This window comes from Boleophthalmus pectinirostris, unplaced genomic scaffold, assembly GCF_026225935.1.
Source record: "Boleophthalmus pectinirostris isolate CB_2022bp ecotype Guang Dong unplaced genomic scaffold, ASM2622593v1 HiC_scaffold_10, whole genome shotgun sequence".
NCBI classification, from domain to species: Eukaryota; Metazoa; Chordata; class Actinopteri; order Gobiiformes; family Gobiidae; genus Boleophthalmus; species Boleophthalmus pectinirostris.
Window position 1 is genome coordinate 23,119,033 of NW_026570971.1, and position 144,179 is coordinate 23,263,211.

General features: G+C 38.6%; 8 protein-coding genes across 14 annotated transcripts in view; 6 read left to right on the forward strand and 2 right to left on the reverse strand.

Moving 5' to 3' along the window:
- Positions 1-7,883: 7,883 nt before the first annotated feature.
- numb (NUMB endocytic adaptor protein) lies at positions 7,884-37,510 on the forward strand. Of its 4 annotated transcripts, XM_055156298.1 has the most exons (10): positions 7,884-8,017; positions 16,199-16,273; positions 29,681-29,713; positions 30,825-30,899; positions 31,721-31,861; positions 32,287-32,491; positions 33,251-33,547; positions 34,123-34,266; positions 34,942-35,076; positions 35,474-37,510. In XM_055156298.1, the coding sequence occupies exons 1-10, from the start codon at positions 7,892-7,894 to the stop codon at positions 36,247-36,249; spliced, it is 2,007 nt and encodes a 668-aa protein (XP_055012273.1). In that variant the 5' UTR covers positions 7,884-7,891; the 3' UTR covers positions 36,250-37,510. The 4 variants fall into 4 exon arrangements, with proteins under 4 accessions (XP_055012273.1, XP_055012287.1, XP_055012278.1 ...); XM_055156312.1 differs by lacking the exon at positions 34,942-35,076; XM_055156303.1 differs by lacking the exon at positions 29,681-29,713.
- A 511-nt stretch (positions 37,511-38,021) lies between these two features.
- exd2 (exonuclease 3'-5' domain containing 2) lies at positions 38,022-45,178 on the forward strand. The gene is given in 11 exon segments (XM_055161365.1): positions 38,022-38,339; positions 39,423-39,490; positions 39,571-40,001; positions 40,603-40,859; positions 40,945-41,071; positions 41,531-41,844; positions 42,175-42,281; positions 42,364-42,499; positions 42,892-43,260; positions 44,010-44,154; positions 44,156-45,178. Coding segments are annotated over 9 exon segments (1,920 nt in total). The 5' UTR covers positions 38,022-38,339; positions 39,423-39,490; positions 39,571-39,608; the 3' UTR covers positions 44,228-45,178.
- Positions 45,179-52,666: 7,488 nt separating this feature from the next.
- On the reverse strand, positions 52,667-61,392 carry si:ch211-168d23.3 (BRD4-interacting chromatin-remodeling complex-associated protein). The gene is made up of 13 exons (XM_055155243.1): positions 61,347-61,392; positions 61,150-61,192; positions 60,476-60,541; positions 58,495-60,039; positions 58,192-58,416; positions 57,509-58,073; positions 56,377-56,522; positions 55,650-55,696; positions 54,636-54,784; positions 54,464-54,558; positions 53,957-54,059; positions 53,277-53,337; positions 52,667-53,198 (listed from the first exon to the last, which is right to left on the reverse strand). Exons 1-13 carry the CDS (start codon positions 61,385-61,387, stop codon positions 52,667-52,669), a joined length of 3,618 nt encoding a protein of 1,205 aa, XP_055011218.1. The 5' UTR covers positions 61,388-61,392.
- A 4,992-nt stretch (positions 61,393-66,384) lies between these two features.
- Positions 66,385-69,684, reverse strand: LOC110157547 (enhancer of rudimentary homolog). 2 transcript variants are annotated; one of them, XM_020921894.2, is made up of 5 exons: positions 69,554-69,670; positions 68,639-68,711; positions 68,043-68,130; positions 67,509-67,629; positions 66,385-66,662 (listed from the first exon to the last, which is right to left on the reverse strand). In XM_020921894.2, the coding sequence occupies exons 1-5, from the start codon at positions 69,556-69,558 to the stop codon at positions 66,560-66,562; spliced, it is 390 nt and encodes a 129-aa protein (XP_020777553.1). In that variant the 5' UTR covers positions 69,559-69,670; the 3' UTR covers positions 66,385-66,559. The 2 variants fall into 2 exon arrangements, with proteins under 2 accessions (XP_020777553.1, XP_020777555.1); XM_020921896.2 differs by lacking the exon at positions 68,639-68,711 and having other exon boundaries at positions 69,554-69,684.
- psen1 (presenilin 1) lies at positions 69,584-83,579 on the forward strand. Its single transcript, XM_020921777.2, is given in 11 exon segments — positions 69,584-69,658; positions 72,258-72,392; positions 72,395-72,624; positions 73,913-74,054; positions 74,759-74,826; positions 74,909-75,129; positions 76,269-76,367; positions 76,456-76,545; positions 77,738-77,911; positions 79,592-79,704; positions 80,509-83,579. Coding segments are annotated over 11 exon segments (1,464 nt in total). The 5' UTR covers positions 69,584-69,622; the 3' UTR covers positions 80,665-83,579.
- Positions 83,580-88,149: 4,570 nt separating this feature from the next.
- Positions 88,150-111,837, forward strand: paplna (papilin a, proteoglycan-like sulfated glycoprotein). Its single transcript, XM_020921739.2, has 27 exons — positions 88,150-88,548; positions 90,913-90,975; positions 91,784-91,887; positions 94,695-94,755; positions 94,893-94,995; positions 95,095-95,225; positions 97,157-97,280; positions 97,353-97,433; positions 97,643-97,815; positions 97,898-98,021; positions 98,560-98,686; positions 99,406-99,610; positions 100,205-100,381; positions 100,836-100,986; positions 101,378-101,455; positions 102,619-102,811; positions 103,844-103,928; positions 104,627-104,753; positions 105,165-105,633; positions 106,949-107,107; positions 108,037-108,164; positions 108,696-108,750; positions 108,824-108,970; positions 109,496-109,623; positions 110,078-110,186; positions 110,592-110,767; positions 111,284-111,837. Exons 2-27 carry the CDS (start codon positions 90,919-90,921, stop codon positions 111,439-111,441), a joined length of 3,630 nt encoding a protein of 1,209 aa, XP_020777398.2. The 5' UTR covers positions 88,150-88,548; positions 90,913-90,918; the 3' UTR covers positions 111,442-111,837.
- A 13,205-nt stretch (positions 111,838-125,042) lies between these two features.
- cdc25b (cell division cycle 25B) lies at positions 125,043-132,565 on the forward strand. The gene is made up of 15 exons (XM_055161108.1): positions 125,043-125,596; positions 125,678-125,760; positions 125,918-125,969; positions 127,432-127,473; positions 127,598-127,631; positions 127,737-127,865; positions 128,139-128,258; positions 128,339-128,470; positions 128,581-128,658; positions 128,931-129,119; positions 129,697-129,798; positions 129,880-129,942; positions 130,039-130,137; positions 130,707-130,952; positions 131,625-132,565. The coding sequence occupies exons 1-15, from the start codon at positions 125,382-125,384 to the stop codon at positions 131,763-131,765; spliced, it is 1,725 nt and encodes a 574-aa protein (XP_055017083.1). The 5' UTR covers positions 125,043-125,381; the 3' UTR covers positions 131,766-132,565.
- Positions 132,566-140,916: 8,351 nt separating this feature from the next.
- ap5s1 (adaptor related protein complex 5 subunit sigma 1) overlaps positions 140,917-144,179 on the forward strand; it is a 3,739-nt gene continuing 476 nt past the window's right edge. The window contains exons 1-2 of one of the 3 annotated variants that reach the window (XM_020921915.2): positions 140,917-141,181; positions 143,358-143,649. In XM_020921915.2, coding sequence (XP_020777574.2) covers positions 140,985-141,181; positions 143,358-143,649 — 489 coding nt within the window. In that variant the 5' untranslated portion in view covers positions 140,917-140,984. Of the gene's footprint in view, positions 141,182-142,380; positions 143,296-143,357; positions 143,650-144,179 lie in introns of those variants that run through there. The other 2 variants (XM_055160909.1, XM_055160912.1) reach the window with 2 other exon arrangements.

Consider the following 144,179-nt stretch of genomic DNA (forward strand, 5'->3'; position numbering starts at 1 on the left):
TTCCTGAATATAATTTGCAACAGTAATGAGCACATTATTAATTTGGGAACTCATTAGACAGAAAGTAGATCACAGCCTCAGTTCATGTCAACGTCAACATAAACAAAACTTGCTGGACTAGTCTCTGTGAACATAATAAACTTTTGTTATTTCTAACCTAAGTAATTTATCTGTCTTGCTTTGAAACATGATCAAAATCTGTTGTGAAAATCCTTCCAGGTCTAAGTTGAGAGGGTGTTAATGTGTATATTTTGGTGTGTGGCGCGCTGCATGCAGGTTGTAGCCTTAAGTCATCTGAGTGAGAGGAATCACATTGCTTCACTCTTTGGGTTTTATTTAGGTCACATCGTGTTTGGGCTCAGTGCGGTGCCAGTGACAGCCTGAGAGCTCCCAGCGCACACAGAAAAGGAGGAGACTGAGACTTCACTGTGATACATGGGAAATCATTTGCTGTTGTGGTATAAATGGATTCTGTTGTCAGCTCAGTTTGGGGTTATTTCATAAGTAACACGATTATGGGATGTTTTTCTGTGTTAAAAGGTTTTTATTTAGTGCAGAGAAATGCTCTGTGTTGAGCTAAGTTCTGGAAAGACCGGTTTTGTAATTCTCAAGTGTGGTTAGACATGAAAGACTGTAATGCGTACTAGAGCCCGACCGATATATCGGCTGGCCGATATTATCGGCCAACATGGGCACCTGGAGACATATCGGCTATCGGCCGATATGCTTGCTGATTTGGGCCGATATTTCACGTGGGCATGTTATACCTCGTTATAAAGCTTAGACTCTCTACATTATGTTCATTTAATCCAATTTACAGACAGATAAATGTCCTAATATGTGGCTCTGCATCAGTATTTATCTGCGGTGTAATTTGTCTGTGTCCGTACTGTCCCTGAACACACCACCAGAGTGACGTCACTTCACTCGCGTGTGTTTGTTTACACCCGCAGCCGTGTGCAACATTGAGATTATTTTCTTTTTCGGACAATCGTTTTGAGTCTGGATTAAAAGGACATTTATTAGTGCAGACTTGTGATGTGAGGAGGAGCCTGTGTGAGCGGTGAGTGTTGGAAATACATCGACTTTGAAGCTAGTTTAGGTTTTGTTAGCGGTTAGCTGCTGTAGCTCCCGCACATAAACAGGCTGTTTTCTATTGGTCTGTTGTAAAATGACTAAATTGGCCGTATATTTGTTACTGGACCTGCATTGATATGTTAATGAGCTGTGAATAGACGTGTGAATGATCCACATTTATGCTTATAATTAACTACCGCGGTGCGCAGCATTTATGGCTAAAGGCTAATAGCGATAGTTTACTAGCTAGGAGTTATGGGTCGGTCGCGATCGAAGCGGCTCTTAGTGCCGACTCTTTGAAGCGAACAACAGGAGCCTGCTTCTTATTGGGAGCCATTGTTACGTCCCCTTTGCTAGGGGAGAAAGGGAAGTAACAAGAAAACCAGGATGTTAAAGTTTTAACTAAAAATTGTGCATTTATTATTTACAGTGTAAGGGAAGACAAACAAAAAAACAGGCAATTAAGGTGAAAAATAAATAGGAGTTAAACAAAATAATCTAATAAACTAAAGAGCCCTAACTAGATACAAGGTACCAAATCTACTCAAGATGTACTGCGAACAAAAACAAAGGTGTCTCACGAACTAAACGAGGCAATAGCCGGCAATATAACACAAAGAGACAACCCAACATCAAACAAAAGTGGCGAGCTGGCCGCAGTGATCCAGCCGCCTCGAGCAGGCGGAAGATGGTCCCTTTTCAATCCCCCGCTATCACAGGTGTCATCCGCGGATTGGTGGAAGCGCAGGGATGAATGGCCAATCGCTGACGCGCTGCGACGCCAGCCTCCGTCCCACGTCGGGTACTCCCGCGCATCCGGGTCCAGGGCTCGCGGACCGGGAGCATCATGCGCAGACAAAAGCAATTAAAGAAGAACGGGAGTACTTTAAACAAATATCACAGGGCCGGGGCCCGTAACAGCCATGTTTTCTCTTTTTCTCACTTTTTCTCTTCATGCTGCATGTAGACCCGTAGTTTGACAGCAGCAGCGGCTGAAAACGAAACTTTCAGAAATCTGCGTGTGCATAGGATAAAAAAGTGCATATTTGGCTGTAGTTCAGCATAAAATGAATAAACCAGGACTAATCTTGGGCTCGAGTGCAGGAGAGAGATAGAAACCGAGTCCCGACACTCAGTCCTGGTTCAGTTCTGGTTTAGTCCTGCTTGCAACAAAACAATCTCAAGAGTTGCTTGGGAGCCGAAAGAGCCAGCTGCTTTAGTGAGCCGAGCCAAAAGAGCCGGTTCTCCAAAAAAAAACAAAAAAAAAACTGGAATACCCATCACTAGTAGCTAGAATGTGATGCAAAAATGCCATTAGGCCAATCTACTGTATGTAAATATGATGTAAAGAGTCAAAATAACAATAAATGTTGCCTAAATAAGCCCAATTTAGAATCCACGAGAGCCAAACCTAAGTTTTTTAATCAATTCAAGATTTACAGTGAATTTTTACATCACTAAATATATCTGTGATTATATCGGCTATCGGCAGCTTCAACTCCCATTATATCGGTTTCATATCGGCCACAACAAAATCCATATCGGTCGGGCTCTAATGCGTACTATATATTAGGGCTGGGTGATATGGATCAAAAAATATATCTCTCTCTCTCTCTCTCTCTCTCTCTCTCTCTATATATATATATATATATATATATATATATATGTGTGTGTGTATATATATATGTATATATATATATATATATATATATATATGTGTGTATATATGTGTGTATATGTCTCTTTAAGTATCAGTACCCTTGAATCAGCACTGCAGTTTCTCTATGCTCTAATGATGTGCCCTGCAAGACATATAATTAATTTCATTTTAAACCTATTCTATAAACACAAACTAAAAATCCTATGCATGAAATTGCACAAATTGTTTATGTGTTCCAACATTTTTTGAGAGTTGAGTGAGAGGTTTTTGTAAAATAAAAAATGCATATGCGCTATTATGAACTCTATAATCAATTCAATGTGATCTAAATATTTTGCCTCTCTAGGATACACAATTGCTTCCATATTCCTTTGTCTGGAAGTTAGTTAAAAAAATGATTGAATCCAAATTGGGTGAAGTTTTTGCCAGACATTTCAATTCAAAGTACACAGGTCTTTCTTTTCCCATAATAGCCTGAAGGCTTCGTCTAGTACAAAATGCCAGAGCATATTAAAAGCTTCCAGTAGTTAAATTTAGGAAAGAGGATTTTATTAGGGATACAGAAACATTTCCTGTTAGCTGGAATACTGCAAGGCAAAGGAATGCTACCTATTTCTTCTCAAGCTTTTGAAATATTTGGGGTAAACTGATAAACACTACACTGTGGTTTGTTTCTCTGTAACATTCTGTAGGTCTGTAATCTTTAATAGAGATGCAAATGTTTGTGTATAGTGACATCATGGTCTTAAATTTTCCTGTATAGGTTTATACTGAAACTACAGTGGCACATGTCATCCATATTTTGATTGAATAATTTTATTGAAAACAATTTTTGGAGTATAAATGCCACTTGTTATTGCCTTACTGATCTGTATCTTTACCACAATACTACATGTATAAAATATAATTTGTTTTTTCACTTTTTTCATCTTATGTTGAGACTTATGGGGCAAAAATTTGACAATGGGATCCCACCTATATAGCCCCGCTATTAATGGGGAAACACTGGTCCTTTACTGGGTGTCATGAGATCACAGCATTCTATATGCCATTGCCAATATTAATCAATACAGATGAGGTGCAACTAAAATTAATATTGTAAAAATATTAAATTATGTTGTAATACAGGGAGTACTTGGGTTTAGCCAGTAATTGAAAATATCAGGTTCAACATTGGTGATTTTACCTTTGGATATTTCATGGTAAAGTACAGTATATTCAGTAGTGAAATCTGTCTCTTGCCCCTCATCTGAAAGTATGACATCACATTCTAGCAATCTGAAAACCACCAATTGTAAATGATAAAGTTCATAATTTATAGATTTACCTCTTTAAAAAAATGTAATTATTAAATGGGGAAAATACATAACCACACAAACACAAAACTAAAACAACTGAAGGAAAGTGGCATAAAGACTTCCCTTTATTTAATGTGACTAACCCAATTGACTTGTGAAATGGTTGTAATAGCAGCTTGGATGTTCACTTATATTGCTTTCAGTTCCTGGTTTGGTTCCTGGTTCCGTCCTGGCTCCTCTCCTCTCACTGACAGCAAAAGTCTGATGTATGTGAGCGCATTGGACAGGGATCAGGCTCTCATTGTGTTGTGTCCACTGCAGCCGCTGCCTGACTCGTACAGATAACAGGCTCACCTCACATACTCCGACCATTAAAGCTCACGAGACTATGGTTAACTATGTAAACAGAGCTGTGTGAGTGTGCTTACAGACAAGAACAAATATAGCGTGATTGGACTTTGTCAGAATAGTTTGAGGAGGAATTAAAATGGCTGTTTAATGATTGTGACATTTAATAGAATATGATGAGCTTTTCTAAATAACCTTTGTCCTGTTCTTGATTGTCTGATTGGTAGAAAATTAATTTTGAATTTTGTGTCTAGATTTATACATATCTTAATCGTATTTCTGCTGAAAACTTCTTGGACCAATGAGGTATTTGTACAATTATGAAGTAGGTGTGGGCATATTGTTCATAATAAAAATGCTGCAAAAAGAGCTAATTAATAATTGACATATATGCTATATATACTTATGTTAGTCTTTTTAATAGTAATTTCACATTTGTCTGAATCTCAACAAATAAATAAAGAAGGCTTTAAAATATTCTGTTGAGTTGATAAAATATCTTCATCGGAATACTCAAAAGAAAAAAAAGTCAATATTGTCCGCCTCCACCCCATTACAAAAATCAATCGGCTTATTTTGTAAACTCAGATGCTGTCTTTCTCTATTTCTCTATTTGACCAAAGAGAGGATAATTCTCCTGGATTAACAACCCCTAATCCCAGAAATCTTCATTTGATCAAAAGTGACTTTGTACAACTTGTTAGTACAGTCTCATCATTAGTGATTAAAATATAAGTCAGACTTGAATGCCACAATCTCTCATCCCTGACATGTCTGGACTGTACTGGCGTGGCAGGACCCAGGTTTTCAGTGATGGATGCACCGCTCACTTTGAGTTTGGATCAGCAACTTTTAATTGGCGCTTGGCTTTTTAGTGCCTCTTAATCTCCTGCCAAAACCCAAAAGACTACTTGAAGAGTTTTTAGTCAAATTCTTTATACTGCTAGGGCACATTGTCAAATCTGTACTTTCACTTTTAGTTAAGCATCAGTGGTTCCTGTCCATATGTTATAATACATACTCAAATACTATTAGTAGATCTTTATTCACATTGGCACACACCTGGTTCTAGCATGATGGGTGGGCAGACACAAAATGAATGAACTGGGTAACAGGTTGGTTTGGGCGGGCAAGAATTTCCTGTGTCTATAGCTAGAGCTGGCCTTGCATTGGCTTATGTGAGATATTTTAACACTGTAGCTGGCCAGTTGCATGTGGATAAAGATGGATGGCATTTGGGCTTCTGAATGTCTCCTAATAAATATTTATGGGATGGTGATTATGCTTTAACTGTCTGCCACCCCCTCTTTACACTATGGAGCAAAATGGTGTTGACTTGTAAATAACTGGAAGTGATTTGAACAAGCAATGGCAATAGGATACATTTCACACGGTGCCCTATTTTAAGGTAATACTATTTATGTATTTTTTTTAATTAAAGGTGCTATGTAATGCCATGTTTAACCCATATTGTTGTAACCTCCACAAAAGCATAAAATTCCTTTGCTTAAATGCATGGTTTTATAGTAGCAACAGTTTATGAACATTGGAAACTACATATCCCACGATTCATTTCAGTGCAGACAACATGAAGATATGTTTTTTACTTGAATTCTTGGGATTATGATGGAAATAATTTCACACCAAAATCTTGTCAAGGTATTTTAAAAGCAAAAAAGTGTCTCCTCTACAATTATATTAGCCTTTTCAGAATATCGCAATAAATATTGTATCATGAGATGCATATTGTGATAATATCGTTCCAAGAGATTTGGATATCGTTACATCCCTAGTCTGTCTATATCTCCAAAGCTCAAAATGCTTTGTTCAACCTTCTGATGTCATGAAGCAGTAATTTTCAAGTTAACAGCCACCTTTTACCTTTTGTTTAGTAGAGATTGTTAATTCAAGGTCTGAAATTATCTAAGTGATTCTAGTGAAGGTAAGTGTAAGGTGTTTAAAAACACTGTGTATTGCCACATGACATCACAAGACGGAAGTGAGTGTTTTCTGTTTGAGAGAAAAACTCATCTTAAATATGCAGAGTTTGAGCGTTAAACATGTGTGATTGGAATGAAACAAAACACAGCTCCGGGTATGTTTGACAGAGGAAACACAGATCAGAAAATAGCATAACATTGGCCCTTTAATTTGTGAAAATCGTAGAATTCCTCAATAACCAACCCATGCTTGTTTTGTTAACCTTATTGGCCATATCTGTGTATTGTAGCTGTTTGGAGCTACTGTACACTATTTTTGTGTTATTATTTTACATTTAACCAGCCTTTTGTTCATCAGTTTCTAAAGTAGTAGTATTAATTACAATGCCAAAACAGCAGACCAGGTCTTTATTGAATTTCAGTGGCTTCTTGTGAGTTTGTAGAAGTCTTTTGTCTCCTACAGCCTCCAACTATTCTAAAGCATTTTTTTTATGAATTGCCCTATAGCAGAGAACATTTGCTGTAACATATTAATTATTTTCAATTTACCCTCTTAAGCAATAATCTTCATTCTGGGATTATTATTCTGATAGAAGTTCCCCTGAAGCACTGGTCCCTGGTTGCTTTGCTGGTGCTGATGTGGTGACAAACATCTGTTCACATCTGGCTCTGAATCCTCCTCCTTCAGGCCTAAACAGACGAAAGCTGTGGGAACGGTTTGATGCAAAAGAATGAGCATCCTTAATTTCTTTGATTTTACTTCCATTTAAACTGCCGTCTACAAAACTCAGTTGTATATGACCAATAAGAGTTAAATGGGTCTCGTAATTTGTCTACTCTATTGCATTCTCAACACTACTTTGTAACAATAAAGAATAAAGATGGAAGCAAAATGGTTGAAGCAAAATGAAGTAATTTCAATTCAGTCTGTTCTCTAAAAAGTAAACTTACATGTTAAGTGCTTTTATATTATCTATTTTTGTCCTTTTAACTCAACCCAGAGGTGCCCAGACTTTTGTCACAGAGGGTGGCATATTGAAACTGAACCCTTCATAAAGTTTGATTTCATAACAGTTATAATAATGTATCATTTAAAGTTATAGTTCTCACAATAACCTTAACTATAAAATTTGACCTTGTGACATTAGGATTACACTCAGAATGCAGTTTTTATTACTGTAATGCCTTGGCTTTATAACAGAAAAACAGCTGTCTAAGTTTGGGGTGAGGATGCATTTTTTTATGTATTTTTATTTTAACATCTGTAATCATTTTAATGAGAAAGCCTTACATTCACTTTCATATATAAATTGTGGTTAGCAGTTAGCATTTTGCAACCCTATCCTCACCGGCCTTGTCTTATATCAAAGTCAGGAAATATGTCCTCACCCCTGTGTTGTCAGACTCTGCAGCAGCTTTGTGAAATTTCCCTGCGGCTCAACATTAGCATTTAGTTGATGTTGCTTATAATCCCCCCAGCCTTTACTTAACCTTTGCTGGTGCTAATAGCAAGCAGTTGATTAATAAATGTCTCTTTTTCTTTTGTTCTGTTCTCAGGGGGCTCAGCCATGAACAAGCTACGGCAGAGTTTCCGCCGGAAGAAAGATGTGTACGTTCCCGAATCGAGCCGACCGCACCAATGGCAGACGGATGAGGAGGCGGTCCGCAGTGGAAAGTGCAGTTTCGCCGTCAAGGTGACTCCCCTCTTTTCAGTCCATCCCCACAGACACAGACTACAATACACACTTAGAACTGCACACAGAAAGTTACAGCATCCCCAAGGACAGTCCATGTGATTAATCATAGGCGTTCCAGCAGTGAGCACAGCTTTCATCAGGGGTGCAAGCTAATTTGTGAGAGGCGTGTGCACTGTGTTTTCTGCCCTCTGAGACTGTGAGAGTATTGATAGAAATTAATGCAGTGTATAAAAATGAAGTATTTTTCTATAGTGACACAAAAGTTACTTTACTTCATAATCTGTGATAAACAGTAGCTAAAACTAGACCTCCCCTGATAATTACTATATCAACTTATCATTCAATATTTGAAAGCTAGAAAAATATATTTTGGGGCTCAATATTTATAGTGTATACAATTTCTTTGCAAAAATGGTGAGATTTGCGCTATTTATACAAATAAATTTGAACTGTAGAAAGTAGAGTCAGTCACTTCTCTGGCTAATTATTGACTCATTCTGTTATTTATCTGTTGCAGACCATGCCTTTATAATACATGCATTATACTGTATATTTTAAAAATGGTTTACAGGGATTATATTGCCTTATTATTATTGAGTCAGTACCATAAAGTAGTTTGACAGCATAAGTTTTGGAGCAATAGATTGTGTTTCAAAACGTGTTATCGTGACAGGCCTAGCTAAAATGTTTTTGTCAGTGTTGTCTCACCTTTTCCATTTCTTTTATAAAAAAAATAGATCTAATTGACAAATGTATTGATTAAAAATAAAAGATTTTCAAATGTCATGCTGCTTCTATATTATATTTTCTAGTGTATCAGCTATTGGCCTTAAATCTCCAGCAGTTTGATATTTTGTTGTGGTCAATCTGCTGAATTAAAATCTGCACAAAGTTTTATTTTAACACTTTAATACTAGAACACTGCTTAAAATGTGTCTCTTATGGGTTTGTGGCAAAAATAAGGCTGTGGGTAAATTTAATTTGCATAATTTGAAGAAAATAATAAAAAAATCAGACCAAAATATATATCAGTAGAGGTTATCAGCCATTACTTGCTCTGGATTGTAAACAAGCAGTATCGGCATGTGTTATGAAAAAGCCTAAACCGTCAATGTCTGCTTTACTTTTCACTTGTCTCCATGCACCGGGATCCATGTGTTTCAAGGTATTATTAAAAAAATTTACATTTAATTGATTTGTTTAATGCCATACTGAGGGACATCCAAGCAAAGCAATCACCTGTCTATGAAATGCAGTGTGTGAGTAAGCTACAACAAACTACTACATTTCCATATTTCACCATTCACAAAAACTCATATTTACACGGGACCACTGCTGTAGTGTATTTATTTATAGTGGCTTACTGCAGAGCTCAGAGACGCAGCTCATAAGACTGGGAGCATCCAAAGGCAAAGTGCTGTAATTCGCAGGAACGGCCGACCTGCTGTGTGAGTAATGGACTGGGTGCTTCACACTATTTAGTCAACAAAAACCTCTCTCTTTGCAAACACTGGCTCCACGGTACACTTCCTACGAGCACTCCAGTGTCACCTCGGCAACACAAGTCAAAACTGCACAGATGAACTGAAATTGTTGCCAGATAGTCGCCCTGCGTGTTCGAGCATTCACCTAAAAAGAGAAGAATGAACTGAAATTGTCTTGACAATGCTAAAGAAGAACTGATTCTGAACTTTGATATTTCTGCTCTCGGATAATGAATTCATTTGTAAGGTCCATGTGACTTGATGCGTAGGTTTCGTGTTAAAGGTGCATTGTGTAACTTCTCTGTGCCAGTGAAATGCTTTTCTTCATAGAGATGTTATTGCTTTGTCTGGAACGTTTTCACAGTACGGTTTGGATCAGTTCAGATCTGTGGAGAAGCAACTCCACTGTCACAAAGCTTGTTTTTCTAGGTATTTGTGAGCTATAAAACCCCCTGTAATTGAATAAATGTAAGGTAGAGCTGTTTCATGTCATACTGTGGGACATTCTATGCAGAGCAATGACACATCGATAGAAACAAGCAGGTGATGGACCAAAAAGTTACACAGTGCACCTTGTAAGATTACTGTCTTTTCAAACTACACAGTACTATATGCATCTTTTTTGCTTTTTATGTTCCATCACCCATTCTTTCATTAAGGCTAGCAAAAACTATTCTTGGTAAACTAAACAATATCTCAATAGGTGGACTGCTGTTGTAATTGTCTGATATTTATATGATAATTATTAAATACTTTTATTTTATTACTTTTACTTACACTCTATGTAGCTTGTATCGGACATCTGCCTCCAATGATATCTTTGATTTGCTACCCTATTGATACTTGCAGTGGCAACACCCTGGGGGTGTTCTATGATGTATTTCTATCGGCAGAATGTTTGAGTGACTATCTGAAAAAGTCTTGACTTGGCTAGCTAACTTGTGACTATAATTTTATGTGTTAGAGACAAAAGCACAAATTATCTCACCTTTAGTTCATAAGTCTAACTTGAGTAACTGAGCTTCTGACAGAGTAGTGCCTTCAGTTAGCTTCACAGCCCCAGTGAATGAGTGAATGTTGATGGCATCAGCTGCAAAAGCATCAATTGTGGATCTAGTGTCTGCTTCAGTCATACAGTTTTCCTACACGCTTCAGCTTCCTACTTTGTGCTGGTGCAACCAAACCTGCTGCTCTCTCTCGCTCTCTCGCTCTCTCACTCTCTCACTCTCTCGCTCTCTCACGCTCTCTCACTCTCCCTCACGCACTCTTTCTCGCTCTCTCGGTTTCTCTCTCCATCTCTCACGCTCTCTCTCGTTCTCTCTCGCTCTCTCTCCCTCCTTCTCTCCTTCTCGCGCTCTCTCCCTCCCTCTCTTCCTCCCTCTCGCTCTCCCTCCCTCTCTCCCTCCTTCTCTCTTTCTCTCTCTCTCCCTCTCTCTCTCCTGGCTTGCTGGCTGCCTGACAGCGCTTGCTGCTGGTGCTGTGGCTTGTTGCGGCTGGAGCTAAATGATGGGAGGAGAGGCAAGGAGCACAGTCAAAAAACGTGTGGGAAAAGAAGCAGGCATTCGGGGCCATGCTTTTCACACAGAGTCAATGGAGCTCTGAGTGGCGTTGCTTGGAGCTGTCCACTTCCACAAACTGGGCTTTTGTTTGGGCTTGTTAAGTAACATTAGTGTTCATTTGCATGCACTCGTCATCTGATCACGGAACAAATACAAGCTGTAAAGTGAGATAATTGATATAAGATGTTCAGTTTGAATATATTTAAGCACATGAGTATGAAATGCAAGATGGACAGATAAAGCTGCTACTCCTCCATGTCGAGAGGAGTCAGCTGAGATGGCCTGGGCATCTGTTCCTGATGCCTCCTGCGCGCCTCCCTCGGGAGGTGTTCTGGGCATGTCCCATCGGTAGGAGGCACCAGGGAAGACCCAGGATACGCTGGAGGGACTATGTCTCTCGGCTGGCCTGGGAACACCTCGGCGTCCCCCCGGAGGAGCTGGAGGAAGTGTTTGGGGGTGAAGGAAGTCTGGGAGTCCCTGCTTAGACTGCTGAACCATGACCCAGCCCTGAATAAGCACAATGAAATGGATTAAAGGACAATAGTTCACACATTACTGTATATTATAACAACAAAGAGCAAAAATGTTAATAATAAACTGAAAATAAATAAAATGAGGGTAATTATGTAAATGTAATGTGTACAAGTAAAAATAAAATATATACAAATATATCAAATTAAGGCCTTAAAAAGTCTTAAATTATGTTGTCTTATTTTTTTCACAAAGGTCTTAAATTTCATTAGCCTATTTTTAGCAATGTTAAATGGAGGGAGAGGAAAAAAAAACAACAATGTGAAATCACGTAACGTGAATGAACGTCTAATTTGGAGTATGCACAAACAATACTTTGGTTTCTGGCGCCGGCGGCAATGTGTAAACAATTAGTACAGTGGAGGAAGACGTTGGATGGATCATGGAGAAGTGTAGGTTTTATCCACAGTGGCTCTTAGATTCTAGATGTAGTAGTTGGTTGGTTTTTATTAGAATTGGATCGGTGTTTTTCGCCCGCATAATGGGTATGATATTAGTCTTAATTTTTATTTAAGTGGCCTTTAAAAATGTCTTTAAAAGTCTTAAATTTGGAGTAGTCAAACCTGGGGATACCCTGTACATCTCTCAGATGTATACAAGAGGTCAATCTAGCTGCTTGTAATTCATGAAGATGTTATTTGCCAGGAATGTTCCACTCTATTACATTAAACTGATTGCCATAGAGAAAAGCAGATGGAACTACCAGGGCAACTTACTATTGAAATCTTTGAAAACTTGCTCCTGGCAAACCAATAATGTAACCATGGACAGTACAGTGTACCCTTCAGAAAGGAGCAAATGTTTTTGATAATTTGACATACCACATAAAAGTTACTTGAAAACTACTATGCATCCTGAAAACAATATTTTGGCCTGTTAAACTGGTTCTGTGCTTTGCTAATTGGTATTCAAGATGACTCATTCCAAAAAAATATATAATGGAAGGAAAAAGCTTGTGTTTTACATATATGTTGCATAATTTACAGACTGTGCAATCTTCATACGTAGTTTACTTTGTTTGATTCAATTAAAGCTCACTTTGCATACGACCCTAACTGAGGTGAGGAAATCAGAGGATGTGTAGCTCCTCAATTTGTAATGCACCAAAGCTTTAGTGACTGTTTTTGTTGTGAGTAGATTTACATACTCATTCATATGAAAATCGATTTGCGCTAATGCATGGTTTGCTGCAGATTGATTCCACACACTTGCTACTCGAAGAGGATCTTGAATATGTAGCTGTGTTCATTTTTCCCAGACATATTTCTCTGCGATGCTATGAATTAATTCCTCAAATCCCTCAGGATTACACCCAGTCTGCCGTCGTGAAGCCAGCTCCTATGAATGGGTAATGACATGATTTTGAAAATGTGCTTACTAAAAATGCTATCATTAACTCACATAAGCAATGAGATATTACCTATAGGATATTACTTTGCCTGGAATGTTCTGGAATAAAGCATTAAATTTATCCTTCTCTGTGGAGACAAGTAGTTGACAGCGGGTCTTTACACTTGTATATGAATGTACATGGTGGAAGCCCTCCACCAGAAAAGTTATTTGAAGTTACTTTAATTTAACCAATACTTCCCTCACAAATAAAATGACCAAAAGAAATCTTACATATTTCTCGCATTTGTTTCGGAATTTGGAGCACTTTTTTAGGTTCAATATTACAACTTATTAAAAGTAATAATTCTCATATATTATACTTGCCCTAAGCCTGTACTTTAGTCACAGCCTTGAAAACTCCTGCCACCTCATTATGATTTTCCCTGGTCACTTGTGCTTGCGTAAATCCCTTGTATTTCTATGCACGTCTCTGTAGTCTGTTACACGCTTGCAGCTCTGGTTCACGACTTTGGTGCTGTGACTCATCTGTGACATCACACTCTGAGAATAGCAGGGGCCCGAGGGTGGGGGGCGAGGGTGGGGTTATCTATGGCGGCTCCTGTGTTGTATCTGTAGGAAAAGGGTAAGGACTTCCTCCCCACACTGTTCATACAATGGTCCCGGGACAGTCGGGGTCGTAGAAACACAGGCTAAAGGAGGAGGGAGGCTTTCCTCAAACTCACTTGTAAGTAGTCAGGTCATATTGGACTGGTTGTTTAGGCATAACAGAGATGGGTGGCGTAGCTAAGTTATAATTTGTCATATTTTTTTTCCTGACCCGCCAGTGCTCTCTACATTCTGTTCAAATGCAGAAGGGACTGGACTTGGACAAGAGGGTGAAAATCCTCCATCCAAACTTGAGATTGTCCAATCATAGCTGCTAATTTGTAGCATATCTTCTCATATAATTCAGAACAATATATATATATAACTTCTGAAATAAGTAATTGTTTGTTTCTGCAAAAATCCATGCTCATTCTTAGTCCTTTTTTTCTCCTTATTTGTAAATTGCCATTTGTTTTTATGAGTGTAAGGGGGCCCAAAAAAAATAAAAATAAAAAGTATTGAGGCATTGTGTTGGCATTTGTGCTTTTAATGATGACAAAATTTAAAATAAGCCTTGACAGTCAGAATTTTTTTTCAAGAGTAACCAAAACTGTTACTTCAACTACAAATAAGTAAGATGTGAAAAAGTGTCATTTCTTTGTCATGAATATTTTGAACATTTGAAAATTTTCCTTACGAGGTGTTGATTGGACTTCCATCTGCACTCACATCCACAACTCCTGAAATCTGTTCTAACATTGGTTCTTATTTGATCATTTTTGCTGTGATAATTAGGGATGCACCGATCCAGTTTTTTCCAGTTCAGATTTTGATACTGTAGCCACCTGATATTAACCGATACAGCATTTGTATGAAAAGTTCAAACATTAAAAGTTATCCCCAGTGATAATATTTTTCATTGTTTATCATTGTACCTCAAAGTTATCATGGGAATTCTGCTTAGTCACAATCATCTGGTACAAATTATATCCATACCAAAACACAATTCAATTCCTCATGGTCGTGTTGTCGGCTGGATTGTAAATTATGGTGCAATTTTCAATAAAGGGGAAGCGTCATCTGTAAAATCCCTGTTTGTTTAGAGCCACCACCTGCTTCACCTGAACATGTCTAATGAGGCTCTCTGCTCTCAGCTGGATCCAACACCGGTTTAATACATCAAACACAGCACTGGGCTAACAAATGCTTTTCCTCCTGCATTTAGCTATTTGTTACACAGGAAATACAGCCGCGTAGAAAACAATGCAATTTCTATAAAGGAAATCTGAAGGGTAAATGTTTTTGACAGTGTTTCTTAGGGTTTGATAGATTGGTATTCCTACTTTTCCATAGGAGGTTTTGGTTGGCTCTTGACTGTCTCTCTGTTGTGTCCTTTGTGTCCTGCAATTATTGTGGAGTTATTCATATAAGTAATATTTTAATTTCCTGCTATGAACCTGGTGTTCTGTGTCCTTTTATAATGTTTGACTTCATAAATGATTTGTTTGTAAAAGTCAGTTGTATTTTGGCTTTAAGTTTGAGCTCTGCAACAGTTGGTGTTGTGGAAATATTGCATATATATATATATATATATATATATATATATATATATATATATATATATGCACTTTTCTGCACTTTTCGGGGGGAAAAAAAAAAAAAAAAGTCCAGAAAAGTGCAGTACTGGGAACAGCAAAGATACTGCGCAGAACTCTCAAGTTCCCAGGCCTCTGGTAGAGGACCCGAGCTGAATGAGGGTGAGAGAGACCTACCACCGTGGAAGGTGAGAAACACATTTATATATATATATATATATATGTATATATATATATGTATATATATATATATATATATATATATATATATATATATACTATATATATATATGCTATATATATATATATGCTATATATATATATGCTATATATATATATATGCTATATATATATATATATATATATATATATATATATATATATATATAGCTATATATATATATATATATATATATATATATATATATATATATATATATATATATATATATATATATGCTATATATATATATATATATATATATATATGCTATATATATATATATATATATATATATATATATATATATATATATATATATATATATGCTATATATATATATATATATATAATCTTAATGATGAATAATAATCCATTTATGAAGCCTGGTGTGAGTTTATGGAATACAGGAAAAGGGTTTATTATTTGTTACAGCAGACAGGACAGGGCCTAGGCCTGCCCTGGCCAGAGACCAACAGCCTCTCCCCAGTCCCTTCTCAGAGTATGCTCTGGGTGTCTTCCCCAAGTCTACAAAAATAATAGCATTATACTAGTTTATTATGTACGGACCTCTGGTTTTGTCATATCTAACAGTTTCAGCTGCCTTTTGTTTCTCAACACTTTGTCCTAACCACTGTCACTTACAAGTTGTATACGTTCTTGTTTCTTTAAATTAATATGTTGGTCAATACCCCACAGTCTACTTCCAAATGAACCTCTAAATGCTAATTGGTTTATTTATGTTCTTCTTAATCTTTTTTCGACGTGTTAATGTCTTCAGAGGAAAGATGGCCAGCGGACACTATTAGCCTCACATTACTGACACCTTATCTGATGTTTGTGCCTTGCAGTACCTGGGACATGTGGAGGTGGAGGAGTCCAGAGGCATGCACATCTGTGAAGACGCAGTGAAGCGCCTCAAAACGGTAGGTCCCACTAGAAACCCCCTCCCCCCTCCTCCGTCTGTAGCAGGAACTCCCGTTGTCTCAGTATTTTCTGTTTTTCTTTTACACTAACATCAAAAGTCTAACATCTATCACATCAGGTTGTAGCGTTTTGTTCTTTGTAGTGATTTTCTCTCTCTATTCACGTCTCTTCTCTATCTGATGGATTTTGCTATCGTAGCTAGGACAGTGGGCGATGGAGCCCTGGAAAAGTGATTGGGAAAGCCTTATTGCTATTGACTCCACCTCAAAGGCATTCATTTTATTCAGTTACATTCTTTCTGATCCTCCTTTGGATGTCAGATTGCAGTCCTACCCACAGCTTGAAAGACACTTCAAAGCCATGTTTGAAGAGTAAAGGGTCATGTTATTTTTATATAGACATTGACTGTATAGCCAGGAGAACCACTACAATCAGTTTAGAAGGGCTTTAGGTTCTGCAGTATTTTATTAGATGTGACACCCTAAAAGCTCGGTCCAGGGGCGGGACTAAGATTGTATTGCAACCATGGCAACCCACACAACTGTGTTTCCATATTCGCTTGTGCTGCCAAGGCTAAACAAGACAAAGCAAATTTAGACCTAAAATTCTACCAAAAACACATCCAGTATTTCTTTTATCCGTTGATGGATCTGGGGCGTTTTTCCCCATACAGTTATGCCAAACCATAATTACTTTTTGTTGATTGTAATTATGCTCACAAATAATGATTTTATTGATATATATTTTCAAAATCAGGTTTAAGTTACGGTTAGGATCAGGGTTAGGTTTAAGAACAGTTAAGTTTAGAGTTTGGAAATAGGTCTATTAATAGGCCTTGGCAAAACTGAGCTGTATTTATAGACAATTTTTTATAGAAAATTATACATAAAGATAGTTAACTGTATTTAACTGATCATAAATATACTGTCAACATCACTGAGACATAACATTTGCTGTAATCAATCTGAATTTATGAAATTAACAGCACACAGCAGTTGGTTGGTTTTGATTGACATGGAACACTAAGCCCCGTCCCCGCTCTGGAGTGAGCCTTGACACATTTATTCATCATTGTCTTTTGTTTATTTTGACAATTTTTCTGATAAATTCTTGATCCCCACAATAAGGTTAGAACTAAACTAGATCTTGGTATACTTCACCTAAAACAATTTGCCTTTCAAAATAATGTTAGCAGTTTTACATACTGTAGCTACTACTACTACTGCTACTACTACTGCTGCTACTACTACTTGTCTAACAAGGTTCATTTGGTCTTCCAGTAATGTATTTTGTTGGATTATTTTTTTCAAACTTTAAATGTTGTTGATGCTGCTATTACTGCTGCTACTACTTCTACTACTACTACTACTACTACTACTACTACAACTACTACAACTACTACAACTACTACAACTACTACTACTACTACAACTACTACTACTACTACTACTACTACTACTGCCACAGGCTATTATTACTACTACTACTACTGCCGCTACTATTACTACAACCACAACCACCACTTCTACTACCACCAAAACTACTACCACTAGCACTCTAAGCCAGTTGCTATACAGCCAATCTTTACTTTGTTGAGCCTCATGAAATGTTTTAATGATGCTCATTACCTCAAGACACTACATGGCAACACTGGTTCGTTCCACTTTCATGATACTGTCTATGGCCTGCACCATGGACTTCCTCAGACCACCTCTTGGAGGCGGGGCATTGTTATACACTTTTCTTCCTTCCTTTGCCACTCCTTGTAACACCCTTTGCCGGAGAAGACAGGCCGACATGTACTTCCTGCTGCTGTCGGTTCCTGAAGAGTTACGCAAAGAAACAAATTCCAGGTTCAAGGGGGAAGTTTGTTTGGGAGGGAGATGAGTTTTCCATTCAGAGAGCCGTGAACCAGGGCTCCACCCAGGCCAAGCTCCTCTCAGTCTGACTCAACAATAGGATAGTGCTTTAAGCAGTTTAGACAATTTCACAGATGTTCTTAGTTTTGGGTTTGGTCACTTTCAGCCTTGATATAACCCTTAAGATTGGTGCAGAGTCGACAAGACAAAGCTTTAGTGTCGTTTTTGTTTAGTTTCTGTATTCATTTGAAATTTCTTGCTCTGTTTGCATTAAAGCACAAAGCACATTAAACAAAGAGTACGTATAAATACTGGGAATATTGAGAACGCTTTTAAAAGAAATGTTTTTCCTGAATAAAATGTGGATATCTATAGAGCTCATAAAGCAGATGTGCAATTAATTAGGGAATGATTTTTCACTTGTCACTATGATACAATTTCAGGTAGTGGGTCGATATAACTAATTTCTTTAACTTATTAAAGTGCTAACTCTGCACGGAGGAGCTTTAAAACTCCTAGAATGTTAAATTGATTCTTTAAACCATGTTACTATGCTGTTACCTCATCAAAACGATACCTGGGTTTGTTTCATTCACATGTTTGAGTTACCCTTTATTATTAGTCTGTCTACATCTTCAAAGCTCAAAATGCTCTGTTCCACCTTGTGATGTCATGTAGCTGTATTTTTCAAGTTAACTGCTACCTTTTGTTTCATAGAGTTTGACTTTTCCAAGGTTAAATCATCCAAATGATTCTAAAGAAGGTGTATGCAAAACTGCGTAATATAGACTCTTTAATGCTATGCTATGTATTTAGAAAACAGCTAGGTTAGATTATCCCGCTTTAGGGTTATTTTGTCAGTAGCATAGGCAGTGATCGGAATTGTTGTTGCCTTTATTTCCTGCCTGCTACGTGCATCACAGTACCGGACACGCGCGTGTCTGCTGTTGTAGTTTTTTTGGGCATAACGTCAGTGCTCCTGGGAACACATCCAATTTCAGGTTACAAAAGACTTTGAGCCAATGACACATCAGGGTGACTCAGACCTGATTGAGAATCCACTCCAACCTGCCTCCTCCACAGTGTTATCAATACCTCCTCACCCTGGTTCATTATTAAAGGAGAAGAGGGCATTTAGTCATTCACACGTCACTCTAGATGAGCTGCTAATGAGTTTGTCCATTTGATCTTTAAGACTTACAAAAGTATTTATGTGATTAGATAGACCTAGAACTTCAAAGCCTTGTCCATTATTTTTTTAAATCAATGTCTGCACAATTAATACATTGCAGCTGAAGTGTAGTAAAGCTAACTGTGAGCACTGCTCTTTCTGAAACTCTTTTACTCAAGTTTGTATTTTTTCTTGAATTTTCAGACAATCAAACCATCACCATGGTAACTAATAAACATTTTGACAATAGAGATACATGTAGAACACCCCCAGTGCGATGTCACTGCAAAATATCAATATTAATATTGATAGCTGGTCACGTCATTGACAGAATTATCCTTATGTATTAATCTTAAATATCCACTATGTTACTTTTCTGGTGGAGGTTCATCAACAGCTTGTCCCTAAGGAGATGTTCTTGCTTTGCCTGGAATGTTTCATAGTTTGGCATTAAACTTGAATATCTTGCATTTATTCAATTTAGAGGGGTTGCCTTCTCTCCAGTCTCCACAGATCTGACCTGGAACTTGGCCTGGTGGAGCCCTCTGCTTGTCTCCAAGGAGATGGATAGGTTTAATGCCATGCTTTTAATACTTCAAAGCAATAAAATCACTCAAGACAAGCTCATGGCTAACCCTCCACTAGAAAGTACTTTTTTAGATTTAATGTCGGTGTCAGTGTATAGCTCTAACATCCTTGAATTTCAAATGCAATCACATGCTTTCTACTCAAGAGCTGTAGGCTACGAGCATGTAACTTGCTGGTACAGTGCAGTGAAGGAAGCGGAGGTGGTCTTTGAAGATGGTCACATGGACAGACCAGAGCCAGGGGCAGAAGCTGTTATTGAGTTACTGTGTCTTTAGCAGGCAACCAGTCACAGCAGAGTCAAGGCAGAGGCGTGTGTGTCTGCTGCTGTCCGCCCACCCTGACCTGACCCAACCTAATGATATTTACTCCTCTGCTTCCTCTTGTTTGTGGCAATACAATTCAATTTAATACCTTATACCCTATACCCTTATGGAATGAATATATTTATGTTTGCGTGGGACCAGACTGTTTCGTTATACCTGAAACTTGTTTGACTAAAGCTAGATTTCAGTGTATTAGAGAAATTTAGAAATAGTAGGTTAATATGTATTTTCTAAGTTGAAACTAATGATTGTAAATACCTAATGGTTTGAGATGTGTGGTTGTATTGTACTTGTGTGTGGGTGTTGGGGTGTGTGTGGGGGTCAGAGAGTGGACAGTGTGAATTGATTTTTAGGCTGATTGAAAGTAATTGCGTTATATAATTCAATCTGGAAATCAGGGACTGCAGCTGGAAACTATAATCTCTGTTTTTATGAGTTTATTGTCTCTGTATTTTGTCCTTTCAAATAAAGACTAAACTAAACTGTACCACTGACAATTTGCACGGGAGATTTCACACTGTCAAATTGAAAAAAAAAAATTGCACTATGGCCAGAAATAAGCAAATAAGCTTTTATGGAGTATTGATACTTTACAGTAACATCATGCTGGGAGTTTTCTACATGTCTCAAATGGTAAAATGTTTAGGAGTTACCATGGTGACACAATGCACACATGGCAAACATGGTCAGACTTTTTTAAGATTGTCTGAAAACTTAAGAAAATATTCAGGAGCCAATGATCAATACAAGCATCCATAGTCCTGTTTAGTCCTGTTTTGTAATACTAACTATCTTGTGACTTTAATTTCACATGTGAGAGACTTGTTTAACAGCAATGTTCATCTCACCTGTTGTAGTTCCAGCTTAGTGAGTTCTTTGTGGTCAGATTGCGTTAAAATTAGATTAAAATTAAAGTCTGACAAAGCCTCAGACAGAGCTAAGCTTATGGTTAGCATCACACCCCCAGGGAATGTTAATGACATCAGCAAAGTGTCAATAGATTTTTTATTAATCTGTTAATCATTACATGTGTTTAGTTATAAATATCAAATATCCTGGACAATAGCCTGGTTTTACATCACTGTGTGCCCCAGAGCTGTTTGGCTATGTAAGCATTTTTCTCACAACTAATTAATTGATTATACAGTTGATGTATTGATTTGAATTCAGGAGTTATTAAGTAATTGCTTATTTGAGTACTCTTCTATGACTTGGCGTTCAGTTCCCCTCAGGCCTTTGCACAGATACATTCTTGCTTTTACTCCCTACCACTCCTCCGAACCATGTAGTATGTGGTTGCCAGGCGACCAGACTCTGCCGTAGCTCCCACGGCTGAAGCTAACTGCGCTAACGTTGCTCAAGAGAACAGCAACTTCCAGGAACTGATGACTTAATTGTTGAGGAAGGAGGCCCACACCTGCAGGGGCTGGGCTCATGTTACTTTTACACTGTACTGAGAATAGGGCTGTTTGTTCAAAGTCCACATGCCAACAACTCTATACGGTTCACCTTGGAAACTAATGTAGAGACCAGCCATTCTCAAACTTTTCACTAGGCTGCCATGTTTTACTTATGTTTTGATGTAGATCTAAAACAAGCAATGATGAATCCAGTGGCATAGAAAACTATTTGAGGAATTAACACATACTACTCTAGTTTAAGTTTGATCAAAAGCAGGACAAATCCAGATCATAATTAGAGCCCGACCGATATGGATTTTGTTGTGGCCGATATGAAACCGATATAATGGGAGTTGGAGCTGCCAATAGCCGATATAATCACCGATATATTTAGTGATGTAAAAATTCACTGTAAATCTTGAATTATTAAAAAAAAAACTTAGGTTTGGCTCTGGTGGATTTTAAACTGGGTTTATTTAGGCAACATTTATTGTTATTCTGCCTCTTTACATGATATGTCATAGGACTAAAGCAGGTCAAGGCAGGTCTAAAGCAGGACTAAAGCAGGTCTAAAGCAGGACTAAACCAGAACTGAACCAGGACTGAAACAGATCTAAACCATGTGTAAACCAGGACTAAACCAAAACTTAACCAGGACTGAGTGTCGGGACTCGATCTCTATCTTTCTCCCTCTCTCGACCCCAAGATTAGTCCTGGTTTATTTATTTTATGCTGAATATATATATGCACACGCATATTTTTGAAAGTTTCGTTTTTAGCCGCTGCCGCTGTCAGACTCCCACGAGTCTGCACACGGCATAAAGAGAAAAAACTGAGAGAAAGAGAAAACACGACTCCCAATCACAAAAACGATCAGGCTCCCGCCGTTCGCTTCAAAGAGCCGGCTCTAAGAGCCGCTTCGTTCGCGACCGACCCATCATTACTAGCGAGTAAATAAACAATCGCTATTGGCCTTTAGCCGTAAATGCTGCGCGCCGTGGTAATTTATTTATACGCCCAAATTTCATCACTCACACGTCTATTCACAGCTCATTTACATATCAATGCAGGTCCAGTATCAAATATACGGTCAATATAGTCACTTTACAATAGGCCAATAGAAAACAGCCTGTTTATGTGTGAGAGCTACAGCAGCTAACCTAATCAGAACAACCAAAATTTGCTTCAAAGTCCACGTATTTCCAACACTCACCGTTCACACAGGTTCCTCCTCACATCACAAGTCTGCACTAATAAATGTCCTTTTAATCAAGACTCAAACCGATTGTCCGTAAAAATAATATAATCTCAGTGTTGCGCACATGGATCTATGTCTGCGGATGTAAACAAACGCACGTGACTCTGGGGGTGTGTTCAGGGACAGTACGGACACACACACTGACAAATGACTCCACAGATAAATACTGATGCAGAGCCACATAGTTGGACATTTATCTGTCTGTAAATTGGATTAAATGAACATAATGTAGAGAGTCTAAGCTTTATAACGACGCATAACATGCCCACGTGAAATATCGGCCGATAGCCGATATGCTTCCAGGTGCTCATATCGGCGGATAATATCGGCCAACCGATATATCGGTCGGGCTCTAATCATAATGCTTGCATTGGCCTAGAACTATCCCAGAAAGATGAAAATCAGAACCAGGTCAAAACTAGGACAAAGCTGAGACTTACCCAGGACTTAGCCAAGGCTGACCCATGTTTAAACCAGGACTAAACCAGGACTAAACCAGGCAATACTGATTGTATGTTGTCATTCAAAGAAACACCCATATTTTTCCTATTATCCTGAAGGTTCAGAGAAGCTGGAGTGCATGACAGTACTAACTCCCACCATCATGATGTCATTGTTATGTCACTTCCTGTGTGTGTGTCCATTCTGTTTGCGCTGCATTGTTATTAAAGGTAGGTAAAGTTTCAACATTAAAGGAGTGTGCTTGTCAGGCATAAGGTCATGTGTTTAAACAGAGGAGCTTCCTGTTTGTTCGATAACATCAGTTGCTTTGTTTTTACTGATTATAGTGTGCACTTTCAGCTTAAGCTTGATGCTGTTTCAACCTTGATACATTTAGTGTGGTTTTTTTTCATCTTTTGTGGTAAAGTAAACAGAGTTGAAAATGGATACTATGCAGGGTTTCCCATAGGTTTACACTGCCTGTAGATGTCAAAAAGCATTGATTACAGATAAAATATAGGAGCTTCTATATGTTCTTGACAATATCACAAGCATAAGGTGTCATTGTATCACAGTTTTGTTTAGCTTATTTTTTAGACTAATCTCTTCTAAGGCTGATTAAAATTGAAAATAAAATTAACTTGCAGTGTAATCATACTTGTATAAAGTGATATTTTCAACATTTGTCCATCCTTTCATTCTTTTTGGTGTTTTAGCACAAAATAGATTTGCCAAAATATTGTTGCTTTATTGTCAGCAAGGTAATTAGTCTTAGTTTAATTGGATTGGACTTTGATTTGGGCCATTTTTAGTCCTGGTTTAACCTCAGGATACAAAAGATGTCAACTTGGCAAAAAGACTATGAACTTAATATCTTCAAACCATACAGCGTACAGTGTGTAAATGTTTTGAATTCTCAGACGATGAGCTTGTGGGCCAGAAGTTCACTCCCACATGATTCTTGTACCAAATGTTTAGCAGAGGCTGGTTTTGCTCTGAGCCTGTGACAGATGCTGCAGCAGAAGTGTGCATTGCGTTGGCACTTCCTCGGCCCTGGATGTTGTTACTGTGGGCAGAGACGATCAGACACCAGCTGCCCGTTAATGGGTACTGGTGCTATGTTTAGAGCAGTGGGTCTCAAAGTGTGGGGTTAGGTTTGCTGGTGGTGCAGGGACTATGGGGCTTTGAGGTTTATTAGGAGTGTTTTGGAGTTCAAGGGCTTCTTTAGTTTACAGGTGCACTGTGTAACTTTTCTAGTGGATCGTCCGGGACCTGCTTGTGTCCATAGAAATGGTATTGCTTTGTCTAGAATGTTCCACAGTATATATTCAGCCTGCCTAGCATGAGGGAGGCAAGCAGGTTAAAGCACTACGCTACATTACAGTTCCTATCTGTGGAGAGGCACCACTATTCACAGAAGGAATTATTGTATGGGCCGATAGTCCACATCGGCATGCTATACCTCATTATAGACTCTCTATATTTCGTCTATTTAATCCTATTTACAGACAGATAAATGTGCTAATATGTGCCACTGCATCAGTATTTATCAGAGGTCTAATTTGTCTGTGTTTAACGTCATACTGCCCCTGAAACTCACATGATCTTGTTTACACCAGTGCGCAACACTGAGGCGCTGACTTTAAATGCCCTTGTGCTAGATATTGACTATAAATAAAAGTTAATTTCAGCACAGTTTAGGCCAGCAACAAAACTACTGCTTGTTTTAGTGTGAAAACGGAGGTGAGTGATACACAAATTCTTTTTACGGACGATTGTTTTGAGTCAGGATTAAAAGGAGACATATTTGTGAAGAGTTGTGATCTGAGAGGTTGGTTTTGAAGGTACTTTTTGTTGTTTCTCATTTACTTTGGCCTACTGTAAAGTGACTATATTGGCCGTATACATGTTACCAGACCTGCATTGATATGTAGATGAGGTGTGAATAGAGGTGTAAATGGTCCACATTTACTGATATTACTGCGGCACGCACGCATTTGATGCTAAAGGGTAAAGTTTACTTACTTTGTTTACAGGCTAGCATGTGATGCAAAGATGCAAAAATGCCATTAGGCCTACTTACTGTCTTTAAGTATGACTGTAATAAGGCAGAATAACAATAAATGTAGCCTAAACAAACCCAATTTAAAATCCAATAGAGCCAAACCTAAGTTTAAGAATATTTTGAACATTTACAGTGAAGTTGGCACATCACTAAATATACCGGCTGTTATATCGGTATCTCCATAGCCCATTTTATTGGTATCATATCAGATGAGTCTGCATTTTTAGAAATAATTTTATTTGAGCAGAAAGCAGTGAGAGGAAATAGAGGGTACATGAAGAATTTTTAGAGCACTTAAACCTTAAATGCAAGACAATACAGGATTACTCAAGCATACATGAATCAATTGAAATACAACTTAGCATAGGCTTTTGTGAGGGAACACTATGATAACATGGTTAAAATCTCATAATAGCCGTGATCCTTTTAAAATTAAGTCCTCATCATTATTATGTCCTAGTAGTTGCCATAATATTTCAACACTAAGGGATAATATTTCAACATTAAAGGATAGATTTACTACTCAATGCCACTTTCAACACCACATTAATGGATGAAACACATTTTTACAATAATAGAATATAATTCACAAGATCACATAATATTTAATCCTTAAATATTACCATGTGGTCTTACACTAGTCATCAGATCATCTTAAAACTATTTGGGAAAGGTCCAACTTTCTCTTACTGTATTGTTTTTCAGTACTGATACCTTTTCAGATGTATAGTTTGAATACCAGATTAATATCACCTTAACAGAGACTTTAGGAAGTCTTTTTGAGTTCTCTGACTGGTTTTGTAGTCTAAATTATTATTACTTCCTTGTCCTGTCTGTGTTGTGGCATTGCATACTTCTCATATAGCCACAGTTTAAACCTGTCGTAGTTCTTACTTGATCCGGGTTTACTTGTGGGCTAGTCCTTGTTTAATCCTGGTTTACTTTGCTTCTTCTGGTTAAGGATATTGTTCAGGTGAGGTTCACTGTGCCGTCTTTGTTCCATAGCCAGTTGTTGACCTGTGAGGTAATCTATGTTTTCCCAGTTTTTATAATGTATTAACTATTTTGATGCCTGGTTATTCTAGATTTGGGCTGCTTTTAGTTCAACCTAAACGTTTTCCTCACTTTTGTTCCCCTGAAATCTATCCTTTTAGTTCTTTCATTGTTGTCGTCCATGGACTTACCTTGAGCTTTTCAGACCTCTTTTCTTTCTACACAAAGCCTCTTTTCTCTATAGTCTCATACTTTAGGTTAGCTCCTCCTACACGGAAGTCCTCAATGCTATTCTTGTTTTGTGTCACAATTTTGTGTTTTTGAGCAGGTATTTTTGTCAAGAAATTCAACCCCTCCACTCATATTCCAATTTGCTAACCTTAGCTTCCTGTAGCGCTTAACCAAACTAAATAATAGACTCTACAATTGTTTAATAAATAGACCCATTTATTTTATAATCAACATAGGTCCACAAGCATCCTGGTGAAATACTGTTAGTTAGAGAACCTCATTTTAATATGGTGACTCTTGTGTGGAATGTCACTGTATATCTGGGTAATAAACATTGGCACGTGTGCACACATTAGCTCTACAGAAGCTATATTATCTTTAAGAAAAATCTGATTTTTATCACAATATTTAGGGATGCACTGATACGATACAGGTATTGGTCCAAAGCTGTACTGTAACTACTTTATATAATAAATAGCAGTTACAAAACACGTTTGGATAATTGTTTCCCATACACCATATAATAAATAAATTCTGTTTTCAGTCTCTGCTCTGGTATTGGTTGATATTGGGTATTGGCAGTTATTTAAAGCCATAATTTCAACTTTGGTAAACACATAAAAACATAAAAAGTGGGAATGGTGCATCCCTAACAATATTTAAACTCACCAGCATGCATTCACTGCTTAACTGTGTACCTAACTCTTAAATGGGTCTATTTGGTTCTCACAACTCTACAGACACTAGCTTAAGTCTTAAATCTATCTCATGTTGCTGCCTTAACAAGTGAAATCATGCATTAACATTGCGGTAACAGGAGCTGAGTGGCACTCCTTTTACAAGGTCTGAGGAGGAGACCCACCTCTGGATTTAAACCAGTCCTGGGTTTGGTCTTGGCCTCGACTTGAACCCCTTTGAGTCAGACTGGCTTGTTTCACACTGATGGTAAAAAGGGGGTCAGATCCAGTTTGGGCAGCTGTTAGTCAGTGGATTGTAAAATGTGAATATTAATCAGCTAATACAAAAACTAGGCAGTTTTTTACAATAAAATGACTGAAATCTGTAATATGACTAAGAAATGTTTAAATGGCTTTATGCATCCTGTAATAATCCAAAACGTATTCTAAGTGTATAATATTGTTAAAAAAAAATAATGAGCTGCAATAACTCAGCAGCAGAATGAAACCCTTTGGTTAAATAGTTTAAATAGTTATTAATTCAAAACCAAAAAACAAAAACAAAAAAAAAGTCTTTCAAATGTTCCCCAGACCACTTTCTCCTCAGTGTGAATGCAGTCTGTGGCAGGGTCAAACTCCTGTCTGGACAAATGGGGTTCTGTCAACTGAACAACAAAAGGCCGACCTCGTCTTTGTCTGAGAGGAAACTCAAAAGAATGGGATTTGGGACTGACCCTTCTGACGTTATGTGGCTATGTCTCCCTTTTATAGACTGGTGATCATATGGTTTATTTGGATAGCTGAAAGGCTTAAACAGTGGCTTAAAGGTGAACTGTGTAACTTCCGGGTAGAGGGTCCGCCACCTGCTTGTCTTTATGGAAATGTTATCGCTTCATCCCACAGTATGGCATTAAACTCATCTATATGGTTGGAGACAAGCCCATAATGCATCCAGGCTAAGTTATAGATCAGATCTGTGGAGAGAAGAGGTCACTCATTCTTTGAATGTTTTTTCATATTGTTGAGCAGTAAAACACCATTAATTGAATAAATGCAACCTGGATGAGTTTAATGCCATACTGTGAAACCTTTCAGGCACAGCAATATTATCTCCATGGAAACAAGATTGCGGTGGACCCCCTTCCAGAAAAGTAGTGCACAGTGCGCCTTTTAATTTTAGCAGCTCTACTAACTTTGATAGTTTTAGCCGTATTAAATTAACCAAGTTTAACCCACATAAACCCAGGCCTACTTTTACATGCACTCGTAATTCCATCAAACTTTTTCTAAAAACTTAAACTTCATTAGAATTGTTTGAATTGCTGGCATTTTATATATTTTAATCCAGGATTACTTTTCCAGCTAATATAATGCTATTTCCCTTTGACCTACACTCTGCATATTTTAATGCTACGCACAATTTAAACATATAATGACATAATATTTTCCACTGAAACTAACTAATTTGCCAAAGAAGCTCTCCTCCTGCATTCCTTCCACATCGCAACTTCAAATATGTGCAGACTTTTTGCTTTGTTAAGAACTGACAATGAAATGAAGTCTCTGAATGCTTTTGGTAGATGGCTGGATATATACTTATTGGTCTTTATTGCAGAGAAAAAAGTTGAGTTATTTGCCTTAACTTTTGAAAAAGTGCAACATTGGGCTTAATTATTTCTGTGTTCATTTAAATTCATATAATTACTAATGCTTAAACTATACTTTGGATAAATTAGAACAATCGGGTTTAACTTGGATTTTTGAATGGATCTGATTGAAAATTAGTAGCTATAACTAGGGATGGGATGAGACACAATTTCCACAAAATGAGATGAGTTTGGGGCCAAGCTCAAGACGAGATGAGATTTTAACATAATTCCTAATATATAAATTTCACAATTCAGTTTCCAATTTGAAATATGGCCTCACAATTTTTGAAATTTGATTTCATATTTTTATTTCCATTCTAATACTGCATTTTGGAAATGTAAGAGATGTAACTCACCAACACATAACCAACCCAATCCAAATATAAACAGTTGGAAGAAAATCTCATAAGATCATTTTTCTCATGTGTGCATAATCTTGTGCCAGTTTTGTCTCATGAAATCTTGTTGCAGAAGATCTTCCCTACTAAAATCTCACTGATATTTAGAAATACTGTGCTGGAATTATATTGGTGCATGTAAAAGTTCTGGGTTCAAAATCACATCCTTTGATCTTACAGTACAATACAGTATTATTTCACTTGGTCTAACTTTAACCTAGTTCATCCCACACAGACATCTCCTCCTTTCTGGGCTCCAGATCATGTATAGTGTTGTAGGCAACACAAATTTTGACAGTTTTGTTCCTCCCTCGTCTTCCCCTCCCTCCCCTTTTTATCACATCCACTTCCAGGACAGGAAATTCTTCAAGGGATTCTTTGCAAAAGTAAGTTGTCTGAGTGTTTTTGAGTGTTTTTTATTTTATTGTTTTATTTCTTCCTTTCACGTTAACGCTTCACCCTTTGATCACGACTCCTGGCTGAAGACACCAGCACTGAACATGTCTGATGCATGTGTCTTTTAGTATGTTAAGTGATTTGGGAGGGGCACTTTCTCTGTTTTTGTATTAACAGGTGTGACTTCCCTTCAGCTCTTCTCCTCTACAAACAGAGAAATGAACATTGACAAATTACTGTATTTGTCTTAACTCACACAAATGTTTAGCTTTGTTGTGTTAACCCAATGGGGACAGCCACTGCATCAGAGCACTATGTTTTATGCCAGACTTTTGGTTTTTAAAATAGACATGAATCTCAGGCTATGTCCACAGTTAATCTCTGAAATCTGAAATGAGTGAGGCTTTCATATGAGTAAAAGTTTAGTGTCAAACGATGTAGTAAAAATATGATATGCACTTGTCTTTTGGAGATGTTTTGTCTGAAATGTTCCACTATATGGCCGAAACCTAAATCTAAATTGCATTTATTCAGTTATGGGCATTTTGACTTACTAAAAAACACCTTAAAAAGATGCATTCTTACAATAACCAGGGTCATCTCTCCATCTCTCCCCAGATCTGACCCGCAATATGGCATGGTGGAGCTTGTATCTGCTTGCCTCTGTGGAGATATGTTTGTAGCCATACAGTGTGGAACATTCCAGGAAAAGCAAAAACATCTCCATAGAGACAAGTAAATGGCAGTTACTTAGTACACATTTAACACTTCATTTCTATAAAACTAGAAATTTTACGACATGTATTTTTGGTTTACTATCCGGTTTATGGTCAAAATGTGAATATCTCTTGTTTGATCTCTGTCACATCTAAATTAAAAAGCTCAACTGACACATTTAGGTCTAGTGTGGACATGGCCTGATTGACACTGAACTGTAAAACCTCTTTTATCTTTTACCTGGTGCTTCTTTCACAGGTGTGCTTTGTGTGTTTTGATTAAATTAAAACAAGCCAATGAAAACGTGTGCTGAGGGGCAAGGAGACCGTAATAATTCAAACCTTAATTTCACTGTGTTTTGTTCCTTTGTGTTTTTGTTTTCAGGCAGGGAAGAAACCGGTCCGTGCCGTGCTCTGGGTGTCTGCAGACGGACTTCGAGTTGTAGACGACAAAACAAAGGTAAAGTCTATCACAAGTATTATACCTGTCTATTAATTATGTAACTTTTGAGACTCCTTTACATGTTGCAGAGAAAATGTCTTAAGTATCCATTATTTTATTTTGTCAGCTTGTACTTTTTTACCTATAATATATACTTTAAAAACACCTATCCATGGGTTTCATAATGATACAAAATTAGGACCATTGTCGTAACAAATAATAATTAAAAACAACATATGATGTCTTTTGAATGGTAAAACATCCTGAAATGTTGCATTTAATAGAAGATGAAAAATGAGTAAGCACTGATTTATTTCTTTTTTTTCTTGCATATTTTCCAAATGATTCCTGCAATTGTTAAATGATCTAGTACTCTGAAAATGATTTACCTCTGTTTAAACTAGAACTCTTCCAGTATTCTGTTTTAGTCTGATTAATATTGTTAATGCTGATGGTGATAACAATCGAAATACGAGTTCTTTCTCTGCTGTGCCAATATGTACTCAGTGCACCTGCAGTAAAAAATATGATGCAAGCAAATAGTGTCACGTTTTATCTTGGAAGGACACCTGCTGGACAATCAGTGTTACTCCATGACATATGCAAACAAAAATTCAGGAGAGCTATTCAATAATTTTAAAACTTACTTGTGAATATGAGGGTCATGGTCGAAATCACAATTCTTGTATGCAATTATTTGTGAATTGTGAAACTTACAGAGAATTAGGAACTTGCCTCTGTTTTTTTCTTTTTCTTTTGAACATACATATAATTTAGAACTTGATTAGTTGTTTAGTTTTTTTACTGATGCAATAATTGGTGACCATCCATCATTCCAGGACTTGATCTTGGACCAGACGATAGAGAAGGTGTCTTTCTGCGCTCCAGATCGGAACTTTGAGAAGGCCTTTTCCTACATCTGCAGAGACGGCACCACGCGACGTTGGATCTGCCACTGCTTCATGGCCATCAAAGACTCTGTAAGAATATCACTGTAGCACAAACTATTTACTTTTAAAACTTCACGCTAAACACCAGTGATCAAAGTTGGAAAAAGAGTAATCCACTAAAATCCAAAAAACAATTTTCCCAACCATTTTGAACCAGTATCTCTAAAGCTGATCCTTGCCTTTCCTGGAATTTTCCTGAGTATGGCATTAAACTTACCCATTGCCAGAAAGGTGAATCCACCAGTTACAGCAAGAAAGCGTCTATCAGGTTTGTTGTTTTTTTTTACCATAAAAACACCTGTGATTGAATAAATAGGTAAGTTTAAAGCCATACTGTGGAACTTTCCTGGCAAAGCAATAACATTCATTTGAGAAAAGTAGTGCACCTTTAATTAACATTAAATTAGTTTCATCTATGTAATTACAGTGTGTAGTAATGTGTGTTTCTTTCCCAGGGTGAGCGTCTGAGTCATGCGGTCGGCTGTGCGTTCGCGGCCTGTTTGGAGCGAAAACAAAAGAGGGAGAAGGAGTGCGGAGTCACGGCAACATTCGATGCCAATAGAACGACCTTCACCCGGGAGGGGTCATTCAGAGTCACAACAGCAACGGAAGCAGCTGAGAGAGAGGAGGTGATGAGGCAACTTCAGGATGCTAAGAAAGGTCTGTGCAGTTCTTTGACCCCTTAGTGGTGGGCTATTAGATCCTGTTGTCAAGTTGGGATCAACACACAAACTCCACCCACAACTCAAATAGAGCAGCTAAATTGGGCAGTACCTAGAGGACTAACAAGTGAAAGAGGAGGAGAGACAGGGTCTGAGGTTGTAAGGAACTGTGTGATTGGTCTATCTAACAGGTATCTAGCACCCCTGTTTGTAATCAGGACAGTCTCTGGTGATATCACCAACTACAAGCAGTTGCAGTGGCCATACACACAGTAAATTTCTATAGTTTGCACTAAAGTTGCCAAAAAAATACTTCTCACAATAATAGTACAACTAAAAGTTTAAATCATAATATCTGTACTTCTAAATTTCTGTTGATTAAAGGTGCAACTTTTCTGGTGGAGGCCCATGAAACTTTTTTCTCCGTGGAGATGTTATTGCTTTGTCTGGAAAGTTTCACAGTATGGTATTAAATCTTTCTATCTCCATGGAGACTAACCCAGACCAAGTTACAGATCAGATCTTTGGAGAGGCAACTAGAATCACAGTCAGAATACCTCTTTTTCTAGGTATTTTTAAAACCGCTTCTAATTGAATAAATGTAAGATAGCGTAATGAAGTACTGTGAATTATTCCAGGCAGAGCAATGACATATCCATAGAAATATGCAGGTGATTAACTCCCAAACAAAAAGTTTCACAGTACATCTTTAAGACTCTTGTATTGCGATCCTAAAAATGCTCTGCTCTTTCCACAGACACAGACCCTAAAGTCAGTGTGAACTCCATCAGCAGTGGGACAAACTCCTCTGGGCCCCTTTCCGCAGGCTCCTCCTCCCCCTCTTCATCCCCGCCCCTTTCTGCGCCCGTCCTGGGACCTCAGGTGATCCCACGCCGCCACCCCACTCCTGAGGCTCTGGCCCGTCAAGGCTCCTTCAGAGGTTTCCCCACCCTGAGCCAGAAGACCTCCCCATTCAAACGGGGGCGGTCTCTGCGCATGAACGAACTGCCCTCCACACAGCAACGCAAATCTGACTTCTCTATAAACAACACAGGTGAGAGGCTACACCTGTCAATCAGGTATAATGATGTTTATGCAGAAGTTTATTATGAAGTCTAATATCTTTATACATACACATGTGTCTACATTATGACAACTCTAACGTGAAGGTGGCATCTTATAGGGAAACATCTTAACACTTAAATTAAAATACAGCATAGGATAGCTCGTGACCAGTGTTGGTGCTTCTAATTACTACTTTATTTCAAAATAATTTGATTATTGATTACTATAAGTTTAAAAAAAAAGGAAACATTCTATTATAGGATCTGATTTCAGGCAGAGGGGATTGCCACAGTCCTCCATAGTCCAATATTTGTGTTGTTTTGGTTCACAATCTTACACCATAAGAGGTGTAGTCAGTTTGACTATTTTAGGACCAACCACATTTTTAAATTACAAAATTTTCAATACATTTGTTTTTTCTTTTCTTTTTTTCTTAATCTTTTTGTGGACATTTTCAGATCCAGATTATGCAATCATTAAAGAATATACATATGTGCCAGTGTTCACTGCTTGTCATAGTGCTATGAGTTTATATCTTTCTGTCTCCCTTTCTTCTATCCTCAGTCCCCGAAGTGGAGGGAGAGAGCGACAGCATCAGCTCTCTGTGCACTCAGATCACCTCTGCGTTCAGTGGTCCTCCTGAAGACCCCTTCTCCTCTGCCCCCATGCCTAAACCTGCTTCCTCCCCACAGTCTCCTGTCGCCTCAGGTAACCACACACTTTACTCTTTCAAACTAACAATTCTGTTTAAAGCATTGTCAGTTGCATCTGAACTATAGAAGTCAACATTAACACAATAATAAGGTCTTATTAAGTTTTAACATGTGTTCACAATTGAGCTGGTTACGTCCTGTTTTCAGATGTGGGCTTTGGTCCTGTTCTAGTCCTTGTCTAGTCCAGGATTAGTTCTGGGTTTAGTCTTTGTTTAGTCCAGACGTTGTACCTTGAAATATCTTAATTTGTTCATTGGCTTTCTTAACTGAAAAAGTATGTTTATACAGAGTTTTTGGATGATTACAATTCCTTATTTGGAGACACTGTAAAACTGGCAGCAGTGTGCCAAGCAAGTTCACAATTTCCAACTAAATAAAGAGAGAAAAACGTAACAGCTTGCCTTTCTCTGCCAAATGTTGTCAGTAGCCAAGATTTCTGAGCAACAAACTTTAATCCATGCCTCACAGTTTGGAGAGGCTTTTTGTGTTATAATTAGCCTTTTAGAGTCTAATCTTAATTTTGTGTTTCTGCATGTTAAATACTCACTGAACTGCCTGACACTTTCTAAATAGTTGTCTGTGAACTTGAGGCTGTATTTAAGCAAAATTAACAGTTATATTTTGCATGTCTAACAAAATAACAACATGAGCGTCTCTATGTGTACAATAGTGAATGGCTCTGCTCCCGCCTTCTCCATGGCTGCTTCTGTTAACCCCCCTGCACTGCCCCCTGCTCTGCCCGCTCGGGACACTAACCCCTGGGCCAAGACCCCTGCCGTAGCCCCCACCGTCCCATTACAGTCAGGTAAGGAGCTCCAAGATGTGAGCTGTTAGGAACTAGTGTAAGGTTTCATATTAATTAAATTATTCTGTGATTTGGATACAGAAATATGACTGATATGTTTACTAGATTTGAACTTACCTCAAGCTTTTAACTCTTGGCATTATGCAATTATTTCTTATTCAAGATTTGTGAACCTTTCTTTCCTATTTAATCTATTTTTTTCCTAATCAGTTAAAGGAATTTTTATTGCTCAAAATCACTGGGCAATAATGTCCAACCAAACATCTATCTGTTTCATAATTGAAATTGGCTTTGAGCCTTTGAGACAGTTCGCTTGACATTAGCATTACTATTTTGATAAGCTTCTTTCTGCCTGATTTTGGTTTGTCTTTTAACTTCTTGCATTTGTTCCTGACAGGTGCAGCAGACTGGGCTTCCCCTGCACCTGTCATAGTGGTGCCCCCATCATCCTCTCCCGTCATGGCGTCCCACAAGCGCACGCCGTCAGAGGCAGACAGATGGCTGGAGGAAGTCACCAGATCTGTGCAAGCCCCTGCTCCTCACCCCATCATCCCCACAGTCCCACAGCCGAACCCCCTCATGCCCTCCGCCCCTCCTCCACCCTCTCAGCCCTTCATCGCCCCGGTCCAGATGCCAGCCGCGCCCGCTCCTCCTGTTGCCTTCATGTCCGCTTTGCCCCCCACGGTCCCGATGATACCACCACGACAGCCGGTCTTCAATGCCCCAGCTCCTGCCTCTTACCCCATGTCCAATGGGCTGTCCTTCCCCCAGCCCAGTGTCCCCGTTGTGGGTATTACCCCATCTCAAATGGTGGCTAATGTTTTTGGTTCAGCTACGCAAACCCAGCCCTTCCCAGCTCCCGTCATTCCACCTCAAGAAGTCCCGGTAATGAGTAACCCCAATGTTAGCCCGTTTATCAAGCCTCCGCAGCCCGTTTCAAACCAGCCTCAACCACCCAACGGCAGCGCCACATTCAATGGAGCAGACAATTGGGTGAATAAAACTCAAATTCCCCATTCTTCGCCGGCGATGCAGCCCACCGAACCACCGCAGGAAGACGCCTTTGAGGCTCAGTGGGCGGCGCTAGAGAGCAGGTCACGTCAGCGCACCTCCCCTTCTCCCACGAATCCATTTTCCACCGAGCTTCATAAAACTTTTGAGATCCAGCTCTGAGGACTGCAGATGGGAACTGAACAGCACTGTTGTAGTAAGAGTGATTTAAAAGTGACTGTATGTTTGGGAAAGTGAATGTGGTCCCTCTGATCCAGCGGACAAGCTAAAGCAGCAAAAAAGTTATGAGCTGAACCAATACAGGGAGAAATCTCAACAGATAAGGTGGGGGGGCTGAACCAAGACACAGCGCCCCTGCAGTTCATCTACATTGTCTTTAATGTTTTGTTTGTGTTGTGGAGCACAGTCGCCATTTCCCTGTGGATTATAATCACTCATCCACTGCCTTCGCTCAGCTCTCGGAACCCAGTGGGCGGGACAAATGTGGAGACCTCCCTCCAAATGACTGCAGCATCGAGACGAGGAGTTCTCAATAAAAAAAACTTCCCAATCAGAAGAATAGTGAGACAATGCCAAAATGTTTATTTTTATGCATTAAGTATATTTTAAATAGCTTTGGAATCTAACAGAAGAGTTGTAAGTAATCTTGCCAAAGGCGCAGGCTAGCTACAATGAGAAGTTTATGTGCGTGTAAACAAAAAAGACAGTATATATATTATACATAAATATAAATATATCTATAAAGAATCTATACTGTACACAGCTCACAGCAGTGCTAATTTTTAATGTGATGTAAAGAGATTTTGTGAAGGGACAGCTGCTTTACTTTTGTTTTGTTAGGTTTTTTAATATTTTAAGTTGAAAAGATATTACTGGCGTCTGCATCCTGTGATTGGGTGTGAAGCATCTCACTGTAAATAGGGTTTTGTTGCAGCAACAATCGGTGTAGACCATAGACTGTCTGTTATACAGTCTGTATATTATACAGTCTATGGTGTGGACCTAGCGATGGTGGCGGTGCCTGAATGGTGGCCTCATTTACCTGTGCAGAGTTTTTAGTATCACTACTTAACATTTTACTCTCAAACGCTCTACTTAATTTTCAGATTCACCTGTCTTTAAAGTAGTTGAATGTTTTATTTTGCACAAGCACTAAAGTAGATGAATTGACCTCACTTAAATTAGTTAGTTTTGGTGCATTCTGCGTTGGTGGCTACAATTCTGAAAAGCACCCAAAACTACAGAGACCCAACAAACTCATCTTCTTCTCCCTTCCTGGTTACTCTATGGTTTTATTTTTTTAATCAAGCCTGTGAATATGATCTATTCTCTGATCTATTTTTCCATTTTGTAATTATTTCATTACTTTATTCCACTTCTTTGGAGATCTATTGAAAAAAGATTGAATAAATTGATGGTGGTAGCGAAGTGTGTGTTGTCTTTCACTGCATAGGCTATTGCTATTTGGAAGATTGCATTAAACACTGATCCTACAACTACAGCAGTAATATATTAGTAATATATATTTAGTTTTCATATAGACTTTGAAGGTGCACTGCATAACTATTCTGGAGTGGGTACTCAACCTGTATTCAACTATGCAAGTGTTAAATATTTATTGCTGAAAAATATCTTAAACATTAACTCATACTGTGAGTGGGGTCGTCTCTCCACAGATTGAACCTGTAATTTGACTTGCAAGTCTCCATGGAAAATCTGACCCTGATTCTTCACAAGACAAATTACACAGTGTACCTTTAATGAGGCTACACTGTTTTGGGGGATGTATTTGGTGTATTGTGATTGCGATTAGGTTTGCCATCTGTTCAAAAACTGAGATTCTGTTCACAGTTCACAGGAACATTAACATTTGAGAGGAGACTGAAATATTAAATATAAACTGATTTTTTTTTTTTTTTTAAGGACAGTGATATTCTAAGATCTAAACTATTGCAGCCTTAGCGATTTGATAATTGCACCAACTCAAATTCTAATTTCGATTTGATTGTACTATGTGGTGCATGTTTAGATATGCAGTTTGAAATGTAAATTCCAGCTCGATTTTTGCTGAAGATATTTAGCAGAAAGCATAATCCATTAAACACACAAGCCTCCGACCACCAGAGGGCGCCCCGTTCGGAGGAGAATGCCGGGTGCAGCTGTGTGTTATAAATACAGGCCGGAAGACATGGAGCAGCCAGGACAAACAAGTGGTGTGATAAACCTGTGTGGTTTTGGATAATAACGCAAAGGTAAGATCGTAATTTCAGATCTAAAGATTTAAAATGACGTTAAGTTTGCAGCCCGAAGAAACCGTGCAGTTTAAGTCTTAGAGCTATGTTTTTAGCAGCTGAATTTGGTTGCTAATTTGCCTAATACCACTGTGCACATCTACAACAAGGACGCTGAAGACAAAAAAAAACAATATAAATTGTTTAATAAATTATGCATTAACGACAGCATCACCTACGAAAGTTTAGATTTTGAAATCTTAAATTAATATTACTCTTACGCTTATTTGAGACCGTCAAGACCTTTCAGACCCGATGACAGTGATGAATTAAATCGAGCAGCTAAATCGATGCAATCCTATCAGGCCATTGTTAATTGTTTTCCCATCAATCTTGACGGTATCTCGTAGACTAATTTTACTCACCTGTTCACGTTATTTCACCTTAACCACGTTGGCTACTTTAACTTCTTTGGCATTGTTTGTCGCTAATGGCTGAAATTGGCAACATTACGTAAAGCTGGGTCAATCAAGAAGAATTGGCCACTCGTGACATTCATCATATTTATTATCCTGACCAAAGCAATGTCTATCCAAAAAGTGATTTTCTACTCAACTGAAACACATAATCCTGTCAAATTCAGTGTGGTGTAATGAGAATGATTCACTTATACTTCATCCATTTCATTGCATAAATTCCTTGGCAAGTCTAGAATGAGGGATGTGTATTTTTAAAGAAAAGTATTGGAGAATTGTGTATTCTGGACAATTCCAGACAGCTGTATTATGGTACTCATTATTATTGGAAAAAAATGAAGGATACAACAGTTACTTATGTAAAATGTCTGAAGAATGCAAAAGAAAGCTCATTATGTTAATGAAGGGAGCAGTTTGTTTGTTCTTGTTTCTGTTGATACAACCGCACTGTTGTCAATATGGATGTTATTATGCTCAATTGTAAAAGAACATGACATTTTTACATATCCAAAATAAAACGATAAGATAATAAAGTATTCTTTCAACTTTACAACTTGCTTGATACGCATGGGAAATTACCTGGACACAGTAACTTGATGTAATCTCTCTTTTCACATTTCCTTTTCAGAGAAATGCTGTTCTTGTCCATGCTACAAATCAACACTAAAGTTTAATTCACACACTGACGCACAAAAGGTAAGCCCATAATTTAAACAAAAATATGCATGCGATTTGATAAATAGCATAGTTTTTGAAATGATGTTTCTTTTTGATAGCACTTTCTATTCTGCTGACAACCCTAAAAGCAGTCAGCATGTCTCATCGTGGAACCCTTACTGCGGTTGTGACCACAGTTTTGGGGGTAACTCTTGGGGGGCTGTTGGCGTGGAGAGTTTACCGCACTAAAAGAAGGAGGCTGCCTTTCAATCAGAAGGCGGCTAAACCTGTAGAACTGCCCCACTGTCCCACTAACACAGACTTGACTCCTGCGGAGGTCACTACATCTCCCAAATGTTTAGAAGAGGAAGTGAAGGCAGTGGAGTCCCAGCCCACCCTAGCGCCCCCCACAGTTTTGTTACCGTCGTGTGAACAGGTGTTATGTGTGAATCCGGTCACAGTGAGCTCAGAGGAGGAATGGGAGCAGCTGTGGTCCCCCTTTCAGGAGGAGCTGTCGGACTTCCCCGTGCTGGGATTGGACTGTGAATGGGTAAAGACCAACGGCGTAAGAAATTATCCCTGCATGAATCTAACCCACAAGGAAAAATCCACCTTGGATACACAAAATGTTTTTTCCCCAATAGGCTCTTTCTTTATAATGACAGCAGTTTTGCATCACTACAGGGGCCCCACATTTAATTACAGTGTCTTTATAGCATGGATTCATGGCACAACTATAATTTATCTTTTCTTTTTAAATTATTTTGTTTAACATGATCTCATACCGAAACACCCAACTGTTTTCTATTCCCTTTTCACGTATTTCACTTATAAATTGGAAGCTGAAATACATGAAAAGGGAAATGTACATTTAGCTTTAAATTATTAACTACTGTGGCAACAGTCCAACATTTTCATCACACTGATACACATGGATACATTTCTTATTTCATCTCTAGTCTGAGTTCTGTTCCTTTTTAATTTGAAAACTACCAATAATTCAGTCAATATTAAGTAAAACATTGAGTAAATATGAGTGTATATTAAGTGGGAAAACATTTTTAAGTTGGATTTTTCCTTCCTAAATTTTACTAACCTTAATTCTTCATATTTTCTTTGTTGAGACAGCAACCCTTCTGTTTTTGTTGCAGGTTTCAGTGAAGGGCAAAGCATCGGCCGTGTCCCTCCTGCAGATGGCGTCGTACTCTGGTCGGTGCATTCTGGTGAAACTGCTCCACTTTCGAAACTCTCAGCAGCCCCTCCCCCTCGGCCTGATCCAAGTGCTTCGGGACCCTCATATCCTTAAAGTCGGAGTGGGATGTTACGAAGATGGCAAGCGGCTAACACGAGACTACGGTCTGTCGCTAACGTGTACGGTCGACCTTCGTTACCTTGCCCTGAGACAGAAGTGAGCACTCAGTTCTTATCATGGGATAGAAAATGACAAAAATTATACTTAGGGTGCATTGATGATGTGTTTTTGTTATTTTCAGGAAGGCTACAGTGAACAATGGTCTGAGCCTGAAGTCTCTGGCTGCAGATCTGTTGGATGTAACTCTAGACAAGTCTCTAGAGCTTCGCTGCAGCGACTGGGAGGCAGACCACCTCACACCAGAGCAGGTTTATCTGATTTTAGACATAATTTGTATCTGTAATTATGAAACAAAATTATTGTTCATCATGCATGAGTCCAGGAATGTTTTTGATTTGCTGCAAGTGAAATTTATTTTAATATGTAATGTTAAATAAACACTTTCTTATCTCGAAAGAAGAGAAAACATGCAGATGATGTTGAAATTTTTTCAATAAATATTTTGTTCGTTGGCCCATGACTTGGTCCCAGTTTTTAATTTTGGCCCTCTGTGAATTTGAGTTTGACACCTCTTCAGTATGTCATTATCCTTGTTGATCTCTACAGAGACAGCAGATAACGCCATAGCTACAAATTACATGTCAGATCTGTGGAGTTGAGCCCACTCACAGTAAGAATGGAGACAAGCAGATGGCTGTCCCTCCACCAGAAAGCTTACAAGTGTAACTTTATACTAAATGTTTGATATTTGTTTAAACCCCTTTCAGATGTGTTACGCTGCCAGAGATGCACAGGTCTCCATCGCACTCTTCTTCTGCCTCCTCGGTCTTCAGTCTGAGGGGGGTCCAGTCTCGCCCAGTGGGAGCTCTTATGCAGAGCTGGTGTCCCGCTGCCAGGGACTGGTGGACGTCCCGTTCCGAGGCCGAGGGGATGGAGAGGACAAACCTGTCGACGGAGAGCGGAAGCGGAAAACCATTCGGAAACCCACAGCCTTCATAAGCCCAGAGTCTGGAGATCAACAAGTCCCAGACCCTCGACGCAATAACAAGAGGAAACCACTGGGAGTAGGCTACTCTGCCAGGTATTTACAAATTAGGCCCTACTTTTTATGAGTTTTTTTGTCTAATCTTTTAAATATATCTGAAGAATAAAATGTCCACTTGTGCAGATTGTGTTAGTGTTTCCTGTAAACTGGTTTGTGAAGATAGAAATGTAGAATATTTGGACGAGATAAAAAGACGTAAAAATAAGATCATCAGTTTGGACTGAAAAATTGATGAACTGACTCTGCAGGGTGATTTAAATATTGGTATTCTGTTGTACATGTTTGGCTCTTTGCTACTTTTATTCATTTTATTCTATTTTATTTTATGTGAAGTTAAGTATATCCTTTTTATATTTCTGGTTTCAGGAAGTCCCCTCTGTATGATAACTGCTTCCTGCATGCTCCGGATGGACAGCCGCTGTGCACCTGTGACAAGAAGAAAGCCAAATGGTACCTGGACAAAGGGATCGGAGGTGGGCTCTGACATGAGACTTCTCATGACACTTTCTCTACTGTAGTGGTATTGATCTTAATCTGTGTCTGTCTCTCCTGTAGTTCTGGTGAGTGAAAACCCCTTCATAGTGAGGCTACTGTTTGAGCCGTCAGGACGTCCTGACTCACAGCAGGACTACTACCTGACTGCCAAGGAGAATCTCTGTGTGGTCTGTGGAAAAGCAGACTCCTACATTAGGTAAGGCCTTACTTTATTTTTCAATTTTTTTTATTTTATTTTATCAATAGTTTCCTGTTATTTTTACAGATTATATTTGATTTTTACCTTGGCTCCAAACTCTTTGTACACCTTTAACTAAAATAATAAAAGTAACAACAAAAGGCATGGGAAGAAACTCTGTCAAATAAAGTCTGGACTAGACCATCTTTTAGGGTTAAAGGGTCCCTAATGAAAGCTATGGTTTAAAATCATTTGGAATCATTTTCGAACAGTTATCAACCCAAATGTTTCTGCTTATATTGTGTCTGTTCTTCTGAACTGAAAATTTTAATGAAATTCAAATAAATGTGTAACTATATTTAAAAGCACAGTTAGTGCGTTGAAAAACTCCTGTGTGCTGGTTGTTGTAGGAAGAACATAGTGCCGCACGAGTACAGGCGACATTTCCCTACCGAGATGAAGGACCATAACTCCCACGACATCCTGCTGCTGTGCACGAGCTGTCACGCCGCCTCCAACGTGCACGATGGCTTCCTAAAGCAGCAGCTGGCCGATGAATTCTCCGCCCCCCAGGGCTGTGAGGAGGGGGTCCGGCTCCATGAGGACACGGACCGTCGCAAGGTCCGATCTGCTGCCCGGGCTCTACTTAGCGCTGGGGATGGTCTGCCTGAGTCCAGGAGGGTGGAGCTAGAGGAGATGATCAAGAACTACCTGAACATGAATCACGATGAACCACTGACTGTAGAGACTGTCAACCAGGCCGCCAGTCTGGAGACCAGGTGAGGGTTTGACGTGAGGGCAGATAATTTTTACTGTATTTGAGAAGGAGGATTGTTTTGGAGGAAATCCTTCATAGAGGTGTCTCAGGGTGGATTGCCTAATTGTCTTTTTAATGTATAAGTGCATTGTGCAACTTTTCTGGTGAAGGGTTTGTCAGCCATCAGCCTATGCATCTCAAGCAATACAACTATAGACTGCCTTTCCACAGATATGACCTATAATGTAATCCCATTCACAAAGAGAATCAGTTTTTGAGCAATAGAAATGCCCATAATGAATAAACGTGAGATAGATGTGACGGATCCTCCACCAAAAAAGTTGCACCATTAATATACAAAAATGTTGCATTAACAAAATTGCTATGTTCATTTAATGAATTTCAGATTGAGAATCTAAGATTTAGAGAAGTTGGCTTGAAAGGGACAGTTCATACTTTTGCAACTGTAAACAAAACATGTATGCTGCTAACTGTAAAATATGTATACCCTGGTTTTATGGAAAACGTTTTGTTTTTACAGAACACTTGTCTTTCTGTCCCAACCCAGTATCTCCCTGCAGTATCTTTTAAAAAAATATTTTAACTTTTTCAATCTTAAAATTATACATAACTAAAACAAAAACTAAAACAAAACAAAACAAAAAAACCCTCCCACAACCCACCCCTCTCTCCACACTCACCAGACGCAAAACTACACAACACAAAAAGCAAACATGGGCATACAAACATTAACAGTTAGTCTCCCTGCAGGATCTTTAATGAAGCGTACATCCCCCATGGTCTGAAGGTGGTCCGGGCTCACGCAGAGCAGGGTCTGAGGGGCCTGATGGAGCTGGAGCGGCGCTGGCGGCAACACTTCCTCAGTAGCATGAGACCCAAGCACCTGCCCCCCCCTCTGGTCTGTGGATCACAACCACAGCAAGTTCCTGCGTAAATATGGAGCCGATATCCCCATCAAACTCAACTGAGAGTCTGCTCATTTAAACCCAGGACCTACAAAATGGACCTAACAAGACTGAGAGGGCTATGAACCACCTGTCACAAACCTGGACCTCAATATGAGACTGTTGGACCACTAAAAATAATGTGAGAAGCAGTGATGCATTTCTGCTTTAATGGACTAAAATCTGTGTCGAATTTGAAGTTGGAACTCTTGACACTTTTTTATGAACACTAAAATTATTTATAAAAAAAAGTATTTGATGTAATTTAATACTGCCTTTTTTAAATATAAGCTGCTACCTGCTTGGACTTCCCTTTTCCCTTAACTTCTGGACTTAAGCGCAGGTCTGCAGCTGGAAAGATCAAATCATTTGCTTAGTTTGCAGATATAAGGTTGTTTCTAATTGCCTTTTAATGAAGTGCTCCCCCTGCTGGTGTGATTTGTAAGTTTTATGGATGGCTTGTCACCTCAGTGCTGAACTCATTTTTGCTCTATTCCACTAAAAGATGTGCTCTGGTCTTTTGCTCTTTCTTCATTGTAAGCTATCCATGCAGTTCTTTTTACAGGGAGAGACTGACACTGAAGTTGGCTTGTATCATTGACCACATAAGTCCCATTGCCTGCACCCCTATTCTTATGGGATCTCCTATGGCTCATGTTTTAATGTGCCTCTTAAACCCCATAACTAAGGGAGTACAAAGCAGTGGGACCCTCTTGTTTCAGTAATCGCTTTCAATGCAATTTTGTCTTAAAATGTAAAAAAACAAAAACAAAAAAAAACAACAAAGCTGTAAATTCAATATTTAAGATGCCAACTTTGTGGTTTTGAAAATGCATAACTTTGCCGGGCTGCATTTCCTTGTGATCATTCAAATTGTACTACTGTGAATCGCTGCCCTGTTCATTTGTCTGAACTAGAGCAGTTTTGTTTATAAACGAATGATTTGAAAATAATAAAGTCATGTTTGTAATATTCCTGGGAGGCTCAGGTCTGTTTTGTAAGTGTTTTTCGCGGTAATAGATTTCTGACAGTTCAAGGCACGCTAAGTAAAACCACCTCCCTGTATTTTATAACAAGGCGAGTCACAGGTTATTTTTGTGTTGTTTGGAAGTTAATTTGACAAATTGCTTCTTCAACAGCGGGATTCACAATTTTCACAAACAATTGGGTCTGATTCAGTGATGGTTAAACTGATCTGAAATTACTTGCTTTCATGTTTTGCCATTATCTTATGTAGATGAGTAGGAAATATTCAGTATAGGGCCTCTAACTATTTTAGTAGCCAACTCGTCTTTAATTATTTTTCCAATTACTCTGCTTGATTATTTCTATTGCACACTGAGACCAAACATTCTGGTTAATGGTCACATTTTCATATAGCACTTTTCCACCTTCAAGGCAATCGCTTTGCTTTACATCAAGTAACTACTCACTCATTCACCCACTCCAACAGTGTACGCAGACACTGGGGGCAAGGAGGGTTAAGTGTCTTGCCCAAGGGCACAATGACAGCTCCATCTTTAGGAGCTGGAATTGCACTGCTAACCTGTGGGTCAGTGGATCTGACCACTCAATCAGGGGTGTTTATGTTGAGTGCGGGATTCAAATTGATAACCTTTGGATCAGTGGATAAGCGCAATTGAACTCTGGTGACTGAAGGCTTTTAGTCTGTGTAGTCCAAATGATAATTATTTTTATAGTTAACTAGTTATGATCAGCTGCTTAATCGTTGTAGCCCTACTTCAGTGTAGGTTGTTTGAATAAGACTCTAACATTGGTAATGACTTTACTCTGGAGTGGTAAAAAGACACAATACTTTCTATAAAATAAAATGCAATGATTCAGGTTATTTTTATGTTTTATTTCTTACAAAATCACAGTTTAATAAATAGTCTGTAAAAATGAGTACAAAAGCGGTTTCTTAACATTTCATATACTGTATGAATCACTCGTGACTTCAGGAGTCTTAAGTCGGGTTATTGTCAGGAATGACATTATTTTTATTACAATCTAGTTCTGCTGGATTAAGGCCTCTTGATTTTGGCATCGAACAATCTGTCAGTCAAATGTTTGAAATTAGTGAGAGCTCCCCTGGTTTCACAGTTCATTCAGTAACACAAGAATAAATAATAAATAGACAAATAAATAAATGGCTCAACATGCAGATGCAACAATCGCTTGTGTCCTTCACTGTGCTCAACACTTGGACAATGACCACAATGGCACATGAGGCCTCCACTAAAGGAGACATCTGTCACCTCAAAGACTTTTAGAGACTTTGGGAAAATATAAATAAATACAGTGGTGGTCAAAATCATTACAATTACAACTCAAAGGTGTGCTGTGTAACTTTGGGTGATCTGTCACCATCTTCTCTCCATGGAGAGAGTTGCCTGTTTATCTCTATGGAGACAGCAGGTGACGCCACAGGGCCAAGTTACATGTTAAATCTATGAAGAAGTGAGCCCACTCATAGTGTGAATTTTGAAGTCAATATAAAAACATGTTATTGAGTAAATGCAAGATGTACTGTATATGTTTAATGGGACATTTCAGATAAAGCAATATCTCCATGGAGACAAGGGGGTGAAAGACCCTGCACCAGAAAAGTTACACATTGCACCTTCAACTTTTATTATTTTTGTAAAATCTTGGTTCTTGGAAGTCTGGCCAAGCTGTTAGGAGGAACGTTGTGATCTTGAGCTTCAATCTTGGGCCGGACAAGATACATATTGGGAAACACGAGAACCTGACTTTATGACACCATCAACAAAATAGCTGCTCATTTAAGATCCATGAAATCTTCTAATTTGGACCACCATTTGAATAAATCTGTATTTTGAAAACTTAAAATGGGGGTCCCCTTTTGGAGAAGTTGAGTGTAGAAATGACACTCTGACATCTTTACTGCATTACAGCGACCTCCATAGGACAGAAGTACTTTGAGATTCATGTATTAAATCCTATGTAGTAAAAGTACACGTTCCCATGACTACTACAGAGGTCCTGACACGACATTACTGCATATTAAACGCCTTCATTCCAACCAAAGACATTTTCACATAGGAAACATAATGCATTGCAACACATAGGAAGGCTTGTTTGATCATTAATGGTCAGCTTACATGTACATCAACATTTGTGTAAATCCCATTCACTTTTAAAGGGACTGAATCATTATAAGGCATTTTCAATTTTTAATCACGCAAAATATCCTAAATTTGCAGTCCGTTTCTACACAACTAATTCTTGCTGCAAATGTGAATTTATAATATTTACTTTTAAAGGGATAGGCCAGTATTTGCATTAATTACAATTACATTTAAAAATCTTTCACTACAATATACTTTATGTGTTTGGAAAATTCTGATTAAAGGTGCCATATTACGCAAAGTTGATTTCTGTAAGCTTTAAGCCATTATAATGCTGTTACTTCATCAAAACATATCTGGAGTTGGGTTTTGTTTAATTCATTCAGCCTAAATATGCAGAGTTTGTGAGTTAAACATGTGTGAATGAAATAAAACACAACTCCAGGTATGTTTGTGATGAGGAAACATTATAATATAGATCAGAAAATAAACTGTAAGAAAGTAATATGGGCCCTTTAATCTGTATTATATTCCTATGCTACTATATTTGTTCTACTTTCCTGTTGCAACACTAAAATTGTACTATTGGGCTTTTAACTAATTGACTAATTAAAAGTGATATGCAAAAAGATGGGCACAATTTGGTTACATAATTTTGTAAAATCATTAAGTGCTTTAATTCTAAACACTGCACTATCCCTTTAAAGGTTATAAGCTTTTCACACAGTTAATGGGAGATATGGTTCAAACGATATGAACTTTACACCAACTAAAAGATTGTCACATGATTTGAAAATGAATTAGAAATCACTGTTAGTGTGGTAACTGACAGAACGACCATTGAACTAAACAGGACTAAACTGAATTCATTTTTTGGTCAAGGCTCTTTGATGCTGAAGAGGCTTAATATTTTGAGTCACACATGAAAATAAAATAAAAGAAATCATATGTTTTGGTGCAGGACATTGGTAAAGTCACTAAAAGAGCCCCAAATGTGATTTTCATTATAATTTAAGTCTGTACATTATATAATGATAATCATGGTTGCTATGGATGGTCCAGGCCTAAACTTGCTCTTGGAAAATCAGACCTATATAGTTGACTACTTTCTCTACTATTAAGTCACATTTTATCATAAATTACTTTAAAGTATGAGATATATTTGAAAATACTGCTATGCTACACAATCATAATAAGATCTAATTGTGTGCCAGGCTGGCACCACCTAGTGCCTCCGCTCAATTACATTTCTTTCCAGCGACTAGGTCAGGAATCAGAATACACTAGATGGTTTGCAAGAATCCCGGAAGTTGTAGACCGCGCACTGGCCAATCAGCGAAGAGCTGTGAAGCCATGAACTCAAGCACCTGTTGGTGTCCCTTATGTGGTACAGCACAACATTAAACAAACCGGTCAAGATGGATTTCCGAGACTCCTGAGATTGAGGATTTAAAGCCAGAACAAAGAGAATGTTTGGTGAATTTTAAGAAGGCGAAAGCGGCTAATTGTTGCCTTCATTCAAATAATGGAAAATATTGAAAACCTATTTCTATCCAAATTTTTAGGCTTGGACCAATGCAACAACCCTACTCTATACCGAGCAGAGGGAAATATTATGTCTGGGTCTGATACCTGCTTATTTCTCTAAGATGTGATTTCATTGCTTTGAATGTTCCACAGTATGGCATTAAACATATGTACAATATCTATGTGGGCAGTAGGAGATATCAAGGCCTAGTTACAGATCATGTCTGGGGAGAGGTCACCCCGTACCCACTAACATTGCTTGTAGAGAAGGATTCATCAGTGGTCATCTGGACTGGACCATTTTCAATTGGTATTATTTGGTCTGAATCCAGCACCATCACTTGAAACTGGCTTCTGGATGGGAGGAAAAACAAGAGTCCACATGATCACCTTCTCTACACTGAATCACTCCTGGACAAATTAAGGATTACATCGTCTCACTAACTATGCTTGTATATAGTATGTTTTCAGCAATCATGTAATAAAAAAAGTTAATGTCGTACTAAGGAATATTCCAAGTGAGGCAATAACATCTCCATGGATAAAAGTAGGTGGCAAACCCTCCACCAGAAAAGTTACATAGTGCTTTCAGCCATGTTAGAATGTTGTTACCTCATCAAAAACATACCCAGAGTTGTGTTTTGTTTCATTCACACATGTTCACACAACTCCAAAGCTCCAAAATGCTCTGTTCCACCTTGTGATGTCATGAAGCGGTAGATTTCAAGATAACAGCTGCCTTTTACCTTTTGTTCAGTAGAGACTGTCAATTCAAGGGCTGAAATCAAGCAAATTATTTTAGTGAACATGAATGGAGTTTAAAAACACAGTGGAGCTGTATTACCACATGACATCACAAGGTGGAACAATGTTTTATTGAGAGAAGAACCTAAAATATGCAGAATTTGTGTGTTAAACTTGTGCAAATGAAACAAAACACAACTCTGGGTATGTTTGTGATGAGGAAACATTATAACATAGATCAGAAAATAGTATAATGTTATAGCATAATAAAGTTTGGTAACACATTTCTTGGGCTCTTTCAGGCTCATGACACCAAGTCCGTCAAAACAACTACATTTAGGCTTTCTTCAACAAGTGCTTCGTGTGGATATACCGAGCGATATACCAAGCTACCCAACATCTCTCCGTCTCACTGTCTCATTATTGCTTACACATAAAACAGAATAGTTCACAGGCTTGAATGTAGTGATAAAAAACATCTAAAAAGACATTTACTTTGTTATTATTATTCCTTTGTGCCCCCGGTCTGGTTTAACACGTTTTGGGGAAGAGACGCGACATGGATATTTGCTGGTGTATTCAGGATGAAGTAAGTCACATTTTCTTTGGAGTATCATTCGTTAAACCTAAGGAAAGACTAAGGCAGTATTCATGTGGTGCTCAGAAACTGGGCATATTTGCAGTACTTATAGGTCCACTGTGTAACTTTTCGGATGGGGGTCCATCACCTTCTTATTTCTATGTATAAGTCATTGCTTTGCTTAGAATGTTCCACAGTATGACAGCTCTGCCTTACATTGATTTAATTACAGTCGACTTTATTGCTCAGGCATTGTGACTGTGAGCGGGGTTGCCTCTTCACAGATATGACCTGTAACTTGGTCTGGTTTAGTCTCCATGAAGATAGAAAGGTTTGATGCCATATTGTGAAACATTTCAGACAAAGCAATAACATCTCCGTTGAGACAAGCATTTGACAAACCCATCACCTGAAAAGTTGCACAATGTACCTTTAAATAATGTGTACAAGTGATTGCAATCTTGATGTTACTTATAATAATACAAATTGAATTATTCAGTTGTTGCCAACACAAGATATTGGATTCTAATCAAATAGTGATCTAACTGCTTCAAATCACCCTGGGGCTTTTTACTGGAAGAGTTTCTACAGTAACCGATCCCCTCACTTTGGAGGAATAAATCGGTCTATTTGAGATGTTAAGTGGCACTAACTCAAATTTCTCTTGCTTTAATAATTTAATTAATATTGTATGCCATATGTAGTTCAATCATCTGCTTGCCCGGTGTATTAATACTTTGCAGTAAGATCATGCTGGGGGTGTTCTACATGTACAGTATCTCTAATGGTTACCATATTTTCAGACTATAAGTTTTTTTTTTTTTTACAATTAGGGTGTTTCTGCGACTTGAACTCCAGTGTGACTTATATATTAAAATTTTCACACTGACAACCACGAGAGCGTGCTCTAGGTTTGTGTGTCAGTATCTGCTGCTCCTACTTTTGTACCATTGTCACTCTACTGCACATGTCTCCTGCAGAAAGAGCTGATGTCCTGTCTGTATCATGCCAGACTTCTATACCACTGAAAATTAAAAATTTAAGTGACTTCAGTGACACCCGAAACCATCCTGTGGGGATTCAGAAAAGCTGGAATAATTCTAACTGATGCCGAGTCTGACGCATAGATCTATTAAAATGATGACGAAACTATGCAAATATCTGACGACAGGGATGCTGAAGAGGAAGCGGTGCTCCATTTACCTCCAGAGGTTGTGGAGTTGCTCAGAAGTGACACTGAGGATGAAGAATTCAATGGATTTAGTGATTTGGAGTGAGATCGAGAGTTTGGTAAACTTGTTCTATTGTTTATGTTATAGTTATCTGAAGAACTGTTCATATGTGATGTTAACAGTCTGTTGTTCTCTGTTCTATTGTTATTACTATAACTTGTCTTTCAAGATGAAATGGTTCCTGGTTTCTGATTTTTAAAAAATAAATTTCCCCCCAAAAGTGCGACATATATATGTTTTTTTCATCTTCATTACGCATTTTGCGGCTGGTGCGATATAAGTGACTTATAGTCTGAAAAATATGGTAAATATTTAGGAGTTACCATGGTGACACAATGTATACTTTAAAATTGATTTAAATAACAGAAGTCATCTCGTCTGCTGTAGTTTCAGCTAAATTAGCTCTTTATGGTCAGATTGTGTTAAAATAAACCTCAAATTAAAGTCTGCCATAGCTGAAGACAGAGCAGAGCCTACAGTTAGCATCAAACCCCCAGGGAATGTTGACGACATCAGCTGCAAAGTATCAATTTAACTCCACCAGTAATTTCTCAAACCATCATTTAAATACACTGTGTCTCCCCTCTTTCATATATTGTTTCTACTCCACTGTCCCTTTGCTCTCCTCAGCATTAGCTTGAGTGAGCAGCAAAACCACCAGCCTCCCCAACCATTCTATCTCCTCTTCTTGTACTATTGGACTTGAACTGAATTACTATTTAAGTAGTGCTATAAATAACTAAAGTTTGTGAGATTAAAGGATATTATCAGAGAGAAAAACAAATTAACCCATCTGATAAAATACATTTGAGCACCACATGAAGGCAGCGCAGAGGGAGCCTCTGGTAGTGAGCTCCCAAAACAGGATGCGATATTTCAAATAAGCACTCTTCATCTTTTCTTCACACACATTCACACTCACTCCATCAAAAAATTGGCACAGATTATCAAAATAAATACCCTGGAAGCTTGGCACTATGCAAAAAATGAAGATTCACATTTGGAAAGAAATCTTATAAAAACTATTGAATAATCTCTACTCCATGTGGTCCGCACTATTACTTATATACTATTTGCTGATGACGCTGTGTTGGAAAACCTCCGGATGACTTTACTACCACTGAAACAATAGATTTCCTATTCAAATAGACTTTTATGTCCACAAACGTACATCAAAAGAAGTATCTAACAACTATGTGGCTAAGGATAGTGCTGTTGTCTGCATCTCTATAGTGCCTTTTGAATTTCATACCTTCTTCTTTTAAAGTGGTCTGCCAGTCTGTCCCATTCAGAGATGCCCCTCCAAAATGCTGGCCACTGCCTGGTCCAATGAGGGGGCGGAGGAAGCCCTACTTTGGGCCGTAGAGGGGCCTTGGAGCCTCTGTAGCTCCAAAATGCTATCTATAGCGCTCTGAAGGTGTTCACTAAGCATGTTATCCTCTTGTATAGGTGTGGGATGGTCCGGTGATGTATCCAAGTGATAACATTTTAATTTGGGAGCTCTTACTTCTCTGTTGTCTTTTATAGAGGTTTTAATTTTGAAATCGGGAGGTGGGACTTCCTCTGTAGACAGGTTCCCATTGGATATGGGTTGCAGTGCTTTGTTGGGGGTTGGACAGTGACGCCCGCTCCCATTGGTCAGTTGCCCCGCGTGGTTCCTTTTCAGCCCAGGGTCACAGGCTGAGTTGTGGACCACTTTCCTAGATCCAGATTCATGTTTGATGGTGAGACGGAGACCACCGCGGGAGCTAGAGCGGTATGTCCGAAGTCCAGGGGGGCGGTCCGAAAGTCTGGTCCATGAGGGGGGCGAGGGGGGGCTGTCGCTGGAGGAGGAGTGTGGAGGAGGGGGAGAGGGGGGAGAGGGAGGAGAGGGGGGAGAGGGAGGGGCCTGGGATGGGCCTGAGGGAGAAGCTTCATCTGGGGAAGACGATGATGAGGGTAAAGCTGTCATCACAGACTCTGAACACAAAAGAGACAAATGCATTGTTATATTTTCACACTCTGAAATATTGGCAGAGACACAAGACTCAGGAATTTACAGTGTAAATGTTCTATATTACACAAAATGGATCCTTGTGAGCTTTAAGCCATGTTAGACTGCCATTGCCTCCTCAAAAACATACCTTTGTGTCTACTTTCAATAACTTTACATAAAGTCAAATATGATAGGATGATACATTGTGGATATTGATATTCCCACAGGCCCATAGGCTAAACTTACTTTTTTGCATGTTATGGTGAATACAATGAATCCCCCAGGCTTCATTGTATTATTTTAGACTGTTTATGTGTATTGTATTCCTCATCGGTTACGTGCTCCTTATTCTGCTCTGTTCAAGCTTTGATTTTGCAGTGGTTAAAATGTTAGCTTCATAGGGCAATGCATGTGACCTTGAGCAGACATCAAAGATTAACACATTTTTTGACAGCCTGCTCCATGAAAAATATAAAAAAAGAAAACATGCATTTTTTTTTCCATAGACCATAAGCATTAGAGACATAATATAACAACAATAAGAACCTGAAAACCTAAATAGCTGAGTGGGAAAAATTGTTCCCTGGTTTTGGGGCTCCTGACCTGTCTCTCGGCGTGTTCTCCGTCTGTCTTCTGCCAAAGTGAAGCGCTCAGCCTGAAGGAAGAGTCTCTCCAGCATCACCATCTCCGCTGACGGACTGTCCTGCTGTGGAGACAGCAAATACATGAGTCATACTTTGTTTAGTTTTATTGATTTCATTGATTTATTTATTCTTATTCCAGTCTATTTTAAGGTTTTATTTATTTTTTGTTTTTTACTCTGTTGTTTTTATTGTTTTTATTGTATTAGAGGAGCACTATGTAACTTTTGTGTTGAGGGTCCATCACCTGCTTGTTTTTATGGGTATGTCACAGCTCGTGGCATTAAACTAATCTATCGCTATGGAGACAAGCAGGTGAAGCCACCAGGCCAAGGAACAGTTCTTTTTTCCAAGGTATTTTTCACAGCCAATAAACATCTGTAACTTTGAAACCTCCAAAAGAAAAGTGCACCTTTAATTATTGCTGGTGTTAAAAGCTGACTATTCCCATGTACATTGTTTTACATACCAGGGCTTCTCTGAGCAGTAGCTGCCTGTATTTGTTGACCATGTCCTTGGTCCGCTTCAGCAGGAATCCAGACACAGTGTCAAACTCCTGGTCCACTGTGGGATCAAACGCATATTTAATAAAAAAATAACATTAATATTGTTTTCATTGTTGCATTACAGTAGACACAGACCCATACTGAAGTGGTCCTGGGTGGGCAGGGGTCCGGCACAGGTGTGGTAGGGCAGCAAACCCTTCACTGCATCCTGTAGAGAGGAGAAGGCCGAGCGGCTGCTGGGTCTCTGAACAGCTGTATGATCTGAACAGAGCTGTTGCTGGAACCTGACAAACAAAACAATACATTATAAGTAATTTAGTGTTAATTCATTCACTTTACATTTTCGGTCTGCAAGAACCACAGGCAATAGTATCAGTGAGACTATTTAGGGTTATTTAAGCTGCACTTTGTAACTTTTCTACCGTAGAGTACGCCACCTGTTTGTCTCCATGGAGATGTGGAGATGGACACAGTATGAAATTTAATTTAGCTAACCCCATGGACACTAGTAGGTAGTGCCACCAGGACACCAAGTTACAGGTCAGATCTGTGAAGAGGTGTCCTTGTTCACTGTATGAAGGCATATTTTTCAGGGTATCTTTGAGAAAGAACACTTCTAGTGAAAAGTGACATAGAGTACATTTAAAATATAAATTGAGTAGTATACATGGCTTATTAATGTTAAAGTATCATAACAAAGATAAGAAAGTACACTGTGCTCCTGTCACAACAGATTTGACCACAAAATACCAAATCTGACTTCTAGTTCGCCAGGGGCCTATTTCTTTATTTTGTGTTATTTTGTGTCGTGTAAACTCTTTGGATAAACAAAACTCACACTTGTTTTACTGTAAACATTAGGTGTGTGCTAAGACAGTTCCTAACAACTTTATCTTAGAGATTGCAAAAGACCTTAAGGGCAGATTTCAAGCCTACTTGTCTGGGATAGCTGTACTTAATCCAGATAAGTTTTGGTAAATAAAGTACATTACCTTTCTACTCAGAGCTTAATAAAAACCTTAACAGTTTAATCCTGGAGGGGACATACTAATGAGAGTTTGGCACACAAGGTATTTAGCTATAGCTCCTGGCATGTCTGTAATCCTGGTGTAAAAATGGTACTTGTATCATTTGGATAATAGTGAGTACCTGTGCCGGCGTTGTGCTGGTGTGAGCTGCTCCACAACAATGGCCAACTACAGTAAGAAAACACAACAGGACATGATGAGAGGATGATATACAAACAAATGTATCTAAGAGCACTCAAAACATGAAATGCTAATCCCTCGTTGGCCCCCAAATTACTCAGATAAAACACAATAGGATATAAAGCTTTGTATGGTAAGTACTAGAGATGCACAAAATCACTGATTATATGAGCGAAAGAAAAAATTCAATTCTGCTTCTTCAGTTCTGAAAAACTGAAGAAGCTGTTTTGATGAGCTGTGAAACGATTTCAATCAAAAAACTTTTGTCCAGTTGACAGAATTGAATTTCTCCTTTTGCTATGGATTCTCCCTGGATGACCGAGAGATTTCACGAACAACTGATATATGAGAAGAATATTTAGTATTACAATAATGTGATATTTGAAATTTTTGAGAACTTGTGAGATTTTTTAAAGTCAAAATCAAGACAAAAACAAAAGAAAAAAATCTACCGAGGCTAAACCAAAATCAAAATCAGACCAAACAAATTGTCTAGATTGAACTGAAACATGGCTTCTAAATTGTCTCTTTCTCTCTCTATATATATATATATATATTATATTATATTATATATATATTTTAGAGGTTATGATTAAATTGTGGCCTTAAAAATCTAAATGATCACTTAACCAAGCCAGTATAGTACAGTTACAGCTACCCTGTGTTACCTTAGTATCTTGCTGCTGGTTGGGTTGCCCCGCCTGGTTATTGGCAAGCTCTGTGTGGGGGGAGGATCTGTGCCCTGGGACACTGGGAGCTGCAGGAGAGGGGACACTGAAGGCTTTACTCTCCAGGACCAAGGCAGCAGTCGGCTCTGAAACGCACAGTGGTACAGATGTAGATTACCGTCTCATATGTCATCATAAAGATTTAATCAGTGATGGCTGTAATGAGCTGAGTGACAGATGTGATCACCAGAGGAATGGATGACATAATTACAATTAAAGGTAATTTAGGTGGAATAATTGAACTAGTACAGATTTATTCAAGTGTCATTGTGCGTGCCAAATGGGAGGAAATGATAACTAGTTTGTGGGTGTGGAGGCTGGTGCTTAGAGAATGATAGACTGAAAAATGCAGTTACAATCCTGTACAGCCCAATTACATTTGAGTGGTAAATAAATGTTTAAATATGACATAAACACCCTGCCATGTTAATTGAGTCTACAAATTGTGTTTCCATATGTGGGCAGGCTGGTTCAGAGGTCCTGACAAGTCTCAAATCATCATAAAATAAATAAATAAATGTTTCACATTTTTTATGCACATAATATACTAGTCTTGTCCATGCATTTAAAAGTGCACATGTAACTTTTCCAGTGGAGAGGTAGAAACATGCTTGTCTCCAAGGAGATGCCATTGCTGTGCCAGAAATGTTCCACAGTATGGTTTTAAATGTATCTATCTTGTATGTATTCCAGTACTTGAATTTTTATTGCTTGAAGGGCCTTGATAAACATGCATTCTTACTGTGAGTGAATTTGGCTCTCCATAGATCTGATGTGTAACTTGGAGTGGCGCTGTTACCTGCTTGTTTCTATGGAGATAGATACTATAGGTCACTGCCACTACTATAGAGCATTTCTGACAAAACCATAACATCTTCAAGACAAGTAGTTGGCAGGCAAAAAAAAGGTTACATAGTGCACTTTTAAATGGAAGAATAATGACTTATGTTGTACCTTGTGATGTCTGTCTCGAGTCTCCCTATAGACCACAGCTCAGTGTTGCCTCACATAACCCCTGCATCACTGACACTACAGTCTGTTGTACTAGATCTATTGTACTATAGGGACTCACTCAGATGTGTGTGTGGCTGCTCTCCTGAAGGGGCCCTCATGGCAGCTGTGGGACCAGGCTGAGGCACAGAGAGAGGGGGCGGGGCAGGCGCAGGGGAGGGGGTCCGCGCAGCAATCTGCACTTCAGGGACCAGAACTATAGGCTGCGCTTGGGGCACAGACACTTGAACTTGAACATGAGACCGTGAGGACAGGAGAGAAGTCTGGACTTGGATTTTGGGAGGTGATATACAGTTTGTAGATTCTGACACAGCGGATTGTATTTGATCTTGGGTGAATAAGGCGTTTTGTGCCTGTAGCTGGTACTGGACAGGTGTCTCATTTTGGGTAGGGGGCGCTGTAGTGTCAGGGTCCTGTACTGGAGGGGTAAAAGTCTGTGGAGGAGGGTCTGTGGGGGAGGGAGAGGAGCAGAGTAGAGAGGAGTCATCCAGGTCTGAGGGCAAAGGGGAGTCCACACACTGGTCTGTGTCTTTGTGCCCGTCCTGGGGAGAGGACAGAGCCTCCAGAGGCACCACTGGCAGTGCGCCAACCAGAAGCTCCGACGACAGAGGGGAAGTAAGTGCGTGCTGTCGGTGATTTTACAGAGAAACAATAAACACAGTGAGAAATATTATGAAATAATATTCAATACAGTAATACAGTTTAATAAAGTGGCCTCTGATACATGGTGTAGTTGGCACTTACCTGTTGCAGTTGTTGCATAAAGGCTTGGTTCTGGCTCAGCTGGGTCACCTCCTCCACCACTTGACTTATTTCTGCTGGAGCCATCAGGAGTTTGGGCAGATCCACTGCCGGGTCAGTGGGCAGAGGAGGCTCAGGAGGGGTCTGGAGGACAGTCACCACGGGGGGAGTGGAGGACTGCAGTCCTGTAGGCTGCACTGACACCTGCTGCAGCACTGGTCCATAGGACTACAAGAGAAACACGAGAGAATTTTCATTATAAAGTCCAGTTGTTTGCTTCTTTAAGCTTCAACAGTGGGCACTCACCTGTGTCAGGTGAAAGGCCTCGTCCTGAGCCCTCTCCTCTGGGGCAGTCCGCTCCGGTAGCAGGACCACAGAGGCCTGCTGCAGGCCCAGCTGAGCCTCTGTCACTGTGGCCTGAGGGACCTGGGGCACCTGGGGGACCTGGGACACTTGGGGGACCTGGGTTTGGGCAGCAAAGGGCAGCCCCTGAACCACTGATGGGCCATTCACTATAGAGATGGAGGTGAGGTCTGGGGGTAGCACCCCTGTGCTGTTGATCAGGGTAATGTGATTTCCAATGGCAGGGCTGTGTACAAGAGTGGCCCGTGGCCCCTGGGCCCCAGCCGTGTATGTCCCTGCGAGCTGCGCTGGCATCTGGAAGACAGTAGGGGGCGCAGACTGCAGCTGCAGAGGTCCAGACAGCACTGTGGCCTGGCGTAAAGCGAGCTGCCCTGTGGGGGTGGTGAACACAGGACTGAAGTTCAGCTGCCTTTGAGGAACAGTGAGAATCTGTGAGCTGTCCACAAGCTGCCCCGCTGAGGGGGCCACAGTGTGCAGCGTGGGGCCCTGGGGGGTCAGAAGCTGGCGCTGGGCCGGGGCGTGTTGTGGGAGCGTGACAGGAGACTGTCCTGGAAGAAGCAACTGGTTCTGTCCATGGAAGAGGCCGTGAGGCTGCAGCACGAAGGAGCCCGCTTGGTTGACAAGCTGCAGACTGACTGGTTTGGGAAGTTGTGGGGCAGACTGTGGGACTGGGGCAGGCTTTTGGGCAGCTGGTTGGGACAGAAGAATGTTTGGGGAGGCTGTGCCAGAAACAAAGGTCAGACCAGGTGCTGGCTTCTGTGCTGAAGGCTTTGGGCTGATCTGAACTAATCTCGGCTGGATGGTGATGGGCAGTTTGGGCTGGATGGCCAGCGGAGTGCGCTGTAAAACTATGCCAGAAGGGGGTGCTGCAGCTGCTCTCAGAGTCTGGGCGATAATGGGCCGGGGTGGGGCAGTGGGCAGGGCTTTGTGGATGATCATACTGGAGCCGTTGGCTGGACTCAGGGAGATTTCGGGAGAAGCAGCGGGAAATACATTTCCAGGCAGAAGGCCCATGAGCTGAGGGGGCGCAGTTGGTTTGAGTGAAGGACATCCAGGCCCCACGGCCAACAGAGAGGGCTGGGGAGGGTCCACTGCTGCCTGGGTGTCTCTGGGCAGGACGGGGGCCACAGGTAAGCTCACAGATTTAGACACAAAAGGGACGGGGGACAGCAGAGGGGCGGGTGAGTAGAGTGATAGACTGTCTCCACTCTGCACCAGGCCTGCCTCCAGAGCCATGGTCTGCTCAGTGATATCTGCCTCCTGCAGACTCTGCTGGAGAATATCACAGGCCACCTGCGCCTCCTCTGCCTCCTCCACAGGGGCCTTTTTGGGTTCCAGCTCTGCGGGGGTCCCCATGGGCCCCAGCGGAGGGTCTTCTGCTGCCTCTGGAGAGGACAGGAGCGCCTCCTCCAAAAACGACAGGTCCACACAGCCGGGCGTGGGCGAGTCTGGAGAGCCCACCCCATCTCCGAGCAGAGACCCTGGGCTCTGTGGAGAACAGGACCGGCACCAGATGAAAATTAGGCACACAAACATAGAGTGGGACTGAAAATTTCATATTTATAGCATACAAAGAAACATTTAAGGATAATAATAGTTCAAACTTGAATACACAAAAACCTTGTTATGTTGATTGTAAGTACTCATTCTACATTGGGGTGATAGTGTTACATCACATGTATGCTTTTTAAGTGGATGAGTGCAATGAAATAACATGCATGATGCTGCAGAGGCTCCAGTGTAAAAACATTAGGATGTCTTATTTAATCATGGAGAGGCCCGTCTCAGCTCTGCGTGCAGTTGAAGTGTGATTAGCAGAAGTTAGCAGGATGCATTTGGGGCGCTGGAGGGGGGCAGAGCCCCTCTCGTGGGGGGCATGCTGCTGGTTGTTGTGGCGCTGTTGGCAGTGGATCTAGACACTCACCGGGGCATCTGTGAAGAGGGACGCCTCCCCAGAGGAGGAGTTAATGAGCAGGTCTTCAGTCGGCAGCTGCTGGGACCAAAGCAGCAATTTTAGGAAAGGATTTGTGGTGAGAAATTATCCAGTATTGCATTACAAATCTCCAGAGGTGGGCGAGTTTCATTTACTTGACTGACTTTGAACATTAATACACCTTTGCCTAAAATGTATCAATTTTGTTGAAAAAAATATGAATGAATTGGGCAGGATTTATATAGCTTTTTGGACACTCAAAGATGATTTACATTGCATTATTAATTCACTCCACACGTTTAGTGGTGGCAAGTTGCTATGGTAACGAGCTGCCTTAGGCCTGTCTGATAAGAGATGTGGCTGCCAATCTACGCCAACAGAATGTACCACATACATACATATACAGGCAAGGTTTGTGAAGTGTATTGCCCAAGGACACAACAACCACTGTGAAATGACTATCTACAAAAACAAGCCATGCAGTTACAATACTTACTTACTCTACACATAGTAAATTTACCAAAACAGTTTTCTTACAAATTCTGGCCACTCTGCCCTCCTCTGTAAATCATTCTGACAGACTGCCTCCACACACTACGGGCCAAAAGAGATTCCCAGCTCAGATTTACTATTTACACTATTGATTTTTTTACTCCAGCACTTACCTCATTGGTCCCATGAAGGAAGTCGTTCAGGGCTTGAGGGTCACTGAGTGTAAAGAGAAATATTAACTATTATTTAAGATCGAAGTAAATATATATGGGGATAAGAGACTTTGGGGAGGTGGTTCATTAATAGATTTGATAAAAAGGTTGTGTGTATTTAATAATCCCAAAAGATCTGTATTAAAAATGATACTCACCACAAAACATCAAGTAGACAAGTCCCATCATCATCCTCCATGTCAACTAACAGAGATAAAATAATAAAGAATTACTTTTAACAGTACTAGTAAAATACTTTTTAACATTCTTATAAATATTAGCTGTCATAATCACAAAAAAATGATTGACCATTTTGGCTTTTAACTAACTTAAAATTAGAACCTTTGCATTACTTTAAGATTTGAAAAAAGGTCAACATTCAAAAGAGAAATTCAAGATTGTAAAGAGCCATTTAACACTATTTTCTGATCTTTGTTAAAATGTTGTATACTCATCATAAACATCTTCAGCTGTGTTTTGTTTCATTCACACGTTAACACGCAAAATCTGCAGTTTTCAGAGACTTTCTCTCACACTGAAAACACTCTGTTCCACCTTGTGATGATACTACAGGAAGAGCTCCTTTGTGCTCCATACACTTTCATTACAATTATTTGGAAGATTTTGGCCATGTGTGGATGAACATTATAACTTGGGTTAAATCTCACAAGAGTCAATTGTGTGTAATATAAGAGCTTTAAGGTAAAACTTTCACTAAATTTGGTCTGTGGTAAATGGGCTCAAACAATGTCAGATGTCCCAGGTCTTTAGTGTTCACAAAGTGTGATCTGACTGAAGTAGCAGCAGATCCTTTAAGTTGTGAGTCGTGAGGTGGAGCTTTTAGTGGATCAGACTTGTTTGTCCAGTATATCCCACGGATGCCCTGTAAATCCACCACCTCAATTTACTTTTCACTGAACTTTTTATGCTACAGCTGTTGTTTTAAACTTATCCACATCAGGAAATGGTTTTCCTGATTCCTTCATCTACTTCAAGGTCAAAATGCCTTAAGTCTGCACCACTCATTTGTAAGTGCTTTTGCATGAGACACTATGATCAGTAATTTCATTTGCCGGTCAATTAACAAAGCATCCTCACACTGTTCAATTAGAAGCAGCAATTAGAGTCCCTTATCTGTTGGATAGGCCTGCCACTAGCATCATCTGTTACTAGTTCATTACTGTTCCTTTCATGGACAAAGTTCGACACTGACCACTGCACTTTTGAAGGTGCTTTGACAAGTTTTAACAGCTTCAAATGTATATGTGCTATGTGCATATTAACTATGTTCAAATTTTACTAATAATACTACATCTTGTGTTTCACTGATCTTTAATGTCTTTGTCATGTGGAAGAACCAAATGTTTTGTGCCTATGTCCTGTTTTCTGTTTTAACATCAATCTGCCAATGGGACTATGGATGAAATTTGTCTTAGAAAATTAAGATAACTGGCACATTTACATGCTGTACCAACACATGTTGATTAATGAACACTGTCCCATATTTAATAAATAAACATCAACAAATGCACAAAATGTTCACTTGGTCCTAGGGATTGAACCAGATTTCGTGCCACAGGATCTTACAAGCCAAATTTGCCACAGAATTATGCATGTGGAAAAATTATCTATTTTGATTCAATTTTGACTAAAAGACTGTCACAAGATGAAGGCAAGGACAATCCTGTATATTAATATTTTAAGTTAATTTAATCCTAAATTTCTTTGGTGAAGAACTTTTATTATGTGCAAACCATCATTAGATTTGGCCCTTGACGTGCTAATGCGTCAAGGGCCACCGAGGGTACCCCTGGGTTAAAGGCATGTGAGTTGCATTTTGAGAACTCACAACTCACTTTGAGTTGACATTCAGAAAAGCAGTTCTACAATGACAGCAAAAATATAAAATAAAATAGCAAGACCAAAATTGTGAATTTAAACCACACAATGTAATTATATGCTACGTCAAAATCTTGTCCTGTTCATAGCCTGAATATAGAAGTTTACAAAGGTAGAGTGATGTCACCAATGCATTTGGCTCCAGTTAAATGAAGCTCGTGTGGCTAGCAGTTACAGGGGGGAATTTAGAGCCAGGCTCAATGGGCAAAATGGCAAAATACAAACACCAGGATCATGTAGAGCGGGTTAATAGTAATATTTTAAGACCAAAGTGATGAGGCTCACTGCAGCAGTTGCAGAGAGTGGGGCGACAATTTGTCAATGTAATGCCAATGGGACACAGAATAGATGGAGCCAGAAGTGACTCCATGAACACTTCCTATATGGAATGCGGCGGCTAGCGGGATACATATGTCCATTTATATATACAGTATATGGTCTAGTTCTCATGAATTGAATCTCATGCCTCAGGTCTCATCCTGAAGGAAGTTTGTCTCATCTCACCCCTACTTGCTACCACATAAGATGTCCCCACAAGCATGTGAAAAAGAGAATTGTTGACTTCACTTGCCATCATATAGGGACATACTTGATATGCGAAAGGCCCCATACAGAGCGGTCCGAGCTGAGTTCTGCTGGTGGCCTCATGGGAAGAAGTGCTTGGTCTTCAGCTGGTTGTGGAGATAGAGGAATGCCAGAGCAAAATGGCAAAGAGACAGTATCAGACGTGTTGTGCACTCCCTCTGTGGGGGCATCTCTGCACGTGGAAGCCTGAGGACATGAGAGGATGGAGTAAAAGTTGAAATTTTCACTTTAGTTCATCTTCTTGGTCATAGGGTCACTGTTTGCTAGAGGAAGTCACTGCTGTGTAAACTCTGAGCTTGCATCTTCAAGGCACTTATAAACATAGACTTACTAAGTTTTCATGAGTCTTGATAAAACAAAAATGTGATCTGGCTCAGAAAATTCCATCCATATACATTCATTTTAAGGGTCAGTACCAGTCTATATGCCAACCCCAGCTATGGACTAGGGTAGGATTTCATACAGCAGGCGCATAGTTACAAATTGAAAACTCCTCACTCCTCATTAACGAAAAAATATATATGAACAAAAAGTTGACAGTTAATAAATGAACTGTACTATCCAAGAGGGATTCCCTTGGGGGCATACCTCAAGGATACAGCCTAACATACAGGGTCTCTTATTGAAAGCAAATCATTCACAAATATATCTTTCTTCTACCTGTCTGTAGTAAAATATCTGTCAGGTCAGACGAGGTTACACCAGCCAAAACGCATGCCCTCCTCAGTCATTTCACTTTGATCAATATATGATTCATCAGTTTGTTTGAGACAGTGGGAGCGCGTCTGGACGTTTACCAATAACAAAGTCTTATTTTGGGGTATATTGATTAAGCTCTGGGCTGAGGACGAGGGGAGCTATTGTTACAGCTATCACAGACACGAAAGAGGGGCATATCTGTAAATAGACGGCTCCCCTGCGCATTGATTTGACTTCCACTGCTGTCGGCTGCGAGGTGCGCCTAGAAAGCATCACAACACCAAAACACACCGGTGCCAATTTCGAGTAAAGATTTCTTGAAAATACACACTAACATTTGTGTAAGCAACCTACTGACATATTGTTTACTACGCTACGGCCGCATTAACACCGTCTGTATTACCGCAGCGCCCAATGAGAACCGGGTAAACCTGCAGCGGTTGCGTGTGTGTAAAATAACACGGCGATCCAGAGGTGTTTTTTTCTGGGTTATGTAAGGTGAATGTGTGTTCATGTGAAATTAATAACGAGGAAAAGCTTGAGGATGCCTCGCCACTCGCTCGCTCGCTGCTGCTCTCCCCATGCGTGCCATATTATTTGGTGAAGTGGGACCAGCGTTGAGCGTAAAGGCACCAGCAGCAGCAGTGGAGCAGAGGAGGCAGTCGCTCTAGTCTAAATCATATCGCGGTAACAAAAGATGCCTTGTGTTATAGCATCGCCACGCAGCCCGAGCCACGCGCAGCAGCGATCCTCTCGTGGTGACATTAGAGAGATATCGCAGTACAGAGACAGGGCAAAAACAAGCCAAGACGTGGAAAAAACTCACCCCTTCTTTGTGGTTTATTGTCCTGTCAAGCGGGCCTCTGCGCCATCGATTCTCACTCAGTGGTCCTTTCAGATGCTAAGAGGAGGAGGCGAAGGGGGGCGGCGGTGGCGGAGAGAGGGGCAGGGTAGGGTGGTGGGATGGAGGAGAAGAGGAGGAGGGGGTTCGCAGTGGTGGTAGTGGGAGCTGATCACAACACAAAGGTGCAAGGAGAGGGAGAGGAATGAGAGGCGGAGAGCAGTGACAGCCTGGCGGCATCTCGCGCGCCCGAAGCCCCCAACCCACGTCACAGAGCGCACGGTCCCACGGCTCACAGAGTCCCGCACGTGTTCTTCTCGGCTGCCAGACTTGTTTTTCATTTAGACCAATTTAAGAGAGTGAGACCGGTAGTTCCCAAATCTGTTTTCCCCTAAAGGCATAGTTTTAGAAAATGAATCAATATTTGGAGACGCGCTTGTTTGCTGCTGTATTGACAGTGTTTCAGTAGATAAAAAATGCTATTGGAGTGGAGACTGTGAGGTAAATTGTCGAAATCAATACAAGACAATAGTTAGAATAAAGACAAAATTTAAAAGGAAAGAAACAGCACTATATAAGTAATATATCGCTAAAATTGGACGGTAACCACTGCTGGCCAGTAAAATCAGTTAAGCCTAAAGTAGTGTTTTAGTCTTTCAATTCCACAAACACAATACAGAAAGAATTGTCTTAAGTTTATGTTGACTCCAAAACGAATCATTGTTCATAATATAGATATTTTAAAGCTACACCATTAGCAGCAATACTTCGCACCATGTTATTTCTTTAACCCACAATCCTCTGTGGCCAAACTCTGGAGGAGAAAATGTTCTTTCACAGTAAACAACGATTATACTAAAACTTTCTCACTCTTACAGAGTTTTGTAATTTTAGAATTTAAGATGAACCGTTTCATAGTTTACAAGAGTTGCTTTACTTAGAATGTTCCCCAGTATCTGTAGAGAGGTGATCCTGCTCACACTAAGAATGCATTTTTCATGGAACATGGAACAATGGAACATTCAAGGCAAAGCAATAACATCTCCAAAGAGACAAGCAAGTTGGTCCATGAGAAAAGTTATGTAGTACGTCTTAAAAATTGAATAGTGGGTAAGAGGTAATGGTAGACAATGCATTTTAAGACCATTAAATAATTTAACAAGACAATGCGATGTTATTTAAACAAAACATTTAATAGTAAGCAAGACATCCTTATACAAAAGTTCTTCTAAATAAAAGAAATCAAAGCATTTTAAAAAGTAGGGCAAAAACTTCAAAAACACATTAACTTTGTGAAAAGCAGTTACATAATGCAAACACACGTATCCCCTTAAACCTTGTCTCTGCTCACTTGCCCGCCTGCTGGGCCTGACGCCGCAGCAGAACATAGATCTTCTCTTTGATCCAGTCTTTGTTGTATGGCTGGTACGTCTGTGTGTCAGCCCGATATCTGTTTATGACAACAGAAAATATGTTTAGATGGGCTTGCATGATGATAGTTTCCTAAAGGTTCTAGATTACCTAAAACTGACTCATGTGAGTTTTAAGCCATGTTATAATGCTGTTACCTCCTCAAAAACAGATCCAGATTTGTGTTTTGTTTCATTCCCACGTGAGTAATCCATTATTATTAGTCTGTCTACATCTCCAAAGCTCAAATGCTCTGTTCCACCTTGTGATGTCATGAAGAGATAGTTTTCAAGTTAGGAGCTACCCTTTATCATTAGTTCAGTAGAGCTACAATTGCAGACCTGAAATTATTCTAAGAATTCTAGTGAAGGTGTAAAGATTTTAAAAGCACAGTGCAGCAGTTCCTGTATTACCACATTACATCACAAGGTGGAAGTGTTTTCAAATTGAGAGAAAAATGCAGCCTAAATATGCAGGTTTTGTGTGTTAAACAAGTGTGAATGAAACGAAACAAAACACAACTCCAGGCATATTTGTGATGAGGAAACGTTATAACATAGATCAGAATACAGTGCATTATGGGCCCTTTAAATAATATACACTGTACAACAATGTGGTCATGAATCCTTTTATTTTATTATTAATCCTATTATTAAATGACATGTGAACAGCAAAAGCACCTGATTCCTTTCTGTTCCTCTGGTTAGTCACATTAGACTTTGCAGTTTGCATGTCATTTAAATTATATTAAAATTATCAGATTTTGGTGTAAAGGTAAACTTAGCATATTTATGTCTAAACAAGAGAAAAACTGTCAACAGAAGAACATTTGTAATGCAGAAAAATGCCAATGCCAAGTGAATAAACAATATTTACTTAAACTTACACCAAACAGCTGAGGTCTGCCAGGTCATCAATGAAGTCAAATAACTGGCTGATGTCATATGTTATAGATGGACTGTTTGGGTTCATTCTTTTCAAATGCTCTTCATACATCTTACACACACCTGTTCAGGACAAAAATGTGCAGATCAATGTAATGCATACAATCTTTATAATTGCAGAACTCAAAATCATGCCTATTTAGACTTTGACAAACTTTATTGATCCACAAGGGAAATTATTGTATTATTTCTGTAAGTTTCCAGTGCCTCTCTACATTCACAATATTTACAGATTTGCCTTTTACTTGGCCCTTGCCTGGGTTGCTGGATGCCATGCCAAAAAGAGTGACTACAGTTTCCTTCGTGTTTGATAATTATGTCCCTTGACTAGAATTTAGGACTGAGAACTTCTGAAGCACCAATCTTTCCTCTAATACAAGTTCTGTATAATCACACAACACATGCTAAACAATCAAACTTATATGAACAATAAAATGTTCTAACTGAGTAATAAAACAAGATGCATAGCGCCTTACCTTCCATGCACTCGTTGACAGATTCATAGTCCGCATATGTCCTGCCCTCTGGCCTCTTGGTGGGCTGCACCAGCAGGATGGTGTGAGACTGAAAAACAGGAGATCAAAATATTAAATTAAATAAAGCATCATGTATGTGAACGTTCTCTGCTAAAAAAACAACAAAACAAAACAAAAAACAACGATACAGTGTGAAAAATACGTGTCTTCCGCGCCTGCATTAAATTATTTTAATACACCACACACTGTTTGTGTAATCCCTGAGTCGTCGAGTTAGGTGCCATAGCATAAAAAAAAAAAAAAAAAAAAATTAAATTCTTTCAAATGGACAAAGATTTTCAAGTTAAGACCATAAACTAATAACCAGAGGCCACCGACGTTCGATGACAAACCATAGATGATCATTTCATCTCAGAATTTCGGCTTGATTTCATGGACTGGAAAACACACACACACTTTACACACATGCTAACGTTAGCATGTAGTTAGCATCTCAGTTAAAAGTCCGACTCTCAGACTACGAGGCGCAGGATAATATGCAAGTTTATACATTAAACCTTAATGATCAACCGAATGTGATTATTTGCCATACTAACCATGTTTTGATTGGTATTGGGAGTTTTTCGTCGCTGCTGGATCCTGTTCTGGTGCAAGACGAGTTGACCTTTGCTACCGGAAGAACAACTCACAAAGTTAGATCCAACCTTTTTCGTTTCTTTTCTCGTTTCTTTAGGTATCGTGGGGTTGGTTAGAGTGACAAATTGAGTATAGGCTTTCTGGAGAATAGTAGACACTCGTACAAATTATTCGTTTGTAATAACAAAGCACATGCTGTATTTTATCAGACACGTTTTGCTCCCCATGGTTCTGTGAAAGTGGTTAACACCAGCGACCGGAAGTTCCGCGAGAAGACAGGAACAACAAAGAGGAGAAAGTGCCCGGGTTTTAAATGCACTAAAGACCACGCCACAAATCAACACCTACAAAGAAACCACTGTATGTAACAGGTACGAGTGTGCTTTTAAAAACATATTTTTGTGATCGATGTTTGAAGTTAACAGGGCGAGTTTTTTTCTGTAAAGTGGCTACAGTGCTCCGCTGCGGCTAACGAGCCATTTTAGCGGTTCTCAAATAGCGATATAAATCCTGAAAGTGATCCGCCCAAAATGAAAACACCACAATGTCCCATACTGATAATCAGGACAGTTACATTGCCTTTTCATTCTGTTATTCTCTATATGCAGTACGATAGTTCAGAGTTGATCTAGCTACTACAGTCCGCTAAATCACTCAACTTACAGGTGGGTTGTCAGACAAATAACGACAAGACCAAGAAGTAATTATATTATTTAACTAATTACTCAGGCCGATAGAGGCATTCATTCGGGCATAATAGAAGACTAATATATTTTCTTTTAATAATTGCAACTGTATACTACATTAGATAAGTGTCAGTACATTTCAATGTTGTACCCACTTATGCATAGATATTTTAGAGGTATTAAACTTACTTCATTAGTCATTACAGTTTCTAACAGTGATGTTTTTCTCAGATTTGAGGAACTTCATCCCAGTTGGCCATGGCGAACAATGCAGAAGATGTTGAAAATAACACGGTCAGTACATAATTATTTCAGTGTATTTTTTTGTCTTCACTTAAGTCTGTTGCAACATTGGTTATTACCACATATCCCTCTTATGTCACACAGGACTTTTAAAATATTGGTTTGTCCCTTGAGTATACTGTAATTGCCAGCTTGACTAATGACAAGATTATAATATTCGGACATGTTATGACTCATATGCTCTTTAGACTGTTGAGTTGTTAGCAGAATGATATTTGCTCTCGCTTACTGCGAGAAGGTGTGGTCTCAAAACTAGTGTAGATCTGTTTCCTGTGTTGCAGAGCTTTGTTCAGCATATTGAAGTGTGTGGTCTAATATAATTTTTTTTTTGTGTTAATTTTAGCTCTGCTTTTCGCAGCATAGCCTTTTTGTCAGACAGTATCATGTCAACATTTCCAGTAGAGCAAGTGTGCGAGGTGCAAACTCTGCCTTAGTTGCCAAATATTTTTCTATCTAGTCTTGTTTTGTCATGTCTCGTATCACTTTGAAAAGCAAATGCACATTTCCCTTTCCATGTTATTGTGAAATTCAGGTTATTTAGTTCTTTTTCTGGTTTTCACCAAAGACAGTGCCATGTTTCTGTTATACACTTCTGTATTATGTTGTGACAACATTCGTTCATAGTCATATGACACAGATGGATGTCTTCACAAGTGAACCAAAAAACAAAAAAACTTTTTAGTTTTAGATACAGTACAGTTAATATATTTTAATCCATAACTATAATATTTCATGAACTTTCACTATGGCTCTGCTACCTCCTTATTTTTGTGGAGATGTTGCTTTGCCTGGAATGTTCCAATGTGTGGCTTTTACATCATGTAGGCTATTGCAGGTTTTTATTGCATAATATTACCTGTGAATGAGGTCGCCTCTCCACAATCTGACATATAACTTGGTTTGGTGGTGTCACTGACCTGTCTCTATGAAAATAGACACATTTATTGCCATACTGTGGAAAATTACAGACAAAGCCATGACATATTTGTATAGACGAGCAAGACTGATGACCCCTCCTCCAGAAAAGTTGCATAGTGCTTATGTTAAAAATAAATAAATAAATATATAGGAGTAAATTTAGCTTTACTCATTTTATTTAGTCAAATATATTTTCTCGACATTTGATAATAGCCCCTGTGCTATAAAAAAAAATTCCACACTTTTTAGCAGTGTAGTGTCATCCACCCACACGGCTCCAACTATTTAATGCTGCTATTATCCCACTTCCAAAGAAAAGAAACAATGGTGTGACAAAGTGGGCTCCTTCCTTCTACAATAAAGAGCTCTGCAGCCTTCACTGTGCAGGTCTCTGGAGGTATATTCTCATGCACTCATGTTTACCTGCTCAAATTGCTCTGTGTTGGAGCTGCTGTCTCCTGTCTGGACTTGCTGACAGCCTGACAGTTCTGGTTCAGTCTCTCTGGTTTGCCTCTTCATCTTGTTTCCTTAGGGCTGGGGATGGAGAGAAAGAAGAGAGAGGAAGAGGAGAGAGAGAGATGAGAGTGAGAGAGAAAGAGAAGAGACGGGAAGAGAGAGAGGGGAGAGAGAGAGGGGAGAGAGAAACAGAGAGAGAGATGGGAGAGAGAGATGGGAAAGAGAGAACGGGAGAGAGAGAACGGGAGAGAGAGAACGGGAGAGAGAGACGGGAGGGAGACGGGAGGGAGACGGGAGGGAGACGGGAGGAAGACGGGAGGGAGACGGGAGGGAGACGGGAGGGAGACGGGAGGGAGACGGGAGGGAGACGGGAGGGAGACGGGAGGGAGACGGGAGATCCTCTGGGAAATCTGCCTGTCTGTGAATGTGGAGCAGTGGAATGCAAACACAAGATGGCCTTGAAATGCTACTAAGTGTTCTGTAATTTTTAATCAGATAGAACAGATGACAACTGGTGTGACTATAGAAACTGGTGTGGTCTTCTATTTTGGAATAATGATTGAATAAATGCAACAACATCGTAATTGCTGAAATCTTATCCCTGGGAAGGTCTATATTATTGGTTTTAAAAGGATGCGTAATGTTGGGGCCGTGCATTTAATCAAGCTTTAATCGAGATTGAGAATCAGTCATGTCTGTAATTGTAAATTATATTGTTAATGTGTTTTTTAAATTGAGAGCTCTACAGCCAGTTCTCTGTAAAAGCATGTAGTTTAAAAGCAGTGCAGAGGCGATATTGGTAGAGGAAATTTTAAATGTTTTTGTATAAAATTATGTTTAGGAAATTAATACTGAAAGATATTTTATTTGTTTATGTGACAAAGTTAAATGAAATAAAAAATCCTAATGGATCTATGATGAAAAATATGAGAAATGGTGATATTGTCCAGCCAAGTTCCATGCTACTTTATGCTTCTTTTAAATGATGATTTTATAGAAAAATTGGATCGTTATTATTATTTTATAGTGCAATGGGCTCGGGGCCTTCTTTGAGAAACTATGTAGAATAACTGAAGTGTTATGCATAATTTTTTTGTGTTATTCATTAATTAATGGTTAAGTGACTGAAGAAACTAACTGAAAAAATTAGCAAAAGGGCATTGACATTTTGGCTGATATATTTTTGTGTTAAAGAAACATTTGTTACGTGTTACAGGACCAACAGGAGACCAGTGCCTCTCCAGAACCAGCCCCCCCACAGTCTTCCGAGTCCGGGCTGAGGTCCAGAGGAGGGTCTGGGGCGGGGGACAGAGGCGGAGGAGGTGATGGAGGGGGAGGAGGAGGAGGAGGAGGAGGAGGAGGGGAGGAGGAGGGGAGGCTCCGGAGCAGAATGGACAGCCTCCAGCGGTGACTAACCCCCCTCGAGTAGTGGAAGCCGAAGAGGAAGAGGATGAGGAGATGACCCTAAAATATGGAGCTAAACACGTCATCATGCTCTTTGTCCCCGTGACTCTGTGCATGGTGGTCGTCGTGGCAACCATCAAGTCTGTGAGCTTCTACACCCAGAACGATGGGCAGAGGCTGTGAGTGCAGGCATTTACTCAAAAATATTGATATATGACAAAACACTTATGTAAGTGATAAAAAAAATCTTGCACTAATAATATGCTGATCTTCAGAATGAGAGTCAGTTAAAATGGCTTGTATCTTGGACCTTTGGCAAGAGGATCCTGTGTCTCAATAATAAATGTGTAGATAAGATAAACTGATCTACAATAGTGGTCAGTGCCTGTTAAATGTGTCTAAATAGTAGTAAAAATTATTAAAAACTTCTAAATGCCAAAATCTTGGTTCATGAATAAGCTCTGCTTCAATTTCTACTTAAGATCAATGGACATGTCAACTTTTGAAAGCAAAAATAGAATCTTATTTGCAGACTAGAAGACCTCTATGCAATGCTCCCTCATGACCACTAGATGGACCCAATGTAATTTAAAGTTTGGTCTGATATTTCTCAACTGTTAAGATTGTAATGTAAACAGTTCATAAAACACATATTTTTTTTCTAAATTGATTCGCTAACCTTTGGATTGTTATAATTTAGACTTTCTTTGTAAAAGCTATATATTTAAAGCCGATTTAAACCTCCCTATGGGCCACTTTTCAGTCTCAACACATAATTTGAGAACCTGTTTCTCATTAGAGCAGCAGTCAAAATAAAATAGTGTATAATTGTCTTTTAGTTTTGGACCACCTACTGTCATCTTTGTGGATCTCTATCCGAGGCAGCCTTGGGCTGGTCTGCCCTCTGGGTTCCCATAGGCGTGAATCTTCTACGGTGGCCGTAGATCAAATCAAAACTATTATCAACTAAATAAAGTGAGGAGAAGCAGGAGACTAGAGAGAAAAAGCTTAGAATAATGACCATAATTTAACAATAGATTGTTTTTATGTGACCCATATTTACCCATGTTTTTTTGTTTTGTTTTGTTAACTTTAACATGCCTTCATCCTACAACTGTTTATGTTATAGATGAGTTGATGTATACAGTTGCCCGTGTGGATATATGATTGTGAATGAGAACTGGCTAGTATCCAGGCTACATAAAGCCCATGGATACACTCAATGCAGAAAAAGAAAAAAGAAAATTTAAATTAAAAATGTAAATAAAGGGCCAGTGCATGAATATGTGACAAGAATTCCAACCTGAAAATGTCAGTTGAGGATTAGCCCCATAATGATAAAATTCAATTTATAGCGTGTTATTGTTCATCTGTTATGTGTTATTCTTAAGTGATTGAAACTTCATCACTTGTAATAAACATATTTATCACTGTGTCTAATCCGTTCCTGTTTATGTTGATTGACAGGATTTACACTCCATTCCCAGAGGACACAGAAACAGTGGGACAGAGAGCGGTGAACTCCATTTTAAATGCCACCATCATGATCACTGTCATCATCGTCATGACATTGGTGCTGGTGCTGCTCTACAAGTACCGCTGCTACAAGGTACTCCATACAATCAAGGGATTAAGGCATGTTTATCTCTGTAGTGGGTGTGAGCAATTATTATTTTTACCTGAGAGCCATATTGTATTCAGGCATGTGGCATCATTGGTGTAACACATACTCATAAGTATGTTTCTGTCAAATATAGTCTACTGTAAATCTATTACATAATAAATTAATCAGGTTCATGATGAAAAGATTCTTGTTATGAAGCACTTTTGTCATCTTAAAACTTTGATCGCTAAAACCTCCACAATATCTCTTTTGCAGGGGAAAAAATCTGTCATAATTTTTGTACTTTTTGTAACTGATACTTTGCAGCTGATGTCATCAACATTCCCTGTGGGCACTGCTCTGTTAGAAACTCAAAGTTAGACTTAATCTGAGCATTATTGTAACACAGTCTTAACAATGTTCAAGGTCAATTACATGCCCTTTGACATGCACAACCTCCTACTATTTTTTTTATAAGACCCACATGGACTAAATTTGAAATCAAAGTAATCAGAGATGGAGAAATGTATAGGTTCAGGATGAAAACATTATCACAAATTCTTCTTGCTCTCAGTTATGGTTTGAGGCTAGGAGGGTGAGCACAGAAGGTTAAAGCTACTACAATATGAACATGAAGTTTTCCATGTCTACAAGAGTCTACATGTATTTGTCATGTTCAGTCTAATTCTTTGCGATGCTTATCTCTGCAGGTGATCCAAGGCTGGCTGTTCCTCTCCTCTCTCCTTTTACTGTTTTTCTTCTCCTACATCTACCTCAAGTAAGCCACACCTCCAACACTTTTTCTAAATCTTTCAGTACACCATGTTGACTAAAATGTACCCATCTCTTTTGGTTTACAGGGAGGTTTTTAAGACCTACAACTTGGCAATGGACTTCTTGACGATTGCGTTGATAATCTGGAACTTTGGAGTGGTGGGCATGATGTGTATCCACTGGAAGGGCCCCCTGAGGCTGCAGCAGGCCTACCTCATCATGATCAGTGCCCTCATGGCTCTGGTCTTCATCAAGTACCTGCCCGAGTGGACTGCCTGGCTCATTCTCGCTGTCATCTCTGTCTATGGTATGTTTTTTACTGACTTCTGGATTACTTAAAGGTGCATTACATAACTTTTCTATTCTTTTTCCTTTCTTTTGGTATGTCCAATACCTGCTAGTTATTGCTTTGCCAATGTTACACACTATGGCATTGTACTTATGTATTTTGCCTTTCATCAAATTCAGGTGTTTTTATTTCCCAAAAATACCTTGATAAACATGCATTATTTAAGTGAGGGAGGTTGCATCTCCACTGATCTGACATGTAACTTAGCCTGGTGGTGTCACCTGGTTGTCCTCATGGACATGAATAACTGAATATGACATGAATAACAATGAAATTTCTATAAAATTTCTATGAAAAGATCTAACATCTCCATGGACAAGCAAACGGCGGACCCTTCATCAGAAAAATAACAAAGTGCACTTTAAAATAATTCAGTACGCAGTGTCTTACCTTTTTTAAGATCTTATTTTGATTGGTATATATGTTTAATCTTGTGTTGGCTAAAATTACAGATAAACCTTTGAAACTTGCTGAGCTACTGCCCTATATTACTAGTATAGTGAATAATAAAAGTATACATTTGCACTATTATTAGTTTTTAGTTTAATGGGAAAACAATGATCCTTTTCATTGTTAGAAGAATTTTGCTGTGGTTTGTTTTCCTTTGTCATAGCTTGCCATAGATCTCTGGATACTCACAGTAGCTATAATTCTCATTAATCCCTGTTAGGGGTGTGCAAAAATATCGAAATATCTATATATGGTATCGCTTAATGTAATGAATGAATGAATGACAGTATCAATATTGTAGGCTGCTGTATCGATACCCCTACAGTTTTATTGCTTGTTTAGAGGAAGGAAACTCGTTTATGCGACACATCTAACATATTCACTGTTTTAATGATTAAAATGTGCATGTTCCATATTCACTTTGCAGTGAAGAAGTGGTTTAACAAAGACTTTTAGTATTACAGCTACGATGTAGCCATTTTTTATTGAACTGTATCGAATCGATTTGAAATATATCGTATCGAATTGAAAGTGCACTATATTGAGATATGTATCATATCATGGCCTATGTATCAAGGTATGTATTGTATCGGCAACATTTTAATGATACCCAGCCCTAATCCCTCTTCTGTTTGTGTCTGTTACAGATCTGTTGGCAGTGCTCTGTCCCAAAGGTCCTCTCAGGATCCTTGTGGAGACGGCTCAAGAGAGGAATGAACCCATCTTCCCAGCGCTCATCTACTCTTGTAAGATATAAACAACATTAGCATTTAACATCAACTACAAATGCATTTGTTTAGTTTAGTTTGTAAATATTTTGTTTAATTATTCTAGCGACAATGGTGTGGCTTGTGAACATGGCCGACACTGATGGACATACAAGGAACTCAACAGGATCAGCACCACAACAAGAAGCTCAACCAGGTGAGACAGAAATTATAAAAAGACTAGTAACTGAAATGGTTTGTTGTCCATTGTCTAACTTTTCTTGTGGCTCTTCCACCACCTGCTTGTCTGCGTGAACTCTGTCTCCATGGAGATGCAAGTTTACTGTTGAACATTTCGAGAAAGTTTTTTGTGCAATAAAAACAGTTGTTGTTGAATAAATGTAATCATGATCAGTTAGGGCCATACAGTACAATATTCTAAGCAAATCAGTAATGTCTCTATGGAGACAAAAGTTACATGTACATCTTTTTTTCACTTTTGTTGCTAAAATGCATTTCCGTGCAAAAGGTGTAGTTCTTATTTACAGTATTTCTTACTTGCGGTTCTTCTATTGTTTATTTCCTCAATGATTTTATATGTGCTTTCAGACAATTCCCATTATTTACAAAATCATAGGGCAGCCAAATTACTGTTTTCACTCACCACTGCTTTTATAGGCTGTAGTTTGTTTAGGGGGTTAATTTTCCAATAGACTTGTGGTTATGACGTCTTTGTTGCATAACTGTCATATCACAATTCATGCTTTACTTCTTGTACAATCTATCAGTCATGTTACCATTTACAGTACTGGAAATGTGGCTGTCCTTATTGTTCAAAGATTTGATGTGAAGCAAAAAATGATGTTATGCCACTTAAAAAGAGACAGTTTATAATGGCTGGACAGATAACCCAAAAATTAAAGGTACACTATGTAACCCTTCCATGAAATTTTACTGGTTGACCTTCTGTGTTCATTTCATATATGTGCTTACTGACAGAGAATAGACTTTTTTCACAGCAGCATGCTGGACATGCTACACAATCATTTTTATATGTAGAATACTTCAGTTCGTGGCGTTGTGTTATTTATTATGCCCCAAAATTAGCATTAGTGTTAGCATTGAGACGCAAACATTTCTCTTTCCAAACACTGACGTGGCCTCTGTTGAAGTGTTTTTTTATGCTTTTTAATATGTTGTCAGTGACACCTGCCCTCAGCTCCCAGTTCACTGCCTTATCTTTTAAATATTTATTAATTTTAGCATAACTCAGCAAAAACCACATAGGGATAAAACTGGACAGGAAGTAGTGACCGTGAGGTTGGCCATAGACCTCTCAACTCAATGTCTGAATCTTGATCTCAGTTAATTGCACAGCCCTATTCTGACCTTTCTCGTTTCTCTTGTAGCTGTGGCGTCTCCAGATCCCTCCAGCCCATCCCAGGATGATGGGGGCTTTACGTCAAACTGGATCAATCAGCAGGAGCACCAGCTCGGCCCTCTCCAGTCCACAGAGGAGACACGGAGAGAGATACAACAGATGCCCTCCGCACGACCCCCTACCGAAGATGACGATGAAGAACGTGAGTGCTGACCGAATACTGATCATACAATACAACCGATAGCTTTGTTTTGTAATTTGTAGATTGTAAGGTCAAAGTTAAATTTTGTGTAATCTATAAAATGTTTGTGGAAATGCCTATAATAAGGAGAAATACTCAGACTATGCTTGATTACTTTTTGGAAATAGTAATCACATTTGCATATAGACCACATAAAAACTGGAACTATACCCAGAACTAAACCAAGTCTAAACTGGACTCAAGCCCAGACCAAATCAAATGAACTGAAACACCCTAAAAGTATACACTGAAAATAAGGCAGTGAAATGATGGTAAGAAGAAAACTCCCATGAACATTTCTAAATTTAATTCGACTGACCTAAGCTTTTTAACTTTCAATAGGAGCCATACAGTGTGTCAGTAATGACTTTCTCCCTGTCTCGAAATTTCTACCACAAAACCCAGTACATTCAGCCACTATGTATTATGCACATTACTCTAGTCTGTACATTGTTGTATAAATATAAATAAACCAAACCTTTGGAGCCACCCCTTAGTCTGATGTCTAAACTTGTGTAACTAACATCAGCAGCACTCACTTAAAGGGGCAGGACCAAATGTATTTTTACTGATTGGGAATGTCTACATACTGTATAAAGCATTTATTGTACAGGATGTACAGTACAGAACAGCTTTAGGAGAGAAAATGGATCTCTAGAGAAGACATGGAAAAAATAAAGAAATATAAACTACTAAATCAATCGCTTCCTATTTGGACCAGAGCACCTTGTGGTCTAGCAATGTCTGTACAGGCTATGATTGTACTATAAAATGTTGAGGCCTTTAATTTAGCACAAATACACTTTAAGTACATATCTCAATAATCAAATAAAGTTCTTCCCTTTCAGTTTGACCATCTAAAAGATTGTCCACACTTCTTTCATACAGATCTGCATATTGAAGCATATACAAACCACAGGGACAACACAGTGACATTTTAAATCTTTGCACCTGTAAAATATATTTTAGGTTTATATCACATTGTAATGTTTGTTACTGAGATTATAATGGTATAATTTAAAAAGAAAAATACAATAAAAAGCTAATTTGCTCATTGTTCATTCAGGCTAATACATCTTAAAGCCAGAGAGCCAACAAAAATGGGTCTGAGAGACTCATTTGGCCACCAGACCATAGTTTAGACACACCTGCTTTAAAAGTATCCAAATATTACATATGCCAGCCGTATCCTTTTCCAAAATAATTAGTATCTCTCATGTTCTCTATATCGTGCAGCCCTGGAGTTTAGCTCAGTGGTAAAAGCTGTAACATGCATAATAGTGAGTTGCTTTGGTCCCTATTATAAAGTGTAATTTGAACTTGTGAATTCCCAGATTGTCTGAGTGCCTCTTTTAGGCTGTAATCATCATCTGTCAGATCCCATAAAGCATTTTAGGAATGTTTTTACGTGTTGCTTTTTCTGTTGAAATTGGCAAGTACATAAATGCTACCATCACCATACCATATGTCCTTTTTTAGTCCGCATAGATTAGGAAGCGATTATTCATGGCAATTGCTAGGTTACATGTCTGGACCTCAATGTAAACCTATGGTACATATAGTGTGCATAGTAATTACATTGAGAAATCTTGTGTTTTAACTTTGCTCCACCCTAAAATGTGGTGTTTTGTGTGTACTCAGGGGGTGTCAAGCTAGGACTAGGAGACTTCATCTTCTACAGTATGCTGGTGGGAAAGGCCTCAGCAAATGGAGACTGGAACACAACGCTGGCCTGTTTCGTCGCCATACTTATTGTGAGTGAATGTACCTGCTCATTATGGCCTCTTGTTCTCCCTCACGCCTGATTGGTTTGGTACACGATCCGTCAATCTCCTCACACCGTGTTTATTTGCCATCATCCCCCGCAGTGACTTTTGTGTGACTCTTGTGTGACTCTTGGGACTTTTCTGGGGACAATATGTATCTAAAGTAGAGGTTCGCCTGACTGGAAATGATTACTGCTTAAAGTTTTCATAGAGTCAAAAGGCCAAGCCAGTGGACATTTTGTTCTAGTTCTAAGAACAGAGAAATTGAATATTGTTTTTAATTGTATTTATTTGCTAGGGACAGTGCATATAAATGAAGATCTGTAAGTACAGTGTAAATATGACAGATTATAGGAAAAATCCTAATCCATCTGTTGTCCCTAGGCACGTGACACAGACACAATTACACAACAGATACAATGAGACGTAACACAGAACAGAAAAAGGCCAGATTAAGTGTTAATTAAGTGATAATTTTGTTTCTTCATCACAAGCATACTGTACCTGGAGTTGTGTTTTGTTTCATTCACATGTATTAACTTGAAAACTACCACAACATGACATCACAAGGTGGAACAGAGCATTTTCAGCTCTGGGCATGTAGCCAGGCTAATAATAGTCTTTATCAAACATGTGTGAATGAAACAAAACACAACTCCAGGTCTGCTTTTAATGAGGAAACAACATTCAAACATGTCTTAATGCTCACAAACATCAGTCTTGTGTAACATGGGACCTTTACAAACCTCTCTGAAAGATGTTTATTTTAATCTTTCTCTCTTGTCCCCATAGGGCCTGTGTCTGACCCTCTTACTGTTGGCTATCTTTAAAAAAGCCCTCCCCGCTCTCCCCATCTCCATATTCTTCGGTTTGGTGTTCTACTTCGCCACAGACAACTTGGTACGGCCCTTTATGGACAAACTGGCGCTACATCAGTTCTACATTTAGCAGGACGCTGGCTTTGAAACCCACCTCACCTCAAGTCCTCAACACAACATACACTGCTCTCTCTCTTTCTCTCTCTCTCTGTCTCTCTCACTCTCTCTCTCTGGCCCTAACTCAACAACATGAGAGCGCCCCCTGCAGCCTGGAGGGGAAAAGACATTGGGGCGGCATATGGACCCATCCCGCTGCAACATTTATCTGTGAGAACTGACTGGGACACAAGATTTTGTTGATCCTTTTTCTTTGCCACCGTTGTTCTTAATTTTATATTTTAAAAGACTTTTTTTTTCAGTCGTGAGCTAGGTCCGAGAGTTTGCCACCGGGCTTGTTTTTTGGTTGACAAGATCTAGTGGGATCCAATGCGGAATACTGGGAGTGTTTTGCTTTTATTTAACAAGGGAGACTTTATAAAGGCTCCTCCCTACGCTTCACAACCACCAAGTCATCGCTGGAAATTGAACCATTTCTTTCTACTGTCGGCGAGTGAGCGGCTCTACTAACGCGGGTGGGGGTTTGCAGTAGGTGCCTTGCTCAGGGACACTCTGGCGGTTAAGCTGTTATAACAAAGGGAGACCATTCCATTGAGTCTTTCCTTAATAATGTAATAATTTTTCACTACTCAAATGTTTTCTGTCAATTTTTTTATACCTACAGTTTTATCACCTCACAAGCTTTTAATAACTACACTGCTGGCACAATTGCAATGACTTATGAGTTCCTGAGAACTATTTTGTAGGTTTCTCTCTTTTGGTCATTGTGCAAAATGTTAAGACACAAACCACTGCTTTTTTTCTTGATTTCAAATGCCTCTTGAACCGTTACCCACTCAAGCATTACCACTATAGGCAACTTGGACTAAAATCTCAATGAAAGATTAAGATCAAATAGCATATTATACACACATACATTGTTTGACCTTCACAGGAAGACTGAAATATCAAAACTAATACAAGAATCACATACATTTTAGAACATGTTTGTAGAGCTCTCAACTATAGGGGTAGCTAGTATAAAAAAAATGAAGGCCTCATGGTACTTTTGGATGCTTGTAAAGGAAATTATTTAATAAACATTTTTGCGATTTGCAAATTGTTACCATTCAAATTCCAATTTCCATTTCTTTGGAATAAATCTCGCAGCCCTTGCTTTAGCACTTTTGCTTTCAAACAAGCATTAATTTAATAAAACAAAGGCTGAAACATCAAAATAATACAATATAATGTCAAATTTACTATAATCTCATCTCAACATAATTTATTCACTTTTTGATGTACACAACTCATTAAGCAATTTTGCTAATGCCGTTTCATAATTTTGATTTTGTGTACTTAATGTTGTACTATGCAGGTTTCTGGTGGAGGGTCCCCCACCTGCTTCTCTCTATCAGAGACGTTATTGCTCCACAGTATGGCATTAAACCTGTCTATCTCCATGGAGACAAGATTGAGATGTCATCAGGCAAAATTATAGGAAATTATTTTATCTGTGGAGAGCTGAGCCAGCTCATAGTGATGCATTTTGAGCAAGAAGAAAAACACATGCTCTTGAATACATACAAGATGGACAAATTTAATGCGTTACTGTGGAATATTCAAGGCAAAGCAGTAACAGCTCCATGGGAACAAGCAAGTGATGGAAAAGTTACATAGTGCACCATTAAAAGAAAGTTTGACCTCACTTTTTTTTTTCAAACTGCACTCATTATTTAATCCTAATCCTGTAACAATGAGAATTAAGGAGGCTTCATTACTGTATTCACCACAATAGGGAGCAACATTACACACATTCACATATGGCCCATGGCTTTGTGTACTGACCGACAGAGCTTCAGTGCCTTGCTCACGGGCAACTCTGTAGTGTTTTAAGTGGATCAGAAATGTACTTTTTATTTACAACATTTCCATATGAAGCAACATTTTTTTTTTGTAAATGTCCGGGGGATTGTAAGCTGTGATCGTGGGGTCACAAAGCTTGCCTGGTGCTGTCCTAACTATGCTACATTGAATTGTAAAATAATTTTGACTACACACAAATTGTGTTGTTTTTACGTTGCCGTGCGTTTCTGCATTGATCATCAAAGCCAGAAATTAGATTGGGTGTGATTGGAAGCTTTAAAAATCTACAAGGACATGATAATATAATGGTGTTATGCAGAAATATAGCATAGGTAGTACTAGGGCTGGGCAATATAACATAATAACAAAATGTGTTGTGTTGTGTTTTTTTTTTTTTTTTTGCAGTAACAGTTTTTATTTTTATAATTTTTTTGTTTGTTTTATGTTTTTAAGCACAAATATTACTTCTACTATACCATAAACAATACCGCCTTATAGTAATTACCATGAAAAAGGCTAATTTCTTCCTCCAAAATCTGAACTCTTCTGCAAACTGTTTTTGATTGATTGTTAATTAAAAGAACCAAAGCATGTCATGGACAATTGAAACTACTCAGTCTGTATTAAAATTTAAATTTGATTCATTGCACAGCCCTAGGTATTACATCAGATGCCCTTCCAGAGAAATCTAATATTTACATTTAACTTAAATTGAACTACTGAAATTCTGACTTTTCCACAACATATTGGCACATTTGTACGCTTGTCTCATGTTTATTCAATTGCAAAGAAATTTCTTAAATGTGAACCAATGTAGAGATGGCATCAACCAAATAGTACGATTCTGAAATGAGGAAAATATAAATTAATATTTGATTACCGTGGTGATGTAAAAAGTGCACTGACTGTCGTTAAACTCATCTTTGCAGAGACAAACCCAGAATGTTTGATCAGAGTTTTGTATTCAGTGATATGTCGGGGGACTGTCTTTGCTCTGTCTTTCACATGCATTTGTGTGTTATGCAAAAGTTAAAAAGTTGATTTATATTTTGTTCCTTTTTTAATAAATGAGACAAAAATGAATTTATGTTGTTTGGAATTTGATACTTAGCTGGACTGACCATAATTATAATGTTATCAAATATTTGCTTATAAACAGTGGATTCAGTACAATACAGTGCACCCTGTATTGCTTAAATCTTACCTTATTACATAAGAATGCCAAAAATCTCTCTGGTAGCTTCTACGAGAGCCACTGCTAACCCCCCTGTGTGGCACCTGGTATTCCCATCTGTCTCCAATCCAAGTACTAACCACGCCCAATCTAGTTTAGCCTCTGAGAATGGGCAACAACAAGCAGTAAACTTTGTAGTGTCTCGCCAAGTTAATCTGCCATCTGCAAGTTCATGCGCCAGTCTAATCTATGATGGCAACCAAATAAAAATTAAAGCTCCTATATTAAACAAAATGGATTCTTCTATGCTGTAAGCCATGTTATAATACAGTTACCTCCTCAAAAACCTACATGGAGTTGTGTTTTGTTTCATTCATGCATGTTTGAGTAACACTTTATTATTAGTCTGTCTACATCTTCAAACTCAAAATGCTCTGTCCCACCTTGTGATGTCATGAAGCAGTAGTTTTCAAGTTAACAACCTTCAACCTTTGGGTATGTAGAGACTGACAATTCCAGGGCTGAAATTATCCAAATGATTCTAGTGAAGGTGTATGGAGTTTAAAAACACAGTGGAGTTTTCCCTGTATCACCACATGACATCAAAAGGTGGCAATGTTTTCTGTTTGAGAGAAGAACTCAGCCTAAATATGCAGGATCTGTGTATTAAACATGTGAATGAAACAAAACACAAATGTTTGTGATGTGGAAACAACATTATAACATAGATCAGAGAATAGTCTAATATGGGCCCTTTAATTTTACAAAAGAAATGTTGTGTCCTTCAGTTTATAGATTACTAGGTGACCAGTACTTGCTCTGAACTAAATGAGCACGGCTGTGGAACAGTTTGACTAATTCACCTGCTATGCCTGGTCTAATCTTAATTCCTTGAAGCTTTTCTCGTATCTTAAATCTGATTAAGGATATTGTTTAAATTTACCTTAAAGAAGGAACAGTGTGTGACAAGTTAACATGGAAAGACCCTATTCCTATTACTTTATATTACTGGGGGGCCATGTGAAGCTTCTTGCCCTGAGCCCCCAAATTACTGTCAGATTGCCTGATACTGTCTAATGAAGTCTGTTCAATATGTATTTTCAATTATTCCCTGGGTCTTGCATGAGCTAGTAACATATTTCATTCATTATTTCAATTAGAGTAAAGAGGAAGGAGATGATGTGGTAACCTGTCTGAATTTACATGTCAGACTTCCCAGGATAACTCTGCAAATTGGATTACATGCAGCGGGATGTCATTCACCGCCACACGGGCAATGAGGATTAGACTCCAATAATCTTCACAGACAGACAACGCGCAACACAGGGAGAAGACGGAGCAAAAGTTTGGATCTATTTCTTTAAAAAGTTGGAAGTGAAATGTCAGAGATGAACGCGGATAAGCTGGAACAACTGGTGAAGCGCATGGAGGAGACTCTAGCGGAGATGGAGCAGCTCAAAGTGCACTGTGGGAGGCAGACTGAGGAGCTGAGCCAACTGGTGGTGGAACTCCGCAGGGAAAACCAGGATCTCCTGGAGAAATACAACCAACTTTGTGCTGAAATGAAAGAAGCAAAGGAGATCATCGACCAACTGCAAGATACTAAGTACGCTTTCAACGCCAAGGAACGCCAAGCACAGAAGCTAAGCAGACAGCTCTGAAGGAATACATGGGAACAAGTGTGGAGGTGGATTTGACCAAAGACTGGCCCAAGAAGAGTTTGAAAGGACGGACTGGGTGGGCAGAGGGAGCTAAAAATGTTCAATTGAGAGGCATGTTCTGTTAACATATGCATAGGCCTACATTTAAGAGGTGAATGTAAAGCACAGTAATTTAAACTTGTGGTTTAGGGCTACTTTTAAAGCTATGACTAGACTTAACGATTATAGGAAAACTCAGAGGTCTTCAAGGAAAAGAACCTTACAGAAAGGTATTGTGCTAATTAAAAGTGTGTAATTAAAACAACACGCTTCGTTGACTAAAGGCTTCTCTGACCAGTAAAGATTTTATGGGATGAAAGTATTTTTAGATGGGCTACATCAAGAGAAGTAGGTGGTCATCTATTCTGGGATTTGGAACAGGTAAAAGTACATGATTATCTTCAAGGTGACATAAGATCCCCCTATATGTGTCTATGTTTAGGCCTATACTGTATATGTTCAAGTGAATCAGTGAAAAGTGCAAATATGATAAATGCATGTTGTTTTATTGAGATGTGTTACCAAATATTGCAAAATTTTGAAAAAAATCATATAGACATAGTCCAGTTTCCAGTCAACCTGAAAATCTGAATCCACTTTAATAATATGCTGTCAGGTAGTGGCCATTTTACTTTCCAATAACACAGTGACATGTTTATTCCAGGAGCCATGCATTAGGGGTCTGTCTCTTTATAAGTGTTTGATTCACATCCAAACCAAATGAACTAACTGTGATGGTCCAATGAACATAAGTAGCACTTCAACTTAACACTTATGTTTTACTGTCAAATCCCCTGTAATTATTATTGTGCTCTGAAGACTCTGAAGGATTTCACTGGCTGGAATTAATAAGACAGTTATGGACTAGTAGTTGTGACGAACACTGAAAACAAAAACAGTGGCGTGTGTTTTTTTAGTCTGAGGAATGAAAAATATGTTGTGTATTTTGTAAGTTTAAATAGATTACATTCATAAACAATAATACAATGCATAATTAGGATAGCAATTGTACTGGAAATTACTGAGTATTCTGGTGACTCAAACTTTGTTGAATTTAGACCTTAGATGCTTAGACTTACATTAAAAAGATCAGTTTAATGCCATACTGTGAAGGTTGATAACAATAACTGGATCAGACCTTTTGTAATAATCATGCATCATTTTGAGCTCGGAGTAGAACTGCTGCTCCTCCACGTTGAGAGGAGCCAGCTGAGGTGGTTAGGGCATCTGTTCCTTGAGGTGTTTCAGGCATATACTACCACAGCAGCAGGCCCCGGGGAAGACCCCTGGCCTGGAAACGCCTTGAGATCCCAACAGAGGAGCTGGAGAAAGACTCTGGAGTGAGGGAAGTCTGGGAGTCCCTGTTAAGATGGCCGCAATCTGTTCCCGGATGCTCTTTAAATTATTTATATTTTTTGCTTTTTGTCATTATAGACTCTATACTCTATATGTACATTTTCTTTTGCACAGCTATAGTTCAAAACAACCATTTTGACATTACCATTAAACAATATCTCCCACCTTCACCTGAGCTGTAACTACAAACAGAAACAGTTTGCCTTGGCCTAAACACTGTAATTGCTGTAATTGTAACCAGAAATATAAAATGTGTGGCTGAACAGGACTGAAGGTGTGAAAGCATGATGAAAACATGCTGTTTTAATGGCCCATAACATTTTAATTACTCCAAAGAAACTTACTGAACATCTAAAAACGTACCATATTTTTACTTTTTTCCACAACTACATAACTTTGCATAATTTGGGTGCAGTTCTTTCGGCTTTGGACAAACCTCACCTCCCAAAGCGATCATGACACAGGAGGGGTGTGTGGCTATGAATGGCTAAACTTAGGTGTGGCTTTGAGGTTTTTACTTTAAAACCACAAATATTCACGTTTCTGTGGCGTTTCAAGTGATTTTAACATGTTCACAAAACACAGTGACTTCACAGCTGTCATATATGTTTAAGTGGAAGACAATAATTCAGATCAGGCAGATTTAGATGCAGTAATCACAGAGCAGGACGAGAAGCACCAGCCCTCACATTTTAAACAAAAGACACTGTAGATTAATGGCTTCAAAACAATTATATTTAAGTAAGTGTACAGTTTAACTTTATTGGAAAAGTTTTATGGAGAAACAAACTAAATTTCATATTGTAGGCTTTATAGCTCCAGACAATCTTAGAGAATATTTAGTCTTGTGAGTACCACCAAATCTCCACCAGGCTTATAACAGGACTAGGTCTAAACTAGGGCTAAATCAGGACTAAAAATGTAATATTTGGTCTACCTAGGAATCCAGCAGCACCTTACTACAAACACTGTCCAGTAGACTAACTGAGAAAAGCAAATGTAAAATGAGATTTGAGTTAAGTTTCTAGGCTTTTTTTTTTTTTCAATTTAATACCATGGCTGTGTTTACAACTCACCATTGACTGCGGGGCAAGTGTTAAATCATCTTTACCGGAGTCATATGAAGAAATCACAGTAAACTAATCATTGGTGCTTCTCAGTGAGTGCTCCTGCTTTGGTCGAGACCCTGTTATAATTCCCCGTTCATTCATAATCTTCAGGATTTTTTTTTTAATCTGAACATTTGGCACTGATTTACAGTTTAAATTACAGCCTTTTCACCGGACCCCAGGCTTTGAAGGAAGCTACCCTTCTTGAACGGTTATAATGGCATTACGCGCGCGGAGAGGGAGTGCACAAAAATAACGAGGTTGGTCAGAGCGAAGTGGTAATAAAGTTCCCCCAGTAAGACATCAAGGGTAAATATGGCGACCGTACAACAAACGAACACGCTCATTAACTGTTATTTTTACTGTGTTAAATGACAGACTACATGTAAACAGATCCCGAGGAGGGGGTTGTCGTGATTGGACCGTGTGCGCGCGGGTTAAAAGCGCAGTGGTGACGCACAGAGGAGGCTGTATCCCTCGGGACTCGGAACTTTCTCTCTCGTGCGCTGTTTTCCATTTGGACGCGAGGCACAGATAAAACTATTGTCCATTCAGAAACCCGTGGCGTATAAATCCTGCTCAACTTTGGCTGCGAGTTATTTCACCTGACAGATCAAACTCGGGACACAACGCAACTGCGCGCACAGAGAGAGAGAGAGAGAGAAGTGCCTCTACAGCGGCTACAAGACCGCATCCCAAACCACTGCAACACAGTAAGTGACCAGTTTCTACTGCAGTCAATTAAACTCATGTTTTAGGGTAACTTTTTAGTCAAACGTGTAGATTTTACGCAACTTGCTGACAGAGGTAGGCTAATGAAAAGTTAAGCATATCCTAAAGCTACTGGCATGCTGATATTGTGAGTGAGGTTAGAACATTCAAACATTGGAAGTATTTGATTTGTTTACTAGTCTAATAGGCTACATGATCAACTGTATTTTGTACTGAGTTGATTCAAAGATTCAAAGATCTTTCTAAATCTTCTGAAAGATCATCTGACATTCCCCCGCCCCATATATATTAAACTATCAACAGATCTGGGAATTGCACAGTTTACCTTTTATCCTTATTAGATTTGACTGAAATCGCCTTTATAGTATGGATGTTTTAGCATTTTCATGATGTAATAGTAGTAAAACTGTTTAAGTTCATTAAGTTCATTCACCATATTAAAAGCCTATTATCAGTTACCAATAATAAAAGCCTATTATCTTAATCCTGTTCTCTCCAAGATATGAGGATCGTGAAGATTTCCTGTCACTACATTTTGACAAATTAATATCTTGAGGGAGCACATGGATCAGTATTTTGAATGGAACCAGACAGTTCATACAAGACAGTGCATGTATTCTGCTGACTGACTTGTAATTGTTAATCGGACTGAATTAAATGACTGTAATTGCCTTGGGCTGTGCCATGATGAGGGTGTGAGGTACAACTCAACGCCATGCAGGAATTTTACAGTTTATGTTGTTTACTATGACTCAGTGACCAACCAAATTGCCTTCAAATTGGTAGAGTTGTTTGTCTATACTTTTGGCCCAAATGTAATTAGAGGTGGGTATGATTTTGCACTCTTCTGGTGTGCATGCTAAACTTTAAATGTAGTAAGAGGCTATAAAAAGTTAGTTTAGTTTCAGTTTTTGTTCCCTCTGGCTGTTCTGTTTTGGAGTAAATTTTTGCATTGCTGGAATAGGTCCTTTAAAAAGTTATAAAAAGTTAGTTTAGTTTCAGTTTTTGTTCCCTCTGGCTGTTCCGTTTTGGAGTTAATGTTTGCATTGCTGGAATAGGTCCTTTACTGATTCAACCTTCTAGATTTCTCCAAACTAAAGACTATATTATGGTTTACTGATGGTTTACTATATCACAGTAATATTCAGTTCATATTATGACAATTTATTCTCTGTAGCTTCCATGTAAGAAATCTAATCTGAACTCCAGAATGTATGTTGGTCTAAAAATGTCACTTTAAACTGTACTGACTAAAATATTGATATTGTCCTCTGAATAAATAACAATAAATATGACTGTGTAATAGATACAATTATGTAAATGCACTTTTAGACAGTATATTTGATTCTGATAAAGTTATGCATGTAGGAACCCACAATACACTAAATACAATACTAGTGTTGTACATGCAAAAGTTTGTAGAGTTGTGTTTCACAGGAAAAAGCCACTTCATCTGACAAGTGAGACGAAATTAGATGGTATACTTTAAAGCTGCTCTATGCTTTTCTCCAATTCAATATTATGTCTTTGCATGTAATGTTCCACAAGATAGCATTAAATATACCGATCTCCATGGAGACTAGCACATTATGACACAAGGCTACAGTTACAGGTTAGATCTGCGGAGAACTTGCCCAGAGTAAAACTGTATGTTGCACAGAGCATCTAGTTTTGGTTTTGATTTTAAAATGAAAACAAAACAAACAAACAAAAAAAAAACATTAGTGCTTAAATGATTATAGGCATGTTTGATCTTGGTACAAAAATGGTTGACGTCTCTCTTAACCACATAATTGCCATGTCCTTAGTTTCCATATTGTTAATGGTACTCCGCTCATTTGTTGATTATAATTACTTCAACTTGAGTGATAGTATTTTGAAGCAACATTTTACTCACTTTCCTTTTCCTGCATTGCTTTTTCACAGTAGCAGCTGGTTGTGGTGGCTCTGAACCAAACCACAGACCACTAGCGATGATGTTTTGTTTTACAATCCTTACACATTTTTAAATCTACTCCTAAATCACTTTTACATCCTCGGATTCAACAGATTTATGAACTTGGCTTCACTAGGGGAAGCATTTAACCGTAGATAATTGTCTCCCAGCCAATTCTTAAAGCATCTCCATTATTTGGTTGTGTAATATTGTATTGTTTAGTGGGACCAGAAGTCAAGCGTGTCGTAGTGAACTCTGGAGACCCTCTGATGAATGGTGGTCCATGTCAAACCTCCATGATGGCTTCCTCTCTATGGCTGCCCTGACTTGTTTCTGTAAAACTTGCCTCATGTCTTGGTGCTCATTAGTCACAATGACTAACTCTGAGTGTCTGTGTTTTCTCTTCCAGGGAACAATGAAGATGCTCCTGCCTTTGGTCGCCCTACAGCTGCTCCTGGCTCTGGTGCACTCGGTGAATTTTATTTATTTATTTATTTTTAATTTACTTAAATTTCCAAGAGTAGTAATACAAAACCTCTAAATGCCACAGTGTTAGAAAATAATAAAAAATAAGAAATAAAAAATAAAAACAATAAAAAGAAAATACAAAAAACAATGAGCAGCAAAGTCTAATTTTGTGTTTACATTTTCTTTGCACTACTACTGCTACTACTACTACTAACATATCACACTTCAAAATTTCTTATTATGACAGACCTACCATAAACATGCAAAAATATCATACTGCCTCCAAGAAGGGTTGTCAAAACAAATGAAAACCCAGATACTAGATACTGTACTGATATCAAAACTAGATACTCTTGCACCCAGAGGGCTGTACATTGCATTATTCACTCACTCCATACTCACTGTTAGTCATCAACTGCCAAGGGGTAGACTGACGGAAACAAAACTGCCTATTTGCAACGATTACCCCAGAACTAGAAGATCTCTGGTTCAGTCCAAAGTCTGACAAAATTTTACAACTTGCCATGCTATGTCCCTAAATTGTCCTAAACTTTGTATACATTTGGTAATAATTAACATAAAATTACAATATTTTGTTCCTGTGTTTTTCCATTCTTGTAGTTAGTTGCCATCCTGCCTACCTCACCACCCCTATTTTGCCATCGGATACATTGGGGACCCCATGTGGATCCCAAGATTGGAAATCACTATTCTAAATTACTAAACCAAATCTTATCAACCATACCCTCTTTGTTCTTTACAACACATACTGATTGAGATGCCTGTATTCTAAACCTGTATTCTATACACAGGCTCCTGGAGGAGACTCGTGGGATGCCTGGGGCCCTTTCGGAGAGTGCAGTCGGAGCTGTGGCAGTGGAGTCACCATGAGGACCAGACGCTGCATCACACACAGGTCTGGACTTTTCTGTTTTAAGAAGAACTACTAAAATAAACTGAACAAAATCAACATTTTTGAGTTCTCATTTTAAGTTCTAAGAAGAAAGGGAGAAAGAGAAAGGGGAATTGAAAATAGATTACTTTAAGTGCAGATCAGGGATTTTGTTTTTCTAATTATAGATAGATAGATGTTTTGGGTTTTCATAGTAAATGACCCCATCCAACCTTAGCACCTGCACTATCTGTCCTCCATACTCTTGACCTCCCTTTGGCAGCTCTAACCACAGCATCCTTTTGTCCAAATATTTACAACACTCAGTCTCTGCCCAAACCTCCTTGTACTTTTCTCCTAATGGTTCAACCTTAGCTGCCCTCTGGAGTAACATTTGTACTCAAAACAGGTGTTGCCTCATCAAATAGTTTTAATACATCACAGCACAAATATTCAACTTCCACACCCTGCAAAAAGCAGTATCTAGGTAAGTTAAAATTACTTTTAGAACATCTTACTTTATTTGAGTAGATTCAAGATTGTGTATTTCCTAATTCAAGTAACATTAGATTTTGTTTCTTCTTTTAAGTGCAAAGTGTTGTTGTTTTTCTAATCTTAAGTGTAGCAAGATGTATTTTCATATTTTAAGTACAAAAAGAAAAAGTCTTGTTTCATTGGTAGATCATTTTACTTATCAAGTGAAATACTCACATCATGATAAAAAGTTCTTAATTCAAGTAGATTTAAATTTGAGTTTAGTGTTTGTAGTACATTGATTGGAGACTTTGCAATACATTCTTTCTTCACTGGATAAAATGGCCTACATGTTACCCATTTCACAACATTACATGCTTAAAAGTCCCATGTTTAAGGGAGAAAACCAGCCTGAAGATGACTCACCATAACCAAGAAATAGATGTATTTTACCAGAAACCATATATATGTTGCTTCATTACATCAGTAATGCAATTTATACCATCTGTCATGACACATTTTCCTTGTAGAGTTGAGATTTCCTGTGCTTTTGATTGACATAAGATCCGGGGTTATGTGTGGTCAATGTTCCATAATAATATGTTCAAATATTTGATGCAAACACATGTGATTTATCTCTATAGGACATGTAGCCACTGGGCAAAGCATGTAATGAAATAACTTTTTCATGTCAGAACATCTGCCTCCTTTGATTTTTGCTTCAATTACAGGGATATCTCAAATCATGTGGTCTGACCTTTTAGGCTGCTATTTGTAATTCATTCTAGTTTTAACCAAGAAAACGTATAAGAAATAGAAATACAAGGGTTGCACGATTTTTGAGAATAATATAATTAAACATTTTTCGAAGACGATTAGGTTCAAATCAGGATTCAGTTCACAAATCACATTTTTAACATGCCTGGAAGCATTAACATTGGAAATTTGAACTGCTAAGCTAATATAAGATTACCATGGATTTCATAAAATTCATAAAATCACGCAGAATATTTTGTTTTTTACAGACGAAATTTTATTACCTAAACAAGTAGTTTTCTGCGATTTAATAATTGGGACACTTCACATTTTGATCCAGTGTAGATATAATGTGTAGCTGTATAAATACTGTATGTTGATACCACTGTAGACTTGTTTTGAACCATTCTTCAGGTGGCCCTTTGCTGAGTCGACAGTGCCCTGCCTTTTGCATCTTTCACTAAATAAACACTATTATATTTTGTCTGAATCACGCCTCTAACTACTATAATCAGACTGATGTGGAGTTGCAGTGTAATTGTATGTATTTTAGGGAATTTCCATTTTACTTTAAAATTATTTCAGCTCCAAACTATGACCTAAGATTTATCCTACATATTTAGCTGTATTGATTTGTTCTTGGAGGTGTCCACATCTGTACAGACATGTCTCAGAGCCTGTTATGTTTTTGGGGCTTAAGGGCAGGTACTTTGGGAGGTGACTTAACCATGAGTTTTCAGAATGACTGGAAGGAAAGGCGGTGGAACAGAAATCCACTGTCTCACTTCAGAATGAGCTGTTGTTTGTGTAAGATTTAGGCCTTGAGGGCAGAGACTCCTCACCACAGATATAAGGAGCACTCAGCTGTGGATAATCTTTACAATAATAGATAATAATTTAGACCCGTGTCTGTCTATACTTTCAAGTGGGGAGATTAGTAGGCCAGTAGTGCATGGATTATCTCAATATAATGTTATAGTGTTTTTTATTGGGTTGTCAAAGCAAACTGTCTGTCTTTAGTGTTTAGTGTGTGTTTAACAGAAACGTGAACTGACTTTCAGTAATCTGAAAAATGCTAATAATATTTTCTAAAATAACATAAATTTCTCTCATTCATAACTTTTACAGATTCTGATTTGAGGCATACATCACAGTCATAAAGTGTATATAAATGGAAATCGCTAACCTGCTAGCTGCTGCATTCCAAATAGGAAGTGTTCACAGGCACACTTCCGGCTCCTTCGACTCCAATTGACTTAAAATTGAGAAATTGTCACCCCATCTCTCTGTAACTCCTGCAGTGAACCTTGTCATTTTAGCTTTAAAATGTTATATGAACATGACCCTGGTGTTTTTATTTCGCTATTATGTTTGTTAATAAATTCCTGTTACTAATATGGATCCTGGCTCCAAATTCGGCACTATAACCGCTATTTTCATGAGCTTGACTGGATCCGAATGCTATGGGTGACGTCGCACTCCCTTAGTCCACTTCTTTATGCAGTCTATGGTCACAGTGCAGCAGACTAGCAGCTTTAGTTTCTTGTTTTCAGGAAGAACTAAGCCGGAGGTTAACCAGATATCTTCTTTTTCACATCCAGAACTGATGGAGGTCACAACTGTGTAGGACCTGAGAAGTCGTATCGCTCTTGCAACATTCAGGTAAATTTAAGCTTTCTCTCATTATTCAACAATACATACTGAGAAACAGCTTTAGTAAAAATTGCATAGAGTTTGTGTTTCAGGGGCTACTGTTCCTATGAAAATAACTGACATTTTACATTCTTTGATGGACTCAGGACTGTCCCGAGGGCTCCAGGGATTTCCGTGAAGAACAGTGCTCCCAGTTTGACGGCACAGACTTCCAGGGCAAACGTTACAAGTGGCTGCCTTACTATGGAGGTCTGAATCTGAATAATAATAACACATGAATACAAGACAATGATATGGTATAATAAATACTCTGTCTGACTTTATAATTGATGCTTTTGTTTGTGACAGCTGAGAACCCATGTGAGCTAAACTGTATGCCTCGAGGAGAGAACTTTTATTACCGCCATCGCAGTGCAGTGGTGGATGGGACACCCTGCCACCCTGGACGCAACGACATATGTGTGGGCGGAGTTTGCAAGGTACAACCATATTCAAACATACATTAAAGCAGCAACTTTTTTCTCCTAGTGACCCTTGTTTTACCTGTTGGTATGTTGACTGTCCTAACATCCTACCTAATAAGCCGCTCTCTCATGAGAAAACACATACTTATTTCAAGGTTAAAGATACTTCATAGATGCCATCCCTTTATTAATATTCACACATTTTGAATATTTTTTCTTAGCCCATTGCTATTATGTTGTCCTTGTCATCTGATTGCATGTGGTTATAGAACAAAGATGAATTTCTAACTCAGCTATAAATTCTTTTCAAGATGCTTTCTGTAGCATATTGATATATTTGCAGTTATGGCATTCTAGTTGTTACATACTGTTCCTTTAAGACAAGAATATAAGACCTCAAGCAATTACTGAACATAAAAATGAAATATGGAATTTGCGTTTATTGTCTCCTGTTTCCATTGCAATGCTCAAATATGCAAATAAACCATTTTAATAGGCACCCGTCTCCTATAGTATATGTTAAGGCCTTAAATCTCTCTATGAATTGTCAGTCTGAACTTGCCCTCTGTACCTCCCTGCAGAAATACCCCCCTGTTTTTACACACTTTTATTGTCTAATAACTCAGATGTCACGCTGTGTTTGTGAGCCTCCGGAGGGAAACAGGAGCAGTGTAAATTGGATAAGTGCATGTTGAAAAATGAGTGAATCCTTTAAGCAAGACACCTCTTAAAATCTTATAGGACACACATAGACTGTAGAGTAGCATCATGTAGTTTGTGCATTTTAGAATAATATTTTCAGTGATTTAGAAAAAAATTATAAAGTAAAATTAAAGGTACACTATGTAACTTTTCTGACTGCAGACCCACATCCTGCTAGAGATGCTATTTCTTTGCCTAGAATGTTCCACAATATGCCATTAAACTTAGCATGTGGTGCCACCATGCCAAGTGACAGGTCAGATCTGTGGAGAGGCAAGCCTGGCATGTTTCTCACCTTTAACTGAATAAATGCAAGTTAAATGCCATGACAGCGACAGTGGAATATATTGCTACACAATAACATCTCCATGGAGACAAGTGGGTGTCAGGCCCCTACCAGAAAACTTACACAGTGCACCTTTAATAAATGTGGGAAATAGTTATCAAAGTTGCACTATGTAACTTTTCTGACAGGACATTCATCACCCAGTGGTGTCCATGGTGATGTTATTGTTGTTGTACCTGGAACAGAGGTGCTCAAACTATGTGGCCCTCAGAGCCCTTTCCTTTGCCCTCTGGCTTCCTGCTAAATTGGCCAACTTTTTCTTGAAAAGTATTTTTACTGCAATATTGACATCTCCTGTTATTATAAACTTATCAGACTTCTTAGTGTGAAATAACTGAATTCATATGAGGTGTCCCTTTAAACCCTCACATAGTTGTTGAGTCTATATGTTTGGCCTTGGACCGGATAGAGACTAAGCTGTATGAAAATGTTCAGTGCAAGTCTAACTTGAATAGTGCAATACAATCTCATAATGATTTGTTAATATCAGAAGCTCTTCTCGTTTCATTATGATTCCATGTGCTGATAATGCGAACTATGTGGACTTTTTCCTGTTGTGCTCACAGCTGCTGCTCAGAGCTGATTTAAAGACCTCTGTCTGTGATCCAATATTTACTTTCCTGGTTTTGTAGTTGGTGAAGTTCCCAGTCACTTTTGGTTTTTGTAACATCAAATTTAATCTCTTTTGGTTTGGCTCTCATTATATTATGAAATTGCATGACTGGACATTTTTATCTTTCCTCATTTTGTTTTGGCCTGTCTTTTTTTTTTAATTCTGGGGAAAATAATGGTTCTTTTGGCAAAATTCTAAACTAAGAGATCATTAGCCTTGCTTTTGTTATATTATTCAGTATAATTTATCATTTCTGACCACACTATTGGATGGTTCTCGTTTCAGCGTCTTGGTTGTGACAATATGCTGGAGTCCTCTCAGCAGGAGGACCCCTGTCTGCAGTGTGGGGGCAACGGCCAAACCTGTCGCCAAGTCAAAAGCACCTTCTCCACACGGGACCTGCCAAATGGTACAAATTTAAATTTAAATTTAAATTTTATAAATCATTTAAATTTATGATTATATATATATATTTTTACAGGCTACAACCAGATGTTCATTATTCCCGTTGGCGCAACCACCATCAGCATCAGAGAATCAGTGGCCACTCGTAACTACCTGGGTTAGTATTTCTAGTATTTATTTATTTATTTATGCACTTGTACTAAATAATAAATTCATTCACATTCATATGTTAATAGATGAAAACAAAAATGGCATAATCGTACTGCACCTTTAAAGTCCCAAGTTTGACTAAATGCTCATGTAATATAGATTTTATACTTACTATATTAAGTAATACCAAATATCTGCCAATAATTCTCTCTTCAGCTATCAAGAACCTGAGGGGTGAATACTACCTCAATGGACACTGGGTAATTGAGTTCTCCAGAGCCACGCCCATTGCTGGGACCGTCCTGTACTACCAGAGAGGCGCAGAGGGTGACAACGTGCCAGAAACTATTATTGGTCGTGGTCCCACCACAGAGCCTCTTGTGGTTGAGGTAAGTACTTAAAGATTTATGCTACTTTTTGCTTGTTTATTATTTATGTACATGTGTTTATAATGTGTGTTTTTTGTTTTAGTTGATTAGCCAAGAGCCAAACCAAGGAGTCGACTATGAGTTTTACCTTCCCATTGGACGCTCCACTCAGGGATACTATTGGAGTTTTGGGTCCTGGTCGACCTGCAGCAAAGACTGTGGATCAGGTCTGATCATTTAAAAGGCTCATATTACTCTATTTTCTTTATTATTTATTTATGTTGTTGTTTCCTCATCATAAAACATAACTAGAGTTGTATTTTGTTTCATTCACACATGTTTAACACACAAACCCTACACATTTAGGCTGAGTTCTTCTGTCACACAAAAAAACACTCTGTTGCACCTTGTGATGTCATGTGATGATACAGGAAGTGCTCCACTTTGTTTATAAACTCCATATACCTTCACTAGAATCATTAGGATGAATTCAGCCCCAATTGCCAATCTCTACTGAATTAAAGGTAGAAGGTATACAGCATTTTTAACTTAAAAGATGTAGAAAGACTAATAATAAAGGATTACTCAAACATGTGAATGAAACTAAACATAACTCTAGGTATTTTTTGAGCAAGTAGCAGCATTATAACATGGCTTAAACCTCACAAGAGTCTATTTTGTGTAATATAAGACCTTTAATATCATATTTAACCAGTACTAGTATTAGTTATTTTTCTTATGCTGTATTTTATGTATGTTTACCAGGTTACCAGACCCGTTCAGTGTTCTGCACCATTGATCAAGAGGTGTACCCTGACTACCTTTGTGCCTCTTTGACTCGGCCACAGAGCAATAGAACCTGCAACCCCCAGGAGTGCCCACAAGTCCATAGGTAGGAAAAAATATTACAAGTTTTGGTTAAAAGATAGTAGCGAGACAATGTTTTTATAAATATGCAGGTTTTGAATGAACCGTTGTGTACTGACTGTTTTAAAAAGGATGGCCTACCTCTATCCACCAAAGTTGTGGGCAAAAAAGAGCAGAACACTTGTGTTCAGGTAACTGTGTAGTCAAATCTAGTTCTAGAGTAGACACATGTCTAACAATAGTAGAAGCCTTATTTAAATCGGTTTAAAAGGTAATCTGTCTTTTAGTCTGTGTTTGTGTTTTTTTTTTTTACCTAATCAATGTCATATTAGCAAAAATAATATAACTTTTAATCAATGTGCCATTAACTTCGCTACTAACTAGTTTTAGTGGCTTTAATAGCTTTCCTTGTGAAATTATGTAGTACATTATCTGTTTATATTATTATTTAGTTAGTTTTAGGTAGCCAAATGTTTATCATTTGCTTATGGCATTAAATGTATCTATTTTGCATTTACTCAACTACAGGCAAATGCCTTAAAAAACAAAACAAAAAACAAGACAAACAAACAAAAAAAAGCAAACATGCATTCTTACTGTGAGTGGGGTCACCTCTGCACAGATGTATGACATCTCCATGAAGAAAACCAGAAAACTGATAATGCACTTTTAATGTTATCAATAATTATGATAATCTTGCTTATTTTTCCTGAATCCTAAATTCCTATATCTCTGATTCATCAGCTGGAAGACAGGTGAGTGGAACACCTGCTCGGTCACTTGTGGAGGTGGGTCTCAGGTGCGGACCGTGCAGTGCATTACCCAAGATGCATCAGGGCCCCGTGTGGTAGAGGACGCTGTGTGTGCTGCTTACTCAGAGGCGCCTCCTACATTGCAAACCTGCAACATGCAGCAGTGTGCCAGCTACCGCGCAAGCAGGTGGAGTCCGGTGAGTGGACAAAAACGCTACTTATGTAAAATGAATTCATTTTCTGCTTATTTTAGAATTTTAAACATAGTAAAAAAAATAGTTCTACAATTATTAATTTATAGTCTTTCTTCTTATTGCTCAGTTGCATATGTGCAAAACTTCATACTCAAACTCAAATTTGGAGACAAATTCCATATCAGATATAGGAATTTATTTACAGACAAAATAGCAAAATAAAACCACCAGAATCATGTAGAGTGGGTTAATACAAGCAACACAACAAGACCAAAATGAGGAGCCTGACAACAGCAGTTACAGTGAGAGTGGCGACGGTTTTTCAATTCAAAGTGAACTGGAACTGGAGTCGATGGAGCAAGAAGTGCTCCCATGCTCACTTCCTATTTGAAGCATTTCAGCTTGTGGCTTAGTAAGTCCATTTATATATACACAGTTCATGGTTGTACTTGTACTAGAATAGTATGTGAGGTTGAACTCCTGCATTGATTATTTGGCCTACTGGTATTTAGCCCATTAAACCAATAAACATGCTCTCCCTCCATTACAGTCCCTTTACACACAATAGATTTGATTCTAATCTTATTGTTTCTCCAGTGCTCTGCCACCTGTGGGTCTGGAGAGCAGACTCGTGAAGTGACGTGTATTGGGTCTGGGGGCATGAGACTGGAGGAGACGGCCTGTGCCACGCTGCTGAGACCACCCTCCATCAGAGCGTGTTCTGCTGCCCCCTGTGCCCGGGAGGTCAGCTGGCATGTCGGAGCATGGACACTGGTGAGATAATTCAAAACATGAACAAATGCTTAGGAGTAGATATAAGCTAAGGTTTTATCACTGTATTTGAATGAGCATTGTATTTTTATATAGAACATAAGACCGGAGCAAAATGTCTGTTTTTGAATAGCATTTTCTTTAGTATTTAGAAAGATGTGCTGTCAGATGTGTTTCTTATAACTTGTCCATTTGTAAATGTCCTTGTTATCCAACTTGTCCCTGTAATTTTAGTTTGCTGTCTCCTTTTGTGTGCTTTGAAAATATTTACTTTACATTTGAATGGATATCAAACACTTATGAGATTGTGAGATAGATAAACTGTTTTCTTCGGAAAATTACTAATGTCTTAAGCTGTACACAAACCCATTTTCAAACAAGAAGTAATAGTAATGAACAGAAGAATTCACTTATTTTTATTGGTTATTATTATTTAGTTTCCTGTTTTTATATGCAGTGCTCGAGGAGTTGTGGTTCAGGATCCCGGGAGCGACAGGTGATCTGCTCGGACCGGGAGAGACACCTGTATCCTGTGGGACAGTGCAGCGCACAGCCCAAACCCGCCACCGTGGAGCGCTGTAACACCCAGCCCTGCTACAGTCCACAGAGTAACAGCTGATAGTTCCCTCTTGCCTCATCTCATTACTTTTTCCTCACTTCCTTCTCCTTGATTACCCTCCTCGATTCTGCAGGAAATGTGTGAGAAAATCTCACCTACAGATGAGACGTATTGAGGAGAGAGAATATAAACTCCTCACTGAAACCAGTAAAGTTTGATTATTTTATCTGATGTCTCTCTCCTGAAGCCTATCTCAAGTTTACTTGTTCATTCCATTTTCTTTGGGACAGCACTTAATGTGATACATTTGATTGACAGTTGACAAGTGGAGGATAGAGGAGAGGAACCTAAGGAGCGGGAAGCGAGGAAAGAGAAATGAGAGGAGGCCTAAATCTGTAGCTTTTTCAAAGATCTAATAATATCTAATATTGTTCTCATAGGTGTCCCCAGTATTCAGGACCCACGTGGACACGACAGCACACAGACAAGCTTCCAGCCCTATGTCCCAGAATCAACAGGTGGGTCAACTTATGTGACTTATTATGTATTGTAGTAGTATTATTAGTAGTATTATGTAGTATGTATTATGTATGGCTTATGTATTATGAGTTACTTATCATTGTACAACCAAGTAATACAACAAAGTTACATGTATTGTTGCCTATAAAGTTGGAATATTTTCTTTTAACCAGTTACCTTCTTTTTCTATGTGGTCACCTTTTTTCTGAATACATAGTTAGTGCATGGCTTTTCTTCATGGAGATGTTATTGCGTTGTCTGGAATGTTTCACAGTATGGTATTAAATCTTTTTATCTTCACCAAAGCAGACCAAGTTACAAGTCAGATCTGTGGAGAGGCAACTCTGCCCACATTGGAATATCTGTTTTTCTAGGTATTTCGGAGCTGTAAAAGCATCAGTAATTTAATAAATGTAAGGTAGAACTGTTTGATGTCATACTGTGGAACATTCCAGGCAGAGCAATGACATATCCATGGAAACAAGCAGGTGATGGACCCTCCACCAGAAATGTTACCCAGTGCACCTTTGATGTTGACCTGTAGACACTGTACAAGAAAAATGTTAAACTACAAAAACAACCAACACTTTTTATGCCAACTTGAAATGAGGGACAATATGTTATGTAACCCAATATAACCCAGTCACTTTGTCCCTCTGAGCGGGTCCTCCCCCCTCTGTCCTTGTTCTCTGTTGCTGTCAGCCTGATTAAAATGTTTTAGAGCCACTGAGGTGTGATACAGCACTGACAGTAGTGTTTCTGGGAAGTTAGTTTAGTTTGCGTATAGTTTTCAAAGTGATATTACGTGTCAGTAACCATGGAGATTACAGTAAGCAAGGTTTCAGATAGAAGTCATACCAGAACTAATCTGAATATGAACTTTGGTCACAATAGTCCTGTTCTGAGCCCAATTTGATCCTGAAGTAGACTAGATTTGGCCCTGGTTTAGTCCCAGTTTAGTCCATGTTTAGTTCATCTTAATTTAGTTTCAATTTCGATTTGTGTGTAAGCCCACCCTTAAAAGCTGTTTCACATGACTTTTTTGATACCTTTGTTACTATGGAACAGTCTGCTTGAGTATAGTTTATACCAATTGAGACCTATTGAGTAAATTGGTCAGAATATTGCATATAATCTCTAACATATACTTTGTTTTCTGTAGGTCGGCGTACAGCCCTCACAAATACAACCAACACAGTGGATGATCCTCATAGCTCCGCCCCCGCCATTCACTGCAGCCAGTCACGTTACGGCTGCTGTCCTGATGGTCGTACCTCTGCCGGCGGGCCACAGGGACTGGGCTGTCCACAGATCCAAACCTCTACTACACCCCAGGAGTCCTGTGTCCAGACGAGGTAGGGAGCAGCACTTGCACTGTGATTTTGTTCTTGAGATTTTGTTTTGGCATTACATTTGCAACCAAGTGAACTCTTAAATATGTCTCTTAAATATGAGACTACTGGTACTTATGTATATGTAAGAAATGTTAATAACTTGTATTTTCAAACAATGTCAACAAGAGTTAACAAGTGCAACATTTAATAAACAGTTGTGGTTTGAAGTTTAATTATTTTCTTTCCCAATATATTTTATGTTTTTTATGACAGGACATCACACTGGAAAATGGGGTAGAGAGGGGAGAGACATTCGGAAAGCTTCCAGAGTTATATACAGTATAGACAAATTCACAACAATCTAATAACAAATGAAAATTTTAATTCAAATATTTGATTTCTACATGTTTCTTAACAGCAATATTAACAAATTAATTAAAGAACAAAAGTCCACAATTGGCAAATGCTTCCTGCTGACAATTTTTAATGATTTGAACATATTTGTTTCTTGTACTGCTCCTTCAGATATGGTTTGGTTTTTCATTATTGTGGTCTATCCTTTGAAAACAACAGATAGTGTTTGATCCCTTCTGATTACATTAGCTTCAAATTATAAATCAAATGGTACCTCCCGACAGTTTGCTTTACAGTTGCTCTTATTTGAGTAGTACTGTAGTACTGTAGTTTCCCCAAATAATTATCTCTTGGACCACTACTTTTTTTTTTTTTTTTTTTTTTTTTTTTTTTAAATAATATTATGCTTATTTGAGGATTAAGCAAATTTATGCCACTCACATTTGGTTTTAGGCAAACTCAACATGTCTGTACAAGAAAAAGATCCTTAATTTAGAAGATTAATTTGGATACATAAAATGACTCCAGAAACACTGGAAGTACTCCATTCATCACCAGCAGTAACTCATAATCAGCTTTAGATGAGAACTTGGAAGCTCTCATCATAAAAATACTCACATTTAAATTTAAATAAATAAAATTAGTGTTTTCAGTGTTTTCCTATGTTTTTGTACAAACTGTTCTCTGTCTTTTTTGCAGTTATGGATGCTGCCAGGATGGAGTGACGACAGCTTTGGGCCCAAACAGAGAAGGCTGCTCGGAGCATGTGGCCCCAGCGCCCACTGTAAGAAAAACACACAAAACTCAGCCATTACAAAGCCACAGGAAATGTCCAGAACCAGACAGACCTGGTACAAGAACATGTGTGGGAGTCATCTGCACATTACAAACCAAAACATACGAGCATACTATTTTAAACTAAAACAGTGTTTGGTCTGCCTCAGAACATGGTGTCTTTGGATATTTTACCGTAGCTCCCAATTTGGACAATAATTGGCAGTTTTAGCTGTTTACTATATGACTGGCACATGGCACATATGTACAGTGGTCAGCTCTACTCCTACTCTTAGCTCAAAATGCTCTGTTCCACCTGGTGATCTCATGAAGCGGTCGTTTTCAAGTTAACAGCTGTTTCTTACCTTTTATTTAGTAGAGATTGGAAATTTCAGAGCTGAAATTATCTAAATGATTCTAGTGAAGGTGTATGGGTTTGGGTGTGTGTTTAAAAACACAGTGGAGCACATGGCATCACAAGGTGAAACAAAGTGTCTTCTGTTTGAGAAGAACACAGCCTAAATATGCAGTGTTTTTGAGTTAAACATGTGTGAATGAAATAAACACAACTCCAAGTATGTTTTTGATGAGGAAACAACATTATAACATAGATCAGAAAATAGTTTAATAATATTTTAATATGGCCCCTTTTGTCACCACTGTTGTACTATTTGTAGCATGTTATTGAATGCTGTCTCATCTCACCAGGCTGCACCCACTCTCCCGACTGAAAATGCCAGACAGTGCCGACTGACCACCTACGGGTGCTGCTTTGACCGCACTTCAATCGCAGCTGGACCCAATGGAGAGGGATGTCCCGACCCACCCAGCAACAGTATGTTCCCTCCATCATACAACATACAGAAATGGCTTTGTTTTTCTACAGTCTGCTTTACTTTTTTACTTACAAAATTGTAGTATTTTCTTATAGTTCTTTTGTAGATAATGTAAATTTTAAAAAAGTAAATGTAGAAAAAAAACATCTTACATTTTCAAATAATGTCACATGCCATCAGCTGTGTCCACCAGTGAAGCAAACAACTGCTCTTTGAGGTTTTATGTTATTTGTTCAAGATTTTTTATGCATATAAATAGATACAAATACTGTATTAATCCTGAGGCTTTAATGATAAAACATCAGAGCAAAAAATGGGGTAAAGAGAGGGGACAGATATTCAGAAAACTGCCAGAGTGAATGCTGGACCCAAACTCACAACAGTCTAACTAATTTAACTTCCTGTTTCAGTTGAGCGCTCCATCTGCTCCTTGCCCCGTGCGGCCGGGTCCTGCTCGAGCTGGACACCACGTTACCACTACGATGTCCTCACCTCTAAATGCCAACACTTCTGGTTCGGAAGCTGCCACGGAAACAGCAACAACTTCATGACTCGGGCTGAATGCCAGAGAGCGTGTCCACTTCCTGCCCCCAGCCAACAGGGCCCTGCCCCAGCTACTAGCCCAAGAGAAACGCCCTCTAGAGGCACCTCCACACCCACACGCCCCGCTTCAGGATCGGGCTCTGGCAGGGGCAGTTCTGGAGGTACAGGGGCAGGTGCAAGGGATCGCAGCATGGGCAGAGTGTTCACAGTACAGAATGGTTCTTCCCCTGGGGGTAGGTACGGGACAAATGCCGCCACTCATGCCCACAGAGCCCGTCTCTCCATGACGGCACGCCACACGCCTGAAGCTGCCGCACACACCGGCCCTGCTGCCAGGTAAGAGCAGAATATCATGGGAAATAAATGAAAGGAGTCAAATCTGTTCTACATGAAGGAAAGCAGTGAATGTGACCAAATATTCACCAAAACGCCTTAATATTTATACAGTAAGAGTTAGCAGTCAGGTGCTTTTTGCCACAAGAAATGTTTGACTATTGTGACGATATTTTTCAAACTAAGATATCTGATTGTCACATTTGAACTGGCTTGAAACCAAAACCTCATCACTCACTTGAAATGTTCCAAAAAACATTACAAAAATGGTGAATTTGAAAGTAAAACTAAAGTCTAAATATACAGTGTTTGTAAAAGTGAAGTCATTGCTACATGTTTTGTGTATTGCTGTTTTGTATATGATTTGTGTGTTGCTTGATAGGGCTGCACAATAACACTCAAACTATTGATTGGCAAACTTGAAATTAAAATACTGAAGAAAAAATAAGACCAGGAAAGCATCACAATAGCAACCTACTGGATAATACATACATTTAAATGTTTATTGTGCAGAACTATTGCTTGTGTAATCTTGCTTTGTCAAATCACTCTTTTTGTTGGTTGCTTCAAAAATCACGCTTTCATACTTGGCTTGCACCCTTTTTAGTGTTGATTTTGGACTTTTCACCTCACAACAGCCCCTCTCACAAATGGACTCTATAAGTATCACATATCTGGGAGTTTTCATTCACTGTCTATTTGTCAATGTGCATTTGGTTGTCTGCTTTTGTCACCCACTTTTTACCTCACTGTTGTCTGTGAACTAATAAAGGTTGTGCTGTGATGCTTAATGTCTCTGTCCTTGTTTGTCTGTTACTGTTTTTCGCATTTAGCTTTTGTTTGCCATTTTGTAGACTGGGAATTTTGGTGTTGATTCTTTTCTTGGGCATGTGGGAGTCACCTATCACGCATAAAACCACAAAAAAAATGTATGTGTCTTTACACTGTCTTATTTACCCAAGAATTTGATTTGAAATAAAGAAAATGGGTAAGGATCAAAGTAATAACACATGTTAAAGATCTCTTTCGTGGTCCAAAAAAACTAGTGAACCAATGATGCACATAAGGGGGAGATAGTGATAATTGTTGGTCTGATTGGTGTAATTTTCTGTTCAAAGCTGGGTTATTTTGGTGATATTATATTTATTGCTCATGTTGCAAAACCCTTTCCTTGTCTAAACCTGGTTGTGGGTCAACTTACTGCTTGCACTGATGGGGTCCTAACAGTACAGCATAAAGCACATTTCATTTTGCCATATTTCTTCATTCCTCAAATGCCCCTTTTCCTTCATTTCTTTTATTTGGCCTCATTTCACAGTTTGATCCTTGGCGGAGTGAGCATTGATAAGTCTGACCCAGACACAGTGGAGGCTCTGGTGGGGCAGAGGGTGGTCCTGCCCTGTAGAGTCAGCCCTCTGCCCTCGTCCACTGTTTCTGTGGAGTGGAGGAGAGACGGCCTCCCACTGTCCACCCACAGGTTAGTCCGTGGTTTGCAATAAAGCACTTTCTATCATGTACTGTAGTAGACTCAGATTCAGTATGTGTACAGCAATGTGGTAAGAGAAATAAACATTATATTTTGAAGTTTAATTATGGCAATAACCAAAATATGTATACATCATAAAAGGTATAAGGTAATTGTGCTCACCTCTATCTAAGAGTGGTTAATTGCTTTGTCCAGTTGACATAATTTAAGATTGGAACCAACCTGGACGACTGCAGATTACACAGAACTGTAGCTCCTATGCTCTGGTTCAATGCAAAGATTACATCACAAAATGACTTATGCCCAGTGATAGAAAAAGTATAAATTTTTTACTTAAGTAAAAATACAGATACTAGAGCAAAAAAAAAAATCAAGTAAAAGTATCACATGAAAAAATCTACATAAATAAAAGTATTAAAGTAAAAAGTAAAAATGTACTTGAAGAGTAAGAAGTAAAAGTGTTTTACGTAGATTTTGAGGTCTTATAAGGCTTCAGATGCAACTATTTTGATAAAGATTTGTGCTGAATTTTGTGAAACAACTGAATCAATAGTTTTTTTCCTAGCTGTTTTTATTGGTGTATTTTTGTGCTACAAACAGGCATAAAATATTGTTGATGTGTGAGCTATGAATAATTTCCCTCTTGGATCAATACAATTTGTCTAAGTCAAACGTGTTAAAAATAAACCCTTTAGCCTTTTCAGCAGGTCTCAAACTGTAATAACAAATACTTTTCCCTTTCAGTACAGTTAAATATGTAGTGGAGTAGAAAGTATCTGCTCTCAAATTTAGCAAAGTAAAAGTAAAGAATATCCACTGTAAAATGTACTTAAGGACTCAAATATAATTGGTATAATAACACCAATTTTGTGCCAAGTCCCTCCCTGCCCACACTGATTACTAACCCTTTCTCTTTACAGACACCACCAGCAGCCCAATGGTTCCCTGCTGGTTGGACCTCTAATGAAGTCAGACAAAGGGTGGTACCTGTGTGTGGCCACCAGAGAGCGAGAGAGAGACCACCGCTACATTTACCTGTCTGTCTCTGGTAACATGGCATTCAGTCATTTTCTTACTTTCTGAAAGCTGTGTAACATTTAGATATAAAAATGCACAATGAAATAATCATGTAGTCTAGTTTAGTAGTGACAAGGGTGTTCTACGTGTATCTCTGTTGGCAAAATATTCATGAGTTACCATGGTGACACAATGCACACATAAGCACTGTGATCTGAAAAGTTCAGAAAAACTTCAGACTGGATTCAAACAACACCTTTCAAGAGCCTGTGACCAATACGAACGATCATCTCACCATCTCAGCTTTTGTAGGTTAACAAAATCAGCTAAAATTCAGTTAAAATAAAGCTCAGATTAAACTCTATCCTGAGTAACAGAGCTTCAGACAGAGCAGTGCCCACAGTTAGCTTCACACTCCCAGGGAATGTTGATGACATCAGCTGCAAAGCCTTCCACCTCATATCCATATTTGGGACCCTTTTTGTGCAAGTTTCAGTGTTTTATATGATGCTATTTATATGAATTGGTCCTTTTTTCTTTCTTTTTTTTTTTTTTTTTTTAGAGGGAAACGTTCCTCTAGACCCCAGCTCACTCCCCAGCGACAGTCCCTCCCCAAAGTAAGACACATTTTTCCACATCACACAAACACAGATCTCTGTTTGTAGCACTTACACATGTCTCTTCTTATAGATTTAGCATTGATCAGAGTGGTCTGTCTCTGCTGGACCTGAGAGAGGGACAAACTGCTCGCCTGACCTGCACTGTGCTGCCTCCTTCTGCGCTTCAATCGGTCAATATTCAGTGGACCAAGGATGGACACTCCCTCATGGACTCAAGGTCATTTCATAAAACTATATCAGATTTATATAGTTCATATTCATATTATAACACAAAACTAAGATCCAGCACTATTTTGTAATTGTATGTTTTTTCCACATGAATATTACTTCATATTACTATTTTAGAAGTCAAACTTAAATGCACGAAAAGTGTATTGTATAACTTTTCAGTAGTGGGTCCGGAACCATCTTGTTTCTATGGAAATGTCATTGCTCTGCTTGGTATGACATTAAGCAGATCTACCTTACGTTTATTCAATTACAGGTGGTTTTATAGCTCAAAAATACCTAGAAAAACAGACATTCTGACTGTGAGAAGGGTTTCCGCTCCACAGGTCTGATCTGTAACTTGATCTGGTTTGGTTAAACTTTATACAGTGCACCCTTAAAGCTTAGTTTTAGAATATGTACGGACCAACTGGAAGTAGGGTGTAGGGTCACTTGGCTCCTCTGAATTTATTAATGGGAAACACTGACAAAGATAAAACAACAGTAATCTTACAGCAGTTGTTTGATTTTCCAGGTTTACTCATGTGTCCGATGGGACTCTGATTGTGGGTCCCCTGAGATCTGAGGACTCTGGCCTGTACACCTGCACCGTGTCCAGTCCCCAGCAGCTGGAGCAGAGGCAGATACAGCTCAGAGTGCAAGGTGCCACTCATTTCATTTCCTGTTTAAATTAAGGTCCTTTAACCAACTTAGAACTGTGAGTGAAGAACATGTTTCATAATGAATGGATGAACTACTAGCCCCGCACACTTAGTCCCTTCTGAGAAATGGCAGCAGCATGGGTTAGTCACTGGCAGCTGTTTCCACATTTTCCTCATCCAACAATGTCTCTAATTGCATTTAATTGTGTGTTCCTTGTTGTTGCTTCCTTAGAGGGCCTATAGTTGTGTTTAATTTCATTCAGACATGTTTAAACCCTGCATATTTAGGCTGAGTTCTTCTCTCAATTGGAAAACACTTGATATGGCTTGAATAGCTAAAATTCCAGTCACAGGACCCTTTCATACTGTATGTAGGAGTAATTTGTCCTGTGATGTTTTTACATGTCACCACTAGAGGTCAGTATAGCCACTCAAATTGCCTTTCTCCTTCATAGCTGATTTAAGGATCACCACTGCTCCCAACAACATTGAAGTGTCTGAAGGCAGCACAGCTCTTCTGCCTTGTGTGGTGTCTGGAGACAACGTCAGTATACGCTGGTCCAGGTACTAACAATTCATTTAAGTGTCTTTATACAAATAAGTTACTCACTCAGTTGTTTATTTTACAAATCCACCAAAAGGCTCGATGAATGGATCTCCCAGGATAATTACTGTGCATTTGGTTAATATGTAAATCTTTAAAAATTTTCATAATTCATTTGGAGGTAGTTAAAAACCTGCTTGTTTTGATCTTTTATTCGTCTCCTTCGAAACAAGTAGATGGTGCAGGGGCAAGCCCACTCACAATAAGCACATTTTACCCATAAAATCACCTGCTATAATTGAATAATCTTCCAGACAAAACTATGACATCTCTATGGACACATGCAAGTGCTGCATTGTGAAAATGTATTTAGTTTCGGCTGCTTCTAATTATAATGTTTTTTTTTGTTTGTTTTGTTTTTGTAGAAATGGTGTCCCTGTGAGACCAGATGGTTTTAGGCTTCTGGTCTCATCTGATGGGAGCTTGGTCATAAACAAGGTGAAGCCCTCAGACGAAGGCACCTACACCTGTAACGCTTTCACCGGGATCTACTCTGTGAGCGCCACCGCTGAGGTCAGAGTCATCAAGGAGACAACACAAGGTGAGGGACGAGGGACTGTATACTGAAATATATGCAGGACTAAAACATTTCATAAACCTGTTCAAATCGAATCTTGATTTTACCATTAACAATTCTAATTTGGATATGGTCACAATTTTAAAAATATTTACATGTTTTAGACATTTATTCTATTATTTTATTTCTGTCAAACTAAAATTTCTCATCTGCATGGAGAAGTTATTTCTTTGATTTGAATATTCCACAATATGGCATTAAATGTATCTTTCTATTTTATTTCCTCATCAAAAACATACCCGGGGTTTTGTTTGTTTCATTCACACATGTTTGAGTAACTACATCTGCATCTCCAAAGCTAGTGATGTCATGAAGTGGTGGTTTTAAAGTTAAGAGCTACCTTTTACCTTTAGTTCCGTCAACACTGGTGATTCTAGGGCTGAAATTATCCAAATGATTCTAGTGAAGTTTCTGCCATTTTTAACCAATATTTATGACTCTGTTGCTATCATTCACTGTACCACATCTCCTCTTTCTCAGATAATGATGTTCCTGTGGATTGTGTGGACCAGCCGGAGCTTGCTAACTGTCAGCTGATTGTTTATGCCAGACTCTGCTCCAACCTCTACTTCTCCAGTTTCTGCTGCGCCAGCTGCACCAAACATCTGAGGAACGAGAGATTTAAACGCTTTGGCTAGACACGAGGTCAGGTCAAAACTACAGCACAGAAAAGGAACGAGAAAAGAATGTTTGAGCCACTTGGAGACTCTTAAAAACTTTTATAAAGTGCGTCAAAAGGACTCAAGACTTCTTCTTCAAACAATCTATGAATGTAACTTTAGTTGTTCATTCACTGCTAGGCTTAACACTGATACTGGAAATAAGGTACATTTCCACTTACTGACCTCATAGTGTTATTAAAGGCAGATGAATGTGATGCAGAAAGGTTTATTTCACTGGATATTGTTTCATGTTCTCTGTTTTTAGAGAAAGTTATTATGTTACTACTGTACGGTCGTGTTTAGTATGTTTCTTGATAAAACTCATTGTTATCTTGTAATATATGTGATATTAAATACTTTATTTTGATTTAATGGCGTATTGTGACTCTGAATTATATTTGTTAGGTTAAGGTTATTTCTAGTTATAACAACAAAAATAATAATTTTCATTAAACTTATATTTTAAGAGTTTTTAAGAATTTTTTAACATTCTTTCTTACTTTGAGCAGCTTTAAAAAATTAAGTTTAACAATGTCTCCATGGAGACAAGTAGGTAGTGGACCCTCCAAAAAGATGCATCTTTAAGCTTTGAGTTGTAAAAAAAAAGGTTGTAGAATTTGTATGCAGTGTTTTCTATGCAACTGTTTGGCTCATTTACAGTGAAATATGTACTACTCTGCAGTTTAAAGGATGTTTTATTGTTTTATTTTTGCTGTTCATTTTATCCAGTTTTCTAAATCTTACCAGCTGTTCCTCTTTCTCTTAGTATAGGACCTTATATTGCAGTGTCTGTGTTATATTGTTGTATATTTAAGTCTTTTTATACTCTCTCCAGCTGTGCATGGTCTTTCCCTTTATAACAGATTTACCTCAAGTGTGAAAAATTGTCTGGTTTTCTGCAATAGCAGGAGAGACATTATAAAGAGAGGTTTCCTGTTTATCTGACAAAGCACAAACATTTATTTTTGTCATGTGATTCTAGGCCTGAGAGAAACCCATAATTGACAGTTAGAGCTGAAATGTGTTTCGTGGTGGTTATGTCAGCACACTGCAGTGTTTTTTTTTTTTTTTTTTTTACAAAATTATTCACTGAGTGAAATTACTGTTGCATAATTGTTCATTATACGGAGAGTTAAAAAAAAAAAAAAAGTTAAGTGAACAGTAGCCTATGTCACAATTTCTCGTAATACCACCATTGTCCACAAGATGGCAGCAACCAACAGCTAAATGTGCCCACGCAGATATTTTAACAAATTCAACATACTTTTTGGTTAAATGATTAAGGCATTTTCTAATCTGTTTTAAACTAAGTCAATGTATTCAATTTGATATAATGAATTTATAACTTCTTATCTATAATTACTTTAATAGGAAAATGTAATATTACAAAAAAAAATATTGAATACAGAAAATGTATTTAACAACTGACCCTGACCCTCAAAGCAAATAAGTAACAACGTTACTCTTGTATAAAGAGTAATTTAAAAATAAAATAATTTTACACAAAGTCTATAGGCCTTTTGAACTGACTTATGATGACAAATTAGTATACCAAGTGTTGTAGATGTTAAAATTGTTTTAACATTGTAAGTAGATTTGAACAAGTAAAATTAATCTTATTCACTATGAATATTAAGTATGTGCCAAATTGTGTTTATACAAGGCCTGTCGTGATAATTACTATATCAACTTATCTTTCACTATATGAAAGCTGGAACAATATATTTTGGGGCTCAATATTTATCATTTGTACAAAATCCTTGTAAAATTGGGAAATTTTTTTGATATTTTTGTTATGATACCATAAGATCTGAGCTGTAAAAGGTTAAATAAGTGAGTTCTATGTCTAATTACTGCTTCAGATTTATCTATTGCCAGTCAGGCCTTTTAATGAAAGTGCCTATTTAGAAATGTGCTGACTCGGATTATACTGCTTTATTATCATTGTGTCAGTAAGTATACAGTAGTTTCATTATTGTCATTCATCACAGTATGTAGCAATATATCGTGCTTCAACATTTGTTAACGTGACAGGCCTAGTTTATACTATATTTGTCTACTAACTTCATGAGCTGTCCTCCTGTCCATGTACTGTACTACAGTTTACATATTTGATTCATATGAATCACATGCTCTATATGGAAACCCTGTGAAAGACTCAAAGCACATAACCACTGATACTTGCATCTTATTAACTTTTAATCCCTTGTCTCATCTATGATTCATCTATCTGTTCTTCAGGGGCAGATGGACAGGCCAACTGCTGTCAACCGTCTTCCATGTAATATTCAAGATGCACACACTGGAGTCACATGACCAGCCAGACAATGAGGGGCCTCCCTACGACCATGGCCGCCTTTTGTGTGAGTTCATTACCAAGCTGGAAACATGATTTACATCTACATAAGAAAAGAAGTCATTACAAATATTAGACTTTTATCATGTCACCTATTTATATACTGACATGCACATTACAAGTATTTCCACTCTGAAAATGTACTTGCTGCTGATAGATGCTAGATGCTGCAAACTTATTACTAGAAGTATACATTTGGATCAGTGTACCTTGTAGTAACACAGTAACTGTAATAGTAGTAAGAGTAAAAGGGGACAGCCTAAAAAAAATTTGCAGTAATATGGAATACAATAGCATTGTAAGTAGCATAGTCCTATTTACTTAGTAGTGGTAGCCTTGTAGTAAAGATAGTAGTAGTAGTAGTAGTAGTAGTAGTAGTAGTAGTAGTAGTAGTAGTAGTAGTAGTAGTAGTAGTAGTAGCAATAGAAGTGGCAATGGTAGTAGCAGGAGCAGCAGCAGCAGCAACAGCAGCAGCAGTAGTAGTAGTAGTAGTAGTAGTAATGGTGGTGGTGGTATAAAATAGTGACTAAAGGGAACAGCCCCTTTCCCCCTTGAACTGTTGGCTATAGTTTTTCAGGCTGCCATTTTCCATTATAGGCCCACTACTATTTGTATTAGTTTACATTTATGAAACCTGGTTAAGTTTCATATATTTTAAGACTTGAATAAACCCTTTTCACACGTCACTACCTTTCCCAGCAGATCCAGTGACTGAAAGCCCCTTAGGCAGATTTCCTTTTATAGCACCAACACTTCACACAGCTTATACAAACTGCCTTTATCTAAAGAAAGACACAGCTAATGTCAACAAACCATAAACTACCTGTCTCTGTGTGACCCCAGCATGAAGCACAAGAATAGGAAATCTAAACTGTAGATTCCAAAATAAAAGAAATTCGCACATTTACAAGTTAACCCTCTCAGGCTCAAATTTAATTTTAGTAACAGGAAAAAATCTGATATTTGGGGGAAATGATCATATGGGGTAGTAATCATTACTTTTTTTTGAGAGAGACCTTCACATGCAATGCTTTCTGGGATGTTGCAGATTTGCAGCATTGGTCCGGTGTGGTAAATTAACACTGAAGACTGAAAATAATATGAATGCTATCTTCATGTGTATACCAGTTTTCATAACAATGAAAACATAAAGCGCAGTGTAACAGGGCTTTACAGTGGCAGAACAACATCACTTTTTCGTGTGGTACTTTCAAGAAACAATTTTTATCCTTTGTAAACAACAAAAGTACTTTGCACTTCTGGCAGGCCGTTTGTTTGTAGCCATTCTTGCACAGTCTGAATCGTCCACGTTTATCAGCATGGATGGGAAAAAAGGCTCCTGAGTAAAAAAAGCTAATAAAATATGGATTTGGAGTAAGTAGGTAATTGGCATTTAGCTGATGCAAATCTGCAACACCTGCCTGGAGAGGGTTAAAAGTATTAAAAGTGAGTGGGAATAGCTAATAGCATTTTTAAAGTCCCATGAGATTAAGAATACTTCCAAAACTATTAACTACAACTTAAACTATGAGCAATAGTAATAAATGTGTGCTACCATGGCTACTAAGGCTAATACTGTTACTGTCACATCTGTAGAATTGTAGAAATGTAGAATATTTTGTTTGTGAAACTTTGACACAATAAAGTATAAAAAAAAGTTTAAAAAAATTGTGGTTGACGCAAAAAGGCAAAAAAGATTGTCATGTAGTTGATACTTTGAAAGTATGTTTTGTACTATCAAACATCAAATTTACAAAGTGAATGCTGTAAACTAGTCTACACTAGAGGGTAATTGCCATATTCAAAGTTGTATTTGTAATCAATCAATTATACTATGGTATAGTACAAGTGTTGTAGTACTTTATTACAGTAATACTGTGCAATGCAAGCCCTAGGTCTATAATTTATTCAAGACCAATTAGCTGACAGGTGAATAGAAAAAGCAGTGGTGACAGACTGCAGGACATACCGTGAATCTCATTCATTTTGGGAGTGGTGCCTCTCAGATCCACAACACTGCTAAACAGAGGAATCACACAGGGCTTTGATGAGATTAAATATAATGACTAGTTCCTGTAGTCAACAGCTGTGGCTGCTTCCGCCCACCATTCACAAGGTCTGAAAAAATATATATTATAATTTGTTCAGTTTTCTCAGTGATCCAATAATACACTTTCATTTTGAAAACCTTTATAGACTGTGTAGCTTCAGTAGTCTGTAACAGTTGAAATCAAATAAACTAAAACCAGGACTAAACCAGGACTACACGAGGATTAAACTGGAACTCGACCATCAAATCTAAAACCAGGTTTAAACAAAGACTAAACCAGGTAAGTCTGAAGTTAAACCAGTTCTAAACAAAGACTCAAAGAGAACTAAACCTGGCTCAAATTAAACAATGTTAAATAAAGACCTCAAACTCAACTTTGGCATTTAAATGCACTAAATGTGGATCAAATTCATTGAGACCAGATGAGTGCCAAATCAGGTCTATGCTAAGACATAACCTGGACTAAACCAAAACTCAACCAGGATTAAAACAGAACTAAACCAGGACCATACCAGCTTTATTGCTAAAATGGCGGGCCTCTCTGGTGTAACTGTAGCGGTGTCCCCTGGGTCTTTGCCTGGAGCACTGGCGCTGCATAGATTAGGATCTGCAAATTAAAGTCTCAACTGCCGATCCATTCATTCACAAATCTCCTTTCAGAGTATTTTAGGTTGGAGCAGGAATCCACACTCCGCGCGGTTACCTCCTCACGGGCCCCTGGTGAGGACCCGGGGCCTGTAAAGACGTGTGCAGGGGTCAAGAGCACCGCCACACTTCTAACAAGACTCATTTCCATAATGCTGTCCAGTCTAAAGGGGAATTACACTGTGCAAATATAAACTGATTTTCAGAAAAAGTACAAATTTGTATTTATGCTATGACACACTGACTCAAACTCAACAAAGTGAGTGGAAAAATGAAATGGAAATGGAAAAAATATTACCAATTAATAGAAATGAATACTTTCATTCATTTGGAAACTGTGTTAATATTTACTTGAGTACAACTTTTGAACTTTTGAAACACGAAAAGTTAAAAATGTTCATCATACATGGAGCTCCTGGACCACATACAGCCCTTTGGTTGACTGACCTGCCCATTTAAGCTAATTTGAAATGACAAAATAAACATATTTTATAATTTTACCTCATACATGGACTAAAGCTGCATGGCTTTTATTTTAGAGGTGTTTTTTTTATTACATTTTTATAAGTCAATCTCTCTTTTTCATTGCTACTCTTACCAGACTTACAGACTTGTCAAAACAATACTATTTACTGCTTTTTTTTTTTTTTTTTTATAAAGAAATTGAGTTAAGCATTTTGGGCTGGCCCTCCACAATATTTTCTGTTTCTCATGTGGCCCCATGGAAAAAAATAATTGCCCACCCCTGTAACTAATGCTATAACTGCCCAATACTAAACTACTAAACTACTTGCATACGACCAGTGTAAACTAACAGAAAAAATATTTTCATCTGAAAACACAAAATGTTCACACAAATGTTCGCTAGGTTTAAATCTTTTTTTTTTCTAACAAATCTGCAATATTATTTTAGACATTGTCCTATCCCTGACATTCAAACATCTGAAAATCAGATTGTATCTGATGTATTAAAAATATTAATAATAGATTGATAAAAAAATATATAATAATCTGAAACATAATAGTTCTTATGCCATATAGACCAAACTTGTGTCTCCTCTAGCAGCATTAAGTCTAATATTGATCTTTTGCTGTCCCCTGTGACATCTGCCCCTTCTCCTGGTGTCTGTAATAACTAACTGTTTTCTTGTCCGTTCACTCTATAACCCATCACCCCCCGCCTCCTGCCCCTGCCTCCAGCCCCACTGCAACCTCCTCCTCACTGATTGTCCATTGTCCCTGTTTCCCTCCAGAATTCGTGTTTGGGTCTCAGTCTCAGCTGTCCATCTGTCCACTGCACCTCCTCCAACTCTGGGGGCAGATGTTTAGTCCAACTTCTTGCCCTTCTTGGAGATGGGGTAAACCCAACCTCATAACACCCACAGATTTACTGAAACTGTTGATATAGAATAATGCATGTAATTTTGAGGACTTTTTCCCATTACAAAGAACCTTTTCTTTTAAATTGTTAACTATGGTAATAGTCCTAATTTTTCATCATTCTGAAACATAGAGAGTAATGCTGGTGGAATTTTGTGAGGGAACAAGCAGAAATAAGAACATGTGAGTTTCAGATGGCAAATATAGCTTTAACTCTACTCACTCCATTTTATTTTAATTGAGTTTAAATAGCCACAGAGCTTTACATTTACAAAATAAAAAAAATATATATATAATGTTGAGTTGTGGATTACACAATGAAACACCCTTTAGCCTGCTCTTCATTGAGGGGGCTGTAAGTTTTTTTTAATTAAATTTATTTTTTTTTTTTTTGATAATGATTTTCCCAGTTTCTCAAAGTTGCAAAATCCAGACCTGGACAGACGTTTTGGTGTGAGGACTGAAATGTCAGTCCTTGTGCTAATGACCTATTTGAAAACTCGTCAATGCTAATGTATGTCCTCCATTTGATTTACAGATGAGACACATGCTGATGTTACCTGTTCACTCAGCAGCTGTCACATAGACATACATAGCAAAATATATCTGAATTTAAATGCATTTTAAAATTGTAGATACATAAGCAATATTTTAATTTAAATTTAAATTGTCATCGGATGCCAGTGCCTCGTTATTGAGGAAAATATTATCTTATTATTAAAGACAAAAACAGTTACTTAAAGAAATCTAGAATGAATCAGGACTTTTGATGCAACTGTACACAAACTAAAGTATCTAATCTGCATTAAAATGGTAGATGGCTAAAATTACTGCAACAAATACAAGTAAAACTAATTAAGAAAATAGAAACATATACCCAAAAATGTAAAGTTAAAAATTAAGGCAAAACCAAATTCACAATTTTTACTGCTCCTGCCATGTTATAACATGTATAGGTACAATCATGCATTGGCGGTGAGCTCCTTTCAATACAGCCAAAGAGCTTTACATTGCATTCTATGTTCAGCAGTGGCCACAGCTGCCCTGGGGTAAACTGACATAAGTGAGGCTGCCAATCTATGTCCTCGGCCCCTCCAGTCATCCCCTTGTATTAAATGTTCCATCTCAGTCCACATCTGTCCAGCTCTTCTTTCAGAACAGCTGTTTACTCCTGTGTGGGTGCGTCCTGTAGAGGGACAGTGAGGTCAGGCTAGGGCCTTGTTGACGAAAGCTTGATAAACCCTCTGTCTTCACGGCACTGAAACAAAGAAAGGGGACAAAAGCTGCTGGACAGAGAAGGAGGAGGGGACAGAGCCAGACTGTCTCCATACAAATGTCTTTAGGCTCACGTCAGAATCTGTGAAAACATTTAGACTGGTACATGTCAAATAGAACAGACATTGGCATAGCATTATTCCAGGCAAGTGCCTAATTGCTCCACTGGATTAACTTTTTATGAATTCAAACTATATAGCTAAAAACAGAACCAATGAGATTATAATAATTTGCTCAATACTGTTCACAGGTTTATCACTGACAATTGACAGTTGAATAAATGTTTCGGTGTAGTTCTTATTAACAAAATATGAAAATGTGAAAAGACTGTGTCGTTTTTGTCCCAGTTTATGTTAGGATATAACATAAACCGAAATAAACCCATCCCATATCATTATGGATATCACTACATGTTTGGAATAGACTATGTCCATCCGGTCCATTCAAGCAAATTGTTTTGGTTGCATATCTAAATGTCTTATCTAAAACCTCTTATCTGTGCTGGAAAGAAACCAGAAATGAAGACAAGAGAAACTTGATGGCATCCACACAATGTTTTTTGAAGAAGGACCAACTCACTTCAACAACTTATACTTTTCACTTTTAATTTACTGTGTAACTTTTCTGGTAGAGGGTCTGCCTTCTGCTTGTTTCCATGCTTCCATGGTATTGCTTTGCCTTGAATGTTCCAGAGTATGGCATTGGACTTATAGATCTTGCATTTATACAATTATGCGTGTGTTTATGTTAAAAAACACACCGAAAAACCTGCATTCTTTTCCTCTCCACAGATCTAACCTGTATCACTGCCAGGTAGCATCATTTGCCTGTCTCTATAGCTATTGACAAGTTTAATGCCATATTGTGACATTAAACATAACATCTCCATGGAGACAATCAGGCAGCAGACCCTCCACCAGAAAAGCTACATAGAGCACCTTTAAACCACTGATGTCAAACTCATCTGTATCATTCCACATCTGCTCTTATGATGCAAGCCTCTGCATTTACCCAAGTCTGGGAATGGAAGTTCTCTTCAATTTAACCCAAATTGGCTGAAAAGGATTCAAATTAGGCCTGTCATGATAAGGCATTTTGAAGCATGGTATACTGCTGTCACAAAAAAGATCCTATTTAAACTTCTTAATCCAATGACACAATAATAATAAAGTAGGATAATCCCAGTCAATCTACATCATCATTAAAAAGGAATGAGCTGCAAACAAATAAAAAGCAGAATGAAAAGTGAACTTAGTTACTTAGTCAATCCTCTACAGCTCAAATCTTTTCATATTACAAAACCATTGCAAAAATCTCCCTCCTGTAGCAAACACACCTTGAATATTGAGCCCCAAAATATTTTTTTGATTAACAACTCGATATAATAATTATTGTGACAGGCCTTATTATGTCTTATGTCTTTTGTTACTGTTCATGTAATAAGATCCGATTAGATGAACAAAGCCATAAACATATTTTATGAGGCAAACTTTGATACATGTGATAAGGCTTTACTTTGTTCACTTACACCATTGCTTCTCAACCCAGACTACTCACCCACAAAGGCAAATGGAAATTGTGCATTGTCAATATGCATGCTTTTAACTTGGACGATCAGTGATGGGAAGAATACTTTGAAATGTACTTAGTTATTAGTGAATACCTGCTTTAAAATGTTTTTGTAACAAAATCTGGTACATGGTCCAGTCAGTGTACTGTATTCTGAATACTTAGCATACCTTTACATCGTGTTGCAATTAAATGATAGTGTAAAAACGCAACATAGAATTAAAACAGCTTTATATTCACTTCACTGTCTTTAAAGCATTTCCTGTTATTAACTGGAGATGGAAAAATCACATATGCATACACCAGTTGGGTTTTCTATTTTTCTTATTGATTATGTGCAGTTTGAAGCCTAAATTACATGATCAAATACCATAACATATCACTTAGATTTTAGAAAAGTAACTGTATTCTTTTGTGAATTGTGTTACAAATAAACTTGCCTTGCCTATTCTGAATACCACAAAACGAGTTAGATTTTAGAGCGTTAGTATTATTGTTAGTATAGATTACGTATTGCCTGTATTTGTATTCAGTTACTTCCCAACACTGCTGACGACAAATGTACTGTTAGATCTCAAAGCAGTTTGTGTGACTTTAGTGGCTCAGTCATGGCAGCGGTTTTGAATATAAACAGTTCCACAGAGTAAAGTTGCCAGACATTTCGGCGTGATAAGAATCTTTTGGGGTGTCATCTCACGCCCACAATCTGGCTGCCCTGTGCACTGAGCTGTCAGTCAGTGCTGTGCTAATGGCCTATTTGAACTCCCATCAATGTTAATGTAGCCTACTAATTCATTTACAGATGACTGGAATGCTAATACTAACTTCTCCAATCAGCTGTCACTGCATTTTCACTGAAGATTTCAGAAAAGGAGGGGCAGACTGCACAGCTATGGAAAATGTAAATGTTTGGTCCACCTGAATACATGTCTTGTTTTCAGCATTATGCCTCCCAAAAACGATCTATAGAAAAGCGCCAGCTTTTTTATGAGTAACATTTAGTTTTATGTCAGTGTGTCTAAACTTTATGATTTCCTCATTGATAATTTAATTAGTATACTATTCTCCAAGGTTTACTTTCCCCAGAGCTTTACTTTACCCATATAGTAAACACATAAAAATAAATGTTTAACTAGGAGGCTAGGTGTAATTGCGAGAGATAAAGAGAAAGAAAACGTAATTCTGAAACAAATAATCAAATGTTTTATCATCCAACCAACCGCTATTGAAGTAAATTAGATTTAAAAACTGTAAAAGTCAGCTGTAAGATTAGTAATAATAGTGTTAAGTGCACCAGTCCTATTTTCAGTATTTTATTGGGTAAATTTTTCACTTGTACTTTTATTCAGATGTCTCATTTGCTAATTTGGTATACGCATAGGGTAACTTGCTCTGAAACAGTGATTACCACCAAGAACTTAATTATAAAGTTTAAACCATGGTTTAAACTTAAAATAATTAACACATCCCAAGGCTAAACAAAAGGCAATAACAGGACTCCTAATCCCATTCCAGAATCACTGATCATAAACATTAAACAGGCCTATTAAACACATGTTTTAATGACACTATAGCCAAAATATGATGTGTGTTACATTAGCATGGTATTAGGAGGTTGAGAATGTAAAGAAAATCATTCAAAAATAAGAACCAAAAGGTGCACATCACATATTACACAACTACTGAATCGGGAAACGACTGTGTTTTGTTATGTGCTGGAATGCTCTATTCTCAGATCTTGAGTTATGTAAAGAGGTTGTGTCCAGTGCTGTGGTAGCCCTGTGTGGGGGTTACATTCAGGTTTGGTGGGAACAGGAGGTGTGAGGAAGTTTAATGCATCTTTTGTCTGTACTTTTTGCATGTGGGGTGTGGAGTCCTGGGACAGTGCTCGTTCCTCTGCAGGGAAGTTCATTCAAATGTTTTTGTATTCGAGATGCTGAGTGATCACATGGTCTACCTGAATAAAGACACAAGAACGCACACACCCCCTTCATAAATGCTGGGGCACCGTAGTTTACATACAGTAAACTCATATATGCAAAAGGTAAGGAAAGATGTGGACAAAAAATGGTGTGTATAGGTGTCAGTGTTGAAAATGAATATTACAATGAAAAGAGTTTATGCACTATATCTTACTATTATGTTGTCCCATTTCTCAAATCTGATTTCCATTCTCAGTACTAATTTTGATGCTAAAATGAGAGGCAAGGCAAGTTTATTTGTATGGCACAAATCCTACTCAATGTAATTCAAAGTGCTTTGCAGAATAAGAAAGACATGAAAATCACAATATAAACTAATTAAAACATAATCATCATAAAATTAACATTAAAAGAGAGAATAAAACCCTTAAAAAAGATAATTTTTATAACATAATGCAATTTCCAACACAGCACATTAATGCTTTCTCTAATATCATGTGGCATACTAGATCTGGTGTATATATCAAGACCATCCAGGACAATAAGGCCAATTTATGTGATTTCATAGCCTAAAGATACCTCTCAAATAAATACATAGTTTCAATACTAGTTCAGTTCATTCGTGTCTTGGATTTTTGCATCTTAGTTACAATAAACTACATCAAGTTATAAAGACAATACTGATAACAAATAAGATACAATGTATTACGAATTTGAATGTTATTTTGTTCACAATAGGTCTATACAGTTGTAGCACATTGCAATGATACATCATGGATTTTCTTGCTGCCCCATGAAGCCAGAAAAAAAGACTCACTTCTTCTTCTGTGATTTATCAGCTGAGCAGCTCTGGTAGAACTGAATGTAGGCCTACATCTGATGGTCAACACTGATGGCTCCAGTAACAGATTTTGTCACTGTTTAACTGAAGATTCTAACATAGAGGTGGTCACAGGTCCTAAAATTGAGTCCTAAAAGGAGATTGACAAAGAAACATGACAGTACTTAAAAGTGAAGTAGTTAATTAAACTGAAAATGTTCAAAAAGTGACACACCTGCCTTGGGGTGGTTCATAATAATACAATTGTAAAAAGAGAGCATAATTATAACATAATTTGGTCCATTCTCAACTGACTGTAAATCAGTATATACTGTATAATATGAGAGACTTCTGCCATTGCAACTAAGTGCCCTTTATGGCTTCAAGCACAGTTTTCTGTATTTGAACATATTTAGTAATATATTACCCTTTTTACTGGAGCTGAGTATCAAAATCACAAGTTTTGGATAAATCTGCTGGGACAGAGAACATAAGGCTCAAAACTGGGACTGTCCCATGTAAATAGGGGCACCTGGTGACCCTACATATTACACAGCTGAAGTTGATTTATAAAGGTTATGAACACACCTATAGGTTATAACAAATGTATTCACAGAAGAATTTTAAATGTCTTCCAATGTATTCTATCTGGTCTATTCAGAATTGCTATAAAACTGTACATAGCCAACTTAGCTTCATAACTAGGCCTACATTTTAACAATTCAGCTTTTTTTTAATGAACTCTGTGGACATATAAAACCGCTTATGATAATATGATATACATATAAAACTGCTTATGATGATATGTAAAATAATAGACTTTGGAGTTTTGGTTGCATGATTATTGTTGAATAAAGCCAGATATTCAGGCTGTGGCACTTTCAATTCAAAGAGTAGATTATTGCAACAGTCATAACTTAGTACTTAGTCATTTTGTGTGGGTGATAGTAACAGGCCCACAGCACATGGCTAGAAAGAACTACAAAATGTACTTTGTCGACTACAATGCTGGCCAGAATATAGCAAGATTTTAGATAAAAACCCTATAGATCTACTGAAGTAAGAATACACCATAATCTTTTAACCTACTTCACATCTTGTAAAGCAGGCTCTATTTTAATCAAGATAGTAAATTTTATATCACCATCAAACTCTATAGAAATGCATCATGTTATCATACTTAACATGTATTACATTTTAGGTCTATTGAAGTGAGAATACACCAATATCCTTTAAACTAATTCACATTTTATAAAGTAGGCTGAAGCTTAATCATGATTGGTCAGTTGTATTTCATTATCAAATTGTTTATAGCAATGCATTATGTTTTCATACTTAGCATTTATTCTCACGCGGGAATTTTAGTACAAAGAAACAAAAGATGGGGAGAAAAAGCTGAAATTTAAGCCTCCCTCCTTCCCCTTGTGTCACATCCTCTCGGTCCAGCCTTATCCGGCCCCGGGGACAACAGCCTGCGCTCGGATTGGCCGTGTGTTCGTGCGCGGGCCGCTGGTTGGTTGTAGAATTGCCGCTTCTGAGCTTCTATTTTGAACATAAATACGTGCATCTCTACTCACACTCTCTCAGACCACCAGGGGCTGTCACACAGGACTACGTCGTGCTGCAGCTCTCACGTAAAACTACAATTATGTGGCATTAGTAAATCGTGTAAAAACAAGTCGAGGCTTCTCTCCGCACGGACTTTCCACCCGGAGTTTGGTCGAACTTTTCTGGAAATGCATTCTTAGCTTTTTGGCTTGTTAGCTTCCGGGTTAGCTTCAGGTTCGGACGGTCCTGGTGGATGTAGGCAAAGAATTGGCTCTCTTTGACCTAAGATTCACTCTAAAAGCGACCCCAAAGCATCTACTCCTGCAGGTTTAATCCTAACTGGACCCCAAAATGCAGTCGTTTAACCTTTATGACAGCCCTGTGTCTGTCAACAACGCTCCGAGGTGTAGGCCCGAAGGGATCCCCGGGCTTTCCTCGCTGTCGCTGCCCGACTTCGGCGCTAAAGACGCTCACTGCAGGACGCTCTTCTCCCCGGGACCTGCCACCGTCCTGTCCCCTGTCACCAATCTGGCCCTGGATATGAACAACCTAGCTGGACTCGGAAGGTAATTTCTGAATATGTTTCCCCGTGCTATCCACAGTGCATAACTATGAATATAGCTTTATTGAGTTTGTTTTCTTTGCAGCCAATCTGATACCCCCAAAAGGAAAAAGCACCCACCACTTGAAAAGATCCCCTCTTTTGCATCTGATACCTCTTCTGACGCTGGTAAGTGTGGATAGTTTATGCTTATTTGTCATTTCACTTGATTTTAAAACGTGCCACTGCTCAATATTTGGAGTGAATTGGCCTAAACACGTTGTAAGGACATCAGAGTCACGTTTTGTACTGTAGGCTTTAAGTTTGATAATGTATTTTCCTTCAGGTCTCGGCATGGATCCCCCTAGTCCAGTGGATGTAGCTGAAATTGAGGACTCGTAAGTGGCACTGTCCCTCTCTTGTCTGTTCTAATCAGTTACCCTGTACCCCCCTAGTCTCCTATACACCCCCACTCTGTGCCAGTTGAACCAAGCCACATATCTCCTCAGCTGACGGATTAATGTCTTTACCGTTGGCTTTTAAATACCAGGCTGTTATTTTAAGCAGCTTAATAAACTTAAGCTTGACTTTCTTGAGCAAATGTTTTTTAAGTGAAATGCAGTGTTAGTAGTTGTAGTTTAGTATATTTTTGTGTTATTTCTTTCTTTCACAAATTACATGTTTTTTTTTTTTTTTTCATTACATTACACAGACCTAGTTGACACAAATTACAGATTTAGATTTTGAAACTTTTAAGCTTGTGAAATTTGGGCTTGTCCTGTTCATAAATTGAATATAAGCATTGTAAATGAAGTTTCATACATTTCAAATTTTGCACTAAATTTGAAGTTGGGATGTCATTAATTCTTTTTCTTACTTCATATTGCAAATTGTCACCCCCATACCAATGTACAGTAGCCCATCATAAATTATACACCCTTCACTCACCTAGCATTGCCTGTCTCTAGTTTAACCTCATTTAACTTCCTCTTTTCTTACTCCCTGTGCTACTCTCATCTTTATCTTGTTACCAACTTGTCGCCATATCTTGGGTGGCCCTGAGCCTGCGTTGGGGCAAGTCCTTGCTTGACATTTGTCCTCCTCAGATGTGCAAGTTCCTTCACAGCTGCCCTCACTAACCAACTTGGACCCCCCTCCCCATTTTACAGCTGTTTGGTGGTTGCTAGGTCTCTCTCTCAGTTTTGCACTGGCTGTTAAGGATGTGCTGTTTCATCAATGGGTTTAATGATAGCCCACCCCCTTCTGTCTCTGGCACACTCTTCCTATGCACTGTTATTTCTAAAGGAAGGGTGAAGCCTGGTTTGGTCTATTGAATTTGGGGCACCCCTTAGAGCACCCGCCCTCCCCTTGTCCTGGGCCGATCTGAATGAGACACGCTCCCCCTTTTTGGCAAACAAAGGACTCTTGTGGACCAGGGCTTGGCGGCACTGGCTATAGCAGGCATATGGTAGCTGAGCTGATCTCGCCACCTCCTCCCCCATGTACTGAGCACTCTAGTTGTTTAGCATACAGGTGGGCATCTCTCCAGTGCTGAACCCAGACCACCTCTAGCCTCTCTGCTTTTTAAACAAACTTTTTCAACTGTTCCTCTCACTTTCTCAATAGATCTCCAGCTTTTTGTGCTTGGAATAAAAATGTGCGGGTGTCCGTTTTTGGCTCACAGCTTGAATAAATTATTATGCATATTCCCAGACAATGTATGGCCCTATCCATAGCAATAAATTGAGTAATTTAATGCAAGCTGCAAAGTTCTCCTTTTTTGTATGAATCATTGTGCACATGTACATTAAACATTCACCCATTCCCCCAATATTGATTAGTTTATTTCTTCTGTTACAGCTTTGAACGAGCCATAAAGCAGTCACGGAAGATCGTCAATGAGTAAGTTGGTTTTCAGTCAATAAAATGTAACTAAGTGTCTAAATTGGATAGTGACTAGTCTCTTGGGGCTTTTTGAACGCATCTGTATTGATTTATTTTTCTCTCTTCTGTTTTGCAATTACAGCAAGATGCCCATCCGCAGAAACAACTCATTACCGGTAAGAAGGATTTTAACCTTTTTAATCCAGCCTGTTTTTAAATATTTCTAAAGCAACTTCTGAACTTTTGCTTTTTTTTTTTTTTTTTTTACCTTCTTTGACCAGGTTCAGCTGCTGAGCTACAGCCCATGTGCGAAGGGACAAGAACCAGATTCACACCGTTATGGAATATTTGGCCAACAACCCTCCCAGATCCCCCTTTCATTGCAACACAGCAACAAGGAAAATGTGCCTGTGAGTAAAGCTGCTCTTTTTTTTTTTTTTTTTTTTTTTTTTTTTTTTTTTTTTTTAAACTTCACAATTGAGTGAATACTGTTTTCTTAGTGATGGGACAACTATTCTTTAGAAACAGAACTTTTGATCTGTCGTTATGGTGATAGCATTGCATCGTGCATTATTTGGCCTATTGGTGTAATCTTGTGTTCATTAAATGCAAACCACTTGAGTACATGCATAATATAAAAGGAAACTGCAAGACTTGGGTAACTTTGTCTGCATTTTTTTCAGGAGGGCTTTGAGTTCAAAAAACCCACCCGACCTGTGTCGCGGTGCCGTGTGCGCTCCTTCAACGACGGAAAAGGCAAGGACACACTTTCTCGGCGACCAAACTCTGCTCCAGCCCTCATGGTAAATTTACACAGAATAATAATATAGCTCAGACAAGTATAGTACATAAAATCCAAATTAAACTGTATATTCCTTTCCAGTTTACCTCACCACCTCGCGTTGAACAGCCCGACTTTGACTCCAGCCCCATGTTCCTCCGTCGCTCCTCCCTCACCTGCTCCCTTGACGATGAAGACGATGGCTTCCTGGATATCATGGACGACAACATGGAGGTCAGAAGACATTTTGACCTATTCACATTGGACTTTGTGATTTATAATTTAAAAAAAAAAATATATTCGCTTTGAATTAGTTGCTCTAACAAGCAATTTTCTTCCTCCAGAATGACTCCGGGATGCCTATGGGAATGGCTAGCCTTCTCACTGCACCACTGGTCGGGGAGAATACTGCAGAGGATTCAGTAAGTTGTTGTAGTCTATTTTGTCTAAAAGAGTTTAGGATTGAATATGAAAAAAAAGTTCATATAAATTGGCAAAAGCAATATGAAAAAGAAACTGAAGCAACCTCAGAAATCTACTGGGTCACTACTAGTAAATGCGTTTATCATTCTGTAGTGTCTGCATAGGACTGTATAAAACATCACCTAATTAAAGTGAGCAAAAAACAAAAAAGAGCTATTGCAACACAGTTACTTTTTTTGCTGTATTATTATATTTTTAATCTTCTGTTTAGCCCATAATCCGGTGTCGGCCCAGAAGTCTCTTCCGCTCACCCTCCATGCCCAGCCCAGTGTCCCGCCCCTCAGTGAAGCGCCCCGATTGCTCCGGTGACGAGAACACACCTGTGCGGGTGAAAAGGAGGCGAAGTCTGGCAGGAACACAGGTCACCACTATGGAGCAGGACCCCGAATCCCCACGGCAGGTGAGTTACCTTGGCTACATATTGTTTCTGTTATAATGTGCTTTGTTTCATTCACCCTGAATATTTGGGCTCAGTTCTTCTCTTAAACAGAAATCAGTATTTCACCCTGTGTTTTTAAAATCCTTACACCTTCACTAGAATCATTTGGCTATTCCAATGCTGTTATTATCCAGTCTATACTAAACAAAAGGTAAAAAGTAGTTGTTAGTTGAACTACCGCTTCATGACATCACAAAGTGGAACAGCATTTTGAGCTTTGGGGATGCAGACAAATGACAAAAGGATTACTCAAACCTGTCTGACATGGCATGTTTTACCACATTCTAACATGGCTTAAAGCTCAAGTAAATTTTGTGTAATATAGGACCATTTTTAAAGTGTACAAGTTGTATCCAGTATAGAGCAACATATTTTACTTTTATATTTTTGTTTCTGGAGTTGGTGAACTAGTATTTTAGCTAAAGACATATGTTTTGTTGCGGCCAAAAAACTAGTGCTTCTTTGCTTTCTTCCTCACTGCAACCATCCCAGCTTTCTTTGATTGTCTTGTTAATTCTGTTTTAATTTTGCCTTTCAGAGCTGTCTGTTACAGCGATCCAAATCATTTTGTCAAACTGAAATTGAGAAGCTGTTGGACGGTGATGAAGGCTCTGGGGACCTCATCGGAGACTTCACTAAGGTAAATGCACAAGGAGAATTTAACTGAGCTCAAACCATTTGCTTATTATATACTAAGTTTTTTTTGTTTTGTTTTCCGTAGCCATTCGTGCTTCCTACAGTCGGTGGAAAACATCAAGACCTCAAGTATATTACCCCAGACATGGTATGTGTTTTCTCTAAATGATTTTAATTTCAGTGTAGGCTTTCAAAATACAAAATGTGACAGTTTCTCATCAACATTTTCCTTCTTGTTCTCCAGATGGTAGCAGCGCTCAACGGCCAGTTTAATCATTTAGTGGAGCGGCTCATTATAATCGACTGCCGTTATCCATATGAGTTTGAGGGAGGACACATCAAGGTGAGCCCACTGTCAACCTATCTTTTCATTTTGTTTCAAATAATACAGAATTTATCAAACATGAAAAAGTCAATAGAAATGGCTTTGAGTAAAATAAAGATACTGTTTTAAGGCTCGTAAAATTGATTGAACACAATACGTCCCATTAAAGGTGCACTGTAACTTGTTGGTGTAGCTTCTGTCACCTGCTTGTCTCCATGGAGATGTACGTAGAATGTTCCACAGTATGGTCATAAACATAAGAATCTCAATGGAGACTTGCAAGCCAAATTACAGGTTAGATTTGTGGAGAGGTGACCCCAATCACAGTAAGAATGAATGTTTTTAAGATATTTTGTGCATTACCCCTGTTATTAAATGTCAAATGTGGAAATTTAAACCAAAGCATCACCATGGAGACAGACTGGTTGCAGAACCTCTCCAGAAAAGTTACACAGTGTACCTTTTTAATAATTTTCATGGGGCATTAACAAATCAAAGCTTTGCCAAGTAGGATCAGTCTGTAATCTACATTTGATGAGGACTGTAAGATTTTTGCACCTAGTCTAAACCCTATTTTATTTTCCCAGGGCGCTCTGAACCTGCACCAGGAGGACCAGGTGGAGGACTTTCTGTTAAAGAGGCCCATCGTCCCGAGCGGCGAGGAGAAGCGCGTGGTCATCGTGTTTCACTGCGAGTTCTCGTCGGAGCGGGGTCCCAGGATGTGCCGCTTCGTCCGCGAGCGCGACAGAGCAATGAACGAGTATCCCAACCTCCACTACCCAGAGCTCTACATCCTCAAGGGCGGCTACAAGGACTTCTTCCCTGTTTTCCAGGTTGGTTCTCTCAGATTATAAATAGCAAACTTTGCCAAACAAAATGCCATCTGATGTTTGCCACAATGAAAAAATCATACTCAAAGTACAATTCATAAATATGTTGTACTATTACCAAATGTACATGCCTTGATGTGAACTAAAAGTGTACTTTTTATTTATTTTTCTTTTTGATTAGTAGACCAAGCCTGTCATGATAACAATTGTTAAATTGTGGTATTGCTACAGAGAATATGCAATTAATGACTAAACTTTTTTTTTCTACTGATGTAATACCCCTAAACCATGAGAATCCCTGTTAAACTTTTTTTCTAAATGTGCAATTTTAATTTTAATAAAACATTTCTTTATTAGTAATCATCTCTAATAATCCATAGATATTATTCAGAGAGAGGGAGAGATGCTTTATTGATCCCGAGGGAAATCCTAGTTTTACTGCAGCAACATTTTCATTGTGCTTCTCAGTGGCCTTTGTGTCTCAAAGTTCTCAGTGCAATTTAACAGGAGGACTGGTCAGGTAGGGTCAGGAGATCTGTGTCAGTGCACCAAGCCCTCAACATCTTAAATATTATGGTGCTGCAAAAAAGGTATACACTAGCTATAGTGTATACTTGCCCTTTACCATAATACCTGTACCACATTATTTACCAAATTCTTACTGTTCCATTTCAGTCTCAGTGCGAGCCCCAGTCGTACCGTCCTATGCACCACGAGGACTTCAAGGAGGACCTGCGGAAGTTCAGGATGAAGAGCCGCACCTGGGCTGGTGAACGCAGCAAACGGGACATGTACAGCCGCCTCAAGAAATTGTGAGCCCCCCTTGATCCTTGACCCCTGACCCCATCCTACTATACTGCCATCAGAAACTGCCCCAACCTCCAGAACCTCTTCTTCAAATCCCGCAAAACTTGGACAGAAACACCAGCAAGACCTACGCACAATTTCCACGTCTGTAGCAAAAAGTTAGTAATTTATGCAAAATTTTAAAATTCAAGGCGTGTAAGTGTTGGGTAAATGGTGATTTTGTTTTATAACCACTTGGACCTGTACAGCCAATTAAAATTTTTGTTCTTTTTTTTTTTTTTTTGGGGTGAGCAGCACAAATCACTATCCCTTTTGCATCAGGATAAACCCACTGCCATGGCAACATTGTCTCCTCACGGAAGTTTTGTTTTTGTTATTTCCCACTTTTATTTAAGCACTTAATTTAAACTTGCCTTCAAATGGTGAGGTGCTTTTTGATGTTTTTTTTACATATTTTAAATGAGGTCCCTGGCTTCATTTTAAAATGTCCCATAATGTAACTTTGAAAGTTTTATTCCCTAATTGTGAAAAGCACAGGATGTGACAGCTGCAATATTGAAGAAATTGTAGTTTTTATGTTGAGAAAAGACCAAAGCAAAACAAACTACCTGTTAACTTTGCAGTGAGATTTTTTCCAATGCTGCAGGTCAGCGCGTGTGTGAAAATGACTTTGTTCTGCTTTGTGAATGGATACAGATGTCTTCCTGTTGTAAAAGTCTGATGTCAAATCTAAAATTAAGGCTGGTTTAAATTGACCTGTGGTACAGGCTCTGACGAGAGCTATGGAATAAAACAAATATGCATTTAAATATTTGCCTGTTTTTAATCTATAAAATAGTTATGCATTATACTTTTGATACTAATTGTAGTACTTTATTGATTTTAACCAAGACCTTAAAGGCTGAGGTTCTTAAAGTAGCTCTCCAAAGTTTGCAGAGTGATTAAAAGAAACTTGCATGGCCATTAACTAGTAATAAAATGATTAATGTTTGAAAAATAAATGCTGTTGTAATTTAAGCATTGTACGGTAATCTTAATTTGGACGATATTGACTCATACAAAAGTAATTTTGAAACAAAGATAGGCATTGCTAAATGAAAATGTCAATGAAGTAACTGATTTACTGTAATACACTTTATTCTATTTGAAAGGCACCATATTTCAACCTTTATTTGGTTAAAAATGCAAATCTATACAATAAATAGTAGTTTGGCAGTCAACTAGTCAAATTAACAGTCAAAATGTCAGAAAAAACAGGAAGAAGGGACCCGTGAATACCCTTACATACTAGTATACAGTACAATGGGGGAAGTTGTATCACTACTCTACTACCATTACTTATTGTCTTATTTTTCTTGCATTGAACATTTTGTTTGTCAACAGTTTAAACTTTTTAATGCTATCCTTAACAAACCAGCTCTATGCAGTGCTCCAGGCAAAATGAAGCTTCCCCAGTGTGCTATAAAAAGAGTTTAGTATAGTCTTTGTGCTGGGGCCTCTCACGCTTTCCCACAGTTCCTGTTTTTTCAAATCTCCCTCCACTGCGGTTCTGGGAGTGGCCTGTCCATATAGAGCCTGCACATTCTTCTGTTTGGGGGAGTGTTCAGGGCAGGTCCTGACTGGAGGAGGGTAAGGGAAAGACAGAGCAACAGAAAATCAGTTCACGTGCTGTAAAAGCGTGATCATAGCTGTAGTAAACACTCCCTCCCTTCTGGCGTTAGACCAAAGTTTGAATCCAGCGCCACGTCCAACTTATTTCTCAAGCGCCAAAAGCCAAAGGCTGTGTTTGCATTCCTACAGACACACACCCTGGAAGATGAATTTAGTATCAATATGAATAGAGCTTTTGGTTGTAAAGTTCATATGAGGACAGTATGGTGTAACTGCCAGTACATGCACGTGTACAATTCAAATGTGTGAATCGCAGACAATTCCAGGCAATTTCAGTTGAACTATAAAAGCTCTATGCAGCAATTACAACCCAAGATTATGCTGAACTAAGCCCTAAACACCACTGAAGAAAATGAATTGGGAACACAAGAAAATGAAATGGTCCTATATTATGCAAAATAGTGAGCTTTAGGCCATAGTATAATGCTCAAAAACGTTCCTGGAGTTGAGTTTTGTTTCACATGTTTGAGTAACCATGCAATATTAGTCCGTCTATATCTCCAAAGCTGAAAAAGCTCTGTCCCACTTTGTGATGTCATGAACTGGTAGTTTTTAAGTTAACAGCTACTGTTTAACTTTTGTTTAGTAGAGATGGGCAATTCCAGAGCTGAAACCATCCAAGTGATTCTAGTGAAGGTGTATGGAGTTTGAAAACACAGTGGAGCACTTCCTGTTTTACAACATGCCATATAAGACTGAACAGAGGGTTTTCTGTTTGAGAGAAGAACTCAGCCTAAATATGCAGGATTTGTGTGTGAATGAAACAAAACACTCCAGGTCCATTTTTGATAATGAAACAACATTATAACAAAGATCAGTAAACAACAATATAGAGAAATGTGGTCACTTTAAAGTTAGAAATATACCAATGCAAAAATAATATGCATGGGTTTCCGAATGATGACAAATTAGAACAGTTACATAGAATTAAACAATTTAAAACAAAATATGTCTTGAATGGAAAAAAATGTAAATACTATACCACAAAATATAGTAAAAGAACCTTATTCTCGTATTTGCATTATTTAAACAAGAGATGTAGAAAGTGCAAAGCTAATGCCTGTCAGTTAAGTTAGGAGAACAGCTATCAGTTATAGACAATATAAATGCTGAACAGACACATCAGTGATAAGGTGGAGGACAACTATGGCTCCGAGAAGACTGTCCCTCACTGACACATCACTGAAAAGCTTGAGAAAGTTTAAGACTCTGCTCTTAACTCTATAACTCAGGAGTAAAGTAATGACTAAAATGAAGGTCTTCTGTTCTCAAATTAATCGAATTTATGAATAAAAACATGTATGATTTAGTTGGGAATTATATTTTTACTCTCTAAAATCTATAAGACTAGATGGAATTCCATAAAACTTGATCTCACAGTGGAGAAATTCACTGGTTTTATTTCAGTGACCCCTATTTTGCCAAACATCCTTATTCTAGTTTCAGGACTCCCTGGAGACTCCTGAGAAGTTTTGGGGACCCAGTGTTAATTGTTATTAATGACCATATGAGATGTTTTGTTTGTATTGGTGAGTGCACTTCATAAATCGTACTTATTACCTGTACTGTCCAGTGCACTCACCTTCTATAGGCTAATGACTCTGAACTGGGCTGACACTTTTAATGTGATTTACAGTAATGATTATGAAGAGGCCAGCATCACACCTCTGGTCAGATCCATACATAATGCAACACATGCAAAAGCCCCTGTCCTTCCTCTTCCACCTCCTCTGCAGTTTTAACACGTAGAGCAGCCTCCTGCAAGAACATCAACCAAACAAATCCACTTGGGAGCTAAAGAGTTGACACGTCACTGTTGCAAAGCTGTAACAATGAAAAGTACAGAGGAAGAAAGGAAGGAAGAGCACAACAGTAAGACGGAAAAAGATGAAGAAGAGAAGTATGATTCAGTTGACCACATGAACCCTTTTTCTTGGCTATATAACTTGTTAGTTAGCTATATATATAAATGTACTTAAATTCTTATAGCCTCCTCTTCTCTTTCCTTCCTGTGGCATTAAAACAGCTCAATGACACAACAATAATTTAAGCACATATCCAACCAGTGGTTAATAAGTCACTTATTACCAAGTAGGTATATGGAGTATATACCGCCTTCACTAAGTGTCAAATGAGACATTTGGATGAGGTGAAAAGCCCACATCTCACGCTGCAGCTCACCTCAGGCAGGTCTTGTTTTGGTGTTGCCCTCTGGGTCCTGTTAACACTGACCCGGCGACACTGACAACAAACCGACAGTGTCTGTACAACACAGCGCTGACAGCTCAAACTCTGCTCAAACACCAAATATTCACACAACAGAGGAATTGTGAAGTGTTTGAGAACTGAAACTGTCGACTACTTTGAACCAACTTCCCACAACAAAGTCTTCACATCACTACAACTGGGCCAGGATCCAAAGGTTTTCATCATATATGGATAAAAATCTGCAAGTTATTTTTAGATTGCAATTTCAAAATAATAATATGACACATTTTATTTATATAGTTCTTTTCAGGACACTCAAAGATGCTTTAGAGAACACATTAAAATAGTAAAAAAAGTAGCCTATTAAACAAATAATGTCAATCCAGTTGGTGTTTATTACTACCTATTGGTAAACAGAGTATTATAGTATTTGGTGTACTCTTGCCAAAGTACTATCTATCCTGGTTTTTAGTCTGTCGATCTGTTTGTATGTCAGTTTGTTTGTCTGTTTGTCGATTTAGTCACTAGTTTTACAAACATTTAACTACAGAATTTGCAAACCTTCTGATAACTGAAAATGTCTTGCACAATTCCAGTAATATTAGACAATAGCAGGATCTTTGAAAACTTGGTGCGTTTGTGTTATTGGCTAGTCTTCACTCATATCCTGTTTTTCTTCTTGCTCAATGTGACTCAGTTCAAAAATACTGCGCCTAATTTGTGGTTTTCGCAGAACAAGCATCTGCACATCCTGTATATATGCTCTTCTTAGAGTCAGTCTCTTTTAACTTTGAATCACTGAAGATTATAATTTCTTTACCAAATGAGGTTTCACTTTGAAAATGATTTCCACTTTCACATTGAATAACTACAGTTTAATTATTTACCTTATAATGCAATGTCTCTTCCGTGACACTGGACACACCTAAATAAGTTTAATGCTATTCTGTGGAACAGAACAGTCACAGCCAACAAAGTAAAACTAGTAAAGTACTGTACTAAAGTATACATTTTAGGTATCTATACTTTCCTTTTACGAGTACATTTTAAAGTGGGTATTTTTTTACTTTTACTTCACTGCATTTGAAAGCAGGTATCTTTCTATTCCACTACATTTTTGAACAGGACTGAAAAGAAAAAGTATTTGTTATTATTGTCTGAGACCTGCTGAAAAGCCTAAGGGGTTTACTTTTAACACATTCGTGGTTGGACAAACAGAAATGTGTAAGTAAAAACAGCTGATTCTGCTGATCAAATTCAACTAATTTTTTAAAAATCAAAATGACTACATTTTAAGCTTTGTTAGATCTCAAAATATGCAGAAAATACTTTTGCTTTTTACTCTTTAAATACATTTTTAAACAGGTACTTGATACTTTTACTTTTACTGCAGTATCTGTACTTTTACTTAAGTAACAAAGGTGAAGACTTCTTCCACCACAGGTCTTACACACGGTTAAAACATTCACATTAACTATTATTGTGAAGTTTTGTAGAAAACGTCATAACAGTGAAAGACTTGAGTTTATGTAATCAGGTGTTATTTCCCCAGACGACAAACTGAACCTGCTTACGCTAGGCAAGGCAAGGCAAGTTTATTTGTATAGCACAATTCGTACACAAAGTAATTCAAAGTTCTTTACAGAATAAGAAATACATTAAAATCACAATAAAAACAAATCAAAACATAAATAATCATGAAGATTAAAATAAAAAAAGAGACATAAATTGGAGAGAAGAGTGCGGAATGAAAACCTTTCAGTTATATGCACAGTTAAACACAAATGTTTTGAGCCTGGATTTAAACAGCGTCACAGAAGAGGCCTGTCTCACAGGTTCAGGAAGACTGTTCCAGGTTTTAGCTGCATGAACCTGAAACGCTGACTCCCCTTGTTTAGTCCTGACTCTGGGCACCAGCAGGAGGCCGGTCCCTGAGCTCCTCAGAGTGCGAGATGGTTCATATGACACTAGCTGCAGCGTTCTGGATGTTCTGCAGTTGTCTCACAGCTCGTTTGGAGAGACCAGTGAACAGACCATTACAGTAGTCTAACCTACTGGAGACAAACGCATGGATAAGTTTCTCCAAGTCTGCTTTAGATAGTAAACCTTTGATATTTGCTATGTTTTTTAGATGGTAAAAGGCTGCAGATGTTATTGATTTGATGTGGCTGTTAAAGTTCAAGTCTGAGTCCATTATTACCCCTAGATTTCTTGCCTGATTTGAAGGTTTTAGAGAGAGAGACTGGAGGTGACTGCTGACACTGTCCCTATGTTTCTGTGGACCAAACACTATGACTAAAACACATTAGCATACAGAACACTTAACTCACCGTAAAACATCAAATACAAAATGTGTGTATTTTAACTAAAGCCATAACATGATTTCACCTGAATGTGACCAAAATCTGACACTTCACTCGTCTGTATCCACAAAGAGGGTTTAATGTGTTCCAGCATAGAGAGAGTTAACAGAGTCAGCACAGGGGGAGAGTGAGGGCCCCTCAGCAGCTGTGCACTTAACATCTGCCTGCTATGGACAGCTGCTTTTGTTAACTGGTAAACCAAAAGCACATTCAGAGCCATTCAACTGACTGTGAGTGAATGAGTTTTAATGGGAATGAGTTTAAATATTTAAATATTTCTTTAATTAATCCTGGTTTAGTCCGTTTAGATTCAAGACCGCACTTTGTTTATACTTGTTTAAAATGTTGCTTCTTGATGTTAGAAATGGCTAGTTTTCCTATTAAACTACTGGTGTAGTATTCAGGCATTACATTTGTTCTTACTGATACTTCACAGTCCATGTCATCAACATTCCCTGTGATTATGATGCTAACTGTAAGTACTGCTCTGTTTGAGACTTTGTTTAGACTTTAATCTGAGCTTTATTTTAACACAATCTGACCTTAAAAATCTGATTTAGTTGGAACAACAGCAGCAGGTGATCTTATTTGTGCTGTTAAACATGTAACTTTCAAATAAAATTTGAGTTAGTCACTCTCATCATTTTTGTTGAAAATCAACTCCTAAACAGTTGAACAGGATCATGGACACTTGTATTAATCACAGACTCCTGAAAATGTGTTGAGTTTTCAGACTTAAAACATCTTAAAACTTTTTTGGTTTGTTTGATAATGTGTGCATTGTGTCACTACGGTCACATGTGAACATTCCGCCATACACATACATCCAGAACACCCCCAGCATGATGTCACTGCAAAGTATCAATAAAACTATAACTATAAGTCTTTTAAGGAGTGGGCAGCCACAAATAGAGGATGAATGGGAGGGCATCTGGAGTAATTTGAGCGTGACCAGGAGCAGCTGTTGATGAACATTTGCTTCAGCATTTGTCCTGCACAGATTATCTGACTCACAAACCTCCTTGTGTCCAAAATCCATACCATTCAAATGAATACCAGTAAATACAATAATAAGTAAAAGTAGTAAAGTATTGTATTTTAGTATAAAGTTTAGATATCTGCACTTGTACGATCCGTACTTAAGTATTTTAAAAAACAGCTATCAATTCAAAATCATTTGATCAAAATCACAACAGTTGAAGCCTTATCAGACCTCAAAATCTGCATGAAATACTTTTACTTTTAACTCTTTAAGGATATTTTTAAACAGGTATTTTAATACTTTTACGGTTTAGACTTTTTCATGTGATACTTTTACTTTTACTTGAGTATTCTTCAAAACTCCAAAATCTGTACTTTTACTCAAGTAACAAAACTGAGCACTTCATCATTTGGGTTAACATTTCATTCAGTGTAAATAAAGAAATACATTTTTGTTTTCCAGCATTTATAGATCAAATGTCTTTCCATCTGTGTGTGTAAAGACGGGACAGCTGCAGACAAACCTCTGGCACGCTCCTGCACTGCTGTGACGCGGGACAATGGGCCCATTAATCTCTCTATCAGACTAAATACTATTGTTTCCTCAAATGTGTTGTGTCATTCAGTCTAGTCCCATATGGAGAGGCTCTAATCCAGATGCTCACAGCAGAGGGGGTATCTTAAGAATTAATTAGCACTTTAGTAAAGCGTGATAAATAAATGTTTGTTGTCATAGTAATGGGGTAATGGTATTGGTAATGGTAAGAGATATCATGTAAGAAATAGCCTATGCATATAATGTTACTGAATAGCCACTATAACTGTTTAATCGTCAAATCTTTGCTAAAACTTCTCATCATTAAAGGTGCACTGTGTAACTTTTGTAGAGGAGGGTTTTTTTCAGTTGCTTGTCTCTATGTAGATGATATTGCGTTGTAATATTATTAAACCTAAATCTTACATTTAATACAATTCCATATATTTTATTTTATGGAAAACAATCATTCACACTGTAAGCAGGGTAACATCTCCACTGATCTGACCTGTAACTTGGCCTGGTGAGTTTACTTGCCTGTTACCATGGAAACAGATTTGCTTAATGTCATACTGTAGAACATACCAGGCAAAGCAATAAGATAAATATAAATGGTGACCAGCTGGAGGCGGACCCTCCACTACTGCACCTTTAAGTAGTTGATTGGTTGTTTGGTTGTATCTCTGAGTGGCCTATTAACTATTAACCTGACAACACTATCACCCCAGGCCCTGGTCTAATCTTGTCTGGGTCATTGATTCTTGATTGATTTTACTCTAAGTCTGTCACTTTCTAAAAGCGTGTGTGAAGGTATGTGTCTGTTCGAGCTACTAGAGTTTAAATGGATAACATAAAAAGAACTGATCTATACTATAGCAATGTATGTTATTAGCCTACAGTATCTACACTGATTGAAGTTAGCTAGAATTTATGGGAACACAAATAAAATAAAAAAAAATTGTCTTATATTTGCAATGTAGCATGCATGTTGAATTATCAATACTAATCAATTCTGGGGATTGGACTTTTAACCCGAACATTTCTCGTTATTACTTGTCTAATAAATAACTTATTAATGTAAGGTTATAAATATTTTCAGTACCTTTTTAGGCCCTTTAAACCATATGGACACACACGCAAAAAAAAAAAAAAAATAAATAAAAATAAAAAAAAAAGTCAAGCGGCGTGCGCCATCTTGTGGATAAATTGTGCCATTTCTTATGTCCATAGAACTATGATAAATAGTATATACTTTTTATATACTAATAAAAATCATATAACTACAATAAACTATTATAAAACTATACTAAATATAATAAAATAACTAGAATAAGATTTTAAAAAGTATTTGTTTTCGATCCATGCTTATGTCGCGTGAGCTCTGTCATGTGACCAATGCGGAAGTCACAGACCACAGAATCATGGGATCACTACAGTAGCTGTAATTTCGATGTACAGTTTTACTGAAGCATGGTTCGGTGTTTCCTGATCCACACGGTGTGCGGGCTGAGTGCGCTGGGCCCCGGGGACAGCAGGGTGCTATACTCCCGGGTCTTTGGTCCGGATCAGCCCGAACACACCCAGAACCAGAACCAGGAGCAAAAGCAGGAGCTGAGTCCGGAGGAGAGGAGGCTGCTGCTGAAGGAGAGGGTCACGGTGGTCGCCAGGTCAGTAATGTACTGTAGTTGGCATATGTATATTAAAGTGTTTAAAGTGTACTATAGTTTGTGTCTATGTGTTATTGGTGCAAAATGAGCAATCCTTACAATCAGTGCAGTTATTCTTGAACTAAATTGGTTTATTCAGCCCTCATTGTGTTATTTGTTAAGTTTGTATGTAGATTTAGATATATTAGTAAAAAATTAGGCCTGACATCCATGGGTTTCAACTTCCTCTTGTAACATTGTTGTAATAATGAAAAACTGCAGAGTATTTTCAGACAACATGAGATCCTCTATTTCAAACCTATGAATACTTTAAGACAGAAACTGGTCCACCCAAAGGACAAAACACCGAACCACAAACAAAGCAATGTGGTCTACTCCATTCAGTGCAGGTGAAGACTGCAGTGAACGCTACATTGGAGAAACTAAACAGCTACTTCACAAGAGGATGTACCAATACGGACGAGAGAGCAGCAGTGGACCTCAGTCTGCCGTACATCTCCAATTAAAAGAATCGGGCCACTCATTTGAGTACAGCGAGGTACAGATTTTAGCCAGAGAAAAGAATTGGTTTGAGAGGGGAGTGAAAGAAGCCATTTTTGTTAAGAAAGAGAATCCTTCTCTAAACAGAAATGGAGGAGTCAGACACCATCTGTCTTCTATTTACAACTCCATCCTCAAACCTAAATCCAAACAAACAAGAGAACAATAGGTGTATCCAGGTCAGGTCCAGAGGTGTGGAAGCTCCATTATGGCCATGAGCTGTTAGACCCCACACCCTGTACAGGTCAATAGGCCTAACTAACAAACTGAAACTGTAAACAAGTAGGTGTGTTAGCTTCAGTTAGTTAGCTTGTCCCTGCAGATATAAGGAAGTGTCCACCAACACTCTAACCAGAACTGAAGAAGCAGCTTGGATGACGTCTTCAACCAAACTAACTTTTGTCCAGTCGACAAACTGAATTTTCTCCTCGCCACTGTTGTAACAAGACTTTCTTATTCAAAAGATGGCAACCAGATTTCTCATCTTTCTGAAACCAGTGGGTGACTTTTCTTTGCAAAGGAGGAAGTAAACTATATTTTATGAGTATCACAGCAGCAATAACCAAAATCATCATTGAAACATGCACATGTATTTTGTAGAAAAATAGATGATAGGGCTGCCCTTTGTCACCGGTTCTGTTCATTGTGTTTATGGACAGAATTTCTAGGTGCAGTCAGGGGTCGGAGGGTGTCCGGTTTGGGGACCACAGGATCTCATCTCTGCTGTTCGCAGATGATGTCCTGATGGCTTCATCGAACCAGGACCTGCAATGTGCAATGGGGCGGTTTGCAGCCGAGTGTGAAGAGGCTGGGATGAAGATCAGCTCCTCCAAATCCGAGGCCATGGTTCTCAACCGGAAAAAGGTGGCTTGCCCTCTCCGGGTGGGTGGAGAGTCCTTGCCTCAAGTGGAGGAGTTCAAGTATCTCGGGGTCTTGTTCACGAGTGAGGGGAGGATGGAGCGTGAGATTGACAGGTGGATCGGTGCAGCGTCGGCAGTGATGTGGTCGCTGTATCGGACCGTTGTGAAGAGAGAGCTGAGTCGAAAGGCGAAGCTCTCGATTTACCGGTCAATCTACGTTCCTACTCTCACCTATGGTCATGAGCTCTGGGTAGAGACCGAAAGGACGAGATCGCGGATACAAGCGGCCGAAATGAGTTTCCTCCGCAGGGTGGCTGGGCGCTCCCTTAGAGATAGGGTGAGGAGCTCAGTCACACGGGAGGAGCTCGGAGTAGAGCCGCTGCTCCTCCACGTTGAGAGGAGCCAGTTGAGGTGGCTCGGGCATCTGTTTCGGATGCCTCCTGGACGCCTCCCTCAGGAGGTGTTCTGGGCATGTCCCACCGGGAGGAGGCCACGGGGAAGACCCAGGACACGCTGGAGGGACTATGTCTCTCGGCTGGCCTGGGAACGTCTCGGGATCCCCCTGGAAGAGCTGGAGGACGTGTGTGTGGAGAGGGAAGTCTGGGAGGCCCTCCTCAGACTGTTGCCCCCGCGAACCGACCTTGGATAAGCGGAAGAAAATGGATGGATGGATGGATAGATGATAGTAATATCTTATAGCTTAATTAATTAATTTTTATTTTTTTCACAAATAATTCTAAATCCAAGATGGTTACCTGGTTGTTGCTGTGTTGCAGGCAGGTGCGCAGTGCGGTGTCCCTATCCCGTGATGCCTCTGGTCAGCAGTTGGTGGAGGTGGTCCCAGGAGAGGAGGGGCTGGCTCTGCAGGAGGCTGACGTTGGGGTGGTGCGTCTCCGAGTGGGGCAGCCTTTCTCTGGGGAGACAAGTGCTCTGTGGCTGGCCGTCCTGAACCTGGGCTTTACTCTGGTTTGTGATCCTCATGACAACCTGCTGCTGGCCGAGGGCACACTCCGGACTCTGGCCCGCCTCTGTGTGGAGCACCTGCACCTACTGGGGCAGGGTAGTGAGGTGGGTGACATGTCCAAAAAATATATATCATTGAACATTAAACCTAAAGCTTTTACAAGCATATGTACGTCATAGAGCTGTAAGCTGCAAGTCCATGGTGTCAGTCAACCATACTTGTATTAAACAACCAATTATTTTATTGAGATTATGTCTTTATATGGACTACAGAGGAGAGGGCATGATAATGCTCTGTGTACATAAAATGCATCAATCTTTGCACACACAATTAAAGCTCTAGTGTGTAATGAATTAATATCATGCATCAATAAATATACCAAAAAACATTTTACAAAACATTTATTTTATTTTGTATATATTTTTATGATTTTGATTAATCAGTCAATATAAATGCATGTACTATCTCAGAGGAGCAATTGAAGTACATTAGTATTTATTTAGTAGTATTTATTAGTATAGATTTTTATGCTATTTAGTTAGCATTCTGTAAAGAAACTGTATCATGGTAATAAATAATATAGAATGCAGTACTTTGAGACTTCTTCTTTTAAGGTTTTAAGACACCACATAGA

Bases quoted from the DNA above. Each gene is read 5' to 3' on its own strand.
- LOC110157547 (XM_020921894.2), bottom strand. The intron at 67,630-68,042 runs GTAAGGCGCTAT...TGTCCTGAACAG, and splicing joins TGTCAACGAGTGCATGGAAG to GTGTGTGTAAGATGTATGAA. The intron at 66,663-67,508 runs GTAAGTTTAAGT...TGTCATAAACAG, and splicing joins GCAGACCTCAGCTGTTTGGT to ATATCGGGCTGACACACAGA.
- paplna (XM_020921739.2), top strand. From the start codon at position 90,919: ATGAAGATGCTCCTGCCTTTGGTCGCCCTACAGCTGCTCCTGGCTCTG. The intron at 94,756-94,892 runs GTAAATTTAAGC...TGATGGACTCAG, and splicing joins ATCGCTCTTGCAACATTCAG to GACTGTCCCGAGGGCTCCAG. The intron at 95,226-97,156 runs GTACAACCATAT...TTCTCGTTTCAG, and splicing joins GTGTGGGCGGAGTTTGCAAG to CGTCTTGGTTGTGACAATAT.
- numb (XM_055156298.1), top strand. From the start codon at position 7,892: ATGAACAAGCTACGGCAGAGTTTCCGCCGGAAGAAAGATGTGTACGTT. The intron at 34,267-34,941 runs GTAACCACACAC...TGTGTACAATAG, and splicing joins ACAGTCTCCTGTCGCCTCAG to TGAATGGCTCTGCTCCCGCC. The intron at 35,077-35,473 runs GTAAGGAGCTCC...TGTTCCTGACAG, and splicing joins CACCGTCCCATTACAGTCAG to GTGCAGCAGACTGGGCTTCC.
- cdc25b (XM_055161108.1), top strand. From the start codon at position 125,382: ATGCAGTCGTTTAACCTTTATGACAGCCCTGTGTCTGTCAACAACGCT. The intron at 127,474-127,597 runs GTAAGTTGGTTT...TTGCAATTACAG, and splicing joins TCACGGAAGATCGTCAATGA to CAAGATGCCCATCCGCAGAA. The intron at 130,953-131,624 runs GTTGGTTCTCTC...GTTCCATTTCAG, and splicing joins ACTTCTTCCCTGTTTTCCAG to TCTCAGTGCGAGCCCCAGTC.
- si:ch211-168d23.3 (XM_055155243.1), bottom strand. From the start codon at position 61,387: ATGGAGGATGATGATGGGACTTGTCTACTTGATGTTTTGTG. The intron at 60,542-61,149 runs GTAAGTGCTGGA...TGGTCCCAGCAG, and splicing joins TCCTTCATGGGACCAATGAG to CTGCCGACTGAAGACCTGCT. The intron at 58,074-58,191 runs GTAAGTGCCAAC...AATCACCGACAG, and splicing joins TTATGCAACAACTGCAACAG to CACGCACTTACTTCCCCTCT.